Here is a 139,503-nt window from a genome sequence, read left to right on the forward strand (position 1 = left end):
TGCTCCCCCCTCCCTTCCCACGGGCACGCGGTGAGCCGGCCCACGGGGTGTCAGGCCGCGGAGGGAAGCCCGTCCTTTGCCTGGAGGGGGTCCTGGGGGGCACAGGCCCCGTGCGGTTTCCACCTTGAGGTGCAAAGCACCCTGAGTCAGTAAGGGTCTGGGCGCGATGTCCCCTACACTTCGGATCGAATTCACTTTCTGATAGTCAAGGAAGGCGGGCCATCTGATAGGAGGGGAAGGCAGGAGCTGGATTCAGGCCTGGTGTAGGAAGAAAGCTGTGGGGTCTGCGAAGGGTGAAGCGACCTCCAGAGGCCGGGGGGACTCCATCGGTCCCAGCCTTGCTGCCGGATTGAGACAGCCCCAGAATCTGGACCCTGGAGGCTGGACCCGAGCCCCGGCTGCGCTGTCCCCCCTCCCACCCACCCCTAAGGAAAGGCGAGAGTCTGTGCCTGCTGATCGAGGCCTACATTTTCTGCTCTTGAGAATTTCCTCCGCGGCCCTCCAGACTCAGCCCTGCGACGCAGGACGGTCCCCCACACCCACTGACAAAGACAGCTTTGTCTCCAGTGCGTCTCCTTGTGACCGTGGGCCTGGCTGCCGGACAGTGGCTGGACCTCTGCAGCCCCACATGGAATTGCAGGGGCCTCCTACGGGCGCCCACAGCCTCATTAGAGCCCCCAGGAAGCCCTGAAGGGCTTGTTGATGGGCGCTTGGAGCGCATTCCGTTTTTCAGAAGACAGGGCCCCACAGAAGCCCCAGCCCGGCACATGCCAAGCGTTCACGAGGCTGTGCTTAGGGGACACGTGTGGGAAGCTCTTCAGGGGGCAGATGGGCTGAATGCCACCCTTAGATTAAGCTCTCCAAGGGGACATGCGGGGGCCGGGGGGGAAGCACCCCGGTCACAAGGCAATCATCCTGACGGGGGAAACAGAGGCACCTTGTCCCTGTTTGCTGGGGCCCTTGACGCGCTCCTATAAGTCATGTCCTTGGCTTATACTCCAACTCGAACCACCTGGGGGGCTTGCCGAAACAGAGGGCCAGGCCCCGCCTGCCCAGGTCCTGAGTCAGGAGCCTCAGAAACTGCATTTCTACGGGCGCCTGGGCGGCTCAGTCGGTTAAATGTCCGATTTCGGCTCAGGTCGTGATCTCCTGCTTCACGGGTTCGAGCCCCGCGTCGGGCTCTGTGCTGACGCCTCGCAGCCTGGAGCCCGCTTCGGATTCTGTGTCTCCCTCTCTCTCTCTGCCCCTACCCCACTCACATTCTGTCTGTCTGTCCGTCTGTCTGTCTCTCTCAAAGGTAAATAAACAGTTAAAAGAAAGGAAACTGCATTTCTAGCAGTTGGTGCTAACATCGTTGGCTTGGGGGCCAGACTCTGAGAACCGCTGGGCTGCCTCAGCTCCTGAGAGCCAGTTTTTACTCTAGGGACAGAGAGGCAGTGTGGTGCCGTACGTAGAAAGAGCGTGGGCTTTGGTGCTGGGCGGATCGGGATTGGACTCCAGGCTGGGTGACCGCAGGGAAGTTGCCGGACTCTGGCGAGCCAGGGATGGGCTATGACCCAAGGTCACCAGGTCTGTGCATGGCAGGTGCTCAACGAATTTTTGTGCAGTGATTTTTAAGACGGGTATGATAACATCGGCTGGACTGGTGGCAGGTCGTGGGAGCCGACGTTTGCGTAAAGCTAGCAGCGTGTCAGGCCCGAGGAGGCCTGCTGGGGGTCGGGGGTTCTGGGCGGGGCCGCCCCCTCCCGGTGTTCCCCGCAGCCCAGCAGATGGTGGCCTTTGTTCCGGGGCTCAGCTTCCCAGCGCTGGCAGCCTCCCTTTCGGACCAAGGCTTTTCACGGGGAGAAATCAGATGGCTCAGGTCGGGAGTCTCTAAGCAAACCCGCGCCAGGCTGGACGCGTTCGCCCTGAGTCACCTGTCCAGAGCAGGTGGCGAGGGCAGCGTCTGACTCAGAGCATCCCAGCCGGCGGCGGGGCCCGGGATGAGACCCGCAGAGCGGCCTCTGGGTGAGGACGGAGGTCTGTTTCCCATCCTCCGCCGGCTCTGACCCAGGCTGGGGCCCCAGGCTGTCCCGGGGAAATGGTGCCTTCACCTCTGCCGGGGAGCCGGAGAGAAAACTGAGGGAGGTGGTTGCCCTGGGCACCGCGTGCAGGGAGGTAGGTGGGCCCAGGTGAGTGACGGTCCCTCCGCCGGCCGCTCTGACTGGGAGGCTGGCCCCTCTGAAGGGCGTGGGGGAGGGTCTTGGTTGCTGGAACTTGACGTCATCTTTGGAAGCTGTGCTGGGGTGGAGGCAGGAGCAGAAGCCAGAAGAATCTTAGGGTGGGAGTCGTGAGCCACCATGGGGTGCAGTGAGTGAGGAGGAAGCCGCGTCGGAGCTTGTGGGGAGGGGACGGGCGGGTGACCTCCTGCGTCTGCTGTGCATGTCCCGCGTCCCTGGGGCTTCTGGTTCTGGGACATCCGACCGGCGGCCGAGACCCCACCCTCGGTGCGGGACACGGGGACACCAGGGGAGGCCTCCCGGCTGCCGGCCAGCTTCCTCCTCCCCAGGTGCATGGGAGCCGACGGGTGTCTCTGACCTTGACCGGGGTGGGGAGGGCAGCGTCTCTGCGTGTCAGCCACGTAGAGGTGTCGTGGGCGGGCTCCCACCACTAATTCCCCACCTTGCTTGGGTCCCAGGGTGGGCGACCCTTCGGCTGAGGAACGTGCTTGTCTCTGCCGGAGAATGCGGTCCCCGCAGATGCTCTGGCACTCTGTGGACACAGGGAGGCGTCCCCCCTCCTTCTCGTTCCCGGCGGAGCCCTTCAAAGGCGGCACCTTTGTCCCTGGAGCCCAGCTCCGGGCCAGCCCGGGGAGCCGCTGTCCGTGGGCTCCTGCCCTTCCTCTTGGTGCCCGGGAAGGAGAGGAGAGGTCCACTCTTCTCTTCCGTTCGCCCTCTCGTCCTGCTTGTCCTGTGGTTAGGTGGCCGTCAGCATTTACGACCGCCGTGGAGGACCCCTCCTACCCTCCGCACCTGACAAGGACAGGAGCTGGCGGGGGTGGGGGAGCAGGTGCCCCCTGCTGTCTGTTGGCTTATTCAGCCCCAGTGGCGCTCATCGGTGATACTCAGTCTGCTGGGCGCTTCCTGCCCCAGGCGCCGCCTTAAATCCTTTGCATGTGGCATCTTGTATGAGCCTCTCGGCAACCCCCTCCCCCCACTTCGGTCGTGTGTCCCCAGAACAGAGAGGTGAGGCCACTTGCCCAGGATCTCCCGTCTAGAAAGGGGCAGTCCGGATCCTCACCCCAGCCCGACTCCCACATCTACACTCGTCATTGCTACACGGCTCGGCAAATGTCTGCATTTCCTAATCGCCAAGATTTATCTTTCCTGGGTAGACGGTTGGGTTATAATTGCCGAGAGCAGGTGTTTGCTGGCTCTTTCCATGCATGAGAACCTTTCCGGAATTGAAATCTTTCCTGAGAACTTATTACAAACCGTCAAAAGCAGAATTGCTCAGGCGGGGGGCAGGGGGAAGGGGTGTGGGACCCGTCCTTTGCCAGCCTCCCCCATCCCTTTCTGGGGGGCCGGCAGTGGCCCCAGCGTTTGGGGGTGAGGCGGGGAGGGTGCGCTCAGAAAGGAAGTCCACTCACCAGCCGGATGGGGTCCTTGCTCCCAATTGACTCTTCAGTTTCATCAGCCAGAATTGGCAATTCGGTCCCTTCACTCCCAGCTCACGCCCCCAGGCTCCAGGGCCACCAAGAGATCTGCTCTGATGGGAAGACAGGAGGGTCTTTTAAATCTTTCTGCCTCTGTACATGTTGTTCTCTGGACGTGAAGTGCTTTCTCTGGAACCTCCTGCCTTCCTTTCTCTGGGTGGAAAACCCTCATCCGGCTTTCCAGCCTCAGCTCACGGGCTGATTCCTCGGTGAGGCCATTTATCAAGTCACTTCAGACTGTGGCCCTTGATTGAAACCCGTATGATTAAACTCCCCACGCTGGGAATATTCTCCGTTCACACGTCCGTCTTCTCCAACGGGCCGTAAAAGATCGTGTCTTCCCCCTCGACACCCATCAGTGCCTGGCACACGGTGAATCTCCGGGAACTACCTGTGGCCCGAATAAGTGAATACCAACATCACCGCAGCCTTAACTGTAACAACAGTAGCTGGCATTGGCACTGTCCCCGTGGGCCGGTGACAGATTTTCACACGGAAGACGTTTTTTTTTTTTGGATCCCGAGACCCAGATCGGTGCGGAGAGGACCACGCTCGCGTACACGGGCACAGAAATATCCAGTGAGGGTATGATAGTTCTGAGAGCTTCGAGTGTGGTCAAGAAGGCAGCCAGCAATAGGAATTTATTTCAAGTTCTTCTGTCGGCTTCCAGCTGGAAGAAGGACAACTGTACATCGGTCCCGTACGCTAGGCAAGGTTGCCCACGTGTGGTGGCAACGCTGAGGGGCCCTGCAGCCGAGACTGCGGAGCAGAGAAGGGGCCAAGCAGGACTCGTGGGCCGCCGGGAGCCGCTCTGCCGGCCACCCGTGGAGATGCTGGAGGACAGGGTGCACACGGGTGTGGAGCTCGGGGCTGGGCGCCCCAGGGGCTGGGCCCACCCCGGGCGGGGATCTGCGCAGGAGCTGTCCTCGCTGCGGGGGGACAGCCAGCGCCGGGGCGCGCTCCCTGTGGCCCACCGCAGCAGGCGAGGCGAGGCTAGAGCCCCTTCTTCTTTCTTCCCCGTGGAAGACACAGGGGATTTGAGGGTCCGTCCCAGCTCCTGAATCGGAGGAAGGACAGGCAGGTGTGGTGACATGGGAGCCTCAGGGGCCCAGAAGAACGGAACTAAGCGAGAAATCAAAGCAAGCACCCCCCGTAGGAAGCGGCTGGGGGAAATCCGGGAACACTTCAGACGCCCCATCGTCTTCTGTGTTATCTCTGTTTGTGCTTTATCGCACCGTTGTAAGGGTGGTGTTTCACGAAACTCTTGCCTTAGATACATGTATTTATGTACATAATATATTTACGTTTATCCACCTTTGCATACAGACACATCTTACGTGTGTTTACGTGGTACGTATCATGAGGTAAAATGTAAACTCTTACGGTGAGAGAAGATTTACAGAGCTTCGAGAAACAGTGGGTGGGATTTGGAAGGGAGATGTTTAGGGAGAGCGTCCTAAGCCGCAAATGTTCCCGATGTTGCCTTCCAACCCGGTGGCCTTGTCCCCCTCGCCCGAGGCGGGGACCCCGGACTAAGTCGGCTACGGGTTCACGTCTTTCTGTTCTTGCCTTTTCTTACATGGGTCAGGAGATCTGGAGCAGCAGAGAGGCTGGGGGGTGGGCAGGCCCCCGGCCCCCGTGCCTTCGCTCGCTCTCTGAGTGTGCGCGGTAGCCAGTTCCAGCCCCTGGAGCAGGGGGCCCCCCTCCCCAGGCGCGTCCTGGGCTACGCGCCTCGCACCGCCTGTGCAAAGAGGAAACGCAGATAATACGACTGTGTGTGCCCGTGTGTGTGTGCGTGTGTGTGCCCGCTCACGTGTGTGTTGAGAGAAAGAGAAATAATGAAAGGCTCCGTGACCACGTAGAGCTGTGGGCGGTTTTGCATCTCTCTGCGTCTCCTGCCTGGAGATGGCTGGTGTCAACCTCACGCCGTTGCAGTCGGTTCCCCTGGAAGGGGCCTCGGCTGTTCACTCACGGGCGTGTTTTGAGCATCTTTCTTGATCCAGATCTTCTGGCAAGTAGGTCAGACTCTGGGTTCGTTCATTTAAAATGTTTGCGTTGTTCCTGTCTTTTATCTTTCTCCCTTCTTAGATCGAAACTAAGTAAGGTGCACCCATTTATTACTGATTTACCGTATTGCCGCTTTGTGTTTTAGTTTTTTACAAAATTGGGTTTTGATAAAAATGTTATGGTCAGTAAAATGCACGGTGACCGGTTTTCCACCATCCCCACGCCTGTTCTTCAGAGACCATCCCTGATGACAGTTTGGTGAGGACTCTGAATTTTTCTATTGCCGAACACACGCATGTACACACACACACACACACGCTGTGTAGCACAGAAAGATCTACCTCATTCTTCTCCACACCTGCAGAGTACTCTGTGTCTCTTCACACTCACCCACGATAGAACACAAATAGGCACGGACAACCCACCAGACTTGTGCCAGGGCTGGGGTTGCTAAGCGTTTCCCATTAGAGGTTGTCCAGGAGAAGTTACTGCACAGAGTCTATGAGGCTCTATGTGGATATATACATCTCTGAAGTTCCAAAGAGAGACTGTGGATTCTTTGGAAATGTGTGCACCACGTTGAAAACACTGAGTCACATCACACATGGGCTCACAAAATAAACCTCAGTAAATTCCAACGAATAAAAAATGTCCAGGACACATCCTGTGGCCAGGATGCAATTAAACTGGAATTTTCTAATCAAAAAATTATAAGAGAAACAAGGCTAAATCTTGGGAATTCGACCATAAGAAATTAACAATGACCACAGCGACCTTCAGAAGAAACTGGAAATCACACCTGCAATTATAGACCATTTAAAAAAATAACAATTAGAGCGCCATATTTCAAAATTCGTGGGGTTGTGGCTCCAGAGGTATTCAGAAGAGAATTTCTAGCTTTAAATAATAATGATGATGATGCCACTAACGGCAATGACAAATAGTCAATAAATTGTATTAAGGGATTTACATCCAGTATTTTATTATTTTGTTTTATTTACTTTATTTTATTTTATTATTTTGTTTTATTTATTTGATTTGATTTGATTTATTTGATTTGATTGATTTGATTTGATTTATTTGATTTGATTTTATTATTTTGTTTTATTTATTTTATTTGATTTTATTTATTTTATTTGATTTTATTATTTTGTTTTATTTATTTTATTTGATTTTATTTATTTTATTTGATTTTATTTATTTTATTTGATTTTATTTATTTTATCTAATGTATTTTATTTTATTTTATTATTTTGTTTTATTTATTTTATTCCATTTTATTTATTTTATTTTTATTTTATTTTGTTTATTTATTTCCTTTTATTTATTTTATTTTATATTATTTTATTTATTTTATTTTTACATGTGAGATCTTGCCAGTTATGAGATAAATATGTAAGATTCATAACTTACATATCAGTAACCATTTTACAAATGGTTCCGTTCAAAAAAAGAAACAAAAGGGCTGGGGAACAAACGTAATCAGAGACATTTAGAACCTATATAAAGAAGAATATAACATTTGTTTGAAGGTTTGAAAAGAAAATCTGAGCAAATATTTAAAAAAAAAAAAAAGACAAAATAATTAAGAACGGTTCTTGGTCCTCCCTAAATTTGTCTGTAAATCCAAGGCAATCTTCATAAAAACTTCAAGCAGACATTTTAGAACCTGAGGGAATCATTGTGAGGTTCCCCAGAACTGCTTGTTGACAAAAATCAGCCATAAATTTCAATTTTGTTCCTCCAAATAGGAACCTTTATTTTTCTGGTTTTAAGTCTGATACATGATGGCTGTAAAAGGAAATAGGCCCTAGGAAATTAGTTAAGTACAAAGGAAAGGCTGTCTGTATATCCCATCCCCCAGCACTTTATGCACCTTCCAAAACAAAAAAGTTATTAACAGTTCAGTGTTCACTAATCCAAGTCCATTTCTGTAAATAAACCTAGTCTCGAGGACTATTTTACGGTGTTTCTTTACATCGGAACATATGGCGGACCTCCTTCCACGTCCACATATGGAGATTTGTCGTAGCCATCTTACTGGGTGGGAATGTTCTGGAAAGTGTCTAACACGGTCTCTCACTCATGGACTTTTAGGTTGTTTCCACTGTTTTACTGTTTTTGATTGATTTGGGTTTTTTTTTTTTTTTTTTGTCCATACTCTATGTCAGGCATTAAGCTAGGTAGTACCTCTTGGAGGTATTTTCTTTGGGGCTCTGGGCGGTTAGCATGGTCGTCTCTGCTCAGCGGGCCGTCGGCTAAGCTGCAAAAACGTTGAACACCGGGCTTGAGGCTGCACAGGTGAGCGGCACACTGGGTGTGCAAACTAAGGTGGCCTGCGGATCCCAGCCCTCAGCTGGTACATTTGTGCTCCTGCCTGTCCCTCTGGCCAATGACAAACACCATCGTGTGTGGCTTTGTGCCGCTGGCTACCCGCTTCAGGTGCAACAGCATTTCCTGGGTGTGTCCCTGTTTGAAGCCCTGTTCCAGACACCTGGATTTGATGGGGAGTAGACCTTAGCCAATCCCATCCAAAGAGTGACCGGTGGATGTGCCTTTCTTGAATGTATCTAGATCCTTCTTGAGATAAATTATATCTTCAGCCTTTACCACGTTACAGGGAGTGAACACTGAGAGGGAAAGTCCTGTCTTGCTTTGTCCTTTGTCTTAGAGGCCTGGGTCTTGGGGAGGGCATCTTGATGACCCCACTTGTGCCCACACATGGATGAATGAGATGGCCTTCCAGGCTGCTGGAAGGTCAAGGGCTTCTCTCGGGTCTTACACATGTTCTAGGCTCTTCCAGCAAAGCAGGTTCCAGAATATCTGTGTGGGGGTGGGGGGAGAACCTGCTGTGAACTCCATGTCACTATGATGTTAGTCAGCTACATGGGGTCCTTTATTCTGTGGTCCTAGGTGAGATGTTTTCCATGGTATTAGTCAAGGTTCTCCAGAGCAACAGAACCAATGGGTGGGTGGGTGGATGGATGGATGGATGAATGGATAGATAATGGAAGGAAGGATAGATGGATGGGTGGATGGATGGATGGACAGAGGGATGGATGGACAGATGGATGGATGGATGATGGAAGGATGGATGGATGAATGGATAGATGATGGAAGGATGGATGGATGAATGGATAGATGATGGAAGGATAGATGGAAGGAATGATGGATGGATGGATGGATGGATGGATAGGTGGATAGATGGGTGCATGGATAGGTGGATGGATGGATGAACAGATGGATGGATGGATGGACGGTTGGATGGATGGATGGATAGATGATGGAAGGATGGCTGGAAGGAATGATGGATGGATGCATGCATGCATGGATAGGTGGATGGATGGACGGACAGATGGATGGATGGATGGACGGATAGATGGACGGACAGATGGATGGATGGATAGGTAAAGGGATGGATGGATGGAAGGATGGATGGATGGATGGATGGATGGAAGGATGGATGGATGGATGGAAGGAAGGATGGATGGAAGGAAGGAAGGATGGATAGATGGATGGATGGATAGAAGGACAGATGGAAGGAAGGATGGATGGATGGATGGATGGATGGATAGGTGGATGGATGGACGGCTGGAAGGACTGATGGATGGATGGATAGGTGGATGGATGGACGGCTGGAAGGACTGATGGATGGATGGATGGATGGTTGAATGGATGGATGGATGGGTGGAGAGATAGATAGATAGATAGATAGATAGATAGATAGATAGTTGATACAGAGAGATAGATGAGAAAGATAGATTAAGAAAAAGATGTATTCTGAGGGGTTGGCCCACATGATTATGGAGACTGAGAAGTCCCACGATCTGCCACCTACAAGTTGGAGGCCCAGGAGAGCCGGGGGTGTAGTCCAGTCCAAGCCCACAGCCCCTGAGAACCGGGCAGCCAGTGGTGTAAGCCCTGGTCTGAGTCCAAAGGCTCAAGAACCAGAAGTATGGACGTCCCATGTCCGAGGAGAAGAGGGACGTCCGAGGTCCTGTGGAGCAACATTGCCTTCCTCTGCCTTTTGTTCCCTTCAGGCCCCTGAGGAGCTGGATGACGCCCACCTGTTTTACTCTGTCTCTGATTCAAATGCTCATCTCTTCTGGAAACACCCTCACAGACACACCCACAAATAATGTTTTACCAGCTGCAGGGGCATCCCTAACCCCGCTTGGGCTGACACATAAAGTTCACCAGCATACATTTGGCCTTGGACTGGCGTAGGGAAGCTTGGTTGGAAGGGACCTTCGAGATGCTCACCTACCACTCATTCATTCACCGAACGTGCCGATGCCTCCACCCGGCCAGGCCTCAGCAGGTGACAGTGGCGGGGGTGAACGAGCACAGGGGTAGAACCTGCTCACTGCCACTGGCTGGGAAACGGGCCCAGAGGTGCCTTGCTGTCGGTCCAGTCCCGTGCCTTCCCCGCGCCCCCCACACCCACAACGGGTCCCAGCCACAGGCCGGAAAGAGAAGGACCATAAATGTCTCCTCCCCGCCCCCCCCCCCCCCCATCTTATCTCTGAGTCATTCTTCAATTCAAGACAGAAAATACCCCCCGGGCCAGAGTGACCACACTTTAAAAATTGCCTTTGATAGAAGACACTGTCGGGGAATTCAGAAATTCGAAACACATTTAGTCAGCTAGTTCCCCTTTCTCCATATGGTGATTTACCCTCACAAAGTCCACCAGTGAATTCAGTGTATTTTATCCAGATGGAGAGACTGTGGCCTTTCGTCCAGTAAGTTAGCTGTGCCCAGCGTAGTGACAGACGCGTCATGCTTTTTCAACAAGTGTTTGCTGAATGGAACAAACGGGAAGGAAGGGAGGGAGGGAGGGAGGGAGGGAGGGAGGGAAGGAGGGCTGACCCTGCTCCCCAGCACCGTCTAGAAGTTTTTCAAACTCCTTTAAAGGAGGAACTAGCCATTTCTTTGCACGTTGGCTCTAACCTTTTGGCTTTGCTCTTTTCAAGAAACACATGTTTTAAATATTTATTTTTGAGAGAGAGAGAGAGAGAGAGAGAGAGACATAGAATCTGAAGTAGGATCCAGGCTCCAAGCTGTCAGCACAGAGCCCGGTGCGGGGCTCGAACTCACAGACCGTGAGATCATGACCTGAGCCGAAGTCGGACGCTCGACAGACTGAGCCACCCAGGCGCCTCTGGCTTTGCACTTTCTATAGGGATGACGGTGCAGCCGCTGTTGGCCGAAGGGCCGCTGAGAACGTGATGCTGTGTCAGTCCTTACCCTGCCTGGGGGCACCCTGCCTGGGGAGGGGGGGTTCTGTGGAAGATGTAAGGGAGGAGCGAGTGCCATCACGGTTGAGAGGGAAAGGCCTTCAGGGAGCGGGAGAGCCCTTTCCTGGGGCAAAGCCAGATCCTCTGGGTTCTTCTGCCGGAAGTGAAAGCAGCTGGTCCCATTAGCATAGCCATGCTGGAAACCTCTGCGCTTCCCCAGGAAGCCTCTGGAAGAGACTCCTAACGTCGTCTTACGGAGGACTCACTAGGGGCAGAGAAAACCCCACAAGAGCCCGGCAAGTGCTCCCGGAGCCTGGGGCCAAATCAGAGAGAGCACGTCCGTCCATCCTGGAAGAACTCTGGACGGGCTGCTTGCACCGGGGAAGGCACGGGCTTGTCCCCGAGCTCTGCCGACATTTGGTCCCATTGGGAGCAGTAGCTGGTCCCCGTGTCCTGAGCACAGTTACCGAGGCTAAGAGGAACCATGTGACCACAGCACTGTGTTTCCAATTATTCTCTCTCCCTTCTTTCTCCCTCCGTCCCTCGCTGCCAGGCCTAGGGGGAAGGCAGTCTCCCACAGAAGCCCAATTCTGGCCGCTTCACTACAACCCTTTGCGATGATTCCCTCCGTGTTTTACATTTTCCATAAAAACAAAGCTCGTTTTGAAAACCGTCTGTGCTCCGGACCAAAGGGCTCCCCCCGCTTGCCCCCAGCACATCGCCAGCCTCCCATCCCATGGCCACGGCCGCCTCCCATCCCATGGCCACGGCCACCTCCCACGAGAGCGAAGGCTGCAGAGGGTCACGGTTCCCTCTGGAAAAGTTTATTTTTAAAAACTGACGGTGCGCATGTGTCACTCCTGCAAATGGTCCGCCGGGCCCAGCACAGTGTCCACGGAGGAGTCTGAGCCGTCTGCTCTCCTCAATCCCACAGGCAGCCAGCTTTTCCACCCGGTGAGTGAAACACACAGCCTTTCACCTGGTCCCGAAGTCCCTAGATGTCTGTCCTTGAAAGTGCACAGCGGGTGAGCTTCTGGCGGGTTGGGGGAGAATGTGGACGGGAAGAGAATTGGGTTTGCAACCTAAGAATCCATGAGGGTGGTGACAAAGCTCGGTGGGAAAAAAGTGCACAGGCTTTTATGCCAGAGCCCGGCGCCGGAGGGGAGAGTTTCGGTTTGACTGCGGATGACTGGCTCCTCTCCTAGGCTTGGGGTGGGATAAAAGACGTTTGGAGAGGCCTCTTGGTCCCTGGATGTCACTGCTTTCCTTTTAGTCTCAGAGAGAAGAACAACCATTCCAGGAGGAGTTTTTTCTTTTAGGCAAAAAGAGAAGTCTATTCGTTTGTGTAAGTAAACAGATAGGATAGCATCAGGCACGGCTGGATCCAGGTGCCCATAGTATATCATTTGAATTCTTCCCTCTTGCTCACTCTTGCTCTTTCTCTCTGTCCTCCTTCCTTCCTCTCTTCTTGCCCCCCAACCTCTGTGAGTTCTGGACTTTCTGTGTTGGCTCAACTCTCGGCAGCTCTACTCACGCAGTGGCCCTCAGTAACTCCGTGTTTATACCCTCCCTGTTTAGTACCAGTGCAAGTCCAGAAGGCCCTTTATCACAAAGCTTTGATTATCTTCCGGCCTTTCAAAAGCCTGATGGACCAGGGCTGCCTATGAGAAACACACACACACACACACACACACACACACACACACACGCAAAACCTCCTCCTCCATGAGGCCCAGGTCGATTGTGGGGAGTCCTAATCAAGCCAAACAAAATGCAGAGGAGTTTGGTCCTAAGGATATAAATACTTACCGCAAGGTTTGCATTGCGAGTTGCTAGTTCTGGGAAGTCGCACTGACAGAATGGAAGGAGCTCCTGTTTCAGGGGCCGGTGGCCGGAAGGAGAGCATCTTCCATTGGGACTCGAAAGGTGCCGTCTGGAAGTAAAGGTGGGTAAAGAGAAGGGGGAAAAAACCCCACTAAGCAGCTTGAATTCTCTGCATCCTTCAGCCAACAGATCTGAGCGTTGAGCTTCTGGTTCCAGTAATTCCCTCGCGAAACGAAGCAGGTTCCAGGCCAGCAGACTGTGCCCTCTGGACCCGGGTTCGTGGCTTTGGGCCACATCGGTTGCAGAACGGATACAGCGAGAGTTCCAGCGGTTTCAGGGGAAGGAAGCAGACTGTGGGCTGGGGGCTCGCAGGGAGGTGAGTGTTAGGACAGAAAGTGCAGAGAGGGAAACGTCTGTTCAGGAAGATAAGAAGGGGTAATATTCCACCGCCACCGTGGTGCCGAGGATAACCGGGGACCCTCACAAATCTGTTAGGTTGGTAGGTCTCGCGTTAAGGGTCCTCACCTGAGCAAAAGACAGAGGAAGAAAAAGAGAGGCTGTGGGTCGGCAGGCGGTTTTTCAAAGGCAGAAATGACCTGGCTGTGTTCGCACGCTGCTGCTGGAGACCCGGCACGGAGGAGACATCGGGTGACCTGCCCGTGACAGTCCCACTGCCTGGTTTCAGTCCTGCTCCCACCGAGTCCTAGCTGCGTGATCTTGGGAGAGCGACTTAACCTCTCTGTGCGTCAGTTACCCGTGTTATAAAACGAGGCTGTCGATGGAGCCTACGGTAGGTTTTGTGAGGACCAGCAAGTAAAGCGGTCGGGACCGTGCCTGGTAGGTCACCGGCGCTGAACACGTGTTAGCTGTTGTGATTTTCTTGTTTCTGTCCCTCCACCCGCTGCGGGAGGGGGGTCCAGAGAACGGACGGCGGGCCAGCCTCCCGAGGCGGGCGGAGGTCCCGCTGCCGAGGGCGTGTAGGCGGTGGATGGACGGGGGCAGAGGCATTTGTAGGCGGTAGAAAGTCGTGGGCATCGCTCACTGGCAGCTTCTACGTTTCCGTGAAATGGCGACCTTATCTGTTCGTGACAGGGAGTGAGGGACTCTAGTCATTGTTGACGAGGTACCATCAGGCTGACTCTGGAAACGGCCGGAGCCGGGGGTCTGGGGGGCGGCCGCACGTGTCTCACAGCCCCGGGCTGCTCAGGAGAGGGGGTGTCCCCTGCAGGGCTCGGGATGCTGCGGCCAGGATGGGGGTCAGCAACGGTCTGGCTCTGAGGTCTCTCTATCGCTTAAAATAGAAGGCTCCGTGGGTCGCCTGGCGGGGGGGGGGGGTCAGTCGGTTGAGCCTCCGACTTCAGCTCAGGTCACGATCTCGCGGTTCGTGGGTTCGAGCCCCGCGTCGGGCTCTGTGCCGACAGCTGGCAGCCTGGAGCCTGCTTCAGATTCTGGGTCTCCCTCTCTCTCTGACCCTCCCCTGCTCACACTCTCTCTCTCTCCCAAAAATAAATAAAGATTAAAAAAAAAAAAAGAAATATCTATTGGAGGGGCGCCTGGGGGCTCAGTCAGTTAAGCGTCTGACTTTGGCTCAGGTCATGATCTCCTGGTTCATGGGTTCGAGCCCCGCGTCGGGCTCTGTGCTGACAGCCGGGAGCCTGGAGCCTGCTTCGGATTCTGTGTCTCCCTCTCTCTCTGCCCCTCCCCCGCTCATGCTCTGTCTTTCGATAATAAATAAATGTTGAACAAAAAAGAAAGAAAGAAGGACGCAGAGCGCAGGGCTTTGAGATCCTGGCACGAGGGTGCGAGACGGAATGCGCCCGTGTTGGGTTGACCTATACTCCAGCCTCCAGAGCAATCTTCCCCGGATGCATTCTTCCGTCCGCTTTAATTTGCTTCTGTGGGTTGCTGGAGATGGCTGGTGAATAACTCGGTACAATTAAAAGGCTAATACAGAAAACAGTCCATTTGTGCCAGCCGGGTGTCGGACAACAGCCTTCTTTGAAGAGCGACCCCTCTGCGGGGGCTCTGAAAGGCTTGTATTCAGCGAAAGGTTGCGCGGTCTCTGCTTTTCCTTGCTGGATGCTGGCTGTGCGCGAACAGCGGGGGCACAGCATGCCGCCCTGGCGACAGCTCCGCTCTGTGGCTTGGACCCGAGTCGGGACCTGTTCGGATGGATGGACCCCTTTGGCCACCTGCCTCCCGGAAACTGAAGCCCGCGGGAGGCGCCTCCTTGGCCAAGCTGAGCCGGGACGGGCCGAGACAGACGTGTTGACCGATGGCGCAAAAGAAGCCCGTGCCTGGCGCGTCAGGCTGTGAGGTGGGGGGCGGGGGGGGGGCGCTGACGGAGCTGGAGCCCTGGCGGGGGAAGGGCACGTTGGTTTGCCAGGTGCCCGCTGCCTGCGAGGCCCCGACCCTTCCCTCGCGCCGCCTTCTTTGACTCTCGCGTCGACCGTGGCGGGTCGGCCCCGGACGGTGCTCCCCACGGGGTCCCGGGCTCTGCGTCCGGGAAGGGGGCGCCCAAGGCAGCAGCGCTCAGCAGACTGGGTTCCTGGATCTGGGCTTTCTCCGGAGGTGCTGCGGGACTCACCGGGGGTAGAGAGAGGGGACGGGCAGCGGCACCCCCACCCCGTCCCGCGGCCCGCTCTGTAGACCCGAGCCCCTGCCGAGTCGTCGGAAGTGCAGATGTCACAACGCACGGGCCTCCGTCATCTCCAAGACCGTCCCGTGGCCCCGCTTCTTCCGCCAGTGGCTTGGGGGCTGCGTTTCCCCTCTGGTGCCTCAGTTTCCCCACCTTCAGAGTGAGGGTGTGGATGCGAGAAGCCCTGGTCTCCACAGTCCTGGGAATGGAGGGCGTGGTAAGCACGCGGGGTCACGGGGCCCCCACCCGGCCGGCCACGTGGACAGGCCAGAGCCACGGTCTGCCCTGCTTCACGGGCACGGCGCCCACGGCTCCGTACCAGGGCCCTCGTCTGGCCCCGCTTGTCACGGGCAAGTCACACGGCCTCTTTCCGCTTCCTCTTTCCTCCAGGGCGCGACAAAGCGGTGGCCAAGCCCAGCCCGGCCAGCGCCCGCCAGCCGAGGGCCGCGGGCCAGGAGAAAACGAAGGGCAGCGCCGCGGCCTCTCTGAGGATGGACCCGCACGGCCGCGCTGGCAGGAGCAGGAAGTCCACAAAACTGCGGTCTGTCTCCCGCTCCCTGATGCTCTGTCACGCTAAGACCAGCGACGACGGCTCGAGCCCCGACGAGAAGTACCCCGATCCCTTTGAGATGCCCCTGGGCCAGGGCAGGGAGCGGATCTTCCACTCGTCGGTGCAGCTGGCAGACACATCGGAAGCCGGGCCCGGCAGCCTTCCTGATCTAACGCCGGCCTCGGAGGCGGCTCAGCTCCACGCCGCTGGGAGCGATCGAGGCAAGAGCTGTAGGAGGATGTTGTTCCTGAAGGTAGGCCCGGGACCCGCGGGGCCGGAAGGCTCTGTGGTTGGCTTTGGGTGCTCCGAATTAAAGCCTGTGAGCCAGGGCTCACTGGAACGAGAACGATGAGCGTGGCAGCGAATCGGGCTCAGTTAACCTTCTCGCTTGAGCGATGGGGGGAGACACTGTGTCAGGGGGCGGTAACGGAGCCCGGGTCCCTGCTGGAAATCGCAAAGCGCGTGGTCAGTGCACTTGGAAAGGTTCCTCCCTGTCTCCGGCGTGTGCTGGGGGGCTCCCGTCACCCCCAGTAGAGAACCTGACGGGGACTGACTCCCAGGGCCAGGGCAGAGGAGACCTGGGTCACACAGGGCAGGGAGGAGAGGGTCAGTGCGCTCGCCCCCTGGGTGCGGAGCGTGAGCATTTTCCCACGCGGGCGGCCGAGGGGGAAGCGAGGTGGTGTTCGCAGACCCGCCAAACTTCAGAAGGTCTTCTCTTCTGTTAGACCCTATTTCAAGTTGTGTTATCCCAGCGAGATGGAAACTGCGGGGGACGGAGGCTGCTCGAGGTATTTTAGTCTGTCCAGGACTGTGCCTTCAGCCTTCCATCGAAGGTGGCCTTTCCCAAGGGTCCAGGCGGCCCTGAACCTTGGAGCTCGTGCGGCTCACCCAGCCCGGAAGGGTTTCTCCCACGCCTACTGCTGAGTCCCCCCGGGCACGGTCATACGATTGTCCACAGAAACCAGGGAAGGCCTTTCACTCCCCGCGGAGGGGGTCCGGGACCTTTGCACAACTTGCTTCCTTGAGGAGGAAAGTAATAGCTTAACGTGTATACGATAAACAGGATCATGGGACATTATATGGCAGGCTAGCAGGTCTGGCCCCGTGGTGGGGATGTCCAGACGTAAGCTGCTTCCCCAAAGGCCTCACCCGGCCCGGCATGCTCCGTCCTGCTCCGTCACCCACGATGTGACTTCTGTAGGTGTGACCTGAGTAGGGCCGAAGGAGGGACCAGCGTCCCACTGGGGTTGGGGGAGCCTGGCCAGGCTCCTGGTTTGCCACGAATGATGCCAAGTATTTATTTACTTAGTTTTGAGACAGAGACAGAGAGACAGAGAGAGTGGGGAGGCGCAGAGAGAGAGAGAGAGAGAGGAGGAGAGAGAATGCCAAGCAGGCCCCTCGCTGTCAGCTCAGAGCCCGACGTGGGGCTCGAACTCATGAAACCGTGAGATCACGACCTGAGCCGAAAGCAAGAGTCAGACGCTTCACTGACTGAGCCCCCCGGGCGCCCCTAAGAGTCAAGTTCATTAACGATGATACCACGGTAGCCAGGTGAGAGCCCAGATAAGTGAAATTCAGACATCATTTTGAGATTCCAACAGGCTCCTAGAATGAATTACTGCTTGTGCTTCTCCTTAATCGCACAAGTATTTCCTGTGCACCTGTTGCACACCCGGCCCTGTGGGATCCAGTCGCCGCCCTCAAGGATCGTGTTTAAAGCGGATTAAAAAGGGCTGTAAGGAGGCTCCCAAGGAGGGAGGCGTCCCCGGAGCTGGGATCGCACATTCGGTGTTTGCAGAGCACCCACCTAGGCCAGGCCGTTGCCGGGGGGGCAGGGGAGACAAGCAGGCTCAGTCCCTGGCCGCACACAACTGTATTCTGGCCCCGGGGGGTGGGGAGGGGACAGATGTTAACACCTTTGTGATAGGACGTGACACAGTGAAGGGCTCTGAAGAAATCTTACGCGGGAGCAGGAGACGGTGACGAGGGGAGCTCACTGTCCTTTTCCAGAAGGTGCCCACGAAGGCTTCTGTGAGGAAGTGACATGTGGGCAGGGACCTGGGAGAGGTGGATGAGTGAGTCATATGAACATTTCAGGCAGGGAAGAGCATTTCAGGCGGAGGGAACAGCATGCGCAAAGTCACGAAGGAAAGAGTGATTTGCAGCGGTGAGAAGAGTGTCCCTTGGAGGGGGGCGGGTTGTGGTCGGACGGGGTGGGGGGAGTGAGCCAGAGTTGTAGCTTCTGCGGTGCTCATGGAGGCACGGACAGCACACATGTGTCCTGCTTAAGGGTGTGGGTGCAGACATGGAGGGGGGGGGTCACGGGATGTGCGGCTCTGTCTGTAGACGGGCACCCTGGAGGAGGTGTCTGTGGAAGGCAGGATATCCAAGTAAGGAAGTTGAGATCGCGGGGCGTGGTGTGAGTGAGCAGAGGGGCGTCAGCGGAGGCTGGGAGGTGGGGAAGGGGTGCACCTGTTGCAGGCGGGGATGGGGTGATGTGCACAGTTGAGTCACGTTGGAGACAAGGGTGAACTGGGAAGGCAGAGAGGGCTACGGGCAAGCTTGGAACCCGAGCTTTCTCGGTTTCCTTTCGCAGGAGCACAGGTGATCTCAAACCATCCACCAGGACATTCTAAGCAAGCGAGGGTTTCATATGAAAAGTGCCAGGGCATAAAGGTCAAAGGTGGCAGCTGTCCCAGGGTCCTTTCTGGGGGAACCTCAATACCGAATAACACCCCCGCTCCCCACCTTCTCCCAGGGACACTCTCGTCCCCGCCCCAGCTCCTGCCCCGCCCTGCACCCAGGCGGGGCTCCGTTGGCCCCTACGGACGTCTCAGCTTCCAGCAATGCCATGGTTACACTGATTTCAAAACAACATCTGGAAAGAGTTCCGGTGACATCAGCCTCTGCTCTAGAAACGCCTAATATAAAAATTAAAGAAGAGGAAGTTCGATACACAGCCAAATGAGAAACAAGCCATACTGGCTGCGTTGCATTTGGCACGAGGAGGACTGAGGAAGTCACTGCCCAGGGTTGTGCCAGAGCCGCGCGGGGTCGCACAGAGAACCTGTGGGTGCCGTACAGGCGCCTGCGGGCCCCCTTCTCCGGGGGCCGCGTCCGGGGCCCCTGGGGATGAATTCACGCGGAAGGATGTTGAAAGCCGGCCTGTCTAGCCTAACCACACTCGGGGGGTCAGATAGACCCTGAAAGAGGAGGAAATGCACGCACTCCTTGGCCCCTCCAGACCCACTGTTTTTTGAAGGGAAAGGGGGTTTTAAAGGCCCTTTAGGGAGGGTGTGAGGCCAGAGGCAAGGAAGCTCAGGCAGGTGGGGCTGAGGCCCCGCCCACTCTGGTGGGAGCCCCGTCGCCAGTCTGCATTCCCACCAACAGTGCGAGGGGGTCCCCCTTTCTCCGCATCCTCGTCGATATTTGTTTCTTCGTGTGCCTTTCTGACAGGTGTGAGGCGATAGCTCATTGTGGTTTTGACTTGCGTTTCTCAGTCTTCTGATTTTTCTGCTGACTTTACAGTTTCACACGTGTCAGAAACCATAAAGCAAGTCAAGCACGAAAAAAACCAAAGGGACCAGGTCTCCCAGGGGGTGGGGGCGAGGGGGTCCTTTTGAAGAAATCGTTGTCTGCCGCCAGGTCACGAAGAGTTTTCCCCGCGTCTCTCCTGGAAGCTGTGTTGTTTTGCCTTTCGCATTTGGATCCTTAATTCATACGAAGTTGATTTTGTACACGTTGTGAAATATATGTTTCCACCGTATCTCTCTGCCGTCTACGTGTCTGTTACGTCTCACGTACCTAGCTGTGTCTTTCTGTTCTCCCATTATGATCCATCAGTCTCTTTTTTCTTTGCACTGATATCACAGAGGGTTCGGTTTTGTTCTAGAGAGAAAAGAGAGAGCATGAGCGGGGGGAGAGGGGCAGAGGGAGAGGGAGAGAGAATCTCAAGCAGACTCCGTGCTCTGCGCGGAGCCTGATGCGGGGCTCGATCCCATGATCCTGGGATCACGACCTGAGCTGAAATCAAGGGTCAGATGCTCAAACGACTGAGCCCCCGGGCGCCCCACAGAGTTTTAATTACGATAGTTTCATAATATAATATATTTTTGATCTCTGGTGAGTCTTCCAGCTTTGTTCTTCGAACTAGACTTGGTTATGCTGTTGGGATTTTTATTGCGATTGCCTCGACTCCGTAGAGGTGTATTTGAAAAGGACTGGTACCTTTCCAATATTGAATCCTCTGGTCCACTTGCCCGATAGAGCTCTCCAAAGTTTGACTCCAGTGTCTGGGTTTGTTTTTCTGCAGAGACGACCGTGTCTCCTTCCAGTCTCAAGAGGAAAGTTTCATTATTTTGCCAATAAGTCTGAAGTTTGCTGTCATTTTGTTCTGTTCAGGTACTCTTTATTGAATTGAGGAAGTTTCTTTCTATTTGCATTTGGAAGAGAGGTTTTATTTTTCCCCACATCAATTGTCAAGTTTTTTCAAAATGACTTTTTTTCTGCATTTACTGAGACCATCATATGGGTTTTTCCTGCTTTCTTCTTTTTTTTTTATTTTTATAAAATTTTTTTTATTTTAATGTTTTTAATGTTTATTTCTGAGACAGAGAGAGACAGAGCATGAGTGGGGAGGGGCAGAGAGAGAGGGGGACACAGAATCTGAAGCAGGCTCCAGGCTCTGAGCTATCAGCACAGAGCCCGATGCGGGGCTCGAACTCACAGACCGTGAGATCACGACCTGAGCCGAAGCCGGACGCTCAACCGACTGAGCCACCCAGGCGCCCCTCCTGCTTTCTTCTTAATAACGTGGGTGCATTGCACTGATAGACTTTGTAAAATGTTAAGACAACGTGGCCCTGGAATAAACCCAGTTTAGTGAAGGTCTATTATCCTTTCGATATAACTATGGATTTGGTATGTTAATATTTGGCTTACAACTTTTGCCATTTGTGTTTGTGGGAAAGCTTAGCCTCAACTTTTTTTCTTGTGATGCCCTTGTCTGGTTTTCATATTATGGGTGTGCTGGCCTCACGAAATGATTTGGGAAACATTTCCCCTTTTCCATCTTTTGGAATGGTTGGACTAATCCTAGAGCTATGCTTTTTTGAATGGTTGGGAGAATTCACCCGTAAACCATTTGGACCTGGATATCTCTTCGTGGGGAGGTCTTGAATTATCATTGGATCTATTTAATACATACAGGAATATTCGAGATTTTTATTTCTTCCTGTATCAGCTCCGGTAACATACATTTTTGTTCTGGAAATTTTTTTTCATCTGCGTTTGCTGAACTTATGAGCACAAAGTTGTTCCTAAAATCTGATCTAATCTACATTTTAATTGGAGTTTTTATTGAGATGATTATAGATTCACACGCTGTCGTAAAGAACAATACAGAGAGATCCTGGGTAAACTCTCCCGGTTTCTCCCGAAGATAGTGTTTTGCCAAACTGCAGTCCAGTGCCACAGCCCGCACGTGACAGTGACAAGTCAGGTTACTGTGACTTCCCCAGTTTTATTTACACTCGTTTGTGCATTTACATGTCATTTTTGGACATGGCAGGAACTATAGCGATTTCTGTTGTCCTTTTCAGATACTGATGCTTTGTTTTCCCTCTTTCTTTTTAATTGATCTGCCATTTCCAGAAAGGGATCAATTCTACGGTGTCTCAAAGGATCAGCTTTTGATTTCGTTGGGTTTCTCTGTTCCGTGTTTTCTGTTTAATTAACCTCTGCCCTTTTCCTTATTATTCCTTTCTTCTCCATTCTTCACGCCTGATGTTTTGTTCTTTTCTTCTAACTTTTTGAGATGGGAGCTTGGATCACCGATCTACGGCTTTTATTTTTTTCTAATTTGTGGCTATGAACTTCCCTCTAAATTTAGTAGCTGCCTCCAAAATTTCATATTCCATATCTTCGTTATTTTAAATAGTGTACGTGTTCTCTCGTGATTTCTTGTGTGGCCTGTGGCTTATTTGGAAACGTGTTGTTTAACTTTCAGGCAGGTGGGGAATTTCTACTTTCTCTGTTTCTGTATTGGTTCCTAGATGGGTTATTCTACAGTCGGAGAAGAGAATGTATCGTGAATAACTTTAACAGTGGAAATTTGTTGAAATAGAATATATATGTTGTTGGGGCGCCTGGGTGGCGCAGTCGGTTGAGCGTCCGACTTCAGCCAGGTCACGATCTCACGGTCCGTGAGTTCGAGCCCCGCGTCGGGCTCTGGGCTGATGGCTCAGAGCCTGGAGCCTGTTTCCGATTCTGTGTCTCCCTCTTTCTCTGTCCCTCCCCCGTTCATGCTCTGTCTCTCTCTGTCCCAAAAATAAATAAAAAAATTAAAAAAAAAAAAAAAAAAAAAAAAAAGAATATATATGTTGTTGCTGGATGCAGTGTTCTATGAATGTCTGTCCTGTTAGATCAAGTTCAATAATCACATTTTCCAGATCTTTTCCTCTTTTCTGGTCCCATTCCTCTGTTAGTTACTGAGAGAAGTGTGTTAAAGTCTCCAAATATGATTGCGGATCTGTTTCTGCTTTTAGTTCTGTCCATTTTTGCTTTCTACATTTTGAAGGCATATATTATTTGCATAGACATTTAGAATTAAAATAAATATTTTCGTGGTGGATTATCACCTTTGTAATTGGGAAATCTCTATCTTTTTGTCTAGTTTTGGCTTAAAATTTTCGCTTAAAAATTATTTGCTATTAGTAAAGCCTAATCTACTGTCTTTTGGTTACTTTTCCCCTCTTCTTTTGATCACCAACCTGCGTTCACATATTTAAGGAGTGTCTCATGTAACTAGCATAGAATTAGGTTAATTTTCTTCCAGCTTACAATCTTTATCTTATAATTATGGGTATTATTAAAACTCGGTTTTCTCTCTTTTCTTGCCCTCTTTTAGGTTAATATATATTTTTTACTATTCCATTTCTCTTTTAGTTGGCTTGTTAGTTATACATTTTTTTATTATTCTTTTAATCATTAAAATATACAACCTAACTCTGAAAGTGTTAGAGTCTCATATGAATTAGTACTCTTAGCGGCTCTCAGACAATACTAAGACCTTAACACACAACTCCTTATGCACCTGCCCACTTCTTTGATATTACCGTTGTGCATTTTAATTCTATTTATGTGCAGATCCCAAGAATAGATCATAATTATTGTTCTGTAAAGTCAATATTCATTGACGTTAATTCCCACGTTTACCCTCTCCATTATTCTTGATTCCTTCCTGCACTCCTTTTTTGTAAGTTTATTTATTTTTGAGAGTGAGTGCCTGCGTGTGCACAAGCAGGGGAGGGGCAGAGAGCGAGGGAGGGAGACACGGAATGTGAAACAGGTTCCACACTGTCAGCGCTGAGCCCAATGCGGGACTCCATCCCACCAACCAAACGGTGAGATCAGGACCTGAGCCAAATCAAGGATGCTTAACCGACGACTGAGCCTCCGAGGCGCGCCCCTTCCTGCGTTTCTGTGTCTCTCCTGGCGATCACTGTCCTTCAAGCCTGCCTCTAGTCCAGGCGGGACGGGCCAGGAGCACAGAGGGAGCTCCACGTGCCCAATGTCTAGATATTTCAGAGTCACGAGTCAAGGTCACATACAGCTCAGAGGTTCTGTCCTCCTACCTGGACAAATGTCCCTCTGTAAGGACTTGGATAGTCAAGTTCAGACAAGTTCTCGGAGATCTGCACGGGGACACGGTGCCGTGGACAGAGCCATCTGCTGGCTGTTGGCCACTGGCCACAAGTCCCTCTGTCCTCCTGCTCCTGAACACAGGGGCCCCGCATGCGAGCCTGTGGACACCCCCACTCTCTAGTCATTGCCCTCCCCAAACAGCCACCCCACCAGCCCTCCAGCCCAGGGCCACGCACACCAGTAATGGGATAGACAGAGGGGCCACCTGAGGCTGGGGCCCGAGCGCCCCTGGATGCCCTCTGATTTGTTTCTTACTTTCTCTCCAGCTAAATATTAGCAGGTTGCCACCTAGGCCTCAAGCACTATATTTACTCACTCGGAAGCTGGCACTCCTTTTATGGCCCTGTGGGGGGCGGGGAGGGATCGGGGACTGGCCCCTAGTAATGGCTCTAGAGATACCCGTGGAGACAACGGTTGCATAAATGAGTATCACGAGGCCACCCTTACGGCAGAGAGCCTATCGACATAGCCTGACCTTGCAGAGGGTTTTTGAGCCAACACGTGCGTTTACACGGGGCGCTGCCTTGGACGTTCCCTCCCGCAGGGGTCTGGGGTCATGGCCCTGGGTCTGCGAGGACGTTGGCAGATGAGACCAGACGCGTGGGAGGTCCTCCCCGGGGGGCTGCCCTCCTCAAAGAGTGCAGGATGCTTTGATCCGCATGGGAAAGGCCTCTGGAGTGTGGAAAGTCCTGCTTTTCTTTACAAATTCAAAATATTGGTTAGGCTAAGTCAGCACTCCTGCAGGGTGACTCAGGATAGATGAGGTCAGATCAACCGTCTGAATCGCAGGCTTGTGCTGTGCGTGGAGGGAGGGTGGCCCGGGCCTCGGCGAGCAGACGAGCCCCTTCGCTCTGCTGCGGCTTTGAGGCCCAGGCCTCCTCGACGAGCGGGAAACCCAATCCCTTGGCCGCTTGCCTCTTCCTGCCGCACAGAAGAGGAGATTGGGGAGGCCGCCGGGAGGGAGGCTGGGGGACTCCCACGGAGCCCCGGGGTGTAGGGGGCACGGTGGGAGGGAGGCAGGGGGTCCCCGTGGAGGGACTGGGAGGGCAGGCCCGCGGGCGCGATCACATGCCCTTGCTCCGGCCTCCGGACTCCACGTGGGCTCTGGTCCCCGTTTCCATGCTCAGAAGACATTTGCCTGGAAGCTGGTCTTTGGAATCTCGGTTCTGCGAGGACCCCATTTGGTTCGTGAGAAGGGGTTTGGTGGAAAGAAGCCGGAGAATAGGGGAGATCGGGAGGAAGAGGTGAACCACCTGCCTTCACGGTTCATACTTGTCAATACGGCCCTTCGCGTGTCCGTTACAACGCACGGAGGCTTCTCCGTGCTGTTCCCACTCAGCCCTGTCCGGAATACCTTCCTGACGGGTCCAAGAGCCCACATCTCCGTCAGCTGTGGGGGTCATCTGCAGGGTGCTTTTCCTGACCCTGCCCCCCACCCGGAGCCTCAGCCATCCTGGCTCGAAACAGTCTTCTGGGTTTAGGGGCTTTCATCTGGGCTGTGCCTCCCGATTGCTCTGCATTAATTTCTCCCAGCTATGCAAATGTCTAAGCTCCCGCCGCAGAATGAATCGTAAGCACCAGCTACAGGCGGGAAGGATTCACTGTGTCAATTTGCCCTTCCCCCACCGGCTTGGGACAGGGTCTGAAAAAATGACGATGGCTGCGCGAGGATCCACCACAGGGACGTACCGTAATTGTTTTGTTCCCCGATCTTGAAAACATTTTAGTAAATATTGGGAATATAAAAAGAAATTTATAAAATGTATATGCACTCTAAAAAAAGAGAAACATGCCCTAAATATCTGCATATCAATCATCAAGTTTAAGAAACAAATCTGGCGGGGCACCTGGGTGGCTCAGTCGATTCAGTGTCCGACTTGGGCTCAGGTCCTGATCTCATGGTTTGCGGGTTCGAGCCCTCCGTCGGGCTCTGTGCTGACAGCTGGGAGCCTGGAGCCTGTTTCAGATTCTGTGTCTTCTTCTCTCTCTGCCCCTCCCCTGCTCTCACTCTGTCTCTGTCTCTCTCAAAAATAAATAAATGTTTATTTATCTTCCACTAAAGAGGAAAATTCTAGGGGTGCCTGGGCGGCTCAGTCGGTTCAGCGTCGGACTTCGGCTCAGGTCGTGATCTCGGGGTTCGTGAGTTCAAAACCCGCGTTGGGCTCTGTGCTGACAGCTCGGAGCCTGGAGCCTGCTTCGGATTCTGTGTCTCCCTCTCTCTGCCCCTCCCCTGCTCACGTTCTGTCTCTCCGTCTCAAAAGTAAATAAACGTTAAAAAAAAAATTTAAAAAGTGACTGTTAATTGTAACTCAGATATTTTCATTATCACGTTCAGGGTCTCTTGGTCCGACTTAAATCGCGTGTTTCAGCAGGCAATACCTACTTACATGTAGCATGTGGCTCCGGGCTATTTTTCTGGGCTTCTGTTGGAAACAACACTTCAGTTTCCAGAGTCCTTGCAGCGCTATTCTGGTCCCGCTCGATTTTTCTGGCCCTGCTGGTACATATTCCTTCCAGTTCTGCCTCCTGGGGTGGAAAGAGCTTCTCTGGCCTGCCTGGGATCACGGGTGACCATCTGCCACTCAGGGTGGGATGGGCAGAAGCGGCTGGGCCTCCGTCTTTTTGGCCAGTAGGTGGAGGGCAGGAAAATGAAGCGCTCAGCTGATGCCGTCCCTGCAGGTGCACGGACTTCCTGCTCGTGCCCTAGTTCTGGAGTGGGGGCTGGGTCAGCCTGGGGCTGCAGATCAGACCACCTGCTGGTGCCCTGGTGGTGGGGAAGGGGCTGGGGCTTCTGCTGGGTCGTGCCGATCTCCCGCCTTTCCCCGCCTTCTGGCCAGGCAAGAGAGAACGTCGTTTTCTGTTCACTCCTTGTGTTTGCCTGCCTGCAGTTCTGGGTTAGAGGACTCTCCCGGGTATATAGTTGGTAAAAAGAAAGCCCAGGAACTCACCATATTGCTATTCTGCAAGTCCTGAGTCTCCTACCCACCTAGCCGTCTCTTTTCTGGCTTTCAGAATCCTTTCGTTGCTATCTTGAATAATTTCCGGGGTATTTAGCTGTATTTAGCAGGGAGGAAGAAAGTGAGTCAACGCCATGTCGTCAAGGAACTTTGGAGGCCTCAGCTCTACCTGTTTTCGACGAGAATACGCATGCAATCGCACGGTGATCGCTCTTTTGGTAGGCTTGCTTCTGCTACTCAAATTTTGTCCCAGAAATACATTCATGTCATTTCTTTGGTTTTTTAATGTTTATCTATTTTTGAGAGAGAGAGACAGAGAGAGAGAGAGAGAGACTGTAAGTGAGGGAAGGGCAGAGAGAGAGGGAGACACAGAATCCAAGCAAGCTCCAGGCTCTGAGCGGTCAGCACAGCGCCCAACGCGGGGCTCGAACCCACGCACCGCGAGATCATGACCTGAGCCGAAGTCAGACGCTTAACCGACTGAGCCACCCAGGTGCCCTTCTTTTTCTTTAAAGTTTATTTATTTTGAGAGAGAAAGAGAGAGAGAGGGACAGAGAATCCCAAGCAGGCTCCACACTGTCAGCACGGAGCCCGACGCAGGGCTCGAACCCACGAACCGCGAGATCACGACCTGAGCTGAAGTTGGACACTTAACCGACTGGGCCACCCAGGCGCCTCTCATTTCATTTTGTTGGAATTCAATGATTTTTTTTCCCGCTGTTTTACGGTATTTTATTGTGTGACTACAGTATCCATGTTACTACTGATAGACATTTGGGTTACTTGCCTCTACTCCTCTTTAACTTAGAGACTGTACTGCTGTGGACATTTTTGTACTTGTCTCCGTGTGTGTCTGCAGGTTTCAATAGGTATAAAGCTAGATGTGAAATCAGTGAGTCTCAGGTATGACATCATCATTATCTTCATTTGTACGAGATACTGTTGAATTATTTTCTAAAGTGCTTGAGGGGCTCCTGGGTGGCTCAGTCAGTTAAGCGCCTGACCTCGGCTCAGGTCATGATCTCATGGTTCGTGGGTTCAAGTCCCGCGTCGGGCTCTGTGCTGACAGCTCGGAGTCTGGAGCCTGCTTCGGATTCTGTGTGTGTCTCTCTCTCTGCCCCTCCCTGACTTGTGCTCTCTCTCTCTCTCTCTCTCTCTCTCAAAAATAAATAAACATTAAGAAAAAAATTTAAAAGTGCTATGCCAACCTACCCTTCCTTCAGCAGGTGTAAATTTCTCAGTTGGTCTGTATCCTCACCAGTTCTTGGTATCATCAAGCTTTTAAACTTTTTTTCCAGTCTGGGGCCTATTAAATTGTTTTTCACAGTAACTTATTTTTGTATTTTCCTAATTGCTAGTAAGTTGCACATATTTCCATATTTATGGGATGTTTGCATTTCCTCTTATGTGATACGCCCAGCCGAACTTTTTCCGTTTTTCTTCTGGGTTGTTGGTCTCTTTCTTTTTCCAGCTCTTAACTTGTCGTTTTACTCTTTTTAATTAACGAGTAGGAGTTCTTTATTTTAGTGGGAGTTTACCAATCAAGTCCTTTACAGTTTGTGCTGTTTTGCATCTGGTTTGAAACTTTTATCCCTTCCTAAACATGCTCTGTTATCATGGCTATCCTCTTCCGTTGTCTTCTGAACATCTTATAGCTTTGACTTTTGTATGTATGTATTTAATCCACCCGGAACTGATATTTGTGAATGTACTGGTCCATTACATCGTTTCCACACGGTTGACCTATCGTCCCAACACCTCAATTAGTGTTTGTCCCCGCCCCCCCCATGTACAGTGTTAGCTCTCTCACAAATTGGGTTTCTTCGTATGAACATGAAGCTATTCCAGGCTGTCTGTTCTGTTCTGTTGTCAGTTTGTTATCCTAATGTCAAACTCTACTATCTTCATCATTACATTTAAAAATAATTATTATTCTCTCATATGGAAGTTTCTCTGTGCTTAGTTAAGTATGTGTCTATTTAATGCCATTTGATTCTTGATAAAAATTTAAGGATCAGTTTGTGATGTTCTAAAAAACACTTGCAATTTTGGTTAGTACCGCCTTAAATTTATAAATGACTTTGGGGAGAACAGACATCCATATGATTTTTTTTGTGTCTCCCATTTTTGTGTATATGATTTCTCTCTCGACTATTCTGGACTTATTTAATGCCCTTCAGTAAGTTTTGTAGTTTTCTTCAGAAGGAGCTTACATATCTTTCATGAGCTTTGTGAAGGTAACCTTTTAAAATAATTCCTTCTTCTAACTGCTGTTTTGGGGTATTGGTAATGCAATTTTTAAATAGTTTTTAAAATTAAATTCTTTGTTTCAAGATTATCGTAGATTCACATGAAGTTGTAAGAAAATAATACGAAGAGATGCGTACACCTTAGTTTTTCCCAATGGTAACATCTTGGCTAACTCTAGTATGATATCACAATCAGGTTATTGGTATTGATGCAATCAACGTACAGAATACAGTAACGCCTTGGTTTGCGAGCATAATTCGTTCCGGAAACATGCTTGTAATCCAAAGCACTTGGATGTCAAAGTGAATTTCAAAGAACCATTGGCTCAGCTGTGATCGTGTGACATTCGGCGTCCCATGCTACTCGTATTGCAAGACGTCGCTCGTTTGTCAAGTTCAAATTTATTGGAAATGTTTGCAGCACACTCGCAGAACAAGTTACTCTCAATCCAAGGTGTTGCTGTATTTCCATTACGGCAAAGACTCCTTCTGTTGCCCCTTTATGCCGCACTCACTTCCCTCCCACCCCCACTCCACCTTCCCCCACGGCCACCATTTCTAAACTTTCACCATTTCAAGAGGGTTGTATAAATGGCATCAGACAGTGTGTAACCTTTGGGGACCGGCTTTGTTCACGCAGCGGAATTCTCTGGAGGTTGACTCAGCCTGTTGTGTGTATCAGTAACTCCTTTTCATTGCTGAGGAGGGTTGCTTTGTATGGATGGCCCACTCGCAATGAAAGGACCTCCGTGTTGTTTTCACTTTTTGGCCATTGTGAATAGAGCTGATACAAACACTCCTGTGCAGCTGAAACATATGATTTCATTTCACCGGGATAAATGCCCAGGAGTCCAGTTCTGGGGTTCTACAACAGCCGTATGTCTTATTTGGAAAGAAATTGCCAAACAATTTTCTGGCGTGGCTGTCCGTTTTACGGTCACGTAAAGTATGAGTGATCCAGTTTGTCTGCAAGCTCGACAATATTCGATGCCGCCATTTTTTACTTGGGCCATTCTGATGCGTATGTAATAATATCTCATTGTGGTTTTAAACTTCGTTTCATTAATGACCGATGACATTGAACATCTTTTCGGGTGTTTATTTGCCTCTTCAGAGAAACGTCTGTTCTGTGTTTGGCTCATTTTCTGATTAGATTGTTATTTTTCCTGTGGAGTTTGAAGAATTCTTTATATATTCTAGGTACTCGTCTTTTATTGCATACGTGGCTTACAAATCTTTTCTCCAGGACGGTATGTGGTTTGTCTTTACATCCTCTTACGGGGATCTTTCAGAGAACAAAAGTTTTTAATTTGGGTGAAGTCCAATTTATCGATTCTTTTTATGGATTATGTTCTTGGTGTTAAGTTTAAGCATCCTTTCCCTGGCTCTAGATCCTGAACAGTTTCTTCTATTTTTTCTAAAAGTTTTATAACTTTACCTTTTATGTGTCGGTCCTTTTTGAGTTCATTTTTGTAAGAGCTAAGAGATGCGGGCCACGCCTCCTCGTCCCTCACCTCCCTCCCCACCCCCATCGATGTTCACTTGCTGCGACATCATTTGCTGAAAAGGCTCTCTTGCCCCCATTGAGTTGCGTTTGCACCTTTGTTATAAATTAGGTGGGCATGTTTGTGTAGGTCTATTTCTGCGTTCTCTAGTCCATACGTATATCCATCCTCCAATACCGAACATTTTTGGTTACTGTAGCTACATAACAGTTCTCAAAATCAGGTTGGCTGATTTCTCCTACTTTATTGTTCTTTTTCCAAAGGTGTTTTAGCTACTCTAGTCTCTTAGCATTTCCGTATAGATTTTAGGATAATTTCGTCTATATAAAAAGTCTTACTGGGATTTTTAGTAGGAATCACATGAACTTTATATATAGATTTGGGGAGAACTAATCTTTACCGAGTTTCCCAATCTATGAATATGGTATATCTATCTACTGAGATCTTTGGCTTCTCTCCTTAGTGTTTCATAGTTTGCTCTGTACAAGTCCTGACTATGTTTCCCTGGATTTATGCCTAAGGATTTTTCTTTTTTTGAGCGATTGTAAATGGCATTACAATACTAAATTTAGATTTTAGTATCTGTGTGTTCATTGCCAGTAGAAAGAAATCTAGTTGATTTTTGTTATGTTTATTGCAAATAAACATATACTGCACATATGTTTACTGCAAATCACTGAACTCACTTATTCATTTTATGAGTTATTTTCAAAGATGCCTTGGGATGTCCCATGTAGACAATCGTGTCATCTGTAAATAAAGACAGGTTTCGTTCTTCCTTTCTCAACTGAACTCCTTCTATTTCCTTGTGTTGCCTTATTGCAGTGGCCAGAATTTTCAGCACCAAGTCCAATGAGTGTTGAGATGAGGCTTTCTTGCTTTGTGTCCAACCTCAGAGGCAAAGCATTCAGTTCTCCTCATCAAGAGAGCTGTTAGCTATGGGTTTTTTGCCAATATCCTTTATGAAGTTGAGAATGTTCTTGTTTTAGGCCTAGTGCACTGAGAGTTTACATTATGACTCAGTGTTTAATTTCATCAGATGCTTTTCTGCACCGATTGATGGGATCATGTAATTTTTCTTTGTTAGCCTGTGAATACGGTAGATTACCATAACTGAGTTTTGAATGAACTCTCCCTGCATCCCTGGAATAATCCCACATGGTCATCATATATAATTGTTTTTACGAATTGGTGAATTTTATTTGGTGGTATTTTGATAAAGATTTTTTTTTCTCAGAATTTTTTCATTTTATTTCATTGTTCATATTTATTCTATAAAGTTGTTTATTATATTCTCTTACCTTTTAAATCTGTAATCATGTCCCCTCTTAACCTTTCCTGTTATGTGTGTTCTGTCTCTCTCTTTTTTCTTCTTGATTAATTTTGCTGGCGATTCACCAATGTTTTCCCAGAACCAAATTTTAATTTTGTCAGTCCCCCTATTACATGTGTCATAAATCTTGTTCTTACCTCTATCATTGTCTCTTTTCTACTTCCTTTGATGATTAGCTCATTAATTAATTTCAGCCTTTATCTTTCTACATAGAAGCATTTAAGATAACTTCTCTAAAGTATTGCTTTATCTTTAGCCACGTTTCACAAGATCTGACATCTAAATTCACATTATCGTTCAGCTCGAAACGCTTTAAAATTTCCGGTATCGTTTTCTTTTTTGACCCACGAGTTATGTAGAAGGTGTGATTCTTGATTTTTCAAACACATGGGTATTTTCCAGTTACTCTTTTAAAAAGCTTTCCTGACTTATTTTTGAAATAATTGTAGATGGGCTCAAAGTTACAAGGACAGCCCCGCTAGCACAGCCTCACTTTCCCCGTGGCTGCACCCTGCGTGGCCACCGTAGGACATCAACCCCAGACGTTTGACCTTGTTACAAGTGTTCGGTTCGGTGCTATGCTGTCCCACCGTGTGGCTCTGTGGAACCACCACCCCAATCGAGATACGGAGCTGCCCCACCTTCCCTTAAGCCCCCCTGCTGCTGTCCCTTTACAGCCACCCCTAACCTCGGGCAACACGAGTTTGTCTCCTCTCTCTCCGGTTATCCTTTTATCGGGCTTTACGGCTAATGGTGCTGTTGTCAGAACCTGTGGTCCTGTTCCAGGCCACTGTGGTTGTTGCGAGTGGTTTGATGGCCCTGTTTACGATTGATTCTTCTTGGGAAATAGTTCATGTCTGTTTGAGGAAACACTGTATCCTTCTCCTGCTAATTGCATTCTTTAAAAAGTCTATACACTTTTCTGATGTTCATCTGCTTGATCTGGCAGGGTTCGGGGTGTAGGTTCAAAACCCAGGCTACATGTCCCTCGTTATGTCAGTACAGAGGGCGCTGATTCAAGGTGCCAACAAGCTTGGAATTGTATCCTTTTCATGATTTAAAGCAGGTATCATTCTATAGTGACTTGGGTTCTATTAATTATTTTTGCTTAAATCTACTTTTTCTATAAACTGGTGCCAGATTCATTTTGATTAGCATTCGTCTGATGCATCTGTAAAATAAATCCCTGATAAGCTGGACTTCTTTAAAAGGAAAACAAGGCTGCTCCGGGAAAGACAACGGTCAAGACAATGAGAAGACAAGCCACCGAGTAGGAGGCTGGGTGTGACTACAGCTGTAGGGGGGTGTGGGGGGAGGTGGGGCCGCTCCGTATCTGTTGTCTTTGCAGAAAGCACATCTGATGAAGGACTGTGACCCAAAGTATGCAAAGGACTCTTAAAACCCAACGCTGAGAAGACAACCCTAATTAAAAAAGTGGGCAAGGACTGGGGCGCCTGGGCGGCTCTGGCTCAGGTCGTGATCTCGCGGCCTGTGATTTCGAGTCCCCCGCCAGGCTCTGTGCTGACAGCTCAGAGCCCACTTCAGATCCTCTGCGCCCCTCCCTCTCTCTGTCCCTCCCCTGCTTGCACTCTCTCAAAAATAAATCCACATGTAAAAAAGTGGGCAAAGACCTTCGCAGATACCACCCCCCCCCCCCCCCCCACAAAGACCTACACGTGCAAGTAAGCACATGAAAAGATGCTCCTACGTCGTCAGGGACATGCAAAGGGAAACAGGCATGAGGGACTGCCACACACGTATTGGAATGGCCAAAACGGGGAACACGGACAACACCACCTGCTGGCGAGGATGGGGAACAGCACTGACTCTCATGCTCCGCGGTGGGGATGCAAAATGGCGCCACCACGTTGGAAGACAAGCTTGGTGGCTTCTCAGAGAACCAACCATACTCTTAACCGTCCGATCAACGCTTGGGCTCCTGGCGTTTACAAAGGAGCCGAACGCTCGTGCCCACACGGAAACCTGCGCACGGATGGGCACAAGCAGCTTTGTTCATAATCGCCCCAACTTGGAAGTCACCGAGATGTCCCTCAGGAGGGGAATGGAAACACAAACTGTGGTCCATTCAGACAACCGATGTTATCCGGCCCTGAAGACGTACCAGCCACCGAGCCACGAACACGCATGGAGGAACTTTAAATGTATAATATTAGGAGAAAGAAGCCAGTCTGAAAAGGTTACCTCTATGCGATTCCGCCCACATGGCTTTCTGGAAAAGACAAACTATGGAGACAGTAAACGATCAGTGTTTGCCCGGGGTGGGGCGGGTGGAGGGAGAAATGAGCGGATCAACAGAAGCAGTGACGTACATCCTCTGCATCAGGTTGCAGCGATGGGGGCATGTTATTGCGCGTTTGTCCAAACCCACAGAATGTACACCATCAAGAAGGAACCGGAGGTGAACTGTGGGCGTGATGATGACGCGTCAGTGCGGGTTCATCCCTGGTAACAAGCATGCCCTCTGGCGGCAGGTGCATACGGTGGGGGCGGCTGTGCACGTGTGGGGGCAGAGAGTGTGTGGGCAATCTCTGTACTTCCCTCTCGAGTTTGGTGTAAACCTAAAACTTCTCCAAAAAATTAAGTTTTTATTTAAAAGTGAATTTAAAAAAAATTTTTTAAAGGACATCTATCCTGACAATCCTTGTCTTTTTTTAAAAAAAATTTTTAATGTTTATTTATTTTTGAGAGAGAGATAGAGAGCATGAGCAGGGGAGGGACAGAGAGGGGAGACACAGAATCCGAAACTCCAGGCTCTGAGCCGTCAGCACAGAGCCCGACACGGGGGTCGAACCCGTGACACCTGAGATCATGACCTGAGTCAAAGCCGGATGCTCAACCGACTGAGCCACCCAGGCGCCCCAGACAATCCTTCTCTTTTAGCTGGATCATAGGGCCTCTTAAATTACGCACACATATGCGTGTAAAATTATGTCATTTTAAATATTTTTTCTACTTTGCCTGTTTTTTTTTCCTTCTGCTTTCTTGCCTTTTTTGTTGGTTATATTTTCTCGTTCTTCTTCTCCTCTATTGTTTCTGTTTATAACCCTGTTTCTGTAATTTTATGACTATCCCAGAAAATTTGGCACGCACATTCAGGTTTTCGAAGTGCTAAGTTTATCCGTTTTTACCTTCCGAACGGTACAAAAAACCACTGAATATTTTCATCCCAACATCTCGGCTTACATCCTATTATTTTCAGGTAACTTAGCTCTGCTTTCGTTTGTGAAACCACAAGGTATGGTTATTATTCCACGCAGCCATTTTTGTTTGGATTTATCCAAATATCCAGTTTTTCTTTTATTGACATTCTTTGTATCACAGGCCTCCAACGTGGAGTTTCTTCTCCTCCCTGTCTCTCTTCTCCTCCTTCACCTCCTCCTCCCTATGACCCCTTTCCCCTTCCCCCTCCCCCTCTTTCTCCTCCTCCCCCTCCTCCCTCCCCCTTTCCCCTCCCCCTTCCCCCTCACCTCCCTCTCCCCCTTCCCCTCCCCCTTCCCGCTCACCTCCCTCTCCCCCTCCCCCGTCTCTGGAATTGCACTGGTGATGATACACTGGTGGCAAAGTCCCTCAGATTTTCTCTTCGGAAGAACTTCATTTCACTCACTCTTAAAGATTTGCTTCCTGGTCTCTGAGTCTACGCCGATGGTCGCTTTCTCTTGCCACGTGGGACTAATTATTTCACAATTGCCCCCCAGACAGGAGCTTCGGGTTTAATCATTGCTCATTTAAAGACCATCTGTCTTCTCTCTGGCTGATTTAAAGAGCCGCTCTATGTTTCCACGTTCGGTGGTTCAGCTAGGAGCTAAGTACGCTTTTTCTTTTACTCATCTTATTTGGGATTTGTCGGGTTTCACGACTCTGTGGACGGATGATTTCTTCGGGGCGGGCGGAGGCTCGTCCAGGCTCACGTGCAGGGAGGGACTGTCCTCCTGGAACGCGGATTAGATGCTAGGCTCCCCACTCCTCCTCCATGGTCTGAACCCTCCTCGATGCTCCTGGTCCCTTTTGGTGGCCGTCGGGACATCTGTTTCAGGTCTGTATTTCAGTCCTCTTGCCCCTCTCTGGTGCCATCACATCCACTGTCCAGCCCATCGATTTACTTTCAAATCTCAATAATGTTATTATTTCAAGTTTCTTGGTACTTTTTCAAGTCTGCTGAGAACATTTTCATGGTTTCTCTCTCCTTAAGTTGTTCTATCGTCTCGTCTATTTCTTTGAAAATATAAACGTATTTACTTTGCTTTCTGTGTCTGTTTTTTCCCACACTGTGAAGTCTTTCTAGGTTTGATTTTGTGTGTCTTATTCCTTCTGGCTCTCTCTCAGGGTGCCTATTCCAGTATGTGTTTTAAAAAAAAATTTTTTTTTAATGTTTTTATTTATTTTTGAGAGAGACAGAGCATAAGTGGGGGAGGAACAGAGAGAGAGAGAGAGAGAGAGAGAGAGAGAGAGAGACACAGAATCCAAAGCAGGCTCCAGGCTCGGAGCTGTCAGCACAGAGCCCGACGTGGGGCTTGAACCCACGAACTGTGAGATCATGACCTGAGCGGAAGTCGGATGCTTACCTGACTGAGCCACCCAGGCGCCCCTATTCTAGTATGTGTTTTATGTATGTATGTATTATTTAGTTAGTTAGTTATGCATTCATTCATCCATTTGCCTATATATATATATATATATATATACACACATACATATAGGTATATATGTATATATACCTATATATATATGGGTATATAGGTATATATAGTATATATATATGTATATATATATATATTTAATTTAATTTAATTTAATTTTATTTTATTTTATTTTAATTTTTATTTTTAACCTTTTTTACCTTTTTCTCTGAGAGCTTATACATCTTGTTCGTGTCTCGGTGGGAATCTTTGTGACTTAAGTTAAAGCTCATTCTTCCAGAGAAGTTTCGATTTCGTTCCTGCCAGGTGGCTGGGGCACCACCAGCCTGGAACCATTTTAAACTAAATTCTGGTCTAGAGGTTTCTTTCAAGACACACATGTGGTACGAGTTCGGGCTGCCAGCTCTTGCGAGGGCCGTCTGGTAATTGTTAATCACCAGCAAATGAGGAAGGCTTCCCCCTCTTCCGTTCACGGCCATTTCCAGACTGGCAGTTTTCATGCAGTTCCCGAGGGGGGCACGGACTTATTTCCACTTTACATTTTAACTAAGGATGTAAATATGTGTCCCTCTGCGTCCTATTAAGCTTCACATCTTGAGAAGAAGCCGGGACTTCCCTTCTGCTCCCGATATCCCATAAAGCTCTAGAAGGTGAAGTTCAAGTTCAGCCGGTTCATAACATGATCGCAGGGCCTCAGCCGGCTTCTGGGCTGCTTACCTGCCAGGAAACTTGAGGGGCAGCCTCTGTTCACTGCGTGGCCCCTGGGTGTTTTTACTCCTTTGCTATTTCACCGGTATTTGCTGTTTCCCATCCCCTCCAATCTTTTGACTTGTTTTTAGCAGAAGGATCACAGTGATCGGTTACTGCCAAAACACCCTCGGTGCCACCTCATCATCGCCTTCTCCCACCGACAGCGAGATGGACATATCTCTACGCGTGTTTGTGCATTTTTTCCAGTTATTTCCCGTAGCGTATTTCCAGTCTCTGAAGAGGAGGATGTGAACGGAGGACTATCTGGGAAACAGATTGGCACTGCTCGGTGACTGTTTGGGACATTGGGGTGCTTGCTGGTCACCGACGCAGGTGCTTTGCTTACATTAGTTCATTTAATTCTTTTGACCATCCCACTAGACCTGATACGACAACACTCTACGGAAGGGCATTTCTATTGAGAGGAAATATAAACCCTGTTTGGGGAGAAGAATATTCAAATTTTTAGAGGGGAAAAGTTTTTAAATTTAGGAGAGCTCTTACAAAACTAGCAAGAGGCATCACTTGTTAACTAGACAACATAGTGTTATCATGTGAAACAGGTATGCGATGAAGGGCCGTCCTACCAGGCGTTAAAACAATGGCCGACAACCACCTCAGTGCCTTCCTGCTTTGAAGACTCCCTTGGGTCTGCTTCGCAGAGAGAGTCCTGGATTTGCTCAGGAGGCAGCTGCTTTGCACGGAGACGTCACTACGGAGGCATGACGCCTAAACTTACTCTTGAAAAGGGACCAGGAGCAAGGATAAGCAGCAGCAAGATGGGACAGGACGCAGCGGGTCCACGGCAGGGAGTGTGGCTCACTGGGGGCAAGGACGAGGCGCCGGGGAGCTCACATTTGACCTTGACCCCGTCAGAGGCAGACCCACCAGACATTCAGTCAGCCTCATGAATAGCGTTTGCATATTTACAACATCACGCCGGCAGGAGGAAGCCGTGGAGGACAGGGATATTACGAATGAATAAATGAACAGTCCTTTGAAAATGGTTTTATTAAGATATAACTCACACACCATACAATTCGCCCAATTAAAATGTACTTTTGGGGCGCCTGGGTGGCTCAGTCGGTTAAGCATCTAGGTTTAGGCTCAGGTCATGATCTCGAGGTTTCGTGAGTTCAAGCCCCATGTCGGGCTCTATGCTGACAGCGTGGAGCCTGTTTGGGGTTCTCTGTCTCTCCCTCTCTCTGCACAGAGGGAGCACAGAGGTGACACCTGCTGAAAAGGGAAAACGGAGAAGAAAAAAAGAAGGAAAAGAAAAGAGAGAAAGAAGAAGGAAAAATAGTGCCCGCCGGCAGATGGGGTGGGAAGAGGGCGCCCACCAGTTCTATCCCCTGATTGGACTCCCACAGACCCCTGGCCCTCAGACCAACACTTTAAAATAAAAAAATGAGTGTCTTTCGCATAAAGTCTGGGCCTTGGGGCGATGGGCGTGCGCCAGCCTGATGGCAGCTGGTCCTCAGCTCACCACAACCCCAGGGGTCCAGGGGGCACGAACCCCAGGGCTCTTCAAAGCCAGGTGTTTTGAAGGCTTATCTCTCAGGAGCCTTAAAAGTTGGGGTGTCCGATGTGGCGGGTATAAGCTCTTCACTCCTCAGTGGGAAGCTCAAAGTTTTGGGCCCCCTCCTGATTGTGGGTCGCCCCCTCATGAGTGGGTTTATGGGACTGTGTCTCAGACTTTCCTACCCCCGCCCCCCCCCCATTTGTCAGATGTAAAGTGGTCTGTCTGCCAGTTTTTAGGTTTTTGTTTTGTTTTTGGCCCACATGTGGCAGTAGATTTCACGTGTCTGTTGGGGGAAGTGAGTTCAGGATCCTTCTAGTTGCCAGCTTGAATCAGCACCTCCTCACTGTGGTTTTGATTTGCATTTTCTTGATAGGTAATGATGTTGAATATCTTTTCAGATGCTTCTTGTGTAACTTCTTTGGGAAGATATCTATTCAGATCCTTTTTCCACTTAAACAATTGAAATTATTTGTCTCTCTATTATTGAGTTGTAGGAGTTCTTTATATATGCTTGATACAAGTCCCTTATCATACGTATGAGTTGCAAATATTTCCTCCAATTCTGTGGGTTGTCTTTTCACTTCTTTGACGGTGTCTTTTGAAGCACAAATTTTGTAATTCCAAAGAAGCCCATTTTCTACATTTTTTTTTTGTCACTTTCACTTTTGGTTCATATCTAAGAAGTGTTTTCCTAACCCAGGGTCATAAGGATCTGTGTTTTCTTCTAAGAGGTTTTTTTAGTTGCAGCTCATACATAGGTCTATGGTCCATTTGGAGTTAGTTTTTGTGTGTGTTTTAAGAAAGGGGTCCAGCTTCATTCTTTTTCATGTAGATATCCAGTTGTCCCAGAGCTATTTGTTAAAAATATTCTTTTAAAAATTTTTTTAAAGTTTTTTTTGAGATGAGATAGATAGGTTAGAGAGAGAGAGAGAGAGAGAGAGAAAGCATTGGAGGGGTGGAGGGGGGAGAGAGAGAGAGGAAGAGAGAGAATCCTAAGCAGACTGTGCAATCAGTGAAGAGCCCACCATGGGGCTCAATCCCACGAACCCAGTAGATCATGACCTGAGCTGAGAGGGAGTCAGATGCTTAACTGACCGAGCCACTCAGATGCCCCCATTTGTTAAAAATATTCTTCAAAAATACCCTTTCTAGTCCCTAGGGCTTTGTATATTCCAATGTAGGGGGTGTATTCTGAACTGGGGCATAGCCAACAAGAATGGGCATGTTGGGATGTTTGGAAAGGTAGAAATACAGGTGACTGAGGTCACAGGGGCAGGAGGGCTTGAGAAGGACCCCTAGGCTTTTGGTTCCTACCCTTCCTCTCCCTGTCAGGAGGTGTGTGACCTCAGCATCCCACACGACCATCCCAGAACTGCTCTGCCCGGCCTAGTTGCTCATCCTTGTGACTTACAGATCAAAGCGTGTTGCTGAATTGTCATCAGGCCAACCACCGGAAGCAAGCCTCAGATCTGGAGGACAGTAGGGTTATATTTTGCGGTTGCCTTAGACTGGAACCACTATGGTGTTTCAGTTCAAAGAAAAAATGGAAAGGCTCATATTTATGTGGGAGGCAGTCAGAAAACTCCAGAAGCATGAACCTTCTGCCAGCAATCAGGGATCTACAGACAAGATCAGTGACCCTAAGAGAGCAACGGACCCTTCTAGCCCCTGGGGAGGAGTTTCGTCTCCAGAATAATCTCGCTTTATGGGACACAGTGCCCCAGAACTCTGCAAATTCATCCTGGGTTTACTTTCTGGGGGTCGTGGGGTATTTCCATATTTGAGGGTTGGCTGCTTAACTCTTGAAGTTACACGGCTGATCTTCATTGTTGGGAAAAATACCTCAAAGACGGGTAGCTGCCGGTCTACCTCATTCCGCACTCAGGCGCCAGTGGGACTGGTCAACGTAGAGACTGTAGGCCAGCTGACGATGGGCACGCTACCCACAGAGCTGCTGCTCGATGCTGCCATCTCTGATAGGAACAAGGGGAAACGTGTCTGAGATGTCTCTGCTAGCCCCTGACCTCAGTGACAAGTCCTCAGCTCCAAGGGGAGGCCCACCTTGGGAGCAGGAACAAAAGGGCTCTGTTCTGTGTGTTGGAAGGGCGCCGTACTGAGCGAATGTTCATGGGGATCCCACAGAGACTCCTTTGATGAGAAACCACTCCACCCAGGACATCCTTGCCCAAGAGTGACCAGGCGCCCCTGGGAGCCAAGGAAAGATATTTTGTTCTTGTGAGCGATCTTCTAACATGTGATCACTTCTGAGAGGACAGTAGCCCTTTAGATCTTTAAACATAACCATCAGTTGCGTTCAAAAGCACGGAGCTGAAAGCGATTATGGAGGCTGTTGAGTTGACCTCCTTGGCTTACAAAGGGGGAAACTGAGTCCAAACAATTAGACGACAAGCCCAGAGTAATACGCTCTACCCACTCTCTCCCACAGTGCATTTCTGTTCAAGAAACCACTAAGCTCACAGTTGTACAGATGAAAAAAAATGAATGAAACCTTGGAATAATCCCAGAGTGTGGATGAGTGCTGGATCCCTGTTGGTATCCAGGAGATAGAAAGTCCGCAGGACTTATGCACTGCCTCTGCTTGGGGGAGTTTTAGGGGCCGTGTCGTTTCTGTTTTTGGTTGTTGGTGGTTTGTTGACACGTCTGATAGAAAGTTGTCTCTTGGGCGTCACCTTCTGTTCGTGGAAGCACATTTCCATTCTTCCCCGCAGTAGCCGTCCAGCGAGTCAGCTACTCCCACAGCCGCGTCAGAGAGAAACACGTCAAGTTCACACAACTTCGGGGAGCTTGGCAGGTGCCTGGGTAGATGCAAGTTGTGAGAACCTCCAGCTAGTTCAGAGCCTGGCTCCGTGGCAGAGCCACGGCAAGGGATCGACCGCCTGCCACCTACGTCTGAGACAGCTCTGGTCGGGGGAGGCAGAGCTTCTCCTCTAGGACTCTAGGATTTTGATGGCGTCCTTACGTTTAGGTCTTTCATCCATTTTCGGGTGATTTTTGTGTCTGGTGTAAGAAAACGGTCCAGGCTCATTTTTCTGCATGCCGCCGTCCAGTTTCCCCAACGCCATTTGTTGAGAAAACTCTTTTTTCCGTTGGATACTCTTTCCCGCTTTGTCAAAGATTAATTGACCATATAGTTGTGGACCCCGTTCTGGGTTTTCTGTTCTGTTTCATTGGTCTCTATGTCTGTTTTTGTGCCAAGACCACACTGTCTTGATGATTACAGCTTTGTAATACAGCCTGAAGTCCGGGATTGTGAGGTCTCCAGCTTCAGTTTTCTTTTTCAGGATTGCTTTGGCTATTCAGGGTTTTTTCTGGTGCTATACGAATTTTAGGTTTGTTTGTTCTAGATCTGTGAAGAATGCTGTTGGTATTTTGATAAGGATGCATTAAATATGTAGATTGCTTTGGGGAGGATAAGCATTTTAACGACGCTTGTTCTTCCAATCTATATAAACATTATTTTTAAAGACGATTAGGATTCGTGTTTGTATATACCTCACTTACTTAGTTATCTCCATTTTATTAGAAATTTGGGGGGGAACCCACATTTCAAAGGTACTTTGCAAATACGGCTTCACTTTGGACAAGGAGACATATCGGCTGTTTTACTAGGCTTCTCTACATTCAGTGAAGCCAAGAGAGCTACTGAAGTCACATTTTATTATTTACTTCCATAGTCTCACTGGGGAGCATGGAGAAGGGGGGATAATGTAGGAAGGGAGTCTCGATATTAGAATTAGGATGAAGCCTCAGGGACTCTTGTAATTAAGAAATATTCTTTAGAACATTCTATCGCATGAAGCAGTTGATTCAAAGAACAGACCATGATGCTAAGTCCTAGAAATATAGCGTCTCAAAACTTCGAATGCACGAGCCACCTCCCATAGAAGCGGTGCTCTGTCTCCTTTGGAAAATTCTCAGGGGAGCCTCATTACAGAAGGCAGTTTTGTTTGGGTTCGTATAGCACCACCTGCTGCTGAAAAAGAAAGCTACGGAGAGGAGGTCTGGCATTAAACACCGATGGGTACAAGAAACAACAGGGAACTGGTAGGCGGTCCCTTACAGGATCCAACTTGGTGAGAACCAAATTCAATTTTAAACATCAAAAAGGCCGGGAGTGGACTTCTGGCTCCAAAGGGCTGCAGGGTACATTTTATTAACTTCCCCACCTCTTGGAAATTTGTACCCCAATTCAGAGAATATACATACAAACAGGGAGAGATGCATGTCAGAACACCACCCTGGGAAATGCGCCAGGTGCTGGAAGCCCACGCACACACCGGACACGCGACATTAGCCAGGCGCTGACAGGGTCTCCAAATTATTAGCATGAGAAAGGAGCATGGAAACCGTGACCAATATGGCAAGAGCCATAACCGAATTTAACTTGAGAATGTTGATTTTAAAAGCCCTCAGTTAAATCTTCGGAGATGGAAATCAGCAATATAGGAAAATCATAATACTCTCAAGAATGCATGGATGGTTCCATATTTCAAAACCTATTCCTGTAACATTCATTGGACGGGATCCGACAGGATCTGACCTGAGCTCTTCTCTGAAACCACCTTCTAGGCTCCCCATTTGGGTCTCTCTTGAGTTCTCTCTTCTACCACCTTTGCCCTTCTCTGTAACGATCTGTCACTCTCGTTTGTTTATTTCCCATTGTTTTTCCTTCACGAGGACAGCACTGCCCTGGGATCCATGTCCTGTTTGGCTCGTTCACACCTGTTTCCCCAACACTTGACAAAGAAAGGACACGTAATGGCTGACATGGTGTTTAGACATCGGTTGCCTTTGTCCAGTGCCTATGCGGTATATCTATCATTCAATTTTTATTAAGTGATGGGTGAAGCTATGGATGAATGGGTGGCAATGAGTCTGTACGTCTGCCATCATAGACCCTATAATTTACCGGGGGAGACAGACAACCCCACAAGTCCGTCCATATGGTCAGTGTCAAAACCTCGGTGTTCTGTGCACCTTTTTCTGTTCTGGCGAACTCGCTGAATAAACAATGGGAACTGTTTTGCAGGAAGCTTCCACAACTTCTCGAGAAAAGTCTGGGAGAGTAGAACCGCAGAGTAGTAACTGCCAGCTTCCCAAAGCCTGTCACCAAAGGACACGCAGCAACTCGACCAGTAAGTGCGTCATCGAACTGTCCTCAGGAGCGGAGCCTCGCTGTCGCTGAGGACCAGGAATATGAGTGACGCGGGGAGATCTGGAGAAGGGCGGGTGTCTGCTAGTCCGGTTGGGGTAAACCCGGCTGCGGGCGGCTTGCCTCTCTGTGACCACCTGTCACTGCGCGTGCACATCCTGGCCAGCCAGAGGTGGTGGTGGGGCGGGGGTGGGGGAACCTCTCTATGGTTTTGACACTTCCTCCTCTAGTTGGACTCCAGCGCCGTGTTGGGGAGACCCATTATAGGGGATAAAACACAAAGGGTTTCCTCCCACTCTGTCTTCTGATGGGCTCCTCGATTTCAGGAAGGCTCCTTGCTCTCCCGGGGCCTCCATCACCTCATCTGTCACAAGAGGGGAGTTGAGGCTGGTGGCCGCCATGATTCTTGGTTGCTATAAATGGAATAGCCGTAATCCAAAGTGAGGACGTTTGAAGAACGCAGAAGGGCATGAAGAAACGAAAGCCACACCAAACGCCGCCATTAGAGATAATCGATGTTAACATTTTCGTTATTTCCCTTTTGTGCCCGCATATGCCTATAGACTACGCACACGCGTGCTCACGCACAGCACGACGTGACTTCGAGTCCCTGGAAATTCTTTCCTACGCACCATGTTCAGTGGGTGCCTCGTATTTCATTGTACGGATGTACCCGATCTAGGTAACTGACTCCCTACCGTTAGACAGCTAAGTTATTCTCAGTTTTCCACCAAGATTATCAGCATCGCTGAGTCTGTACTTCAAATTTTGTTTGCGTCTGTGATGATTTTCTGAGGGAAACACAGAGGGCAGTGGACGCGTGTAGGGTTTGGAGCTCACACTTGCTCCCAGAGCTCATTACCTATGTGACCTTGGGCAAGTGCCTTAAACTCTCTCTCATATAATTCTGCCACAGGATGCACCATCTAAAACGTTGTTCCCCAAGCTCATTTCCTATTTTTGGACTGCTACTTACACTGTTTTTAATCATACATTTTTGCTTATTGCCTCCTTTAGAATAATTTCTTTTTTTTTAAATTTTTTAAAATTTTTTAAAAACTTTTTAAAAATTTATTTCTGAGAGGGAGAGACAGAGCATGAACAGGGGAGGGTCAGAGAGAGGGAGACACAGAATCCGAAACAGGATCCAGGCTCTGAGCTGTCAGCACAGAGCCCAACGCAGGGCTCGAATTCAGAGACCGCGAGATCATGACCTGAGCCGAAGTCGGCCACCTAATCGACTGAGCCACCCAGGCGCCCCCTAGAATAATTTCTTAGAAACGGAGTTTCGAAAGGAAAACACACCTTAGATTTTGATCTGTGCTGCTAGCTTTAAGTAGCCGATACTCCAGTCATGTGTACGAGCACCTGTTTCTTCAATCACGGCCCACACTGTGTTAAAATTTAAAAATGTATATTTTTCTGCAGATTTTTCCTGCTTCCTCTGCTTTTTTTCTAGCCCACTTCTCACCCAGGAAGGGCCACCCAATTTGTGGGGATCGGTGCAAAATGGAAGCGTGGGGCCCCTGTTCAAATATTAAGAATTTCAAAATGGATGCGTTAGAAATCAAGCCAAGGCTCCCTCTACGTTTGGGGGTCTGCGTGGCTGACTTCACAGGCCGCGTGCCCACGAGCCCAGCCCTGCTTGCTCCCTGCCCCTGGCCCTGAGGTTGCTGGGGGAGCCCAGTCCTCGAGGAGCGCCACCAGGGGACTGGAGGCGGAGGAGATGCTCTCGAGTGTTTCTTCCCCCTCCCTCCGCCTCAGCTGGTGCCTGACCTGCCCGGTGCTCTGGCCCCGAGAGCAGGTGGAAGGAGTCCCTCCACACAGCCGACTCTAAGCGTCTCTTGGTTCATTCATTTGCTTTTGGGGAGTCTACCTGGTTTTTTTTTTTTATTGCTGTGATCAGTAATATCATTAGTTTATAAGGAGCCTCTGGGGGACCCCTGGGAGGCTCAGTCAGTTAAGCGTCCGACTTTGGCTCAGGTCGTGAACTCGCGGTCCGTGAGTTCGAGCCCCCACGTCGGGCTCTGTGCTGACAGCTCGGAGCCTGGGGCCTGCTTCTGATTCTGTGTCTCCCTCTCTCTCTGTTCCTCCCCTGCTCATGCTCCCTCCCTCTCTCTCTCAAAAATGAATAAATGTTACAAAATTTAAAAAAAGATAAGGACACCTTTATATAATCACATCTATATATTTCTTTCCTTCCTAATCATGTAAAGGTTTCTTCCACGTCCAGAGAACTATTAAAATCACTACTAAATATTGGGCCGTATTTCCTTCTCATTTTTAAACGATATGCTTTTTTTTTTTTTTTTTAAAGCCTACTATACCCATCAGTAATGTTTGTTGTTTGACGTGAAGCAAGAATCTAGATGAAAGCTTTTTTCTCTTTTTTCTTTCTTTTGAGAGAGAGGGCATGTGCCAGAGGGGGAGGGACAGAGAGAGGGAGGGAGAGACAAAACCCCAAGCAGGTGCCACGCTGTGAGCACAGGCAGAGCCCGACATGGGGCTCGATCCCACAGACCCTGGGATCATGACCTGAGCTGAAATCAAGAGTCAGACGCTTAACCCGCTGAGCCCCCGAGGGGCCCCGAGACAAATGCTATTTGAAGTGGCTGCTTGGTTCCAGCACCGCTTATGGGTGACCAGTCTCTGCCTGCCTTTCATTTCACTGTTCGTTTGTTTTATGTCCTGCAAAGAATACGCGGTAAGATCTCGAAAGCAAACGGGGGCAACGTTTTTAGAGAGAGATGCCCCGCCATCGGTGCTGGTTTCACGGATAACGTTTGCGTTCGCTCACCTGCTTTCTACGCTTTGTTATTTGGTCACTCGTCACTTCCTTGTTCCCTGCCTCTTGCTGGGGGTGTGTGTTCGAGTTTTGCAGTGATTTGGGAGATGTGTTCAATTTCCAGCTCCACTTCTGGTTTCCTTAACACAAGATCAATTAGCTAATCATTTGGGTGTCATTAATTGATGAATATTTGAGACGGCATTTTCCAAGTCGCCCCCCTCCCCGACCTCCCCCGGAAAAGTGGAATTACTTACCCTTAGTCTGCCTCCCCGCTGATTTTTCCATTCCATATTTCAACTTCACCGTTAATTACAAACTCATGTTATCAAAAGTTATTTTGGCTTTTGCATTGGCTCTCGTCACCGCATTGTCAACGAACTCAATCGATGGCCGTATGTCTGACTGCGTTCAGCACCCCCCACCTCCCCATCGACTTGAGATGCTGACCTTCATCGATGTCCTTGTGGCTGGAGCACGCCCACTCGTCATTTTCAGACCAGCCCGTGCTTCCGGGAACCCGCTCTGTCCCGACCTCGGGGCCTGCGTCCATGCTGATCTGAACTCACAGGGGGATCGAGAAGGGCCTTGGGGCCGCCCTGCCGGTGGGGCTGGGGAGGCCAAGGCTTTGGGGTGGACCCAAGGGTGTTCTCCGCTGGCCTTTGTGCTTCGAGAGCACAGACGGCCTCTTCCTTTCCTCCTCCCCGGGGTTTAGGTGTTAATCCCTATTGCACAGGGGAGATCGACTTTCGCATGATAAAGAGCTCTGCGGCCTGCACGGACAGGCAGCCTTATCCCCTGTGTGGCAGCCGGAAGTCCCTCTCTCAGCAGCTGGACTGCCCAGCGGGAAAGTCTGCGGTAAGAAGCAAGGGAGGGAGCCGGGGAAGGGGACGCGGGAGGGGCCCGGGCTTGGCCGTGGCTGCGGAGGCCAGCCGGTGGGGTCCTGTCCCTGTCCCGGCACTACCGAGGAGAGGGGCTGGCTGGTGGGAGCGGGCAGCTCCGGGCACAGAAAGACCCTCACCGGGAACGGTGACCCCGGAGCGCCCCGAGAACCGGCCCTTGGGGCCACTGCCAGTCTGTGCTGCTGGGAGCTGACGATCCACGTGAGCGGAAGCTGAGGCCTTCTGTGGACCCTTTACTCCCTCCGCACCGGGGCTCCAGGGGGTGGGTGAGGAGCCATCCCGGGACAGGTTAGGGCACGCGTGCCAGGGGGCATCGACCAGGGCAGGCAGCCCGGGGCTCAGGGTCAGACCTCCAGGACGCCAACACCCGCGCTCTTAGCCCCGTGGTGTCGGGACCTGCCTTGCACCCTGTGCCTCTAATTCATAAGACAGGCTTAGAAACCAAGGTAGCGTCGGCCCCGTTTTACGCCGACGAAACTTGGCGGCTGGCCAAGGCGAGGGGCTGCCTGAGTTCACACGTCTCAGAAGCTAAGGGACCAGGCGGAATTCGAGCCAAGCCCCGTGGGCCCCACACCGCGCGTCCTTCCCACGTCAGGCGCGGGGTGCGGGCCGGGAGCCCAGCAGTGTCCGTCCCCTCCTGCTGTGTCCCCGAGCCCCGGGCCCTGCACGGCAGGGACTCAGGCTGCCCCCAGGACCACCCGGCGCCTCTGTCCGCAGCACCTTGACGGCTCAGGTGATTTTACAGAAGAGGCAACAGGCACAGAGTGGTTGAGTCACTTCCTCAAGGTCACCAGCCAGGAAAGGAACCCAGGCGGCGGGGCCCCAGAGTCTGATGGATGGTCCGGGCTGTATATCCTCCCTACCGTGGGGGGCGGGGGAGACTTCCCGAGGCACGCGGGGTGCACGTCTCCTTGGCACACTCAGCTTCTCTTATGCAAGTCGCTTGTCTGCCTCCCCGGGGATTTATGCCCCGCATTTTAAAATCTTCAGGTTCCTTGCCCACCACCCCATGCCGGGCCCAAGGGGGGTGCTCGGTATGCGTGTCTTGAATTGGACACAGTGTGGAGAGGGCATTCTTGGAGACCCTAGTTCTAGGACGCGTCGTTCTCGGCCGCTGTGGTCTGTTGTGTAGTCTGCACCTGCTGTGTGGACAAGCCTTCCATAGCTTCCAGCTGCAGGGAGAAGGCTGAAAGCCCCGGACCACTGAAGGCAGCCCCCCGCCCCCCCAGACTCCCACCGTGCCTCGTCGACCAAGTTCGGGGCTGGTGCCGTGGGCCCCCCGGAGAGAGGGTTGGGGTCCCCCCTGCCCCCTGAGGGTGGGTGCTGCTGTTCCCCCGGCTCACGCCTCCCCACCCCCTTCCTTCCCACAGGGCAGCTCGAGACCCACCCGGTCGCTCAGCACAGCTCAGCTGGCACAGCCCTCGGGGGGCCTCCAGGCTTCCGTCATCTCCAACATCGTGCTGATGAAGGGCCAGGCCAAGGTGAGCGAGGGCCATTGCCAACAGAAGCTGCCAGATGGACACCGGCTCCTGACGAGCCGTCCCGTCCAGGGAAGGAGGCAGATAGGGATGGGGGTTCTGGCTGCGGGTGTGAGAGTCGAGATGAACCCGTGGGGGGCTGGGGGGGACCCCGTGTGGGCCACCGCAGGGCAACTGCTCACCAACTTGGTTTTGGGGTGATGTTTTTAGAAGTTAGTTCTAGGGTGGCTCAGTCGGTTGAGCGTCGGACCTTGGCTCAGGTCATGATCCCATTGTTCAGGGGTTCAAGCCCCGCGTCGGGCTCTGTGCTGACAGCTCGGAGCCTGGAGCCTGCTTCCGATTCTGCGTCTTCTTGTCTCTGCCCCTCCCCACTTGTGATCTCTCTCTCTCTCTCTCTCTCTCTCTCAAATATAAGTAAACACCAAAAACAATTTAGAAGTTCGTTTTACCTGACGGTTAAATTCAAATCATTGACGTCGTGTCTTTGTCGGTTCAGGCCTCTGTCATAAAAACCTAGACGAGGTGGCTTAAGTAGCACATTCTCGTGGTTACGGAGGCTGGAGAGTCCAAGATGCAGGTGCCCGCAGATTTGCTGTGTGTGGAGGACCGGCTTCCTGGTTCGTGGACGGGGTCTTCTCTCTGTGTCTGCACAGGGCACATGGTGGGGGGCCGAGGGAGCCCTCTGGGTCTCCTTTATAAGGGCCCCTCATCCATCCCGAGGGCACCACCAGTCCGACTTGCTCACCTCCCGACGGCTGCCGTCTTTGAAGTTTGGGGAGGACACGTCCAGGCCACGTGTGTCCCCCAGGTGGATATATTCATGCCGATTTCTGCCCCACAACTGAGAAATCCTGAAGGGAAGGACGAGGCAGAGGTGGGGGGGGTGGGGGCATCCCGAATGTCTTTTGCGTTGCTTCCAGAACATTCCGGAATAGACGCGGGCAGTTGCTGCAGAGTTCCCAGACGAGCCCAAGTAAATCAGATGGTTCGTTGTTTATTTTGTTTTTGTTTTTTTTTTCAAACCCACCTAACATAACTTTGGCACGTGACCTGGGGGGAAAAGGGCTGTTGCTACTTCCGCTCTGGTCAGAGGAGGGGGGTCTCCTCACGCTGGGTCTTTCCTCCCTGGCTCTCACCCCCTCCCGCTCCCGGGAGCACAGCAGACAGAAGCACAAGATGCTGACCCGACCGGTCCTCTCCCTACAAAGGAGAAATCCTCTCCGGTGCTGACTTCTCTCCTAACGGCCCGACTTTCTGGCTAGTAAATCACAGTGCTTTCCACCCCGCACCCCTGCCCGGATTTCGGTGGCTTTTCAATTGTCGGCCCTGCCCGGAAGAGCGCAAAGAGCACCGAAGACGGTTTAATGTATCTCGGTGTCTGTAAGAGGCACATTCACTAAATCCACGTTCCGTGTCTCTGGGCGGACTGAGCTGGGCTGCGGGGGCCCGGGGACCGAGCGAGGCGGGCCACTCGGTGCGGGAGGCCCGCGTGCAGGGCGGGGCGGTGGGTTTTCAGAGGCCGGGCGGGCCTCCCACCGTCCACCCGCACGACCCAGCCACGGAAGGAAGGCCGCGTGTCCCGGGTGGCAACCTGGAGTGGGGTCAGGGTGGGGGAGTTCAGGAGGAGAACGAGGCAGAGCCAGAAGGATCCCTAAGTGCTTGGGGAAGAGTCAAAATCGAATCAGGCAAGAAGGCAGCTACCACAAGGCCAGGCCTGGGCCGAGGGCTTTGCAAGCAATGTCTCCTCTGATGCTCACGAAAGCCCTGTTAGCATCTCCGTTTTCTGGCTGAGGACACTGAGGGCTTGGGAAGCCCCAGGACTTCCCCGGGGGTGCCTGGTTCTTTGGCTGTGGAACTCGGACAGTGACCCAACACTTCTTGACCCCCCAGGCCTCCTCCTCCTCCTTCTTTTTTTTTTTTTTTTTAGATTTTTAAAGTGTCTGTTTACTTTTGAGAAAGAGAGAGACAGAACGCAAGCGGGGGCGGGGCAGAGAGAGAGGGAGACACAGAATGGGAAGCAGGCCCCAGGCTCCGAGCCGTCGGCACAGAGCCCGACGCGGGGCTCGAACCCACGCGCCGCGAGATCGTGACCCGAGCCGGAGTCGGACGCTCAACCGACGGAGCCCCCCAGGCGCCCCTCACTGGATTTTCTAACACAATCCTGTGAGTGAGGTTATGAGCATTATCTTACAAGGGGCTAAGCGAGGGCTCGGAGACGGGAGGTGATGTGCCCCGAGCTGCCAGCCAGACGGGCAGACCCAGGGCTCGGCCCCGTCTGGGATTCTCCGGCCACGGCACAAGTTCTGTGTCGGGACACGACTCTGTGTGAGAGCCCAGGCCCCACACGGTCCGGTCCGGCCTGGAGGTCATGGCTTTCCCCATTCCCCTGTGAGGTCCCGAGGCGTCTGACACCAAGGGCGCCTTTCTCCTCCCCGGCTCCTTCGTTGAGGGTTGGGGGTTGGGGGTTGGGGGTTGGGGCAGGCGCTCGGCCTGGAGCGTCCCTAATGCCAGTCTCCTCTTCTTCCCCCCAGGGCCTGGGCTTCAGCATCGTCGGGGGAAGGGACAGCATTTATGGCCCCATCGGAATTTACGTCAAAACCATCTTTGCGGGGGGAGCGGCGGCGGCGGACGGACGGCTGCAAGAAGGTAGGTTTCTCGTCTCTCGCCGGGTGACGTCGGAGGGGTCACTGGCCCACAGAAGACAGCGCAGGGCAGCCTGTGTCTTCAGCCTGCGGAATTCGGCCGGCGTGGATTCTGGGGTCCGCGGCACACGTCCCCGATGGCTCCGTCGTGACCGGCACGGTGCTGAGTGTGTCTGCCCGCGGCCCAGGTCCGGTAGCCAGCCTGGGACAGAAGGCCGAGGTGTCCGCCTCCCCTCCCTTCCTGTCCAAGGCCCCCCCCCTCCATTGCTGGTGTCCCCGCCACCCTCTCCCTTCTTTCCTGCCCTCCCGACTCACAGTCATGGAGTGACAGGCCCTGTGCTTCTAATGCGTCTGATGAACATCCTCTGTAAGCCCACTGTGTTCTCGGCTGCAGAAACAGGCTGATCAGATATGATCCCTCCTCTGAGGAGCTCATGGCCCGCCCGCTCTCCCGTCTGGGACAGGCCCCTGGCCATCCCCGGGGGTCAGAGCTGCCTCCTGAGGGTCCCTCCATCATGCTGGGAGTATTGGCCAACAGGCTTGGCCCGAGGACACTCCCAAACTTCAACTAGGGGTCAAAATTCAGGGGCAGGTGAGGCCAGACACTGGGGGGGGGGCCCCACGGGATGCTTAAGAGAGGTGACCTCGGTGTCCCCACCCTCCCTGTCAGGACAGTTTCTGTGAGTCGCGCTAGGAGCCTAGCCACGGTTAAGGACCCACCTTGGTTAGGGCACGGATAGCAAACTCTGGGGACGTCAGGCCCGCAGCCCATTTTCATCCTGCTCACAAATAGAGACTGACTCTCGTATGTCTTTTCTTTCTTTAAAGTTAAATTCTACTGAGTTAACGTGCAGTATCGTGCTGGCTTCAGCAGTAGACCCCAGTGATTCGTCGCTTACACACGACACCCGGTGCTCATCCCAACGGGTGCCCTCCTCAATGCCCATCCCCTGTCTGTCCCGTCCCCCCCTCACCCCCCTCCAGCAGCCCTGTTTGTTCTGTCTTCAGGAGTCTCTTACGGTTTGTTGCCCTCTCTTCTCCTTCCCCCCTTCCCCCCTTCCCGTATTTTCATCTGTTTTGTTACTGAAATTCCACGCGTGAGCGAGATCAACTGGCATTGGTCTTTCTCTGAGCGATTGATTTCACTTAGTGTAATGCTCCTCTCTGGCTCCATCCACATCGTGGCAAGTGGCAAGGTTTCATTCTTTTTGACGGCCGAGTAATATTCCGTTGTGTAAACAGACCACAGCTTCTTTATCCGTTCATCAGTTGGTGGACACTTGGGGTCTCTCCATAATTTGGCTGTTGTTGATAGCGCTGCTGTAAACACTGGCGTGCGTGTGCCCCTTCGGTTCTGTAGTTTTGTATCTTTTGGGTGGATCCCTAAAAGCATACAAAATATGGATCCCATATTTCTAAGTGGCTGAGCAAAGTCAGAGGAATTTGCAAGTCTTTGTGGCGAGAGAGAACCGAATGAGATGCAAATTTCAGGGTCCAGAGACGAGCTCTACGAGGACCCAGCCATGCTCGCGGCTCATTCTGTTGTCTGAAGCTGCTTTTGTGTTCACGACAGCCGTGTTGCGTAGTTGTGCGACGTTGCCTAGTTGAGCAGAGGGCGCGCGGCCGGCCGAGCTTACGGTATTTACTACCTGGCCCTTCATAGAAAAAGTTTGCCGACCCCAACCTCATGCACGCTTACGCTTCCGGATTTTATCGGGGAGGCAGTGGGGAACCTTTGAAGGTTTTTATAATTTGGGAGGGACCAGCTATGACCAGGGTTCTCAGGTGATTCGGGAAGCAGAAGGCAGGATGAGACGGGCCAGCAAGAGCCCAGAGGCTGTGAAGCCCTTTGAGAGGCTGTCCTAAGGGCCAGACTCCAGCTCTTAAGGGTCTTGCCTGAGCCTGTCTTCCTGGGAGGAGGCAGGTGCAGATGAGACAGCCTCCCTGGGTCCGAGAAAGTGTTCGTGGTCTTAGTGAACTTAACCTGGGGCAGGACATACGGAGGAGGAAAAAGGCCAAGGCAGAGGCTTGGCTCTGGGCGGCCACCAGGTGGCGCTGTCCAGCAGGCGGTGTCACCGTCTCCAGCCCAGGGAGGGAGGAGGGCTGGGTGTAGACTGGGGGTTGTGGACCCTTGGAAAACACTTGAGTTATAGGGCCGATGAAGGAGGGAGTGAAGAGAGGAGAGCGGAGGCAGGCTCTAGCGGGGAGTAGCTAAGTCAAGAGGCGGGGAAAGAAAAGGGATCAATGAGACAAAGGGAGAAACGGGGCATCAGAATCTTGAGAATATACTGTATTTTGTTTGGTTATGTTTTGGACTTCTCGTTACTTAAACAAAAAGTGAGGGAGTTGAGTGGAGGTGGCAGGAAACAGTGTGCTGTGTCTTGTTTTCTTTCCAGAATGCAAACCTGCCCTGTCAAGCTTCTTTTTCTCCCCTCCCCTTTTCATTAATACCAATCATAAGAATTCGGTGGGAAGGACGTTCAGCTAATCTACCGCAGTCCCTGATTCTAGCCTCTCATGATTAACAAAATCACCGTTTGTAACTCCTTCAAAGTAAAGTTCTAGAATCTGCCATTGGATGGGGGGTACATCCAAGCTGCAACAAAAGTTTGGAGCACAGATCAAGGCTAATGATGTTTTATTTGTATTCTGCTTGCAAAAGAAACGGTTGTGTAAGATTTAGTTTAATCACTTCCCACCAGATGTGGCCCAACAAGGACCAGGACTGTCCAAAGAGTAGTTCTGTTGGGGCTCACGAGGGAAGTTCAGCCCTTCATGTCACCGAGAATGGTCGTTTCTCAAGAAACAAGTGTTGGTGAGGATGTGGAGAGAAAGGAACCCTCGTGCACCGTGGTTGCGGATGCAACCTGGTGCAGCTGCTGTGGGAAACAGTGTGGAGGTTCCTCAAAAAACTAAAAATAGAAGTGCCCTGTGATTCAGGGGTTCTACTTCTGAGTAGTTACGCAAAGAAAATGAAAACACGGATTCAAAGAGATATAAGCACCCTGTGTGTTGCAGCATTACTTACAACGGCCAAGTTATGGGAGCAACTCAAGCGTCCATCGATAGACGAACGGATAACAAAGGTGTGATGTACGTCTACAGTGGGCTATTACTCAGCCACAAAAAGAATGAAATCTGGCCATTCGTGACAGCATGGATGCATCCAGAGGGTGTTATGCTAAGTGAAAGAAGCCAGGCAAAATGCCACGTGATTCACAATAACAACAAAAATAGAAACTGGTTCGTAAGCACAGAGAGAACAAAGTGGTGGCCGTCAGAGGGGCGGGATTAGGTCAGACGGATGGATCAGGTGATGGGGAAGACGACACGCTTCCAGTTACAAAAGAAAGAAGTCGTGGGATGAAAGTACAGCTTAGGGAATGTAGTTGATGATATCGTAATAACCTTGGGTGATGACAGAGGGTGAGTCCACTCACCCTGCAGAACATTTCGTATACGTCAAATCATTACGTTGCACACCTAGCCTGTGACCGATGGCACACCCAGCGATCACTTAGGCTCCACCCTCCGTAACCAATCACTCAATCTCTTGCCCATGAGGAGGAGAGGAAGGATGACCACTTCTGAAATACGTCCTCTGTGTATTCTTCCTTCCGACATAATAGTTATATTTTAGTTATTTTTAAAACTTGTCCGTTTCCACTCAACTTGGACTGTCGTAAGTGCGAGGACAGATTCTTTCATTTTTGGTCTGATTCTGGCAACCTCACAGGTGACGCTGATTTGAATCCTGTCCCCAGCCCACTCCTGCCCTTGATTTTTGACACGTGGTCATGCTGGGTAACGTGGCACATGTAAACTTTAAATCTACGGCAGTCTTAGGAGTTGAGGGTGTGATGGCCCGTGGAACTGGTGCCCACAGGGCTGAAGGGCCAGGGACCCGGACTTAGTTGCCCACATGGGACATGGCCGTGGGTCCATGTGAAGCCTCACGAGCTGCCCTCTTGGAAGGCCATCGGGCCCCAGGGAAGCAGTGAGCAAACCTACCTTTGCCTGTGGCTCTTGGGTGTGAGGAAAAGACGTCTCCCACGGGAAAAGAAGGACCCGTGTCGCGTGGGAGTGTTCTGGCCACATTTATAGTCTCTCCTGAGTGCAGGACGCTCCAAGCCGAGAACCTAATGTTAACACTTGTCCCGAAGCAGTGAAAGCTCTGGACTGCCTCTTGGGGTTCTCTGGGAAACCCCAGAGAAACACTGGCCCCCGGAAAAGGGAGTTCGACACGAAGAGCACACAGGACATTAGGAAATATCCCTTGTTGATGAGCGTTGGCAGGAATAACCGACCCGAGTACTAGCCCTCAAAACCCTGAGATCACAGAGCAGTCTAAAAGACACTGTAGGATTACTATGGTTTTGTATTATGCAATTTTTAATTAAGTTTTCATTTTAATTTCAGTGCATTTAACATACAGTGTTATATTAGTTTCAGGTGTGCAATACCGTGATTCAGCACTTCTGTACGTCACCCTGTGCTCGTCACGACAAGTGTCCTCCTTGGTCCCGTCTCCCGTTTCTCCCGCCCCCACCCCCCTCCCTTCTGGTGACCGGCAGTGTGTTCTCTACGGTTACGAGTCTGTTTCTTGGCCTGTCTCTTTTTTTCTTTCTTTCTTTGTTTTGTTTCTTAAATTCCGCACATGAGCGAAATCATATGCTTCTGTATCTGTCTTTCTCCGATTGATTTATGTCGCTTAGCATGATACACTCCAGCTCCATCCAGGTCGTTGCAAATGGCAAGATTTCGTGTTTTTTAATGGCTGAATAATATTCCATCGTATATACACCACATCTTCTTTATCCATTCATCTATCAGTGGACACTGGGCCATTTCCACAATCTGGCTCTTGTAGATAATGCCGTAAATACACCTACCCCTTTGCATTAGAATTTTTGTATTTGTTTAGAATCACGGTGTTTATTAAAGAGAGCTTTGAAAAGGCAAAAGAGGGCATATGAACAACAAGGAAAGAACGGAACGTGGTGAAAAAAGCAACTTGTACAAAAGGCACATGATGGAAATTGTCAACTCGGTGGACGTGTCGACAGTAGACACAGCACAGCCGCAAGGGGAGTCGGGAGCTGGAAGTGGTCCGGCGGGCTGCACGGAGCCGTGGAGAAGAATAGGAGTGTTAGAGAAACAGGGAGGGTGGGCGAGAAGACCCACAGGGGAGACTCGTTCTAGAAAGAAAGAACAGCGTGAAAGAGGGGAGCGAAAGGGCAATGAGACATTGGCTAAGAATTTTCCGGAATCATTTTAAGGCACGACATTTCAGGGTGAGGAAGCACCCGGGGACATCGCAGTGGAGCCTCCAACTCTCAGAGGCAAAGGAAGAACCACCTTTTGAACAACCGGGGAAGAGGGTTGGATTGTCTGCGAGGGCACCATAGTGAGGTGACCACAGACGCACCTGCTAACGACCAGACCGCACGGCTGCGTGACGAGCAGGGCGTCCGACGCGCCCAGCGCGGCCCTGAACACAGAACAAACGCTCCCCGTTTGTTGAGCACATTCAGTAAAGGGGAGACATTGGTTTTCCGTCCCCATAAAGATGGACTTCAGGATACAGAAAAAAATGGGTCTATTAGGCATATTTGTGAGGGAGCGGCTCGTGGTGAAAGGGCCGGCTTCCTAATTCTCTTCACCGGGTGGCTTGGGACAGCTCTGGGTTCACTTTCCTCTTCTGCAAAACGGGGCTATGTTGCATTCTGGAAGCATCACCTCCTTCTCACGTTTCCTGAGCACCGGGCAGGTCCCCCCTCCCCAGAACTGGCCCTGGGGACACACCGTCTGATCAGACAAATCCCCTGGCCGGGGAGCGACCTGCCGGGGTGGGGGAGAGTCTTCCCCGGGTCACTGGTCACCATCCACCCACGGGGCCGAGCTGTGATGGTTAGTGGTGGACACAGGTGCCGTGAGGACACATGGGAAATTAAGCCGGCAGGACCGCAAGACTGAGCGAGGCAGGTGAACAAGGTGGGAGAAGGGCCCTGAAGGCAGACAACATCCTGAGAAAGGCAGGCGGTGTTGCATCAGGAAATGAGCCGTGGGAACACCTAGCGGGAGGGTCAGGGAGGCAGGGGGGAGACGGGCAAAGCCAGAGGGCAGGCCGGACGGGGTCAGGCCAGGCCTGTGTGCCAGCCGAGGACCCTGGAGGGGCCTCAGAGAGCTGGGGCCCGCCTGCCTTCGGGGGGAGAGTCCCGGGCGAGGAAGGCTTCCCCAGGGCTCTGCCCGCCCCCATGGGCCATACACGTCTCTACTGTGATTTCTCCCTCTCCCAACAGGGGATGAAATTCTGGAGCTCAACGGAGAATCGATGGCCGGACTAACACACCAGGATGCTCTGCGCAAGTTCAAGGTGACCGCTCCTTGTCGGTACACGGCCAGACCCCGGGGTTTCGGGCCCCCTCCTCCACTCGAACCCGCAGACTCAAACTGTGGGGTCTTTCTCATGGGGCGCCCCGCTGGTGCTCATCTGGGCACAGGGTTGAGAAAAAAGACCCAGCTCCGGAAATAAGAGTGTTATCAGAATTGCTGCGGGCGTGTCTCAATCGCTGAAGATTTATAGAACTGTTTGAAGACATTCAGCGTAGTTATGCCGATATATTTGCAAATCTGTTTTGAGTTTAAAAAAAATTTTGTTTTTTACATTTATTTATTTTTGAGAAACAGAGTGAGACAAAGTGTGAGTGGGGGAGGGGCAGAGAGAGAGGGAGACACGGAATCCGAAGCAGGCTCCGGGCTCCGAGCCGTCGGCACAGAGCCCGACGCGGGGCTCGAACCCACGGACCGTGAGATCATGACCCGAGCCGAGGTCAGGCGGTCAACCGACCGAGCCCCCCAGGCGCCCCAAATCTGTTTTAAGTTTTAAGGCAGTCACTAAAAGATGCTTAAGTCTCTGGGTAATCAGTTCAGTTCAATCCCATCTGGCGCACGTATGCACGTGTGTATGTTCCGTATACGATGTTTCGTATCTGTATATACGTGTAGATATAGACTGTACACGTATGCACACACGCTTCCACGCCACGCACACGCACGCTCACACAGCTGCTGAGCGCTGCGGCACATGGTCCCTTCCTTTCAGCAAGCCAAAAAGGGGCTCCTGACCCTCACCGTGAGAACGCGCCTGACGGCACCCCACTCGCCGAGCAGCCACCTGTCGCCCCCGCTGTGCCGCTCCCTGAGCTCCAGCACCTGTGCCACCAAGGACAGCGGGCCCTTCGGCTTGGGGAGCCCCGCCGCCCCCCCCAGCACGGCCAAGCCCAACTACAGAGTCATGGTGGAGGTCTCTCTGCAGAAAGGTGGGATTGCGCCCCTGCCCTCCTGCCTGGGTCTCCCGCCACCGGGCCCCCCCCCCCCCCGAGACTTTCCGAGACAGGACAGGGTGTCTGTCGCCTACAAGCAGATTCTGCAGCCACCGCCGAGCAGCGAGGCCTGCGGCTCTGTTTGCAGGAGCCCAGGACGCACCGTCCATGCTCAGCCTGGGGTTGTGGGGCGAGGGGCAGAACATACCCCAACAAGGCGACACCGCACATGGGAACCGGGGCCAGGGCTGCGGGCACAGCGAAATACGCCGTGAGGTCTGGGGCGGGGACCCCTCCTTGAGCACCGTCGTTCTTAACCGTGGCAGGGGAGCCGAGGTCCTTCGCGCTCCGTTCCGAGCCCCCCGCCCTCCCTCCTGCTCTGCCTTCCAGAGGCTGGCGTCGGTCTGGGCATCGGCCTGTGCAGTGTGCCCTATTTCCAGTGCATCTCCGGCATTTTCGTTCACACGCTCTCTCCGGGGTCTGTGGCACACTTGGATGGACGGCTCTGGTATGTCCTCATTTCTCTGTTTGAAAACAACAACAACAACAACAAACAGCCCTGATTTCCATCAGGGGGAAGGAATTCCTTAGAAGGCAGCAGGTTAATTTTTGGAGACGAGATATTTAGAATGACCCAAGCGTGGCTCAGAGCCTCGTTCTTCCAGCTGTGGTCCCCGGACCAGTGGCAGAGAGATCCCTCGGAAGTTTGCTAGCAATGTAGCATCTCGGGCCCCTCTCCAGACCTGCCATGGCGGAACCCGCCTTTTCACAAGACCCTCAGGGATCTGTGTGCACGTTGCAGTTCAAGAGGCATTGTCGCGGCTCCTGGGGGGCTCGGCTGGTGAAGCGTGCGACGCTTGATTTCAGCTCAGGTCACGGTTGGTGAGATCGAGCCCCACGTGGGGCTCTGTGCTGACGGCACGGAGCCCGCTTGGGATCCTCTCTCCCTCTTTCTCTGGCTCTCCTCCTTGCCCTGTCCTTAAAGAAAGAAGAAAAAAGAAAAGAAGAGGCATTATCTCAGGGAATGCCGGTCCAAAATGGGAAACAGGAAGTGAACACACATTGATTCAGATCTAAGTAGCACAGGATTTACGGTGACGTAAATAGGAGCCCCGAGGAGGTTTGCCTGTGCACCCTGTATGGAGAAAGACGCTCACTTACGAAGCAAATCAGTAGTGTTAACTCAGTTTCTTGATGGTATAAACCAGATCCTTGCGGACGCTCCAGACCTACGTCCCTGCAGATAACTTCTAAGAGATGCCCGAGCCTGAATCTCCTTTCCAGTAAGCGAGTTGGGTTTCGGTGCCATTGACTCCCGTTTAACCTGTCACGATATTTCCGGTTCACGCATCTTCGCGCGTCCCTCCTCTCACTGGGTTCGAGGCTTGCTAACTCCGGAGAGTTTGGTCATAGTTTTGAAGGTTTTCCCACCACTGCAGTCCGTGTAAGGGCAAGGCCTGCTCGGGATGCCGTCTCGATGGTGCTTTAGCTTCGAGACGGATTTGCTGTTGTCACGCGCAGGACGGCGACAGCCGTTTGCTGAGCTGCCGTGTCACCTGGGACATGACTGCACAGTCACCACAACGGCCTTAGCCCTAATCCCTTCAGACAGAGAGTCCTCCCCCCTAGACCTGCAGCTGGGTAGGGATTGTTCTGGAAGCTTCTGCGGTGGTCTTCAGTTACATCAATGAAAATGTGCACTTTCTTTTTTTTTTTTTTTAATTTTTTAAAATGTTTATTTATTTTTGAGAGAGAGACGGAGCACAAGCAGGGGAGGGGCAGAGAGAGAGGGAGACTCAGAATCCGAAGCAGGTCAGCGCAGAGCCCAACGCGGGGCTCGAACCCATGAACCGTGAGGTCATGACCGGAGCCGAAGTCGGATGCTCAACCGACTGAGCCACCCAGGCGCCCCCAAGATGTGTGCTTTCTTAGCAAAGGGGAAGGGGGACCGGCTGAGCGGAACTGTGACGGGAGACAGCAGACCACAGCGGGAGGGACGGCGAACTCAGCCCTGGAGACCTGCGCTCCGATCCCCGCTGGGCTGATCACCCGCCAGACCAGTGGTCAGCAACCTGGGGCCCGTCACCTGCTTGGTTTTTTTAAAGAAAGTTTTATCGGAACACAGCCACGCTCATTTGTTGACACATCGTCTACACCTGCTGTTTCCACGCCACAACATCAGAGTGTAGTCATTGCAACAGAGTGTGAACTGCAAAGCCTAAGACATTTACTACGTGGCTGTTTCTAGAAAAAGCCTTTTTTTTTTTTTTTAAACTCTAAGCTAGGTCTTATCGAGAATATTTCACCCTCTGTGCCTCGGTTTCCCCAGCTCCGAGACAAGGGGGTTGGATTGCCCAAATCCTCCAAGTACGGATACGTCCCTATCTTTTCTACCTCCCTTGTGTTTTTTCTTTTTTTCTGGGTAGGTAACAGGACCCATCTAAATTTTCCATAACTCTATCCCCATCTTCCAACGAGAATGAACTCCATGCTTTCTCTCCTTCCTTCTTTTTCCAAGGGCTTCCACTGCTCCCAGCCCAGTTATATCTTCTTTACCGGTTAGCACAAAGCATCCGTCTTTCCTCCTAACCATTCTACAGATGGGAACAGTGAGGCCCGAGGAGCGGATGTGATTGCTTATATCACAGTTCGTTGGTTAATCGCTTAAATCGGGTTAACCTACACCCCCCATCTCGGTTAGACAGACTTTAATGGGGAAGACGAAGAGGAAAGTTCAGACCAACTTTTCTTCGCGTTGACCCACAAAATGGGTATGAAACATCCCCCACGCTGTGGTCGCGCAGCGAGGAGTGAGCGTGCACTGCCCTGGTCCGTCCCGCTCTGAATGTCAGCCGGGTGGCTAAGGAGCTCTATTTATTGGTGTAAGTTTTAGGTCCCGTCAGAGAGCGAAGTCCCTGAGTGGGGCGTCAGGGAAGGGAGCGTCCGAACGCCACGAGGGTTAGCTCGCTGACGGCTTCCGTGTACGCTCTCCCAGGTGTGGGGACGAGATCGTGGAAATCAATGACTCCCCTGTGCACTGCCTGACGCTCAATGAAGTCTACGCGATCCTGAGTCACTGCAGTCCTGGGCCCGTCCCCATCATCGTCAGCCGGCATCCAGACCCACAGGTAACACCCCACCGGGACGTCTTCTTCCTCCCAGGCTCACTCTTTCCGTACTTGGGACAAGAATGGATGAACGCGGGTGATGCCCTCTGGGTTTGGACCCGAATTCCCGAGAACCTGTTCCAAGTGTAATAACGAGTGAACGCAGCGGGGGTCCACTGGCCGACTCCTAGACGCCAGAGGCAACTGGCATTGGCTTAGGGAAGCTCTTACAGCTGGTTACAAGCTCTCGGGCAGGAAAATACAGACCCAGGATCCCTGCAAGTGGAGGCCAGGGACCAATTCATCCGTGCATCGAGTAGGGACCCGCTCACTATGCGACTGTCGGGAGCTGTGCACCCCAGCATACAGGGATGAACAAGTTCGTAGTACACGGTCTTGCCCTCTGGGGCTCAGCGTCTGGCTGGAGACGATGACCTACACATAATTACAATACAGGGTGGGAAGTGTTCTGGGAACAGAGGGAGACAGAAAGGAAGGTTGCATGAAGGCAGGTAGGTAATTCATGAAGCAAGAATTACCGAAAGTTAGTTGTCTCCAGGCAGAGGATTTGAGGAAGGTCGTTCCATGGAGCTACAGGGTCAGGAAGGGACCTGCCATGGAAGGAAGGAGCGTGGGGCTGGGGTGCGGGCGCAGGTGGAGAGGCTAAGGGTACAGGTCGGCATGGCATGGGAGTCACACGGGATGCTTAGGAGCGTGCGTGGCATTCTGTGGGGGGTGAGGAGCGAGGGGAGGGTGTGTGGCTGTTCGTGTAATAATGTTCAGATTTTATTTTATTATTTTTTAAATTTCTTAACGTTTATTTATTTTTGAGAGAGAGAGAGAGAGACAGAGCGTGAGTCGGGGAGGGGCAGAGAGCGAGGGAGACACAGAATCGGAAGCAGGCGAGATTTTATTTTTTTAACTGTTGGTTGTGCCCTGGAGGACGGGGTGGGGGGTGGGTATATCCTGGAGTTTGGAAGAGAAAGGAACCAGATGGTGAGGGCCTGAACTTCACAGTAGATGTGGGCAGAGGGATGGAGGCAGTTGGGGAAGAATTGGTCGTACTGTTGGCTGATTAGCCTGGGGCACAGGGGTCTAGGATGACTGGGGTGTTTGGGGATCGGAAGACCGAGTGATGGCGACAGCACTCCCCAGTGGCGACAAGGGAAGGAGGGGGGGGTTTGGGAGGGAGGAAGTGGTCTCATGTGGGCGTAAGCAGATTGAGGTACCCATGGGGTGTCCAGTAGGCGGTGAGATTCAGGGCTGATAATGGCTGAGAAGTGGAGCCCAGGTCGGAGGGACCCTTGGGAGTGGCATTGCTGGGGTTCCTTTGGGGACGCGGTGATAGTCACCGTCACTGTCTATGGAATCCTTGAGTGTATCAGGCATATTTGCTGAAAGACGTGACAAGCGCAATAGCGTTTAGTTGTCGAAGAACCCTCTGAAGTCAGTATGATGCTCCCTGCTCGTTCATAGAGGAGGGCACCGAGGCTCAGAAAGGAAAAAGGAACTCGCCCCGTGGTGGATCTTCTACAGGAAGACGCCAGGCTTCAAAGCCTGCGCTTGTAGCTAACAGACTCCCAACTCCCCGCGGAAACAGGACAGAGGTAGATTGACAGGCGATCTACACGCAGCTGGTGTAGTGGGGCTCGAGCCCAGCTCTGTTCCGTGGTGGCACTAGACGAAGGAGGAGCACCCGAGAGAGAAGCAAGCTTCGTACTCAGGTGAACAAGGACTTTGTCTACAGCTCTGGGCGACAGAAGGAAAGGAGGCGGGCTCAGCGACTCTTGCCGCTCTGGGGTCCCGCGTGGAGAGGGCAGTGGAGTTGGAGTCAGGGTGTGGGGCCAAGGCCGGAGCCCTGGCCTTGAGGAGCTTGGTGCCGGCTGGAGGGGCGGGGTGGGGCGGGGCGCACACAGACAGGCCACGGAGGCTGAGGGAGTCAGGGTGCCAGCGACCCAGAAAACGGAGCCGGGTCTGGAAGCCTGGAAGGTGTTGCAGGTGGGGACGACCAGTGCGCACACAGAGGGATGCCGGGCTCCTGTCTCACTCGCAGTGACCTTTTGGACATTCATCTGATCTCCCAGCACCCCTGGTGTCCAGCTCTGAAACTGGGGAGCGGTCTTTGCCCTTGCAGAACTGCCGGCGATATTAACTCTCCTGTACTGAGAGTTTGCCACTTGCCGGGCGACGTGCCCAGCGCTGTCGGCGATTCACGTATCGTTATTACCCGGTCCTTGTGGTAAAATACATCTAACATGAAACTGACCATCTTCCCCATTCGCAAGCGTATAGTTCAATGGCATGAGGGGGGTGGACACCAGCACCACCGGCCGCCTTCAGATCGCTTTTCCTCTTGTAAAGCTGGGATTCTGTATCCATTAAACAGCTCACCATTCGCCCTCTCTCCAGCCCCTGGAAACCAGCATTGTACCTTCTGTCTCTACAGTGTTGACACCTCTATGTACTTCCTGTAAGTGGGATCGTACAGGACTTGTCTTTCTGTGACGGAGTTATTTCACTCAGCAAAATGTCTTCAAGGTCCTTCCACGTTGTAGCGCACGTCGGCATATCCTTAAGGCTGAATGGCACTCGGTTGTACGTACGTGCCATATTTTGTTTATCCACTCGTGTGTCAGTGGCCACTTGGGTTGCGTCACCTTTGGCTATTGTGAATAATGCTGTTCTGGACAGGGGTGTACACGTACCTACTCGAGTCCCCGCTCTCCATTGTCCTTGGGCATGTATCTAGAAGTGAAATTGCTGGGCCAAGTGATAATTATATTTGTAATTTTTTGAGGGACCGCCACACCGTTTCCGCAGCAGCTGCACCATTTTACGTTCCCACCAGCAGCACACAAGGCTTCCAATTTCTCACATCCTTATCAACACATATTGTTTCCTGGTTTTTTTGATAGCACTTATGGGTGTGAGGCAGTATCTCATTGTGGTTTTGATTTGCACTTCCCCAGTGATTAGTGATGTTGAGTATCTTTTCAGGTGCTCGCCGGCCATCTGTATACATTCTTTTGAGAAAAGACTATTCAAGTTCTTTTCCCATTTTTTAGTTGGGCTGTTTGGTTTTGGTTGTTGATTTGTAGGGGTTCTTTATATATACTGTGGCTCCAAAAGTCATACTCTTAACTGTTAGTGACCTGTTAAAGCAAAATGGTGATGGTGATGGTGATGATGATGATGATGATGCTGGTGGTGATGATGATGATCATGATGGTGGTGATGATGAAGATGGTGATGATGATGGTGATGATGATGGTGATGATGATGGTGGTGGTGATGATGATGATGGTGGTGACGATGATGGTGGTGATGAAGATGATGATGATGGTGGTGGTGATGATGATAATGGGTGATGATGGTGGTGATGATGACGGTGATGAAGATCATGATGATGATGATGGGGATGATGATGATGGTGATGAAGATGATGGTGATGATGGTGGTGGTGATGGTGATGATGATGGTGATGAAGATGATGATGGTGATGAAGATGATGATGGTGATGATGATGGTGATGATGATGGTGATGAAGATGATGATGGTGATGATGATGGTGGTGGTAATGATGGTGGTGGTGATGATGATGATGATGATGGTGATGATGGTGGTGATGATGGTGGTGGTGATGGTGATGATGATGGTGATGAAGATGATGATGATGATGGTGATGATGATGATGGTGATGATGATGATGGTGATGAAGATGATGATGGTGATGATGGTGGTGATGATGGTGGTGATGATGGTGGTGGTGATGGTGATGATGACGGTGATGAAGATGATGATGATGATGGTGATGATGATGATGGTGATGAAGATGATGATGGTGATGATGGTGGTGGTGATGATGGTGATGGTGATGATGGTGGTGGTGATGATGATGGTGGTGGTGATGATGATGATGATGATGATGGGTGATGATGGTGGTGATGATGATGGTGATGAAGATGATGGTGATGATGGTGATGATGGTGGTGGTGATGGTGATGATGATCATGGTGATGAAGATGATGATGGTGATGATGATGGTGGTGGTGATGATGATGGTGGTGGTGATGATGATGATGATGATGATGGGTGATGATGGTGGTGATGGTGATGATGATGGTGGTGGTGATGATGATGGTGGTGGTGATGATGATGATGATGATGATGGGTGATGATGGTGGTGATGATGATGGTGATGAAGATGATGGTGATGATGGTGGTGATGATGGTGGTGATGATGATGGTGATGATGGTGGTGATGATGGTGGTGATGATGGTGGTGGTGATGGTGATGATGATGATGGTGATGAAGATGATGGTGATGATGATGGTGGTGATGATGGTGGTGGTGATGATGATGATGATGGTGATGATGATGGTGGTGGTGATGATGATGGTGATGATGGTGGTGATGGTGGTGGTGATGGTGATGATGATGATGGTGATGAAGATGATGGTGATGATGATGGTGGTGATGATGATGGTGATGATGGTGGTGGTGATGGTGATGATGATGGTGATGAAGATGATGATGATGATGGTGGTGGTGATGATGATGGTGATGGTGGTGATGATGATCGTGATTATGATGGCGATGATGGTGATGAAGATAGTGATGATGATGTCATGGCAGCATTGCCGAGAGTGGAATGCTCCAAAAGGTAAACTGTCAAGTGGTAACTTTGCCTGGAGGTTTTCAGCAAGCCATGGAGAGAAGGTTGGAGAGTCGAGAGTGGCCACCTCAGGAACCCCTTTATTGACAGACTTTGGACTTTACTGACAATATACTAGAGAACCACTGATGCCCTGGAATCAACAGGGTGTTTCTAGAAGTGGACACTGTCAGCTATTTGCAGAGTGGGTTGGAAGGACAGATCCTGGCATCCAGGGGCCACGCTTGGGAGCTGCTATAGGACTCAGAGCCTGATGCAGACGTTGCTGCCGTTTACTTGAGGAGGTGACCGGTATTTTCTAGGTGTCTGAAATGCAACTCAAAGAAGCTGTGGCCCAGGCTGTGGAGAACGTCAAGTTTGGAAAGGAGAGGCATCAGTGGAGCCTGGAAGGTAAGAGAAACAGTGAACTTTGACTTGAACATCTTTGCCTTCTTAGACAGCTCAGGGTTGAGCCATTGACTTGCCTTCTACCTCAGCGATGTGACTGTCACATCACCGACGAGCCTGCAACGTGGACAAAGGCTGAAAGCTAGCAGCCTACCAGCTGAGCTCGGCTCACGTGTTTGCTCTGTTGGGGAGGCACACGATGTTCGAAGCATCTGAATTTGTATGTTTCTTCACTGGGCCGGCACTCCTCTGGCCTCTGTTGTTCCCGCCATCCCCTGTCATCTTATACCAGGCTGTCATTGGCAGTTGCCCCTATACACAGTTGAGTTTTCAATCACAAGTTCATAATAATAGACTCTTTAGAAAAAATATCTAATAACATAATATCTAATCTTTCTTAAGGCCTTGTCATGTCAGACACTGGAACTAATTCATGCATTATTTTACTGGATCCTTACATATAATTTTTATGCACGTTTCTAAGGAAAAAGCGGGCCGCTGAGAGGCTCTCTTACCCAAAATCACATTGTGTGGTGCACAGAGCATCTGGAAGGGAACCAGGTCGACTGGCTTCAGTCCCTGGGTGCTAGCGGCCTCTGTGCTCGGCTGAGGGGCATCGGCCAAGCCATCGTGGAGTGTGTGATAAAACAACATGCAAATATTGACAAGGAGGCTACACAGGCTGAAAGCGTTCAGAGAAAAGGTTCTACCCTCTCCACCCACCCAACATTCGTGCTCGGGAAAATATCACTGAGAAATTCACACATATTTGGACAGTGGTTCTCTCCAGTGGATCGGACGGCAGGTGGATCTTCACTTTCATTTCTTTCTTTTTGGGGCCGAGTTCCTTCTAATGAGCCTGCATTATTTTATGACCAGGAAAAAGCAAAAGAAATCTTGTTCTTCATCGGGGATTCAAACCGTGAGCTTGGCTGACTTTGGTTTTCTCCTAAGGTCTAGGATTCTCTTCCACGGGGCTCTCCTCGCTCTCCTGGCCTTCCAGAATGAGCTGGAATCTGAGCAAGAGGCTGGGTCTCAGTCTGCTCCCACTCCTTTGAGCTCTGATTGTAGAAAAGAAACACACGGGGGGCGGTTTGCCGCTACAGAAAAGGGCCTCTCAGGATTGTGTGGACGGACGCGGTGCTGAGAATGGGTGTGTGTGCGGGGATGACCCAGGAAGAAAGGCTGGATGGGAGGGAAGAGAAAGGGTACTATGGCTAAGAAAGTGTGGTCCTGAAGCTGTCGATTCGTCCTCAGCTGGAGGAAATGGTATCCTCTTGCTACAAGGCTCAACGCACACTGGCCGGTGTCCTCTCTCTCTTCGATGCTGAGCCCCCAAAACAAGCTCGGTGACCCTATAACTATTATCCCCATTTTACAGGTGAAAAGATGGAGTTTTGCTGGTTGGGTTTCCCAGGAGGCCAGCTTGGCATGCAGGGTGCTATCTCGGAAGGGTCCAAGGGGTCGGAGCCCGTGGAGGGGAGGAGAGAAGAGGGCTGGGCAGAGGGAGGAGGTGAGCTGAGATGCCAGCTTCAGCCCTGGAACTGTGGAGCTAAAAGACACGTTAGAATTGTCTGGTTTGGTGGCAGACGCTCCCGCCCACCCCCCCTTTACAGCCCATCTCCGTCGGTCATCGGACGCGAGCTCGCCTTGGGGAGACAGCTCCTGTAGGCAGTCCCTAGAGGGGCGGACAGTGGCAGGCATCTGCCACCAGCCCTTCCACAGGTGGGACAGCGAGCGCTTCTTTGACGGGCAAGTTGGGGACACGTCTCCATGCCCATCACACGGAGACTCAGGTTGAGTGATTTTTCCCAAGCTGGAGTCATACGGCTTTTCTGGGACAAACCCGAGACGGCTGGGCTCCCAAATCCCCAGTGACCTCAGATGGGAAGCAGACAGCCCGGGGTGCAGCGTGCAGCCCGGGGCGGTCGGGAGCGCGGCCAAGGGTGCGTTTGCCTCCCAAGCCCAGCTGTGGGGGTTCCTCGTGCTTCCCCTGCAGGTGTCCCGAGGCTGGAGAGCAGCTGGCATGGGCGGCCGACCTTGGAGAAGGAGAGAGAGAGGAACTCAGCAGGCCCTAATCGCAGGGCTCAGAAGGTCATGATCCGTTCCAGCAGCGACAGCAGCTACGTGTCCGGGTCCCCCGGGGGGAGCCCCGTCAGCGGCAGCGAGCAGCAGCCTTCCGACCCGGAAGTCCACACGCCCAGCCCGAGCCTGTCCCCAGTGCAGGAGCCGGGGACACTTCCCGTGGCTCCGTCCCAGCCGCCCCAGGAGAGCCCGCCCCGCCCTGGGTTCCCGCACAGCCACCCACCGCTGAGACTGAAGAAATCCTTTGAGATTTTGGTGAGAAAACCCACGACCTCCAAGCCCAAGCCTCCGCCCAGAAAATACTTTAAAAGTGACAGCGACCCTCAGAAGAGTCTGGAAGAGAGAGAGAACTCCCCATGCCCTTCAGGGCCCACTTTGCCGGCGTGTGGCCAGGTGAGAGAGGGGCCGGACGGGTCGAATGTTCTCTCGAGCGCCAGAGCCGGGAGGAGCGGTTGGTTTTGTGGTTGTCGTTGGTTGTTTTCATTTCGCTTTTTTGCACGGTGGTTCCCGAGCGAGCACCAAGCAGCAGTGGTGGCCCCGGGGAGGGAAGGTTTCTCCTGCTCCGTCAGACAGAAGGGGCTCAGCTCAAGCCTAGGGCTGCCTGTGCAAGGACTCGAGGCTTGCCAGGCCCAGAACGGAAGCCCCGTTCCTGCTGCTGGCCTCCGGGCTCCCTTCCAAAATATACTGGAATTTACGATGGAGTCCAGCAGCGCCCCCAGAAGGCCGTTCCGTGCCGGGCGGGCAGGGGGTGTTTCGCACACGCTTCTTCAGGCGTGGTGCTTTTGCTGGGAGATTGGCCTACCGTGAGGCTCGAAGTCGCCAAGAGCTAGCTGGCGTCTGTCATTAGCGAGTCGACCCATGTGACGGCGAGAAACTGTTTCGGGCTTCTTTCCCAATCAGCTCTGCCCACCCACTTCCTCGTAGGTGCGGCTTGGGGGGGGATCCCAAGCTCTCGGAGCCTCAGTTTCCTTAGCTGTTCACTGGGGCTGTATAGAGGCTCCCAGCGAGGGCTGTGGTGCCCATTAAACGGAGCCACCTAGCAAACCTCAGGTGCATGAGCGTCATCGCTGTGATTGTCCCTCCATCACATCTGTTCAGGACCTCAGTTTCCTTCCTCTGCCCCACGCCGCCCCGTAGGGGAAGGCGGACTGACGGCCGGGAGCACCATCGAGCACCGGGAGACCAATTCTCTCCTGTCTAATGAGCTCAAACCATCACTGAAATCCCTGCCCCCCGTCTCAACCACGAAAAGAGTGGACTGAGTGCAAGCTCCCACTGCCAGTGGGTCGACCCCCAGCTACGCTGCCTGTCACATCCCCGCCTTGGCCGGGCAGGTGGGCGTGGGGCCCCGGGACACTCCTCAGCCCGTCTGTGACTGGGGCTGATGACAGACTCCGGGAACGGAAGGTCCCCCCCCCCCCCGGAGCGGTGGGGTGGGCAGGTGGGGGAGGAAGGTTCTGAGAGGGAGGGTGACAGGGACGGAAGGAGGAAGCACGGTCCCGCGGAGAGCTGCAGGATGTGGCTGCCCTAGCCACACCTGGTGGGCTTGTCCAGGTGGGTCCGGTCCCCCCCCGCCCCGCCCCCCGTAGGCAAATGTCGCATTTCCCTGTGGGTCCAGAAGGGCGGATGAGGGACAGACAGGCTGAGGAGCCAGGCTCTTTGCTTTGTTCCTGGAGAAAAGGGGGGGCGGCTTTGCCAGGACAGGGGCAGGGCGCAGAGAAATGGCAAAACCAGGACGCAAAGCTGGATGTCACTCCTCAAGTTCCCTCGACAGTTTCTGGGGACTTCTCACTGGATGTGTCCCTCCGTGGCCCCAGTGTACAATATCTGTCTGTCCTTTTCTCCCCGCCGACCCCCTGCAGTCCTTCCTCCCCAGGACGACCCCCAAGCCTCACCCGTCCTGTAACTCATGGGGACTTAACTTCCACAACCAAAATGACCTCGGGGAGACCAATTGTCTCCTATCTAATGAGCTCAAACCATCACTGAAATCCCCGCCCCCCCCCCCCCCCCCCCGTCTCCCCTGTAAGCCCATGCTTTTCTCCTCCCTTCCCCTCTCTCTCCGTCGCCTGCCGAGCACCGTGCTAGGGAAGACCCCTTGGAGGAAAACGTGAGTAAAACTGAGCTGAATTCAGGGGCCATTTAAGAAAAAATAAATAGGGGCGCCTGGGTGGCTCAGTCGGTTAAGCGTCCGACTTCGGCTCAGGTCACCATCTCGCGGTCCGTGAGTTCGAGCCCCATGTTGGGCTCTGGGCTGATGGCTCAGAGCCTGGAGCCTGCTTCCGATTCTGTGTCTCCCTCTCTCTCTGCCCCTCCCCCATTCATGCTCTGTCTCTGTCTCAAAAATAAATAAACGTTAAAAAAAATTAAAAAAAAAAAAAGAAAAAAGAAAAAAGCACCTCCCTCACAGAAGGGACGATGAAAACAACAGACGAGGTCTGTGTCTGCTCTGAGTACTGGGCTCGGTACCTGAGTGTCAGCCTGTAACACTGTCAGCAGCTCGTGGACGGGGATAAGTGTCACCTTGAGGAGCCCCCAGAGGAGCGAAGCTAAGTTCTAGCCCCCCGCCTAGTACGTAAAGCTTTGAACGCCATGGCCAAGCCTTGCTCCTTCAAAGGTCTAGTTCAAGGAGCGCACTGACTCCGGGGTTGCTTGGTCTCTCCCCGAGCTCCGTTCTCCGACCGGGACCTTGGGCGGGGGCGATGCTTTGCGAACACGCTTCTCACTCTGGTAGCCCTCACGTTCTCGAAGACCGTTCATTGCCAACGTAGGTGTTAGTCTCGGGCCCCCGGACGTTGGCCGTTTCTGTTTTAGTCCCAAGCGATGCGTTTGTTCCCCCTTCCGTCCTTCGTCCCGGGAGGAAGCCTGTGGCCTCGTCCAATAGCCAGCTGGCCATCCGCCTGACTCGGGACCGAAAGGACACAGAGGCGGCCACGGTGTCGCCCTGGTGACCCCCCTCTTGTCCTTCTTCTTGTCGCGGCCGGCTTCTTGCTGCTGCTCTGCCCGCGGGTGTCCGGCTCTCTGGAGCGCTCTTGTTCTGCTTCTCTGCCTGGAAAATTCTCATTCTTTGTTCGAGAACCAGACAGAAAGCAGTTCTCTGGGAAGCCTCCTTCAGCTCTCTGCTTCCTCCGGGCCCCAGGAGCATCTCGTTGGTGCCGCGCGGACGGGCCAACTCCGGGCAGGTGGTAGACGGGCGCGTGGGGCCCCGTCCGCCTCGTCCCGAGGCTGTTTCATGAGGGAGCCCGGGACCGCGTGGGGCTCAGTGGGGACAACACGTCTGCCTGGGCGGACGCGGGGCCAGGGCAGGTGCTGCAGGGGCAGGCGATGGCTCGGGTCCCCAGGCTCCGTCGTCCTCCCAACGCGCTTACGAAACATCACTGCGCGTAACGGTGCAGAAGGCGATCGACTCCCATTTTGTCCTAAGACTGGCGGCCCCCCGCGCCCTCCCCCACCGGGGCGGTGGCCCAGCTGGCTGCAGGGGCAAATGTGGCGGGGCCAGGCTCCTTCCACACCCCTGCTTCTTGTCCCTGTCCCGGGGGCCGGGGGGGGGCTTTCACGGTCCATAAGGAGGCGTGTGCCCTGGAGGTGGGCCTCCGACGACGCGGGTGGCCCAGGGCGCCGGGGAACCTGTGGTGGGAGCACCTCAGGGGGCTCTCCAGCCCGGGTGCACCTTGCATTCTGACGGCTGGAGGCCACCGCCTGCACGTGGCCTCACTTCCTGTTTACACTACAGGAAGCCAGCGGGCTGCCGCCAGCGCCTCGGCCGCCAGGGCAGGAAGACACGGCGGGGAGAGCCCCCCGCGCCCTCGCCTGCTGCCCGGGGCCCGCGGCGGGCCCGTCCTCGGAGGCCGAGCCGGGGAGGAGAGGAGCCAGCCCAGGTAGGCTTTCGTTTCGGTCTTCTGGAAGGAAGGACCTCTCGGGTAAAGGTCCGGGGAATGAGGTAAGATTGTGGGTTTGGCCTGAGGTTGGAGGTTCTGACCCCAGGGACAGGGGGTTCTGACCCTGGGGAGGGGGGTTCTGACCCTGGGGATGTAGGGTTCTGACCCCAGGGAGGGGAGGGTTCTTACCCCAGGGATGTAGGGTTCTGGCCCTGGGGAGGGGGGGTTTTGACCCTAGGGATGTAGGGTTCTGACCCCGGGGAGGGGTGGTTCTGACCCTGGGAAGGGGGGGTTCTGATCCTGGGGATGTAGGGTTCTGATCCCAGGGAGGGAGGGTTCTGACCCTGGGGAGGGGCTTCCGACCCCAAGGATGAGGGTTCTGACCCCGGGGATGTAGGGTTCTGACCCCGAGGAGGGGCGTTTCTGACCCCGAGGATAGGGGTTCTGACCCCGGGGAAGGGTGGTTTTGACCCTGGGAGGGGGGGTTCTGACCCCGGAAACGTAGGGTTCTGACCCCGAGCATGGACACAGCAGCTGCACTCAGGCTGATGAGCAGGCAGGAGCTCTGGGGCGCCCGGACGGCAGGACAGGGGGTCACTGCCGGTCTGGGGAGCTCGTGGTCAGGCTGATGATGCGGTGGGCAGTCAGCTGGGGGACAGATGGTGACCGGCTGTCGCACACAGCGTCCAGCCCGTCCCGGCTGCGGGCAGCTTGGCTCGTGCTGGAGGGCGCTGTGCCCGTGGGGGTGGCTGTGCTCGCGTGGCGGCCCTGCCATTGCTGAGACGTGGGCTGCGTGTGTGGTGGCAGCCTGTGGCCTGCTGGAACGGGCACAGGACCTGGGGTCAGGAAGACCCCCGTGGGACACCCGGCTCTGCCCCTCCGGACAGCCCTCTTTGCTTTTCTGAGCTGCAACCACTCATCAGCAAGACGTGCATTGCCCGCCGGCTTTGTGCGGCTCAGTGCCAGGTGCTGGACGGAGGCAGGGGTGGGGGGACAGAGAGAGGGGGCTGACCGGCTCCTGCCACCAAGGAGCCCCCGCTAGTGGCAGAGAAAAAACTCTGTAGGCTACAAGCCACACAGATGGCTTCTCTGAGAAACGCTACATGAAAAGTACACGAATGGGCTCCTGGAGGGTCGGGGGGCGTTATGGGTGGAAACATCTGGCCCGTCTCGCCCGGAGCAGGTGCCCCACGGCTGCTGGCTCCCCCCGCACTCTGCCTTCCCTTAGTCACCCCGATAGAGGAACATGGTAGGGAACGCCTCAGTGCTCTGCCTGCAAGAGAGCCTCACCCCAGCGTGCAGAGGGCTTGCGGGCGGATGCTCTGACCACGGAGCCTCTGACAGCCCTTTGCAGCAGAGCGACTTTTAAATGCAGAACCAGAACCGGGCGAGGAGGGCCGGGCCCCCTCGGCAGAGCCCTGGAGTCGGCAGTAACCACGCACGTCTTCCCGACTGTGCGGGGCGCCTCTGGTATCTTTGGGGCTCAACTAAGGCTCTCACGGTCTATTTTCGTTGAAGCCGGGCACTGGGACGAGGGGAGAGCAAGGGTCAGTCCTCCTCACCCTGGGCCGTGTCACCCCTCACCCCCCTCCCCAGAGCGCAAATCCAGAGTCACAGCCTCTTAACCAGGGAAAGGGCGGGCCTGGGGGCCACGGAAGGGTCACCTGTCCACTTGGCCTTGTTGCTGTGTGGGGCTTGGAGGCCGGCCTCCCTCTGTCCCTGGGTAAGAGAGCGTCCCCAGCCTTCCAGAAGGGATGCGCAAATATGTAAGATGCTGACCAGCGAGGGGGCGGAGAACCAAGGTGGCCGGGTGCGCCCCCTCTGAAGGCCCATCCTCGCTGCTTCTTACAAGGCGGGCGGTCCAAACCGGATACGGCCACCAATCCGTGAGCTGGGGCTGAAAAGCTGGGAAGGTAGGCAAATTGCTTTGGCTTTTCCATTTGTGACGGCTTGCTGGCGGGCTGCTTGGAACCACGGAAAGGGCACAAGGAACCAGCGGTTGGGGTCTCGCCCTGGCTGGGCCAGCAGGCGGTCCCTTACCCTCCCGAATGCTGGATTCCTCAGTTGTGAGATGCCAGACAGAGGCCCAGAGGCGCTCTGCAAACGCGTCCGGCCCTGAAATGCTGAGAAGCTAACTGTGGTTCTGAAGGGGTTGCTAGTGGGGGCTTACCCCCCAGGGCCCAGCGTGGGTACTCACCGCCCCCCCAGCCCCCGAGGCCTCCTTGGCGTCTCGCTCTGAGACTAGAACTCAGGGGCAATGTTTCTGCGCTGCAGGGGTCCCAACGTCCCCGGTGAAACACCCGCTCCTTAAGAGGCAGGCCCGGATGGACTATAGCCTCGACATCGCGGCCGAAGAGCCCTGGGTGAGAATTTCCGACTGCATCAAGAACCTGTTCAGCCCCATCATGAGTGACGGCCACGGCCACAGGCCGCTGCAGCCCGGTGCCAGTCTGGGCGAAGAAGACAGGGTGCAGGGCCGCCCGGACGGGACCCCGCCGGAGCCGGGCGCCACCGGTGCTGCCCCCAAGGTCTGCAAGTCGGTGGACAGCGGCACCGTGAAGAAGGGTCCTCCCGTGGCCCCCAAGCCGGCCTGGTTCCGCCACAGCTTGAAAAGTCTGAGGACGCGTGCTGCAGACCCGAGGCGGCCGCCCGACCCGGCCTCCCCCGCCCAGCCGGCACCTGCTTCCAGGGAGCGCCCCCCGGGGCCGCCCACCCGGGCCTTCTCCTCCATCAAGCAGAGAATCAGCTCTTTTGAGACCTTCGGCTCCTGTCAGCTGCCCAGCAGAGGAGCCCAGAGAGCGAGCCTCGAGGCCTCCGTCGGGGAGGCAGCACGGCCCCCGGGGGAGCAAGAGGGAGGTCGGCTTTCTGGCGTCTCGGGGCGAGGGGCCGCCCCCACCTCCGAGCAGCAGCAGCAGCCAGAGCGAGAGCAGGTGCCGCAGGGCCCCCCCACCCACCCCGAGCCCGGGGACCCGGGTGCATCGGGGTCCCCTCTCCCGGGACGGCAGTCCAGCCAGAAAGCCCCCCTCCCTGACCCCGACCCTCTCCTGAGGCTGCTGTCGACACACGCGGAGGAACCTCGAGGCCCGGTGGTCAAGGTGCCCGGCCAGCGGGCACGAAGCTTCCCGCTGTCCAGGACCCAGTCCTGCGAGGTGAAGCCGCCGGGCGAGAAGACCAGTCAGCTCTACTCCATCAGTAGCCGGGTGTCGTCGGCTGTCATGAAGTCCTTGCTGTGCCTCCCGTCCTCTGTCTCCTGGGGCCAGGCTGCCTGCACCCCCAAGGACGGGGGCTGTCCCGCGTCGTCGGCCAGCGACGCCCCGGCCGCGAGCAATGCTGCAGAACCGCCTGCCTCGGACATGGGGTTCTCCCTCAAGTGAGTACGGCCGGTGCCCGCCTCCCCCTCCCGTCTTCTCTGCTTCCCCATCGTCCTTTCTCTCGCATCTGCGCGTGTCCTTGAAACTTGGTCTCGGGGGTACCGAAGGGCCGTTCTGCCTGCTCTTTTCTGTGCGTGTGCGTGAGCGTTACACGTTCCCTGCGAAGGAGGAGTCTCACGGCACCTGTTCTGGGAGGGATGGGGTCGGGGGAGGCGCCGGTGGCCCACGGAGGTTTGGAGAGCGAATGCTCCTGCTCGGGAAGGCCAGACTGGAGCCGGGAGGTGACGGCCGCCCCCCTCCCCGCCCCGGAAGGAATCCAGGCCCACCCTGCACGGGGGTTCAGGCCCCCAGCACCGGGTGCCGGGGGGTCCGGCTCCGGCGCTGAGTCCCTGACCCCCTCAGTTCGCTCTTCAGTTGAGATTAGGAGGGGGTCTCCCCACGGTCCCGTCCCGGATCAGAACGAGTCTGCGTTTGCCCGGCTTTACTTCTTATTCTGATACTGCCCGCAAGCGCTTGGGACCCGCTGACCCTGACGTCTCGTGTGGCAGCCGCTGCAGACAGCCTGGGAAGGAGCAGGGGTGACCCTGGAAACACTGAGAGCAGGGTCTAGACGGCCAGACCGACGCACGGGTCGCTAGCCAGAGTGGGCAGCTGTGGAGGTACCCCATAACGTTGAGGGTGCCCGGCCGGGAGCTCTCGCAGAGGCTCCCCGTTAGAATTTACTGCCACGGGACGTCTCCCCCTGCTGGCGGTAAAGATCTGCCAGCCAGAGGGAGCCGTAGTTTCCTGTCAGTGAAACCACGGTTTCCTGCAAAATATGAGGTGTAGCTGGAAAAACCCGGCTACAAATATCAAAACGAGTTCCGAAGAAAACGGAAGGCCAGATGCTGGCTGCGTGGGCGCTGTCTGTGGTCGTTCGGTGCCGACGGGGGTCACGCAGGTGCCGATGGGGGACGCGCAGGTGCCGGGGCCAGCTGTCACGGAGGGCGGGGAGTGTGTTTCTAGGCCCCGGGGCTGCCAGCGTTGGGGCAGATTGTCCAAAGCGTCCCCTACGCTCCGGGGGGAGGTGCCGAGGTTTGGAGACACCGACTCTGGAGTCAGACGCACCACGGTCTGCGATTATGAGTCCCAGATCTGGGCATTCCGTAGCCATGTGGCCACAGACGAGGCGTCGACCCTCGGGGAGCCCCAGTTTCCTCACGGCTGTCGTGGAGGGGTGCCGGCACCTGCTCGGATTTCTTGCGCCAAATAATAGCGTGCACATCGGTGCTCAGCCCCGTATCTGCCGCCGAGCGGTCATGCGCTAAATGTGAGCTCCCATCAATATTCTGATCCGTCCCACACGCTGTGTCTGTACGAAAGCCTTTCAGAGCTGAGAGAGTACACGGAGGGGCTCGGGGAGCCCACGGAAGCCGACAGCCGGGACCACTGCTCCCCTCAGTCTGGCCAATCGGTTATCTCCCTGCTGAGCGCCGAGGAGTTAAAGAAGCTCATCGAGGAAGTGAAGGTTCTGGATGAAGCGACCTTAAAGGTAGGCTTCTTTTGCAAGCGCCCGCAGTGACCAAGGCCGAACTCCGAGCCGTGGCCGGAGCGGGGTCGGAGCCCGCGGGGGCGGGACAGGGCCTCACTGGACCCCCGAGACTCGACCCGCCACTCGAACGGAGCTTGGTGGCTTCTCAAGTGCTTGCGATCACTGGCTCCTTGCATCTTTGTAGCCATTTTGTAAAGGAGCCAGGTGAGCTCAGCTCAAGGTCACAGAGGTTTTCTGCCCCCAAGTTCTGTGCCTCGTGCACATCCCACGGCCTGCCGGCCTGGCGTTCACGTCCGGGAGATGCTTCAGGGCACCGTGCTGTTGTAAGCCGCGGGAATTTCCGAGCTCTGACCCCGGAGGCCTCCCCTGCCCACCGAGAGAGGGGGCTCCTTCCAGGGCTTGTGAGGCCCCGCCCCCGAAGTCACTCAAGCCATTGCGAAAGTGCCACTTCCCATAGGCTTCTGAGCACGACCGCAAGATGTGTGGAGAGGAAGTGGCCGGGCAGAGCTGAGGTCCGCTCAGCTCAGGCGCTCAAGGGCTTGCCCCCTCCTGCGTTGCCCCAGATCTGCAAAGGCTTTCCGCACCAGAATCGTCCAAGATTCTGCAAGAATTAGGGAGGCATCCTAGTTGGAATTGTCCAGGCCAAGGGTGTGGCTTAGCCTGAGCCGCACAAGACGCCCTGGGCTACGACTCACCCATCACCCGTAGCACCCTGGCACCATCGTCCCCCGGGGCCTCATTCACATGAAATAGCGCAGGCAAAAGTGTGTAGAACACAGAGAGCTGTCTCGTGTAGGGTGTCACCGGGAGACCATTTGCTTTTCTGCCGGACAAGGGCCCCTTACAGGGCAAGTAACCGGATACTTGGGTCAAAGTGGGGAGATGCGGGCCAGTGCTGGGGTAGAGCTGGGTGGTGAGATCCCTCCGTCCCTCTGGGTCGTGGGGGCTCCAAGCCCAAGGGTCACAGAGTCAGCTGCGCGACAGGTGCCCCGGTGGTGCCAGAGCCAGTGAATTGTTCACGTGAGGTCGTTCCCTCCCAGCGAGGGCCAGCTCGTGGGCCGAGAGCCACGTGGAAGCGCAGGTGTATTTTCGTGGATCCGCGTGGGGATGTGATAAATCATCACAGTCTGAATGTTCCGAAACCTGAACTGACGCCCGGTTGTCCGGCTTCTCTCTTTGCTTAAAGGGAACGGTCGGGTGGCGCTGGGTCTACGCGGCCACGTAGCAGGTTCCTTTGGGCGGGGGGACGTGCTGCCTGGTCCCCGGCAGTTCCCGTCACCCCTAGATCTCGCACGTCTGCACAGTCCGCTCCTGTAACCCGTCTGCCTGGCCCCCCGGATGCGTTTCAGCTTGGGGCCTCGGGTCAAGACCAGAAGGAGCTTCTCTGATTCCAGACAGCGCAGAAGGATTGTTTTGGCTCCTGTGAGCCCACGTGCAGGCCGGAAGCATGTGTGTGCGTGGGCGTGTGTGTGCGTGGGCTCGCGTGGGCGTGCGTGTGTGGGCTCTTGTGGGCGCGCGTGTGTGCGTGGGCGCGCGTGTGTATGGGCTCTTGTGGGCGCGCGTGTGTGTGTGGGCGTGCGTGTGTGCGTGGGTTCTTGTGGGGGCACACGTGTGTGTGGGCGCGCGTGTGTGTGGGCTCTTGTGGGCGCGCGTGTGTGCGTGGGCTTGCGTGTGTGTGGGCTCTTGTGGGTGCGCGTGTATACGTGGGCGCGCGTGTGTGCGTGGGTTCTTGTGGGGGCACACGTGTGTGTGGGCGCACGTGTGTGTGTGGGCGCGCGTGTGTGGGCTCTTGTGGGCGCGCGTGTGTGCGTGTGTGCGTGGGTTCTTGTGGGGGCACACGTGTGTGTGGGCGCGCGTGTGTGTGGGCTCTTGTGGGCGCGCGTGTGTGCGTGGGCGCGCGTGTGTGTGGGCTCTTGTGGGTGCGCGTGTATACGTGGGCGCGCGTGTGTGCGTGGGTTCTTGTGGGGGCACACGTGTGTGTGGGCGCGCGTGTGTGTGTGGGCGCGCGTGTGTGGGCTCTTGTGGGCGCGCGTGTGTGCGTGTGTGCGTGGGTTCTTGTGGGGGCACACGTGTGTGTGGGCGTGCGTGTGTGTGGGCTCTTGTGGGCGCGCGTGTGTGCGTGGGCGTGCGTGTGTGCGTGGGCGTGCGTGGGCGTGGGCGCGCGTGTGTGCGTGGGCTCTTAGGGGCGCGCGTGTGTGCGTGGGCGTGCGTGGGCGTGGGCGCGCGTGTGTGCGTGGGCTCTTAGGGGCGCGCATGTGGGCGTGCGTGGGCGTGGGCGCACGTGTGTGCGTGGGTGTGCGCGTGCGCGTGTGCTGCAGCCGGGAGTCCGCTGGGTTCCTTCCGGTGCTGCTCTACCCCCAGGAGGAGCAGGAAGAGAGAAGGAGCAGGCACTCCCTGCAGAACAGCCGTGACCCCTGGGGTTGCCGGTGTCCCAGGGGCCGGCCTGGCCCCACGCTGCAATGGTGGAGCTGTGTCACCCCACACGCTGGGTTTCCCCGACCCAGTGGCGCCCGGCCGGGTTGGGACAGGTGTGGGTGAGGGCGGGGCGGCCAGGGGAGGAGACGGGAACCGCACCTGGCATAACACGCTTTTTCTCTCCTAAGCTTCCTAGGACTCCAGAAAGCACAGTCCTCTCTGTCCAGATGACGGAACAGGTTCGAGGAGGTGACCTCACTTGGCACGTGGCCAAGCCCCATGGGGCTCGAGATCAAATCAGCCCGAGGTCCCACGCGCGTTAAACTGCTCAGGCTGGCGCGGCGGACGTCTTAAACGTATGCGTTTCCTCCCACAGCAACTGGACAGCATCCACGTCACCGTGTTGCACAAAGAGGAAGGGGCCGGCCTTGGGTTCAGCCTGGCAGGAGGAGCGGATCTAGAAAACAAGGTGATCACGGTGAGTGGCCCGACGCTGGGGGTGCGTGAGAGCCAGAGGCAGTGGCCCCCGGAGGGAGAACACGTGCCAGCCACACAGGGGGCCGGAGGAGTGCCTGGCACCAGGCCACCGTGCGGGGTTCCGAAGGGGGGCTGTCGGGACCCACCCTTCCCAGGAAGCATAGTAACGGTCGCCTGTGTGGCCCCATAGCCTACCTTCGTCTCGATCCTTAATTTAACGAAGAAGGGCTCCGTCTACCCCAGGCAACGTGAACATGCCAAAAGGATTCGGAATCACCTTAAGAAAATCACAGGGGTCCGGGCCCCACCAGGACTGCCGGCTCGGAATCTCGCAAGGTTTAACGCCTGCATTGTTGCAGGTCCTGTCTGGAGGAACGTTTCCCAAAAAACCCTCCAACCCCGCTAAATGTCACTGGATAGGACGCTTCAAAATGGTTCGTTGCCCGTTACGGGAATTTCAGGCCAACGACAACAGCAGAAATTCGAAGCAAGTCTTATCCGACGTCTCTCGTGTGGGGCGAGTAGACCAGCAAGGTGCCAACTACTAAACGTCGAGACGAGAATGATTTATGACCCCGGGCCTTTTTGGAAGGCCGCACCGCCAGGGCTCGAGGTTGACGACCTGGCCGTGATACCTAGCCCAGGCCACGAGGCAGGGGGGCCTCACCCGGATGGAAAGGCGCCTTGGGAAGAAGGCGCGTTCTGTCGAGGACGCTGCTTCCCCGGTTGTGCCCACTTGGAGAGTTGGGGGCTGTTGGCTTGGACACCAGAGAGGCCGATGATGGTTGGCTGGGGCATTGGGGCCATGCTGGACAGAAGAAGGAGCGGTTCCTGTGCAAGATCCGCAGAGCACAGCCCCGGCCGCATCCCGAGGCTTCGGGTCCTGGGGGCTCGCCCCTGTTCGGGGAGAGCCAGAGACGGCAGCCGGTATCACCTGCGCCCCTTCCCGCCGACCCCGTTATTCTGGCTGCTCCGTGGCCCCAAAGCCGAGCGCCCTCCTGCCCGATGGCCGTGTCGTCTCAGCGTGGTCTTTATGCGGACTCGCACGCACTTCCTCACCCGGCTGGAAACGACCCCCCCAGCTCAGCATCAGCCAGCATTAAACACGGCACGCCTCCCGGCGGGTGACTCGGCCGGTTCCTGCTGGTCGTCTCGGAGTCGCCCGGGTGCGAACGGTGACTTCCTTCTTGGCCAGCAGGCCCTCTACCGCACACAAAAGCACACGGGACCACCGAGGCCCGATTTCTGTCACCGAGCACACAGCAGAGAACCGTAATCCCTGGTTGTGCAGTCCACTTTCTGTTGGAAGGGACGAGAGAGCGGGCCCGCGGGAATGGCACTGGGGATCTTTGTCTGCCGAGTCGCGACGTCTCCCCGCCCCATTTGGCCGGCGAGCCTGAGACGCTGCGGCCACTCAAACCCCAGGAGGAAGCGGTGCACGCGGGCCAGGCGTGGACACTTCTGTACCTTTCCCGAGTCATTGAAAGAACTAACCCTGAGCACCGTCCACGGCCAAGGCCATGCTGGGCACTCACTGGCTTGTCCCTTTTAACTGGATCAGCATTTCTGCGGGAGGAGCTCTGAGAATGTCCAGACCTCCCAGGTGAGCGTTTCTCCAAAAAGCATATTCTGCGGAAGGTGGAGGCCCGAGGATTTCTGCCCGGAAGAAAAGGATTCTGTACCGGAACACTGTCGGGGGTCGCTGCCTCCCGCTGCCCGTTCTTACGGAGGTGTCACGGTCTCCAATACCTTCTTAAGCTGTGTAGACATTTTTCAGAACTTTTGTTTTCTCCAGGGTTCTTCACTTTGTCAGACCTTGGAAACCTTTTTTGTTTCTTCGGATACAATGCCTATGAACGTGGCACAGAATCGGGGCTTCAGGGAAACGACTCGGGGCGATGCTGCAGGGCAGGAGAGGTGGAAATAGGATTGTGGTGATGTGGTCTAGGACGCGGTGTTAGGAGGGGTTCTGAGGACCAGGCTGGCCATCACTGAGTGATCTCTGCTCGGGGTGGCCGCCGAAGGAGGTCCTGAGCCGGCAGCCCTGGTTTGAGACACGGTTATTTTAATTTTCTTTCCCCTAAGCAGCCTCTAGGCCTTGACTGACTGGTTGGGACCTTCCTGCCGGAAGGGTCTGGATCTGACGCCGGTGACCTCTGGGTCTTGACTTCCTGTGGCTTTTCAGGTGCACAGGGTGTTCCCCAACGGGCTGGCCTCCCAGGAAGGAACTATTCAGAAGGGCAACGAGGTTCTCTCCATCAACGGCAAGTCCCTCAAAGGGGCCACGCACAGCGACGCCCTGGCCATCCTCCGCCAAGCTCGGGACCCCAGGCAAGCTGTGATCGTCACACAGAAGCCGGCTCTGGAGGCCGCGCCCGACCTGAACTCATCCACAGATTCTACAAACTCGGCTTCTGTGGCCAGCGACGTTTCTGGGGATTCCAGTAAGTGCCCCCCAGCTCGGGGGAGGAAGCCCCCTGGCCGCGTGGGGCCAGTCCTGCCGTGGCTGCTCAGTGACGCGCGGCCCTAGGAACGCGTGGGCGGCAGGAGCCGCGTCTGTGTCTACCCGTGCACGTGCGAGGGCGGCCGGCAGCCTTCGCGGGGCTCGCGTGACGCCCAGGCGTGCGCGGCCTGGAGGGGAGGGCGTCCCTAACACGGTCCCCGTGCTTCCCCTGCAGCGGAGGCCACGGTGCACACGGTGACGATAGAGAAGACGTCCGCGGGGCTGGGCTTCAGCCTGGAAGGCGGCAAGGGCTCCCTGCTCGGGGACAAGCCTCTCACCGTGAACAGGATTTTCAAAGGTGAGCTGTGCGTCTGGCTCTCGGGGGTTCCCTCCGGCTGCGAGTGGCGGGCCAGGCCCCCAAAGGCCTCTGAGCACCTTCTGGGCCATGGCTGTTTGCAAGTCCACGCCCTCTAGGAGGCAGGCAGGCCATTTAGGGACTCGATTCTGCGGTTGCTGCCTGTTCTCCTTGGCTCGGATGTCCCCTTACTACTTCTGTTTCCCTGGGTCCTCGCCAGTGACTGAGCCCTGGGCCTGGCTCAGCTGGGCAGGCCTGGGCCAAGGGGAGGCCCCGAAACCCGCAGTAATCGATGTGATGGTTGTTTTTAATTTTTAAAAATTTATTTATTTTGGGGAGAGAGACAGAGACAGAGAGCAGGCAGGGGAGGGGCAGAGAGAGAGGGAGACACGGAATCCAAAGCAGGTTCCGGGCTCCGAGCTGTCAGCACAGAGCCCGACCCGGGGCTCGAACTCACGAACCGTGAGATCGTGACCTGAGCCGAAGTCGGACGCTTAGCTGACTGAGCCACCCAGGCGCCCCCAATGTGATGTTTTTAAAAAATTAAAATTAATTTTAATTTTTTAAAAATCCATAATGAACAAAGCACCAGAGCTTAAAATGAGGACACAGTCTTGACTTTCTACTTGCACACACTCGGCCTCCCTGGGCTCCCTTCAGTCCTGGTCCCGTCAGCTTCTGCTTTTATTAAAAATGTTGACATTTCGTTCGTCACGGGGTTGAGGTGCACTAGAGCGGGGGTCGCTCGGGTTTCCCTGTGAAAAGCGTGAATGGCCCGCAGCTACCACAGAACCCCCACCCCCACCCCCGGGTCTTCACCGCTTTTCTAGCTGGAGTCCCTGCGTTGTGGGGCCCTGGGCAGGAGTCTGGAGACCTGGGTTCTAGTCCCGGCTCTGCCTCTCACCTGCTGAATGACCGCTGCCCCCCCGGGCCCGAGGCTCCTCGTCCGCACGGAGGTGTGGGGTGTGTCTGGGCTTGTCAGACGGAGCCCCGCAGTGGCGGCTGGGCCCCGGGGGGGGGACCGAGGGTCACTGCGGGGGGGCTCCCCCAGGAACCCGTGTTTACTCCAACTCTGGGAAAGACCCTTTGGAGGTCGACTTGGGCTGAGCATGTGGCTCAAGGTCAAGAGACCCGGCTCCTAGTGGGAGCCGTGCTTCCGAGGGAGACCACTCTCCACCCTCGTCCCGTCTGCGTCCGCGGGGCCGGGCCGGCCAGCTGCCGGGAGATGCGGACGCTGGGGCCAGAAAGTCTGGGCTCAAACCCAGACCCCGCTACCTAGCGGCTCTGATGCTCGGCTGGGCTGCGGAACTCTTGGTTTCCTCGCGTGCGCAACGGGGCTACTGACACGCTCGCGGGGCGTCCGCGCAGAACCTGATGTGCACAACGGCCCAGCACATCTCACCAACTTCTTATCGTTGTCATTACTATTATCTTTTATTCGGTATTTCTGAATACCGTAGAACAGCGTTCCGTATGAACGATGACACTCCTCCCGGATGCAGCTTTGAGAGTGGGAGCCACATAGGATTGCGTCCCTCTTCACGCGGACGCAGGGGTCTTCTCCAGGCCGTTCAGGGGCAGCGTGCCTGGGGGGTTCACCGGCCCCCTCCCCACGCCACCCAGTGCCTGGCGAGCTCGTCGGAAGGGAGAGACCACGTGCGGACGGAGGTTGCTGGGCTGGTGTGCGTGCAGGTTGGAGGGGATCGGCCCCCCAGAGGGCTCCGTGACTCGCGGAAGTCTCCTCGGCCGGGCTCTGGGCTCGGAGCTGCCCGCGGCCGCCCTCCTCTGGGGATACGACGGGCCACACCTTTCCCAAGGGCCACAGAGCAGGAGCCTGGCATGCCAGCCTCAAAGCCACCATTTGATGAGCTGCCCCATTCCAGATCCAGCACCGAGCCCCTGAGGGATGGGCCCCCCGTTCCCTTCTGAGCCGTCCTGGCTCCCCAGAGACCGAGGCTAGGAGGTAACCTTCCTTGTCCCCCTGTCACCCGAGCAACCGGTTATCTATTTTTCTTCCTCTCGGGGGCAGCCTCGGAACAGAGCGAGACGATCCAGCCGGGAGATGAAATCTTACACTTGGCCGGCACTGCCGTGCAGGGGCTCACGCGGTTTGAAGCCTGGAACGTTATCAAGACGTTGCCTGACGGCCCCGTCACGATCGTCATCAGGAGGAGAAGCGTCCAGTCCTCGGGGACCACAGCGGCTGGGGAGCCCTAGGCAGGCCCGCGCCGACACCAAAGCCGGGGACGGACAGCCCCTCACAACTGCTAATTCTCAGGGTCACTGCTCACCCCTGCCTGGAGGGGGGAGGCAGCAGAGTCGCGCTTCCTGGTCGCTGCTGCCCTGGTCCAGACCTTCTGGGACACGCCCGGCCAGGGGAAGGGCCCGGTCACGCCGGGGAGGCCGCCAGTGCCTACAGACTATGTCCAGAGAGCGTAACGGTAATACTATGGTGCAGTAAATAAAACGGACACGTTACAGTTTGATATGAAACCCGTGTCCCGCTTCGCAGATTTCCCACGTCCTAGAACGGCAGAATGGCCGACTCCCCAGATAGCATTTGGGTTTCTTGTGAGCCTGCCTCGAGGGCACGCTGGGAGAGGACAGGCCATCCTGTCCTACTGGGCACGAGCCAGGGCAACTCAAAGGCTGGGGGCCACAACCCCCCCCCCCAAGGGTCGTTGTCTCACACACCTGGCCGTTGGTGCTGGCTGGTGGCTGGGCACCGAGTGGGGGCCATGAGCCCGGACGCTCACGGGCGGCCTCGCCCCGTGGCCCGGACCTCCTCGCAACATGGCGGCCGGGTGCCAGGGTGAGCGTCCCCGGAGAGTGAGGGGCAGGTGGCAGTCGTGTCCTTCCTGTGACACGCTCCGCTGGCTGTGGAGCCACACAGGTGTCTTCCTCAGTCCCTGACCCGTGGGGGCCGGCCTGGGTGCGAGGGGAGGGGAGATGCTTCTGGGCTCTTTTGGGAAAACACAATCTACCACTCGCAGCATTTGCAAAACTGGTTTGGGTTGGGCCGGAGACTCATCCTCGCAAGGGTGCTGCCTGGTGGGGGGGGCAAGGTAGCAGAGGACAGGTGAAACTCCGGGCACGGGCAGGTGTACCAAGAGCACGGGCCAGCGCGAGCAAGAGAGAGTGAAAGAAACTGCTACCACTTACCTAGCACGCGCCCAGCACTGGGTTGGTGTTCAATGGACCCTGTCTCCCTAATGACAGTAATGTCTCCAGAGCATGGTTTGTGCCATCGTATTCACGGGGGGGGGGGGGGGGGGGGGGGCACCAGGACGCGGAGACGGCAGGTAAGTTGTCCACGCTGGTAAACGATGAGGTCAATAACCAGAGGGATATGTGGTTCAGTCACCTCTTCACGCCCGATTGCCAAGCTCAGGACAAAGAAATGCCTAGAAGCAGCCAGCGCGCTCTTTGACGCGACCCCGGGCGGCGTTCCAGCCCCGTCCCGGCCCCACGTCTATCGCGAAAACCACAGACAATAGGAACACGAGTTATTCCCGGGGCCAGGAGCGCCGGGCCATGCCGGCGGGACCTGGTGGCTTCTCCGGGGCAGTGAACTCTTAGAAAAGGCCCCCGGGGCCTCCTCTTTACACGAGTGCCGCAGTGACCTCATGGCAGTGGCCGTCCCCTCGCCGTCCCGTTCACCCCGGGAAGCCGTTGGGCTCGGCGTGGTCATGTCCTGCCTGCTGCCCCCCTGCGTCCCCTTGTGAATCCCGTGAAGCCCCGGGCGGAGGCAGGAGCTGAGCCGCCACGTGGACCAGTTCTTCAGGTTTCATAGAAACCCTGAAGACGCAGCCCCGGAAGGCGTGACTCAGTCCTGCTGCCATCCGCGGGCTCCCACCTGCATGACGAGGCCACGGGAACCCGGAGGCACACCCCCGCCCCCACCACCTCGCGCAGAGACGATTCCGATCATCGGGCCGTTGTCAGGCAAGCGGCCAGGTCAGGCACGTGGACCAGCGCAGGGAAGGAGGACGCGGCCTTCCGTCGGGACTGGGAGGAGGGGACACGCATGAGCACGGTGCCGGCCGGGGCCAGGGACACACAGAAAGCCTCCCGCCGGGCCGGACAAGCCAAGTGAGCGACAGGGGCAGGCTGGTCTCGGGGCTGGGGCGCGGCTGTGGGTGTCGGAAGGGCCCCCGGCTCGTTAGGAACGGCCACGAGGCCAGGCCCAGAACAGCCTCTGCAGACGGTGTTTCCAGCCACCCACAGGGACCCCAGCGTCACGGTTCCCAACCTCGTCAACGCGGCACGGAAACGAGCCTCCCCGAGGGCCTCTCCCGGCTGCCCCGGTCCTCTGCTTTGGGCAGTGACCTCGCCCGTCCCTCCATCCGCACGGACTCCCGAGCAGCGGGCTGGGGCTGGCATTCGTGTCCCCGTGTCGTCCTAGAGACAGGAAGTCGACGCGCAGGGATGCGAGGGGTCTGAGTGGCGGGCACGGGACCAGACGCATGCTTTCGGACTCCTAGTCCAGTGCTCAGTTTACCCCGACGCCGGCAGGTGGGCGGGGTGCCCGGGGGGCCCCGTGAGACGTGCGCCGGGCAGCACGGCTCTCCACGTCGCTGGACGGCCCGGCACAGGCAGCCCCGTCTCGCTAAGACCACCGCCTCCCGGGGACTCCTGAGCCGGTGCGCCCAGACCTGGCTGCACCTGCGGAGGCGACTCAGGAGGCACTGACACAGGACAGTGCCGGGCAGTTCTTCACGAAGGAAGGGAATCGAAATAAAGTCAAGAGTCTGATGACGACTTCCCGAGAAGCTAGCGGGGTGATCCCGACGGCACGACCGTGGGATCTGTGGTTGCATCACAACCCAGGGAGAAGGGGGTTTTCTCAGCCCCGGACACGGAGCCTCCCGTTTTAAAGGCTGCTCGGGCTTCGGCACATTCAGGAGACGGGCGGGCCAGGCAGATGTGAGGACACGATGCACAGGACTCTGGAAACTCCCTGCAGGCACTTCCGGCTGCCACACAAGGGGACTCTGGTCAGACACGCAGGGATCTTCCGCACCAGCAAGGCGGGGGACCGCAGGGGAGGGGGTGCCGGAGAACTCCACACGACTGTGTGGTCCTGACCGGGGAGAGGCAAGGGACCTCGTGGGGCTGCTGAGGCCCCTCCCAGGTGGCAAGGCCGGGCTCCCCGGGTCCGACGGCCCACCGCGGTGGGCAGGGCCCGGGCAGGCCCGTGCGGGCACTCTGGCCGGCGCTGCTGGAGGGGACCTGCTCTCCCAGCCTTCCTGCTGACCCTGGCACGGCCCGACCCAGGCCTCTAGCACAGAGGGCAAGAGAAGTTAACTCAGGGGAAAGAGACAAAACAACCCGTTCAAATAGAAGATACAACAAACGAAATATTGGACGAATTTTTCCTTAACGCTCATCTCATCTGTTAAAGCAGTATTTTCTAAGTTTTTTTTTCAGGGACATCTTTTTAAAGGGGAGACCCTGGTGCGGTGTCATCAGGAAAACAGATGTCAGGTGTGCGGCAACAGGTTGGACAGAGTCCCGGACGCTGAAGGGGCAGGAGAGCCTGGTTTCCGGTATCGACAGGGGTTCCCTCTGACCAACAGGGACAGGAAGTCTCAGTGACTGGCACGGAAATTTGGACCGCGGAGTATCACCCTGTGGGCGGCGGCGGCTGGAGGGCTGGGTGTGCCGGCTGCAGGAGGTGTGCGGACAGCCGGCAGACAGGGCACCGGGGCGGGTCCCCCAAGGGGGCCCCGAGTGGGAGGAGAAGGAGCGGGACAGGGGGGCCTCTCTGGCCGGCCTCTGGGGAGACGAGCGGTCCCCAAGCGGCTTCCACAGAGGGAAAAGCGGTACCCCAGCACCTGGAGCTCTGTGACGAGCGACGCAAGTTCTGGGCCAGCGGGCGAGCACGTCAGCTGTAGAATTTCTTCACGGCTTTCTCCAGGTTGGCGTAGAAGCCAGCCATGCTGCGGGGGAAGAAGGAGTCCACCACACTCCGTGGGAGGTACCCGCTGAGGTCAGTCTGGAAGAATGTGACCAGGTGGGTCCGGCCGGGCTCCCTGGAGAAACCAGAGCAGGGTCACGTCACGTGTCCGTGGCAGGGCACTGGGGCCGCACAGCAGGGCCGGCGAGGAGGGCCTGCCCCCCACCCCGGAAAAACAGCCGGGACGTGGAGATTCATCCTCAGGAACCCCACGCAGCTCTGCGCCTGCCCACCAGACTTGCTCCAACGTCATGTAGGTCAAGGGCCTGGAGGAGGAGACCCTTTAGAACCCTGCCCTCCTCCCAGATGTACAGAAAGGGAAGTGAGGCCCGGAGACAGACGGGCTGAGCAGACAAGCAATGTCGGCCAGCACGTGCTGCTCTGGGCCGTGGCTTTTCCGGTCTGCGCGGACCATCCAGTCTGGGGCCACGACTCCCTCCATCTCAAAGCTTCACATCCTCCGCCCCCCCGCCCGCTGAGCCCGGGTGGCACCCCCCTCCTCTGTCTGCTCCTTCTCCCGGGGCTCGCCTGAGCCCTAGCATCCCTCTGCATGAACTCTGCCTGGAAACATGAGCAGGTAAAGGAGACACCTCTTGGGCGGTGGCGGGGAGCGCTGGGCATGGAGGGAGGTAAACACACGCCAGGCCGGGTGGGAAGAGGCAGCCCCCAGAGGCTACGGACAAGAAAACAAGGACAAGAGGGGGCGCCTGGGTGGCTCAGTCGGTTAAGCCTCCAACTTCAGCTCAGGTCACGATCTCGCGGTCTGTGAGTTCAAGCCCCGCGTCGGGCTCTGGGCTGACGGCTCAGAGCCTGGAGCCTGCTTCCGTTTCTGTGTCTCCCTCTCTCTCTGCCCCTCCCCCGTTCATGCTCTGTCTCTCTGTCTCAAAAATAAATAAACGTTAAAAAAAAATTAAAAAAAAAAAAAGAAAACAAGGACAAGAAAACAAGGCAGAAGTTCATGGTCTCGGTCAGGGCACCTGTGCATGCGGGGGACCAAAACCGCATGCAGCTGTGTGTCGCGGGGCGTGTGACTAAGCGATTTTCAAACTCCCGGAAGGAGTTTTAGCAAAACCCTGTGACAAGGCCCTTCGAGGACTGTGTGGTTGAAGGCGCACTCCCCCTGTCCTGCTGCCCATCCCCAACGGAAGTGTTACTCTGGGTCACAATCTCGGGTGCAATTTCTTTCACTGTCAACTGACCTCCAGTTATTATTTACCCAGAAAGTTCTAGTAAAAACCTGCCCCGAGCTATGAGAAAATGGGACAGAACTGCCCCTGAGTGCAGGGTCAGGGCTGGCTCACGTGTGCTCTCAGAATCGCCCGTCAGCCCCTAGCACTGCCAGCCTCTTCCGTGTTGGGGGGACCCAAGCCCTGTGTGGGACACGGGGTGGGGACGGCCAGCCGCTCAGCCACTCCGGGTCCTCCAACTCTGCACCGCCAGCCTCTGAAACCTTTCACCCGGCATAGATAACATGACCTCCTCCGGCCTCAGTTTCCTCATCTGCTAAATGGGACCATGACGTTTGCCCAGCCTGTCTTATGGGGCGGGAGGGAGCAGTCCACATTGAACAGCAAGAACAAGGCCTCCCACGGTCCCTTCCCCTGGGCCTGGTGCTTTGGGACATTGCATCACTGACGAGTAATGTCAAAGCCTACAGAGCCATAAGGCATTTTTATGACTGCAAATCGTAATTAACGTGCCCCATGAACGAAAGGTCCACAGTTAAGCTACGCGTGGGTCTGGGCACGTAATTCCATGCAGGAGATCAATCTCACCCGGGCAGAGGTTCGCAGAAGCAACCACAAGGGTGGTTGAACCCTCTCACGTACCCCGGCCTCGGGGGGCATGACCGATGTTCCACGTTCACAGCTGGAAGACAGCACAAAGTGGCCAGTGAGCTGCGACCTCAGACAGTCGGGGCACCGTGGCCCCTCCTGCCCGCAGACCCCGCCATCTGGGGCCCGAGGAGTCAGCACGGGCGCCCCGTGACCTGCCCCTGAGCGTCCCCCCCGACCCGTGTCCCTCACACCCACACACACACACGTGCGCACACGCTCATGGGCGTCCACACACGTGCACAGCCTCCCCAAGCCTGCCAGCTTCTTAGAGAAAAGAACACTGCACGGGCCGAGGCACGGCGGTAGGAGAGGCGCCCCCCCTGCCGGGATCCGGAGGAACAGCAGGGGCTGCGGGTTCCCCGGGTGAAATACGCCGTGGCAGGACTCTGTTCCCCGCTGGGAAGGAGGGGACGGCCCACAGCCCCTCGGGGACGCGCCCCCACGGGCCCAGCGGCTCGTTGCACACGGAGGCTCCGTGCAGTCAAACCAGGCGACATGTGTCGGGCGTGGACGATGAGCCTTGGCGGCCAGCGGGGCGCTGGCCACATCTGAGACTTAGACGTAAAATTACGGGGCGCCTGGGGGGCTCAGCCGGTTAAGCGTCCGCCTTCGGCCCAGGTCGTGATCTCACGGTTCGTGGGTTCCAGCCCTGCGTCGGGCCCTGTGCCGATGGCTCAGAGCCTGGAGCTGCTTCGGATTCTGTGTCTCCCCCTCTCTCTGCCCCTCCCCTGCTTGCACTCTGTCTCTCTCTCTTGAATAAACATTTATTAAAGGAAAACATACATATATATGAAATTACTAGCATGTGGGCCCTCCCCCTCGGCCCTCCGTGGCACAGGATCCCACCCAAGCCGACGAGCAGAGGCCCATGCACAAGGGACGCAGTACGTGATCCCGGGGCGGCCGGCCGGCACTCACCGTTGGAGCTGAGAGTCCCATCCTCGTACTTCTTGACCAACACCAAGTCCACGAAATCTCTGGGGGAAATGAGCTTCATGGCGGCCGAGGGGGTGGCGGTTCTGCTGATACACAGCGTCTGTCAAAGCCAAGGGGAGTCCAGCTGCCGGCCGGAGGTCTCCCTGCTCCCACCCCACACCCCGGGGTCTGGGAAACTGGGGAGGGGGCAGCGCTGACCGTGGACTGCAGGCTCTAGATCGGGGCCACTCTGAGCTTACGTCTCAGGGTCCCCAGAGTTGCCACTGACTGTGCGTCCAGGGAGAGCCTGGCTGGGCAAAGCTCTCGGGCACCTCCCCCTGCCACTGAGCTCTGAGACCTGGGTGTCATGAACCCATTTGACAGGTGAGGACACGGGGGCTGGGAGAGGTGAAGCAGCTCACCGCTAAGCTCAGGCGGGGAGGTGTGAACCGCCTGAGAGGCAGGAGGGGTGCTGGTTTTTGGCTAACCCTGCACCTGCCTGACCCTGAGAGGCTGAGCCAGGCAGCTTTCTGCTTCCCCACGTCCCGGCCCTGGAGGACGTGCCCCAGGAACCCCACCCCGTCCCAGAGCACCCCACCAGTCCTCTCTCCCACCCTGTAAGCCAAGGTCACCCTAAACCCACCCGGGCTCTAGCCCACTTTCCCCTGGAGAGGCAGGGCCCCGCCCTCTCAGGCTCACAAAGGAGAACAGGTGGAGGACGGGGCGGGCCGCCTGGGGGCGAGGGACAGCACGATTGGCAGGTGTTTTCTCAGCCACCTCTGTCCCCAGGGTTTGAGTCTGCAGCCAGGCAGGCAATCCCTGGGGGGAACCGGGAATCCTTTTCCAGATGACCCGGCTTCCCCCGTGTGCCTCCTAAAACCACCTGCCCGAGAACGGGCTCACCTTGACTCAGGCCCTCCCTCCCCACTGGAGACACGGGCACAGCACGCTCGACCCGTCTGGAATCCTGTCACGCGCGCCCGAGTCCCCGTGCCCGAGTTCCCCAGGGCGCCAAAGGGACACGTCAGGATGCTGATTCCAACAGCAAAGGAGGGCACGCAGGAGTGAGAATGTCCTGCCCTCCCCTCTCTTGAGCAGATTCTTTTTTTTTTTTTTTTTTTTAAAGCATATTCTTTCTAAAGGCCAAAGCTTCTGTCAGAAACAAGGCAGTCCGGCCTTGTCTGAGTCCTCATACTGTGCAGCAGGACCAGCAGAAGCGATTTGTTCTTAGTAACAACACGGCCGGCTTCTACTCCCGATTCCTGCCGCAGGATGCCTCGTTCCTGAAGGAGGGTGTTTGGGGACGGAGATAAAGAGGACACGGGTAAGAGACCCTGAAGGTGTCAGCGCGTGTCCTCAATGCCACAAGCTTGTGGCGTGGCCCTGTGTCTCATCCATCCGTCTGTCCATCCATCATCTACCTATCAACTCGGAGATTCGTCACAATCTGGCTGATACACACCGCCCTGCAGGGGAGGGCTCCTTCCCCCCATTCTCACTGCTTCACGGAGAGGTCAGGAGGTGCCGTGGTCAGCCACTTCCCCCGCTGAGCTCACCAGCAGCCCGTGTGTTCCCCTCTTTTGTAGCTATTGTCCACTAAAGGCTCTTTCTTCCTTGTTTGTTTTTTTTTTTTTTGAAGATTTTATTGTTAAGTAATCTCTACACCCAACGTGGGGCTTGAACCTGCAACCCCAAGATCAAGACTCACACGTGCCATCGACTGAGCCAGAGAGGTGTCCCCTCTAACTTTCTAAGTGGAAAGTCTTATCTTTTCACGGACACGTGAATTAATTCAAGGAGAAAAGACCCCCTGTTCCTCTCATGAGAGATGTAAAATAGTTTACTTTTATAGCTTATAGTCCTTCATCAACACTGGTAATCTAATCATGTTATTTTACTAAATTATAATCCTATCCTCAGTCCAGATTTGAAAAATTTTTAATGTAATTTTTAATTTTTTTTAACGTTCATTTATTTTCGAAGCAGGGGAGGGGCAGAGAGAGCGGGAGACACAGAATCCGAAGCAGGCCCCAGGCTCCGAGCTGTCCGCACAGAGCCCAACACGGGGCTCGAACTCACAGACTGTGAGATCATGACCTGAGCCGATGCTTAACCAAATGTGCCCCCCAGGCACCCTGGGTAAATTTATTTTAAAATGAAGCTATTTAGGGGTGCCTGGGTGGCTCGGTCGGTTGAGCGTCCGACTTCGGCTCAGGTCATGATCTCGCGGTTCGTGGGTTCGAGCCCCGCATCGGGCTCTGTGCTGACAGCTCGGAGCCCGGGGCCTGCTTCGGATTCTGTGTCTCCCTCTCTCTCTGCCCCTCCCCCACACGCGTTCTGTCTGTCTCTCTCAAAAATAAATAAACATTAAAAAAAATTAAAAAAAGATAAAATGAAGCTATTTAACTATCCCAAGATGGGGGGCGGGGGGTGGAAATATCACTTGACATAAAGGCCACCGCAAAATATACAGGCAAAGGATTGTTGGATTGTAATTCTAAGGGGACTAGCAGATGTCAAACGGGGGTCAAAGGCACATTAGTCCCCGAGACCCCCCTCTTCAGACTGTCAGAGAGTAAACTGAGATGGGGCGATCTCACCATGTGGGATTCCATTTCAGCTCTGGCCTGACGTCTTTTGTATCCCAGGGGTGTGTGCCCCACTCCTCAGGAAACGGGGACATACACTATGACAAGGGACTGCAATGTGACTTTTGGCCGAGGCAGAGAACACCTGGGTCCTACCGACTGGCCAACACACAGCACTATGTCTTGAAGGTTTCACAGCGTCGGCTGTGTAAACAGCCGAGAGGCGGTCACGTCCACAGATGGCAAAATCAAACCGGGTGGCAACATTTCCCCCCAAGGCAACTGGCTTATTAGTTTTGTCTACGACTTTGTTTTGTTTCCTTAACTTCCGTAATCAGAATGAGGTGGGTTCTTCCTGCTTACAAGCTCCTGAGGCTTAATGTTCTGAAGACACAACCATCTAGAATTGTGTTCCTATGGTGGCTGATATCTCCACGTGGCTGTTTAAACTGACATCGAGAGTAACGACAAACAAAATTAGCAATTCACATCCTCAAACAATTCATTTCCTTCACTTTCTTGACACGTTCAAGGGCTCTGTGGCCAACCGGGGCTAGTGGCTACTGTAGTAGGCGTGGTTACAGCACAATTCCATTATGGTGGAAAGTTCTACTGGGCGGGGTAGCTTAGACGACGCACGTCTTACCAATGGAGAAACTGTAATCCAGAGCCGCCACCTGGCATAGCCCCGCAGCTGGCAGAGAACCCCGACGCTGGGGCCAGGACTCTGGATTCATGATCACGGCCCCATCAGAGGGCGATATTTCAAACCAGAGCTGGGAGGTCAAGGTCAAATCCAGGCACTGGCCCGGCAGCTGCAGGGCCCACATTCACACCCCCTCTTTCGTCAGCTGCTGCGTTCTCTGCACTCTGCTCAGGGTTCCTCCGCCTCGCCAGTCACGCCGTCTCCTACCTGGACCTGGCCAGCGGGCAGCCTGTGTTTGCTGGGTACCAGGGGTTTGCAGGGTCCTCCCCTTGCCAAGAGCTGCCGCTGACCAGCTCCAGAGGGAGGTGACTGCCAGGGTAAGAGCGCTCGCAAAGACTTACATCCGTGATGCTTTCGATAATTTCAAAGCTGCTCACATTCTCATCCCACTGGTCTCTCAGGGTCCCAGCAAGTGGCTTAACGCAGCCCCACACCTTCTCTGGCGTCCCATTCACGATGCCTTCTCCCCGGTACCTGGAGCACAAGGAGGAAGGTGATGCCAGGCATCAACCAAACGCTTTTTATCCTGGGATCGTACACAAGGACTCGGTGCCACATCTGTCACCGCTCTTTGAGACAGCCTCGCGGATTGGGGGCTGAGGTTTACCAGCCCGCCTCCCCTCAGGCCTGCAGGAATGGACAGTGAGCTTTCGCAAGAGACAGTTTGCTGGAAATGGTTGAGATAAAAACAGGAAGGTTTTCTGGACGACAACTGGCCAGCTGATTCCAGGGTGCTAGGGGAGACTGGAATTATTTTAGGAAGCAAACCCACAGAGACATCCAGAATGGTGTGGCCCTTCTGATGAACTTGGACAAGGCACTTACAGGTTCCCTGGAAACTCCATAGATGGCCTCCAGGAAACTGAGACTCCATTCTGTCAAAAGGCACAGAATCACAGAATTTAGAGCTAGAAGGGCTCTGGGAGATCACCTGGCCCCTTCCCCTGGTCTGGAAGTCTGGAGCCTCGAGAGGTGGGATTCTCCAAGGTGCGTGACCCCACTCGTGTGCCAGGGCAGGGGTCCTGGACCAAGCTGAACGTGATGGAGCAACGGCTCTTAACTGGATTCCAAGGGCTCAGGGCGGTTTTCCAGCCTCTCCAAATCACCACGCATTTTGTTTCCTCCAGCAATGTCAGTCTGCTCGTTAAAAGTCATGAGCTGCGCAGGCAAAAACTATTCCCATGCCGCCCTCCCGGGAACACAGCGAGAGGTGCAGGCTTTGGAACCTGGTGTTTTGGCTCGACTCCAAACCACCGTGTGCTAGCCAGGTGGCCTTGGACAAGTCACACAAGGAAAGGGACAGACACTTATCTCCCGGGGTCATAGTGCGCACAACAGGCCTAGGATTTTTTTTTTCTTTTAAGGAAACAACCCTCAAGGGAATCTCCTCCCAATCCAGCTCCAAGGTATTGGAATGCAGAAAGGAGCGGGAAGAGGAGGAGCCTGGGGTCTACGGAGGAGACCCCGGCCCCAGGGAGCAAAGGCCCCACGACCCCTTCCTGCCCAGCTCCTCACTCACGGCTTCCCGGCAAATTTTCCATCCTGACTTGTCTCGCCGGTACTGGAGCATCTTCTCCGCCACCGCCTCGCCCATCTGCGCGGCCAGCGCCGGGTCCATAGCGCCAAGGGCCGCGCGTGGCTGCGGGGTCGCGGCCCGGCTGAGCGGCGGCGGGCGCCGGATCCGGGAGGCCACAGCTCGCGGGCCCGGGCGGAACCTGGGCCTCGGCCCCGCCCCGCGCTCGGGATTGGCCCAGGCAGGCAGACGGGCCCCGCCCCACGCTCGGGATTGGCCCAGGCAGGCAGACGGGCCCCGCCCCGCGCTCGGGATTGGCCCAGGCAGGCAGACCGGCGGCCGGAGACTGGCAGGGCCCGCGAGCGCCAGACCCGGCTGGGCGGGCCCGGGGATCACGGCGCAGACCTGCCGGGTCCGCCTCCCGCCCGCCGGGTCCCGGGAGCCGCCTTGCACCCCGAGCTCGGGGCGGCCCCGCGGAGGCCCAGGCGGGCCGGGAGCGCGCACCGGTGCTCGGAGCGCCCGCAGGCCTGCAGCCGGGCCGGGCGACCGTGCAGTTCGCGTCGGAGATGAGCTTCTGGGGTGGCTGCTGCGGGGGCGCAGGGGGGGTGGTGCGCGGGGACGCGGGGTAGGGGCCGCAGCCGCGGAGGGGAGACGGCGGGGCCGGGGAGGAGAGGGCTCCGCCGCCGGTGCCCAGACGGGGGAGGCTGGAGGTCTGTGCCAGTGACGTGGGGGCTGCAGAACGGCGGCCGCCCCTGAGGCCTGAGCCCCTGGGGACCGTGGTGCCCTCAGTTCTGGGCACTTGGGGTCGGAGGGCTGAACGACCTAACTGGAGGGGCCCAGGAGGCGTGGGATGTGGGGGGCATCTGGGGCAGAGTGAGGCTCCGGGTAAGAGGTACAGGCTTCTGCGCATCCAGGTGGCCTCGGTCTTGGGGAGCGAGTGGGGCCACATCCCCCTGGTGCGAATGGCAAGGGCAGCCTCGGTCTCTCCTCTTCTGGAACCAACCAAATGTGTGAAGAGGTCAGTACTGAGGTCTGTGTGTGCGTGCGTCCCTGTGCCTGTTGTTTCTTGTAAAGGTGTGAAAAATGGTTGTAAACCAAAAGACGACTTGAAAATCCTTTTCGGAGATTGTGATGGGCTGCCGGGCTGTAAGGAAGCCCTGGACGGGGACTTGGGGACTTAGGGACTCCCGGGTTCCCGACCCGGCTTCATCCTGTAGTGGCTGTGTGATTTGGGGCAAGTCACTTAACCTCTCTGAGCCTCAGTTTGTTCCAAGATGAAGCGAGACACTAATCAATGTCTCCGTGCCAAGTGAAGTCACACATGGGTATTCCTAGGAGGCAGCAAAGGAAAGACCAATGAGGTAACCACATTAAAAAGAATTAAGCACAGGGGCGCTTGGATGGTTCAGTCGGTTGACCTTGGGACTCTGGATTTTGGCTCTGGTCGTGATCCCAGGGCTTGGGATCCAGCCCCGCTTTGGGCTCTGCGCAGAGTATGCAGCCTGCTTAAGAGTCTGTCTCTCCCTCTGCCCCTCTGCCCCTCTCCCCCACTCTCTCGCTCTGTCTCTAAAAATAAAATAATTTTTTATTAAATTTTTTTTTAACATTTATTTATTTATTTTTTTTTTTTTTTTTTTAATTTTTTATTTTATTTTTGGGACAGAGAGAGACAGAGCATGAACGGGGGAGGGGCAGAGAGAGAGGGAGACACAGAATCAGAAACAGGCTCCAGGCTCCGAGCCATCAGCCCAGAGCCTGACGCGGGGCTCGAACTCACGGACCGCGAGATCATGACCTGGCTGAAGTCGGACGCTTAACCGACTGCGCCACCCAGGCGCCCCAACATTTATTTATTTTTGAGACAGAGAGAGACAGAGTATGAACGGGGGAGGGCCAGAGAGAGAGGGAGACACAGAATCGGAAGCAGGCTCCAGGCTCTGAGCCATCGGCCCAGAGCCTGACGCGGGACTCGAACTCACGGACCACGAGATCGTGACCTGAGCTGAAGTCGGGCGCTCAACCGACTGAGCCACCCAGGCGCCCCTAAAATAATTTTTAAACATAGGGAAAAAAGATGTTTTAAAAAAATTAAGCACATCAAAAATGCCACAAAAATATCTGAAGGAAAAATTGGAGCACTGTTTATCTAAAAGTAAGTTTTTGTCATGTACAAAGTGCTCTTACGAATTATTAGGATATATGCAAACAACCGAACAGACAAAACGAATGCATCAGATGGGAACAGATGCTCTGCAGAAAAATTAACAGGGCTAAGAAGGCAGTGAAAAGTTGCAGGACCTCCCTCATAGGGAATCCGTCACTAAAACATTAAAACAAGCGTCCACTTTCACGCCTATCAGCCGGGCAGATAAAGAGGTCTGTTAATTCCGGGTAGGCGGGTGTATGTTTTAATACGCTGCGGGCAGGAGTCTAAACTTATGTAACCTTCTGGGAGGAGAACAGCCTATCAAAATGTGAGTTTACTTGTGCTTTGACCAAGAAACTCCTGCACAAAGCCAAAGATTGATCATGCAACCGGAAAGAAATCTGTTTGTTGGCGGAGTAAAGAAAGTTACAGGGTATTCATTCAGTGGACTATTAGGTAGCCATTAAAACAGTGAGACACAGGAAGGGGAGGGAGCCCGGCTGGGACAGGAAATATTCTCTGGAGCACAGGCAGCAGGCTGGACACGGTTGATGGGAAGTCGGCTGTTCTAGCCAAGAGCAATTTATTCTCTATGAAGGAAAAAAAATGGTATTGAAAACTCAGTTTATGAGGGCTGATGGGGGGTGGGAGGGAGGGGAGGGTGGGTGATGGGTATTGAAGAGGGCGTCTTTTGGGAGGAGCACTGGGTGTTGTATGGAAACCGATTTGACAATAAATTTCATATATTAAAAAAAAAACTCAGTTTAAGAATTGGCTTAGTATTATTTAAATTCTTAACTCTCCCCTATGAATGTTTTATATGTGCAATGTGCACTGACAGGGAATATATATATATATATATTTTTTTTTTTTAATTTATTTTTTTTTTTGCCAAAAATATATATTAAAAGACAAGGGTATTGTAGGTAGGAAAGTCAGTGCGCAGCTCAGATTGCCTGGATTCAGATCCCAGCATCGCCACGTAACTAGCTGTGACCCTGGCAAGTCACTGACCCTTGCAGACTTTAGCGTCCTCATTTGGAAAATGAGAAAAATCATAGCACTAACTCCTGGGGTTGACATATGAGCCGAAGGTTTTAACGGATGGGTTGGCAATCGGAATGGTGGCTGGCGTACCATGAATGTTCATATGTAACATATCATATGTGTCTTGAGTGAGAAAAAAAACTAGAGATGTTTGTGTATGTTTATACATCGATGTGTTTAGAAGATTGGCTTCTAGCAAGATACAAACTGTGAGCAGGAGGGAGTGATGCCAAAGGCCGTTACTCTTTTTATTTTGTATCCTCATACACTGTGTGTAATTATTCTAATTCCTAACATGTAAGACTTTTTAAATTAATAAAAGCCTCCTTGACAAATTCAGTGTAGGCTTTCTGTAAAGCTGCAGCTCAAGACCTCGTCAGCTGGGACCTGTCAGAGATTTTTTGTTTGGGGATAAAACACAGTGAAAGCATAGCTCAGGGAAAGTCAGTCTTTCTGTAGAAAGCGATTTTCTTTTCTTTTTTTTTTTAATGTTTATTTACTTTTGAGAAACAGAGCATGAGTGGGGGAGGGGCAGAGAGAGGAGGAGACACAGAATCCGAAGCAGGTTCCAGGCTCTGAGCCATCAGCACAGAGCCTGATGCGGGGCTGAAACCCACGAGCTGTGAGATCGTGACCTGAGTCAAAATCAAGAGTCAGACGCTCAACCAACGGAGCCACCAAGGTGCCCCATAAGGTTACAGATTCTTTTTTTTTTTTTTTAATTTCTTTTAATGTTACTTTATTTTTGAGACAGAGCATGAGTGGGGGAGGGCAGAGAGAGAGGGAGACAGAATCAGAAGCGGGCTCCAGGCTCCAAGCTGCCAGCCCAGAGCCCGACGCGGGGCTGGAACCCAGGAACCATGAGATCACGACCTGAGCCGAAGTCAGATGCTTAGCCGACTGAGCCACCCAGGCGCCTGGAAAGTGACTTTAAAGTAGACATCAAACACTTAAGAGACTTATTCTTATATAAATGGGACATTTTTTTTTTTTTTTAAAAGAGTTAACACTGTAAGAGTGTTTAATGTTTGCTCCCAGAAAACAAGAAGCCCGGAGACCTGTGGAGGTTGTGGGGGCCGGGCAGGGGCGGGGGTCGGCCCACAGGACTAGCCGCTCACAGGGCTTGAGGCTGACGTTCAGAACTGATGGGAAGGAGGATGGAGCCACTCTGCCGTCCCCACTGATCAGAGCCCCTGCCACCACGTCCTCAGGCCTCTGAGTAACCCAGCTGTGAGAGCAGATCGCGCTGGAATCCTAGTTGAATATTAAATCAGTGTAGATGGCGGGAGGGTGGGGTGGGGGGGGTGGGGGGAGCCCGGCGGCCTCCACCCCACCCCAGCTCCAGCTCCAGACCGCGGAGGGGTGGGCCCCTGTGTGCACACCCTCCAGCCCTAAGAGCTCCTGAATGGGGTATTTGCGTTCTACTTGGACGATGGCGAGGGATCGGGTGTGCATTTCCGACGTTCATTCCGGCAGGTGCTGTCTCCACAGGCGAGTTTTCACCTGTAAGCACGCATATGCTTGTTCTTAGCCGCAGCTGGTTGTTTTCGGCGGGTCCTACTTGCCACTGTCCCGAGCACCTGCTCTGCGTGGTGCCTTTGAGCCCTCACGGCATTAGGAGATGCTGACTACCATCCCATTGCACAGGTTGAGACACTGAGAATCCCCTAGGGTGTCCGTGGCCCCGGAGCTAGTAAGGGGCAGAGCTGTGGCACACGCCCAGGCTCTGTTTACTTAACAAGCTTTACCGCCTCCGGCTTCCTGTGAGGAAACGCAGTGTTTACCACGAAACGGGCAAAGAGCAAAATCCAAACCGAGGCAATCCTGAAGAGGGAAAACACGCAAACACGTCCACGGAGTCGCCGGAAAACAGGAGGGCCACCCGAGCCTACAGAAGTCAGTCTTTTCGAGATGCACAGAAACCGCTCTCTAAATACTCTGGCCTTCGCGAATTTGGAGACAGGAGCAGTGACCGAGGGAGGCGCCTTTAGGGGCCTAAGGCATTTGCCAGACTGTTCCCATCAAGAGGAATTCACGCACCTCGATTTAGTGGATACCGTTGTCCCGATCTCTGAGGCCTGAGAGGAGTTTGTTGCATAGACATGGTTAGGAGAGATTTTTAATAACGGTGTGGACCATGTCCTCAGTGATAGTTTTACTGGAGGGTGGATGGGAATCGCCCCCTGCCCCCCACCGCCCGCAGGGACCGTCCCCGGAAGCCCAAGCCGTGCTGTGAAGGGTCAGTTACGAGAAGGTGTTTTGGTAGCGCGGACTGGGGCTTTCTGCTGGCTGCGGCTCAGGTAAGGGCCAGAGCTGGTGGCCACTGACAACAGAAGACCGAGCAAAAGGCGGACAGGCTGTCCGTTTGCAGATGAGAAAATGCGAGCAACCAGTCAACACAGGGAAAGAGGCTAACGACCAGAGAAATGCGGATTAATTCAAATAACTTGGAATTTGGGGCTCCCGGGCGGCTCGGTCGGTTAAGCATTCGACTTCCGCTCAGGTCACGATCTCGTGGTTTGTGAGTCTGACCCCCCGCGTCGGGTTCTGTGCGGACGGCTCGGAGCCTGGAGCCTGCTTCGGATTCGGTGTCTCCCTCTCTCCCCGCCCCTCCCCGCTTGTCCTCTCTCTCTCAAAAATATGTAACCACTGGGGCGCCTGGGTGGCTCGGTCGGTTAAGCGTCCGACTTCGGCTCAGGTCATGATCTCGCAGTCCGTGAGTTTGAGCCCCGCGTCGGGCTCTGTGCTGATGGCTCAGAGCCTGGAGCCTGTTTCAGATTCTGTGTCTCCCTCTCTCTCTCTGACCCTCCCCTGTTCATCCTCTGTCTCTCTCTGTCTCAAAAGTAAACGTTAAAAAAAAAATTTTTTTTTAATTTAAAAAAAAATAAAATTAAAAAAAATATGTAACCACTAAAAACAAAAATTTTTTTTAATTAACCTGGAATTTTTTTTTTTTTTTTTCCAGCAGGTGGCAAAAATTGCCTCGTGGTGACAATACCAAGTTCTGGTGACGCGGTGAGTAAAATGGCCCTCATCATCCGCAGAGGGGGCTGTGAAGGTCGGGGCGCACGGGGATTCACAGAGGAGCAGCCGGTGAAAGTGAACACACGCCTGCCCTGTGCACCAGGGACCTGCCCTTCGGGAGAACCAGCACCCCCGTCGCTCAGCATCAGCACGGGGGGCAGCCGAGACCGTGTAGAAGATGTTGATTGCCGCATGATCTTTAGCTGACGCGGGGATGACTTCAACGCCCATCGACAGGAAATGGAACGGTACTGAGTTTATTCCTACGGTGAAATACTCGGCAGAAGTTACAAGGGAACTTGATCTTTATATTTTATCGATAGGCCTCGAACACATAAAGATGTAAAGTGATACAGGCAATACGATAGTATTTGCTTAAGCAAAACACGCTTGCGTATGTTTACGTATGTTTCTACACACATATTTACACACACACACACACACACACACACACACCATACGTAGCTGTAAACAACTATGGACGTATACGAAATTCTTGGCAGGGCGAGAGGGGTGTGGACCTCTGCGTAGGGATTACAACGCATTCTGGTTGTATCTGTAATATTTTCTCACGACTGATAACACGGTGATCGATGGAAATCAAGTAAAATTGTAGCAGTCGTTGATCCAGCGGGGGTGGGGGCTTTGTATTCATCTGTATCTTACACTGACTGCGGGCTCCCAGGTCAACTGTGTCGCCTGCTCCCTGCTATACGTTTCCGGCACTCGCGAATATGATGAGCTCTCACTCCCACCGTCAGGTGCTGTTCCACGGTAAAGACGGTTCTGGAGATGTAATGGAGGTCTCTGACCGGTTAACGTTGACGTGATGAGAAGGGAGATCCCTCTGGGGGGGGCCTGACCCGATCAGATGGGCTCTTTGACAAGAGCGTCTGGGACTTCCCTGGAGGAGATTCAGAGCCGACGGGGTATCCTCTCGCTGCTTGGTGAGACAGATGGCCGCGTTGCGCGTTGCGCACCACAAGGTGCTGGCGGGGACCTTGGACGGAGCACCCAGCTGCGTCTGTGCTCGGCCCACAGACACCGTAGGATGAAAGCTGTGTGCTGCTTTAAGCTACCAAGTGTCACACAGCAATGGAAGAGGAGGACAAGCCCTGCCACGTGTCGGTTCTGGGGGCGGGGGGAGGGCCCAGAAATGAACAAACACCACTTTGTTCCACAGGCTGGTGGAGGCGGCGGAAAAGTTGAAAGACACAATCTGGAGTGGCGAGAGGGGTCATGGAGATAGGACGAGGGGGTGGCCTCCGGTTGGCCACGGCCGACTGAACCCACACAGCTACAGAGCCCTGCGCAGTGCCCGCGAATGGGGCGTCAGCCACCACAGGTGCGGATCACGTGACAGGACGGACACCTCCCTTCCTTCCCCCGGGCCCATCGGCTGGCTGGTCTCCACCTGGCGTTTTCTGCCTCCGTGAACTCCTCTTCCACCTACAACCTGGAGGAAGCCTGTCGCCAATGGGAGAAAATGAGGTCGACACACAGGGAGAGCTGGGAGGTAAAAAGACAGGGGATCCTGAAGACGTTCGACACCCAGGTCCAGCTGAGCCTGAAGCCGGCTTGATTCTCATCCTTCCCAGTTAAAGGAACCAATAAACCCCGGGGATCCCGTTACTTCCTATCCTTGCGTCCTCGTTAATACGGACGTTCACGCAGCCCAGTAAACAGCAGAAGTTCTCACACAGTACTCCCGCCATTCCTAGACTGACGGTTCATATGAACTAATTAAGCGCCGTGAAGTCTTGGAGGGCAGGCGCCTCGTTCCTGGGTATTATCAGGGAGCCTGCAGGGAGCTCCGTGTGCCGAGACAGACGTGACGGGCGTCACGGTTCAAACGGTGCACACGCGTGAGTGAGGACAACACAGACATCTCACAAGGGGTTCTGCCGTCAGGCTGAGCGGTCTGGCTTGCCCGTGACCTGTGGGCACCCTGAACGGAGGGAGGGGATGGAAGCTTTTGAAACGACAGCCTGATGCTCCGGACGTGCTGGCCACAAAGAGACCCGTGGACGCAGCCCAGCGCAGGCGGTTGCTGGAGAAACCGGAACCGTAGCCCTGTCCTGGGGCTGTGTGTTCGAGTCTCCTTCCAGAAGTGGGGGGGGGGGGGGACCATTCGCCGTCAGACCAGCAGACCAGCACTCCAACTGGGCTCCGAACCAGCAGGACGAAGTCTCTAGACGTTAGAACAGACCAGGTCATTCAGATCCGCGATCAGCTCCTGCCTGGATGTGGCCTTTCTCCTGCCGAGCTGGAGCGCAGGCCTCGGGAACCTGCCCTTGCCGTGGGGGACCCAGAAGTATCGCTCACAGCTGCCGTCCCGCTGGTCGCTGCTGGACGCTGCTGACACGGAGTCCGATTCCGTCAGGGGTGGCTCAAACTCCGGCCTGTCCCTGAGGTTCGGGGGGTGCTGTGGGTACCGGGAGCCCCGGGAGCGTGGTTTCTTGTGCACGTACACCGGCCCGTCGAGTTGAGTCTCCAAGCCGTCACTCCAGGACCCGTGGGGCACCCTTCCCTGGTGCTTGGGGGCCGGGGTCTGCCTCTCTGACCTTTCGCCAACATAGAAGTGAGGAGCCCCCCGGAGGCCCGCCGGGGCGTGTGGGTGGAAAGAAGCTTCCATCAGCTGCCTCCGCGGGGCGTCCTCGTCTTCCTCACTCAGCTGCGGGGAGCCACCCTGCCGGGGGCCCCGGGACACAGCTTGTCGCGTGCTCCTGGGGTACACCTCCACCAGCCCCCCCAGGGCATCCATCCGGAAATGTCTCTCTGGCCAGAAAGTTGGATGGGAATTTTTGTGAGAGTCTCGCTCATTAACGATGTAGTAGCTGGGGGCCCGGGGCCTGCGACCACGCGGTGCCCAGGCCGAGGGGCCCGGTCCGCCAAGGGGAGGGCTGATGTGCTGAAAGCCTTTTCGGAAAAGAGGTTCTGAGTGAGCGTCTTCGATGGGCTCTGTCAGCATCACAGGTGAGCGGGGTCTGCTCCTGCGCCGGTCACCTGTGCTCACACAAGGACCACGCGGGCGCCTGCAAGACAGAGGTGGGTAAGCGCCTGGTCCGAGCCCCTGCCTCCCGAGCGCCGCCAGCCAGGGAGGCCGTGTTCTCGGCCTTTCCCTGACCACGTCCCAGAGCGTTAACATGTGCTCTGCGGATGCACGCACAGGATGGTTCGGGGACCCGGGAGAAACAGAAGCCTTTGCTCCTGGAATCCTAGAACACCTACCGGAATGATGCGCGCGGTGCATCTCCATGGAGGGAGTAGGGCAGAGGGCGCTTTGCTAACATATCTCACCCTGAGCCCCCGTTTTGTCCAGGAGCACACAGTGGGGCTAATATTAGGCCAGCGCGTGTCGGGAACGCTCCTCTGTGTCGTCCCTGCCGTGGGCTGTCCGGCCGCTCAGGCACTCCCTGCCCACCCGAGGGTACGGGATCCCTCCTCCCTGTCGAGGCCCCGTAGATACACTCTCTTATCGCAGGATTTCAAGTCCTCCGTGAACTTGGTCACTGTCTTTAAGAAAAAAAAGCCCAAACCCCAACAAACCCCACCCCCTCGCCCCAGCATTTTATCTGAACTGCTTTCACGGTTGTCACGATCAATTCCAACCACATCCTCGGTGAGTTGGGGTCAGTGCGCACTCCCAGAGTGCATCCGCTGCTGTCTTATGTGTGAGGAAGGCTCAAACAACGACAATGGACCCCAGGTAACACAGAACGACCTTGCCAATAACTTGGCCAGCCCGGAACTGAAATATGAAAGGTCTTGCCAATAATATGGCCAGTGTGGACTTAAAAAAATAAAAGAACCAACAATTATAAAAGGTATTTTTTTCCCCTGAGGCTGTAGAAACACCTACCCTAGGTTGGCAGGAACGTTTGCTTACAGGTGATCCGGCAAAAGGCGGAGGGGGAAGAGTGTGTCCTGTTTGACCCACTTTGTCCCCCCCATTTCTTCTCAGCACCAGCTGGCCCCGTGGCCGGCTGGCAGAGCTGGAATTCGACGGCCTGGCCTCCTGAAACTGCTGAGGCCCTCAGATCCCTAAGGGTTCTTCAACCTGCACTTCACGGCCCTGGCCATCACCGGCAGGTGTCACGGTCAGGGAGGCAGGTTTCCAGCTGGTCTGCAGATAAGCTCACCTGTTCGTGTCCTGCCCCGGCCTGGGTTTGGACGTGCCGGGAAGAGGCGAGCTGGGGCTGCGGGGGCCTGGCCGGGGACTCGGGGGTGTGTGCTGGGCAGCGGCCTCTACCCTGCCCCTCTCACTGCTGCATGAGTCCCAATTGACCACGGCGCCGTTGCTCTGGGGTGTCCCCGAGTGAGCTGAGGACAGCTGGCTGCCGAGGTCGCCGTCCTTGGGAAGCCTCTTGCTGCTTTCGTCTTGGGTTTGGATTCGGGCTGCGGGAAGAGGGTGGGACGTGAGAAGGCAGGGGTGACCCGTCGGGGCTGGTTTAGCTGCAGGAACGTCAGGACCTCCAGCTGCTGGGTGTGCAAACCATTGTGTGCCTGGGGACACACCTATCCCGCGGGCAGCCAACGTTCCGTAACCCCGATCATATCCTCACGGGGAGCCGGAAGGGAGTGTGGACTCCCATGAACCCCGAGGCTTTATAGATGCATCATGTGGGGCCCCCCAGAGGCAAAGCGGGTCGTTGCCCAGCTTTGGGGCTCTGGTCGTTTACCTACACAGTGCATATCATAAAGCTTATACGACAATTATGAGCTTTTGGAAGCAGTTCACAGAGCATTCTGGAAGAAGACGTAGCCTGGAGCTGAAAGAGGGCCATCGGACAAAGCCACTGCCCTCCCGAGAGAGCTCCCGAGACCCTCGGTTTTAAGGACCACCCGAACTAAATTATGTCCCGTTGGCAAGTAGTCCTTGACTTTCAGTGGGGTTTGATCGTGTGAGCTTCAGTCTCTTTCTGTAGCGGATTTTCATACATAGGGTGCTTTCTGGAAAGGGGGAGGGGCAAGGCTAACCCTTGGGCCTCCTGGCTCTTCCTCAGCGCCCCCCCCCCAAACCCCCACACCCCCACGAGGGGGACGGATCTAATTAGCTCTGCAGCACAGCAGACACAGAGCCGGCCCGCGGAGCCTTTTAGGGCCTCAGTCTCATTCATTTTCCGAGGGAGAACGTGGCCTGTGCCGTTTCAGCGCTGCGGGGTGATCTCTCTGTGGTCTCTTCGTGGTGCCCGGGGGCAGATGGGTTCCCCTGCCCACCTTCCTTCCTTCCTTCTGGCCACACCAGCTCTCTGCAGGAGGGGGAGCCTGGGCGGGAACAAGTTTGTTGGGGCCCCTGGAGAATTTGGGGAGAGAAGGCCGGGCCCAGCTGGCATTGCCCTGCGGGAGTGGGACGAGGGGTGCCCTCAGAAGGCTGCACCTGGGGCACCGACGGGGGGGAGGGGGTCTCGCAAGGAGGAAATGGCCATCGAGAAGTACAGAAAAGTTAACAAGACAAGGGCGTCCGTATGGGTTTGCTCCAGATTTCTCTGTTGCTTTTTCTCTCCCGACTCAAACTCTCCTTCTGATTTCAGACATGTTTCGGTGCCATTCACAGGCCTGGGTATGACGGAAAAATTATAAGTTTAAACCAATATTTATAGCCCTGTTTTATTTTATTGTGCCTAGTTCATTGTGAAAACCACAGTTTATCAGGCATTTGTATTGGTAGCACACCTTAAACGGCTGTATTTCAAACATTTTTTTTAATGTTCTTTATTTTTGAGACAGCGAGAGGCAGAGTGTGAGCAGGGGAGGGGCAGAGAGAGAGGGAGACACAGAATCGGAAAACAGGCTCCAGGCTCTGAGCTGTCAGCACAGAGCCCAGCGCGGGGCTTGAACCCACAAACCGTGAGATCACGACCTGAGCCGAAGTCGGACGCTCAACTGACTCAGCCACCCAGGTGCCCCGAACTGCTGTATTTTTAAATGTCCCCCCTGCACCAACTGAGGCAGAAGGCATTTTCGTCTCTACTTACCCTCTACCATTTGGGCAACCTTTTTCTTGTCTTCAGATCTGGCCTAAAATACAAATAATAAGCATGTTTGTTTTGGTTTTAGCAGGAAGAAGTAATGAACACTATTCCGGGGGAGGGGGGGATTCACGTGTGACGGCTCACGCCTTGGGCCAAGAGCCTACGACTGCTATCACTTGGGGACAGCGTACTCAGGGACTCGGGCCTTGCTTAAATGAATAAATGCCGACACCCCAGAGCTGAAGTGTTACCCAGCAGGTTTTATTTTTAGGGCCAGCTGTTCGACAGACCGGGTGTCAATTCTGCCACTATGGTCAACCTGAGACACAGATGAGAAAATACAGATCAACATGGGACGTGTATGTTTCCCCAAAACGCCTCTGTATTTCCCCATCTGTTTCTTATGATTGTTCACAGAACTGTTTCTTTGCCTGAGCCGATACTCCCAGGAGTTATGGTTTTCAAAGTTGCAAAAGGTGGATGTTTTTTGCGTGGGGCTCTGGGACTGGGGTGGGGCGAGGAGGCACCCAGGAGTGGAATTGTAGGGAGGCACCGCCCACTCTGGGCTGCGTGGGGCAGGGTCAGCGGGAGCCCGAGAGCCCGTGCCTCCCTTGCCTCACCCCGTCCTGGCCGGGGCGGTGTGCAGAGAGGGGACACCGTGCCCACACTGGACCTGTTCGTCTCCTTCTGACCGTCCTGAGAGCTAAGTCCCAGATGGGAGAGAGGGTGACAACACCGGAGCCTGAAAGTCATGAAAAAAGTGCGTCTTTCGGTCCAAACAGAGTGAGTGCGTGGGCTCAGATGTGCAAGTTGACACAGAACGGGAAAGGGGCCCTTTTTCCTTCCTCTGAGTGGGTGGCGGCCCACAGAAGAGCCCTGCACCCTGAGTCCCTGGGGCAGCCACAAGAGGGCGCTGACGCGCTCAGGGCATCGGCAAGGCCGCGGTGCGGGGGAGGGGGGGAGTCAGCTAGTTCCTGGGCCAATGCGAGCTGTCCCTGGGATTTCTTAGAAAGAACTCTGCTGGAGCCTGGGGGAGGCGTGGCCTTGTGCCCCGGAGGTGGCCAAGAGCCCTCGGAATCCGGAAACGTGACCTCACCGGTAGTCCCTTGCGGGCGAGAGCTGCCCCGCGGCGGACACGCAGTCACCACGGCAGAGACGAGGCGGTGCTTACGTTTTGGATTTGCATTCTGAGCTGCTGGTTGCTGAGCTTTAAGGATCTTGCGATGCTCTGAAGGTAATAGATGACCATGCTGGGACGGAAGAACACAGGCCACGCGTGAGCCCCCCTCGCCTCCCGCTGCCGGCCGCCAGGGGCGCGCTCGCGGCCAGGCTGGTGCGGGATCATTTCAGCGTCTGTCCCACAAGACGACGATTGCGGCATTCGGCCCCATTGCAGCGGCCTCAGCGGAACGAAGCCCGCCGTCCCTCCCTCCACGGCTCCCGCCTGGGTCATCAGGCTCTACGCGGGACTTTGAACTCGTGGCTTTTATTTGGTTATTGGAGAGCAGCGCTCTCTCGGTGGCCAGAGCTTGCAGAAGTCCCCCAAGCCTGGCGGGGAGGGGGGTGTGTGCATCGCGTGTGGTACTCACAACAGCAGCAGGGTGGCCGGCAGGATGACCACGGGGCTGCTGACGTACCCCACCACGGAGCCGAACCACGCGGGGAAGTCCTCCTCGATGGTCTCCGACACGACGTCGTACATCTTCTCTTGTCCGCTGCGAGGAAGACAGAACCCCAGATGGCGTTGCTTTTGGCGGGAGGACTCTACGGACCGTCAAGCAACAGCCGTATGGCCGGAGCCCCGTCCTTGGAGTCAGGTGCCAAGGGAGGGTAGATACCCCAAAGTGTAAGACATGCAACATTCCTAAGCTTTTGTATGACTTGTCCGACTGATGGGAGATTTGAAGGTGGAGTCAGCGATCACCGTGTGTGCGTGTGCGTTTTAAGGACGGTAAATGTCCCCGATAGTTTTGAAACCGACCTGAAGGGAAAGCTAGGCAGAGCGTTCTGGGCCCTGCTACCCTGATGCAGTTAGAGAAGTAACGTAGAATGAAAAGGGACGTGGGTTAGCGTTTGATAACGGCTTCCTGAGCTCTGGAAGGGACGAGCGCCCAGGTGACCTCCTCTGTCGCACAGCAGGCTGTACTGTTTTGATAGGCGGTATCTTTTCCAGAGGAGCACGGAGATGATGCTCCTGGAGGGCAGCCTGCCGTCAGGGAAAGGGCGCTCACCGGTCCTGGACTCCCAGGCTGTGGGTTCGAGACCCTTCTCTGCTGTTGACCTGTTCCGTCGGCCGGGAAGAGAATTCCCTTCAAGGCAGGCGCCCTTCCCCTAGAGCTCAGTCGCTCAGGGCAGAGGAGACAGACCCGAAGTAACTTACCTGAAGGGCCCGCAGTTCAGAGACGGCTTGTACCGAGCAATAGCAAAGACAGTGGGCAGCATGCACAGAAACAGCATGAACAGGAGCATCGCCAGGTAGAAGTTGTTGGATCTGCGAAGAAACCGCGTGCCGCGTGCCGAGTCCCTTCTGTGACAGTTGACACGATGCTATGCCCAAACCAACACCCACACCGAGGCCTTGACTCTTTAGACAGAAAAATCCTCCTCCTGTAGGAGGTGCCCGGGGTGGTGGGGAGGGGGGTGGGGAGCTCAGTCCGTTGAGCCTCCGACTTCGGCTCAGGTCGTGATCTCACGGTTTGTGGGTTCGAGCCCCGCGTCGGGCTCTGTGCTGACAGCTCGGAGCCTGGCGCCTGCTTCGGACTCTGTGCCTCCCTCTCTCTTTCTGCCTTTCCCCTGCTTGCACTCTGTCTCTGTCTCTCTTCCAAAAATAAATAAATATTTTAAAAATTAAAAACAAAAGATGCTCGGGGGGCACAGGAGTGGCTCAGTCAGTTAAGCGTCTGACTCTTGATTTCTGCTCAGGTCATGATCTCAAGGTTCGTGGGTTCTGCCCACATCAGGTTCTGTGCTGCTGCACGGGGCCTGCTCGAGACTCGCTCTCCCTCTCTCTCTGACCCTCCCCTGCTCGCTCGCTCTCTCTTTCTCAAAACAAAGAAACATTTTTTTAAACAGTTTAAAAGGATGCTCAGGGGACTGTTGAAGGCAGCGCTGTTCCGAGCAGGGCGGGGAACACCCCACGCGCCCACTGACAGGAGCAGGGATAAAGGCCCTGGGGTGCTCTCCTTAGGAAGCACCGCACGAGCACAGGGCTGACGGTACACAAAGCAAGAAACCGGGAAACGCGGCGCCCTTAGGAGTCGGTAACGAGGGGAATCGAGTGCAAGGGGGGCTTCCGGGTATGACTCTGGGTCTGCTTCTTGATCTGGGTGCTGGTTCCCTACTCGCATTCGGTTTGTGCACGTTTACGCCTTGTGCCTTTTCTAGATGGTTCTTAGACCAGGAAAGCGTTTCAAAACCAATGTGAGGAGCTGGGGAGGAGTGAATCAGAGTTGATCTGAGGGTGGGGCACGGGCAGGGGCTTCAGTGCGACCGGAGGGCGGACGGGCCAGGGCCAGGCGGCCGCTGGGACACCCCTTGCGGCACGTGGCCCCGGGGGTGGGAGGCCCGACGAGCCCTCTGTGTACAGCGGCCGCGGTTCCCGCTCACCTGGAGGCCCGGAACACCTGCTGGTGGGGCACGTTGCAGGTGAGCACGGCCCAGCTCCTCAGGTACATGAGCCCGATCAGCTTGAGCACGTTGAACGCCGGGAGGCACGGGGAGAAGAAGGCCCCCATCCTGCAACACAGGGGAGGCGGTGAGCTGTGCCGCTTCGGACGCTTGGGGCGTCCCCGCGATGCCTAAGGAACCGGAGACACCCCGGAGGGGCCGGGAGCCCGGCCGCCCGGCTCGCGGACACGGCCGGTCACCCCCGCGGGCGAGGAGTGACCCTGTGACGTGCCCCTGCCACGCGGGTGTGCTCGGCGTTTGTGTCTGCCTCCTCGTGCGGCGGGGGGCACGCACGTTCACCCCAACACCTGACAGTTGGCCTCGGGCCACTCCGCTTTCCCGAGAGACCCGCCTTAGTACCTCTTGTCGCGAATAGAAATCCCAAGAGGATCTTTGCTTTCTCGCTTTGACAAAATTGCCCATACGGCAGTCCCCTCCTGGTCTGCAGGGCTCTGTTCCAAGACCCCCGCGCTGGGGGACAGTGCTGAACCCCGCATACACCGGGTTTTCCTACACATTCCCCCCCCCCCCCCCAGGGGATGAAGTTTAACCTGTAAGGTAGGCACTACGAGATTAACAAGAACTCCCAGTAAAACAGAACCATTAGAAGATAATGTAACCAAAGGTCTATGAATGTGGCCTCCCTCTCAAACTATCTTATGAACTGCACTCACCCTTCTTCTTGCCACGATGCGAGATTACTGTAGTTATAAAAGTGCCTGATACTGAGCAAAATATTAAATAAGCGTTGGGTGTGGCCTTAAATCCTGCATTTGTGAAAACTGTGCAAAAGGGAGCAGACTATAAGGGTACAGACTTTGAGAAATGTTACTCGATGCTTCTCTATGCCTCATGCATTTTACTGAATGATTAGGGAGAGAGATTGTGTTTTCTGAATGCACGGAGCCTCCGAAAAGAAGGATGGAAACTTCTTTTCCTTGCCTGTATTTGAACAGACAGCACTGCGTGTGGTCCGATAGGCAAAGCCAGAGGCGGGGGCTTGACTCGGGGAGCTCCCCGCCGTGCTCCCACAGACACGCGCGTATGTGGGGGTCCCTTTGCGTCTTCGGTGTCTTTAGGAAAAAGATTGCCTTGGCCGGGAGTTGCCCCGCGTGAACGGATTTCATCCCAGGATGGGTCTCTCCGTCTGGACGATGGCCATGCTCTGGGCTCAGTGTCTCCATGAAAATATGGAGGCACATGGGAGGGACAGTGGGGGGCTGAGGGCGGGCCTGGACCCAGCTGTGACACAGCCACTCCCTGGAACTCCTGGGGGCTCAGCAGACTGTGTTCCCAGCCGTCCCTCAACCTCCCAGCAGCTTATTCTAATGGTTCCTGTGCAGATATATATATATATATATATATATATATATATATATATATATATATATATATTTGGTGGGGGGCTGTGACTAATAGTGGCCTAAATACAGACTATTTCTTTTCTCGTTCCTTTCTGCAAAATGCTTAGAAAGCCATTGCTAAAAAGCCATTGTAAAATTACTACACTTGCATGCGAAATGCTTAGAAAGCCATTGCTAAAAAGCCATTGTAAAATTACTACATTTGCAAGATGGTCTAGTTAGGAACTGTTTATGTCACTTTTAATTCTTGTGACTGTGTTTGTTACAATCGTGTCCCTTCCAGACCGAGTAAGGCAAAATCTTAGTCCGGGGGCGGCTGGGGGGCTCAGTTAGTTAAGCGTCTGACTCTTGATTTCGGCTCAGGTCATGGTCTCATGGTTTGTGAGTTGGAGGCCCGCATCGGGCTCAGTGCTGACGGCACGGAGCCTGCTTGGGATTCTGTCTCTCTCTCCCTGCCCCTCCCCCGCTCACGCTCCCTCTCTCAAAATAAATAAATAAACTTAAAAAAAAAAAAATCTTAGCCTGGATGAGAGGTACACAAAGGTAAGAAGGAGCTTTGATACTTACCAAATCATTCCTTGGTTGTAGACTAAATGTAACACGTTCTCTGCTATTTTGAATTCCCCGTATTCAGGCTACAAGAGAAAAGGAACTTTCACATTAAAAAACGGTTCCAGGGGTGCCTGGGTGGCTCAGTGGGTTAAGCATCCAACTCCGGCTCAGGTCATGATCTCACGGTTCGTGAGTGAGAGCCCCGTGTCGGGCTCTGGGCTGACAGCTCGGAGCCTGGCGCCTGGTTCGGATTCTGTGCCTCCCTCTCTCTGCCCCTCCCCTGCTCACGCTCTGTCTCTGTCTCTCTCTCTCTCAAAGATAATAAATAAATGTTAAAAAAATAAATAAACGGTTCCAAAGTTCCTTGTGCAAACCAGTTCACGATAGTCACGTGCAAAGGGTTCTTTGGTGTTACAGACACAGAGAGATCGCGGTCTGCGTGGCCACCCCAGGAAACAGTACGGCTGAGAACGAGAAGGCAACTCAGCCCTGTGCACCCTCCCCTCTTCCCTCCCATTTCAGCCACATCAGGAGAGGAGGGTGCAGCCATAGGAGCTTCCCCGTGGACCCAGCATCTCACTTACAAACTTGCTTTCCAGGTCCCAGCACCAGTAGTCGCTTAGGTACCGGACGAAAAGTCCTCGGAAGAAGTCGATGAGCAGAATGCTGGCCACGGTGAAGAGCATGTCGATGATGGAAAGCTTCAGCATCTCCTGGAACACAGGGGGTCCTTGGGGCCACCTCCTCCTGCGGGGCCCCCAACCTCTGCCAGTCCCCCTGCCCCCGCACCGTGGCGTCTTCGCGTCTGGTGCCTAATGGGCGCTCAACGAATATTTGTTCATCTGAATTTGAATTTTGGTATCTGAGTCCAACCTGACACGAAACCAGGACAGAACCTGAGGTCTGTGGTTCTGTGCCACCGGAGACCACTTGGGGCCAGTGATTCAAGTTCACAGGACAGACAATAACCTGGGGGGGGCGGTGGGGGGGTGCTGAGATTCTCTGCACGAGATCCCGTACGGGGAGGCCGAGTCTGGAGCGGATGCCCGGGTTCAGACCTGCCTTCTGCTCTTTACTGTCTGTGTCCACGGGCAAGTACCTTCACCCCTGGAGTCTCAGTTTCCCCGCGTGTGTCTACAAGGAGGGTCACGATAGGGTCTCATGAGGACTAAGCGCTTAACACGGGGCCGGCACGTAGCCAACACTGCAGGGGTCTTTGTGCTGATTGTTACCATTGATCGGAGAAAATCGGAAACGCTCACTGAACCTGAGTTTCCTTTCCTATAAAACAGAGGTAGTGACCCTTCAGAACGAAGTGATGAATGGCTGTGGAGGGGCTTTACGAGGGACCGAGGGAGCCACCTGGCCGACGTATGTCTCCCAGCACTGGTCTTGAAGACTCTGGGTGTAGATGGCGGTCTTGTTGGCCCCCGCGAGGGGCAAGGTGGGGGTCGGCAGGCCAGCCTCCTCTGGGGTCCACATTCCGCCTCTCCCGAGCCCGGTCCCGGCCCCACGTGTGGCCCATTTCTCCCCTTCCGGGGCCGCACTGGCAGCAAAGAAGACGGCAGAACCCGTCCAGTGGCTCGCGTTACTGCTGGTGGCAGCTTCCTGCGGGGGCGACGGAAGGAAGCAAAAAAGATTGCTGCGTGTTTGTAAATAAGCATCGTAGACACCCAGAACAGCACTGCTTGGGAAAGATCTCCCTCCGCCTCTCTCTTTCTCACTGTGTCTGTCTCCCTGTCCGTCTCTGTCTGTCTGTCCACTCTCTCTCTCTCTCTCTCTCTCTCTAGCTGGGTGGTTGGCCCCTTCAGCCCCGGCCTCCAGACCCCGTCCAGGTTAACACCGGGCGCATCTTCTCGCCTCCGCGAGCGCATCGGGACAGTCGTCACCCCCTGTTACAGAGGAGCAGGCTGAGGCTGACGGGGACGTTCCGGGGCGGTGTGCGGGCGCATCGCGAGTAAGGGCCCCGTCCGTGCGGCGTCACGGCCGCTTCTGCCCGTGGGAGCCTTCGGAAGGTGGCGCCGGCGACGCCTCCTCCCCCTTCCCCCCTCCCCCACCACGTGGGGCGCCTCACAGGTGCCGCGGGCTTACAAGGCGCCCTGGGCGGGCCCGGGAGGGGGGCCCCCTCTGAACTGTCCCCACGCGTGCTCGCGTTCTCCCCAGCGCCTCAGTGAGTCTCACGGCCAGCCTCCCTTCCCGGGATCGTCCGCTGTCGCCGCAGACGCCCGCCTCGTCCCGATGGATGGAGCTCACAGAGGCGGGGCGGCCCCGGCCAAGGGAGCGGGAGTCGAGACGCCCCCGCTCCCCTCTCCCGGCTGGGTCACTCGCTAGCCATAAGCTCCGGCCTCAGTTTCTTTAGCTTGGAAACGGGGCTAATTCTGCTCGCTTTACCTTGAGAAGGCCACAGCTGAGTTGAGCGGTGAACGAGACGAATGGAGGGCAAGAGTAAGCGGTGACAATGTCCGCAAGGGTGATGGCCCCGGTGGGTGTGCGTGTGTGCGCGTGTGTACGCGTGCGCGCATGTGTGAGTACGTGTGTGCATGTGTATGTGTGCGCATGCACGTGTATATCTGTGTGCACGCACATGCATGTGTGTATGCATGTGCATGTGCTGCACGTGTGCGTATGTGTTTGTATGTGCACGTGCAGGCATGTGTGTGCACATGTATGTGCGCACACCCATGTGCGTGCATGTGTGCATGTGTGTGTGTGTACGCATGCATGTGTACATCTGTGTGCACGTACCTGCGTGTACACGTGTGTATGCGTGTGCACGTGTATGTGCTGCACGTGTGTGCATGTGTATGTGTGCGCGTGCACGTGTATATCTGTGCGCACGCACATGCATGTGTGTGCATGTGCGTGTGTGCTGTACGTGTGTGCGTGTGTTTGTATGTGCACGTGCAGGCATGTGTGTGCACATGTATGTGCGCACACCCATGTGTGTATGTGTGCATGTGTGTACGCATGCACATGTACATCTGTGTGCACGTACATGCGTGTATATATGTGTGTATGCATGTGCACGTGTATGTGCTGCACGTGTGCATGTGTGCGTGTGTCTGTATGTGCGCGTGCAGGCATGTGTGTGCATGCATGTGCGTGCGTGCACAAGTGGGCATGCATGCATGTGTGTGCGTGTGTGTGTGTGTGTGTGTGCATGTGCGCGTGCAGGCGTGGCAGCGAGGATGGGACGGGGGCCTCTGCTGAGGACAGCACTCACCTCAGCGCTCATGCTGTTAACTTTGTCCAGGAGAGCGATGATCAGGCTGTAGAGGTTCCCCAGGTACAGCACGAGGACCCTGAAAACACACGCCCGCCTCGAGAGACAGCCCCACACGCAAGCCCGAGGTTCTGGACGTGCCCCACTTGGGAGGGAATCTCACGGTCACCCCGAGACAGTGGCTGCCCCACGCGGTTCCCTTCAGAATCGTATGGGGGTGGGGAATAAAAATTCCAGAGCGCGTCCTGCTCCGCCGGTCTGGGTGGGGCCTGGGGACCCCTTCAGGCCCCATCCTGGGGGCAGCATACTAAAGCCGCTAGTGTCGCAGGAAGCGTGTGAGCTGAGGAGGTGGGGCTCTGGAGGGTCGTGTAAACTACGCGTCCTTGTGTCCCCATTCCTGGTTCGTAAGGTGATTTTCTAGGCAGGATCTCATTCGAGCCTCCCAACCGGTCAGGCGCACGCTAAAGGGACAAGTGGATTGCAACACGGGGCCCAGTGAGCGGCTCAGGTCCAGAGTTCTCCAGAGGGGGAACACCACCTGAGCGCCGCGGGGTCTGCTTCCCACACGCGGGTCAGGCCGCCAGCCGCTCGGGGGACTCTGGGCAGCTGTGAGCGGGGGGTCAGCTGGCCACCGATCAGAGACGCGCTCCTGGCCAGGCAAACACACCCTGGGATCTCCCAGCACACGGCCTGAGCCTTGGCAGACGCGCGTCGGGGACAACGAGGCCAGACAGGCGAGCGACGGGTTCACCAGCTCCTCCCGGGGACCCTGACTGGCACTTAGGGGGCCACGAAACCGGTACAGGTGCATGAAGAAGAGAAACGGCTTTATCCCAAGGACCAGACTCCAAGCTGATGCTTGGCGTCGCCCCTCGGTCCCCAAGGCCCCGTTGTTCACAGGTGCAGTTCAGACACGTGGGTGGGAGCCAGCAGGGGGGTCTGGGGCATCACTGCCACCGGCCCTGGCTCGCCCCTCCACTCCCTGCACAGAGGAGCCCTGGCTCGCCCCTCGACTCCCGATGCACCCAGCCAGAACCCGTTTGTCTCTGCATTTGGGGCACCTGCACAGGGCAGGACCCTCCGAATATGCTCAGAAGTGCTGCCCGACAGGAGAACAGAGGATTAACACGTGCTTTCCTGGTTCCCCCTTTGCTCTGGGCCTCCCCGGGCCCTGGACAAAAGGTGACATGATCTGCTGTGGTGAGTTAATGGGACTAAAACAATATGTCTTGCTCTTATGACCAGAATTAGCCCTAATTTGTCTCAGGCGAGTCTCTTGATGACTCTGTTTCTCTAGTTTTGACCATGAATAACGAGACCGATCTGTATAATACGATTGCTGTTAGAACCAACACAGTAATAGAATTGATCCTCCCCAATGCTTGCTGGTGAGGACAGAGCTGAGGCAGACACTTCTCTCTCTCAGGTCAAGATCGGGGCTGGGCACAGGAGGAGGACCGGGTTTGGGCCGGTTTGGAATCTCATCCCGGAGCCACCCTGGGTGGGGAGGTTTCTGCAGACCCCTTGCCGGCTCTTTCTTTATTTTCTTCCTTCCTTCCTTCCTTCCATCCTTCCTTCCTTCCTTTTCTTTTTCTTTCCTTCCTTCTTTTCTTTCTTTCTTTCTTTCTTTCTTTCTTTCTTTCTTTCTTTCTTTCCTTTTCTTTCCTTTTCTTTCCTTCTTTCTTTCTTTCTTTCTTTCTTTCTTTCTTTCTTTCTTTCTTATTAAATTCCAGTTAGCTAACATATACAACACCCAGCGCTCATCCCAACAGGTGCCCTCCTTAATGTCCATCCCCCATCTAGCCCATCCCCCCCACCCCTCTCCAGTGACCCTCAGTTTGTTCTCTGTATTTAAGAGTCTCTTACGGTTTTTAACCCCCTCTCTGTTTTTATCTTACTTTTCTTCCCTTCCCCTATGTTCATCTGTTATGTTTCCCGAATTCCACATGTGAGTGACTTAGTTTGCTTAGCGTAATACACTCTAGTTCTATCCACGTTGTTGCAAATGGCAAGATTTCCTCCTTTTTGATCGCTGAGTAGTATTCTGTTATATATACCATACACAAAAACAAATTCAAAATGGGCGAAAGACCTAAATGTGAGACAGGACCCCATCAAAATCCTACAGGAGAAAACAGGCCGCAGCAACCTCTTACTAGACAATCTCCGGAGGCAACGGGGATAAGAGCACAAATGAACTAGTGGGACTTCATCAGAATAAAAGGCTTCTGGGGCGCCTGGGGGGCTCAGTCGGTTAAGCGTCTGACTCTCGATTTTGGCTCAGGTCATGACCTCACAGTTTGTGGGACTGAGCCCCACATCAGGCTTTGCTCTGACAGCAAGAAGTCTGCTTGGGATTCTCTCTCTTCCCCTCTCTCTCTGCCCCTCCCCCGCTAACACACATGTACCCTCTCTCTCAAAATAAACATTTAAAAAAAAAAGATACAAAAGCTTCCCCACAGCAAAGGAAACAACAAAACTAAAAGGCAACTGACGGAATGGGAGAAGATATTTACAAATAACATATTGGACACAGGGTTAGTATCCAAAATCTATAAAGGACTTACCAAACTCAACACCCAAGAAACAAATAATCCAGTGAAGAAACGGGCAAAAGACATGAACAGACACTTCTCCAAAGAAGACATCCAGACGGCCCACAGACCCATGAAAAGATGCCCCGCATCACTCGTCATCAGGGAGATACAGATCGAAACCACAGTGAGACCCCTCGATCTTTCTAGTAGTGTTTTCCTGCCTTTGAGATGACAGTTGGGTTTTAGGGAGAGGCAAACAGCCCTCAGGCCAAATCCTAGCCTCACCTATTGTTGTCAGTAAAGTTGTGAGGGACACGGCCACACCCACCTGCTCCTTTGCAAATTGCCCCTGGCCACTGTCCTGATGTAACAACCTCGGGGCTGAGCAGAAGCCACAGAGACCTATCCCACAGGACCCAAACCGTTCACCCTCTGTCTTTCGGGATGTTTCCCACTCCTGAACGAGAGCAACCTAGCCCGAAGCTGGCGGGCGACTGGTTCTGCAGAATGTCACCGAGCGGCACAAGAGATGCAGAGGCAGATGTGAGGCGGGGATGTGTGGCGCCTCCCCGGCCCCGCTCGGCCAACAGTCCCCGCTCCTGGTCTACCGCATGGACGAGGGGACCGCCCTCTGGGGGCAGTGGAGTTTTCAGGGAGACGGGGTGAAGCCAGCACTAGAAACGGATGTGGGTGCCCTGCCCCCATGGGCGGTCCCAGGACACCCCGTCAGACCCAGCAGCTGCCACGCCTCGGGCCTCCAGCACCCCCAGCCGTCGCGTCCAGCCACCAGCCTCGCACCGCCCTGTCCACCCCTCTCTCCCGGCCTCCTTTTCCTCCTCCTTCCCCCTTTCTCTCCTGCGCATCCTGCTTTCCTTGAGAGGCACCCCCGGGGAAGTTCTGTGCTAAGCTTTAAGGGCAGCGAACAAGCTGGGCTCTTGAGGGACGCGGGTCCCCCGTGTGCGGGGCACACGGGTGCCCCCCGCGTGGCATTTCCCACGGGGCTCCCGTACCTTGCCAGCTGAAAACGCAGCGTGGTCCGCGGGTGGTACATCTCCAGGGCGGCGATGAGGTCGAAGGCTGATGGCGCCAGCATGGTGACCAGGGAGACGACCACACTCACCTGCCGAGAGAGCGTGAGCCGGCCGTGAGTCCCCAGTACCCCCCCCGCCCGGACTCGTGTGCCTCCCACGGTCCTCCTGGCCTCCCGTGCGGTCGGTGGGCACCCGGAGGGCTGTGCGGCTCCCACGCGGAAACCCTCCCCCAGATCCCTGCCGATTCGATGTTTCGGAGAGGCCCCGGCCACCCTGTCACGGGCTTTACTCCTTTTAGGAGCCGGCTTTAATCCGAGATGTTGACGTTTGCCACCGGGGATTTGTGAGCAGTCCCGCCACGTCTCCCAATTGCCCTGCTGGTCACTTGGGTGGCGGGTGGAGGCGACCCAACTATTACACACAGGAAAGGGGGTGCCGACAGGTGATCGGATACGCTTTCTGCACACGGTAGAGTAAATATCTTGAGGGTCACGCCTGGGTCCCGTCTGTCTGCCTTTCTGACGACGAAAGAAGGACGTTTAGCTGGTACCCGGGCGGTGTGAGCTAAGGAAAGATGCCGTATCTGAATATGCCTTTAAAAACCTGGTCTCTCTGCAAACACACGTAACCCACTTACCTGGCATGAAATAAGAGGCCTGAGAAAACCTGACCTGATGCCGTCTCAGGTTCTGAACAACGAGGGTCGCTTGAGGAAAACCTGAGAACGGCCTCTCCCCTACGCACTTTGCTCCGTAAATTCCAAGGATGACGCTCGTTTCTACAACAGCAGTCGGCGGGACGGTCTCTGCATCTGCCTTTTAGACCTTGGCGGGAAAAGCCAACGGGGCTTTGGAGGCAGCGGCCTTACAACAGATACTAAGAATTAGCAGAGTGGTCGTAACGTTTCTCTCGGCCGCTTCCGTCATGGGAATATTCACATCAACCAAGAGAAGAGACCTTTTAGCAAACAAGCCTGGCTTGGGATTTAGAAATCCCTGTTAATTTAGAAATACGGAGGGGGCGCCTGGCCGGTCCATCCATTAAGCGGCCGACTTCCGCTCAGGTCATGATCTCACGGTTGGTGGGTTCGAGCCCCGCGTCGGGCTCCGTGCTGACAGCTCAGCGCCTGGAGCCTGCTTCGGATTCTGTGTCTCCCTCTCTCTGTGCCCCTCCCCTGCTTGTGCTCTCTCTCTCTCTCTCTCTCTCTTTCAAAAATAAATAAATGTTTAATTGTGCTCTCTCTCTCTCTCTTTTTCAAAAATAAATAAATGTTTAAAAAAAAAAGACATAGAGAAACAACCTAAGTGTTTAAGAGCTGGCGTGTGGTCAGCTATGACAGGTGCCACGACTGCGATTTGGTCATTAAAGCGAGTCTGCAGGGGATGTCCGTGTCTGGAAACGTGTGTGTGTGAAGAACCACCATGAGAGAGCAGCAAACCACAGTCCGCGACACCCAAAGGCGAAGAAGGAAACGAACGCCGGAAGGTGACGTTGAATCGGAACCGTTCCCGACAGCGACCAACCAAACCATCCCTCCAGGTCTTGGTGTGGCCCCTGTGGCTCAGAGCCCGTGCGGTCGGTGCTCTCGGACAGGGGGACTAGGTTGTCCGGGGGGATATTTCCAGCCCGCCTGCCTAAGGAACAGCCGGGAAGGGGAGGGCGCGCTGCTCTCGCGTCTCTCCTGGAGGGCGCGTGCGGGGAAGGCGGTGACTACCTCGTTCTTCTCCCAGAGCGTCAGCTCCTTCTTCGACTGCTCCAGCTTCTGGGACCTGTCCACCACGAAGTAGATGAGGTAGATGCTCCCGGCGAGCGACAGAAGCACCAGGATGTTGGCAACAACCCTCAGGCACACGGTCACTGCCCTGCGGGGAGAGGCGGGCTGCGCTGGGCTGCGCTCCGGGCGCCGCGTGAACGACGGGACCCACCTCGTGTCGTGTGAACCCTCTGCCCTGAAGCGTCGGTGCTCCCCCTACCCACCCCCAAACTCCTCCTCTCCTAAGGGATCAACAAGGACTTCTAAGCCCACCCAACTGCCCTCAGGGGAACTCGAAACAAGTCTTGCGAATCTGATCCTGTGCACAGGTCCATGCGGTAGGTGATCAGCTGTCTTTCCCTCGAGAACATACGCTCTGAAATGGTTTACTCTTCCTCGCCGTGGTATTCTCAGCTCCTGGAACGGGCCCAGCGCGTATAAACACATCCTAGCTCTTTTCTAGATGATGAACGAGGAATGGAACAGGGGTTTGCTCTTTCCTTTCTAACTCTGGGGGCAAACTCACTGATTCCAACTGCTTATATATATATATATTTCTTATCTTTTTATTAAAAAAAATTTTTTTTTTAGTGTTTATTTGTTTTTGAGACAGAGAGAGAGAGACCGAGCATGAGAGGGGAAGAGGGAGAGAAAGGAAGACACAGAATCCGAAGCAGGCTCCAGGCTCCGAGCTGTCAGCACAGAGCCCGACGCGGGGCTCGAACCCACGAACCGTGAGATCGTGACCTGAGCCGAAGTCGGACGCTCGACCGACTGAGCCCCCGAGGCGCCCCAACCAACTGGCTTATTTTTAAGGTGTCTTCTTCCAACTTTGGGGCCAGACTCAGCCTGGGTTTCCCTGCAAACAGAGCATCAGGCAAAGGCCTGTTTGCAAGTACTTTACTCGGGATGTGATCCCAGGAGGTCTATGGGGGAGACGGGAAAAAGAGCAGTCAGGGCAGGGTACGTGACGGACTTGGCCACAGCACGCGGCAACGGCAGGGCCTTCTGAGGGGCGTGCGGGCTGTGTCTCAGAACGGTCTGCCCGGCGAGAAGTAGGGAAGCCTCTGTCATCGCTTTCCTCCCTGCTGGTCAAGGGTGGCTCCCCGAGAGTGAACCACCGGCGTTGCCCCTAGCCTGTCAGATTCCCGTGCACGCACGCTGGCCGGGGTTCGGTGGGTGCCCCACACTGCAGCCTCAGAGGGGCCATGGGGGGGCACTGAGCAGCGGGTACCGGTGAGGGGTGAGGGGTGCAAGGGGCCGTTTGCACGCAGCTGTGGTGCCCCCACGGCCCTGCCCCGCAGCAGGTGCCAGAGGAAGGGGCGTGGCCAAGGAGGACGTGAAGGGCACAGAAGAGGTGTACCAGCCTCTCTGTAAAGCGTAATTCCACCCTCCGGGTGACCTCGGGCTGGTCGCGACACCCCCCTCCACATCAGTGGCGGCCCTTCATCGTCTGTACAAGGGGGAAGCTCATCCCCAAATGATCTGATGAACGTCACCTTGTCTTTCTGTGCAGAACTTTAGATGAAGAGTCAGAGCACTGCCGATGGAAGATCTGAGAGAGGGTGAGGTCCATTCATAGCGTCCTGTGCTTTCTCACCTGCTCCTGTGCCCAGACCATGCTGCCGTCCTTGGTGGGGGCCAACCAGGGCGCCCAGGCCACGCTATGGTCATTGGGTGGGGGTGGGGGGCAACCTGTCGGTCCCCGTGCTGACTGCGCCCAACAGTGCACGTGATGGGCACAGGCTGGGGTCGCCAGTCAAGGGTTAATTTCCCCCGTCTCTACCCAATCCTTCCTCGTCCTGTGATAATATCCTGGATATCCCAGAAGGCCTATCGCGGGCCTATTCTCCCCAGGCTTTGGCAGCCGCGGGGAGATTCAGGATTCGCTTGTGGACGAGACTTGGGGAACAGGCTATTCTTGCTGCTGACGTATTTGCTTATCACGACGGGTCATGCGTTATCTTGCAGCCAGACGCTGCAGTTTTTAAATGTGGGGGGACAGCAAAATCACCTGCTAAGAATGTGGATCGTGGTGGCCCACGTCCAGATGTTCTAACTCAGGGAATCGGGGTGGGCGCCAAAGTGGTTGGCATGTTTTGTGCCCGGGGGGTGACTGTGATGGGTGGGTGCTCTCTGCCCTCTGAGAAGCTTCTATGGAGCCCCATTCTCCTTTCACAGGGGAGGAAGTGGAGGCCCGGAAGGGCCAGGGGACCGTCCCGGGTCGTGGGAGCTAAGGACGAAGGGAGAGTAGGCGCCCCTCCCCCGCCTCCCTGTGGGGAATCCTTCCCACCTGCTTCCTCAGGGACTTGCGTGGGCTTGCGCACCTCCCCACGTCCACGGCATGGCTCCGACAGGCTTTCTGCATCACGGAAACGAATCCAGGGGCTCAAGACCCAGGGAGGATGGCAGAGAGTTGTCCCATGAGGACAGGTCACTGTCCCTTGGGGGATTGGCCCTTCCGGGTCAACTCTCTGGCTAAAGGGCCTCACCTCACCCAGACAGCCCTCAAATCCCAGAGAAGTTCAGATCTGAGCCATCACCTTGGAAGGCTTGTCGACAAGAATTGGTCGTCTTGTGACTTCCGGGATTTGTTGCTAAATAAAGTAGTCTTTGCTCGGGGACCTGGGTGGCGCAGTAGGTTGGGTGTCCGACTTCCGCTCAGGTCGTGATCTCGCGGTTTGTGGGTTCGGGCCCCGCGTCGGGCTCTGTGCTGACAGCTCGGAGCCTGGAGCCCGCTTCCCGTTCTGTCTCCCTCTCTCTCTGCCCCTCCCCTGCTCACGCTCTATCTCTTTCTTTCTCTCAAAAATAAATAACCATTAAAAAGAATAAAGTACTCTTTGCTTAATTTAGCAAACTAGAAATTGGTGCTAAAAATACCTCCTTTATTATCTGAGTAAAAGAACTCTCACCCTGTGGCCTGATCTAAGGAGGAAGGAGCCACTCTTGACTACTGCTACTGACCGATTAGATTACAGGCTTCCCACGTGTCACATTACTAGAAAGACGGATTTTAAGAAGGAAGAAGAGGGGCGTCTGGATTGCTCAGTCAGTCAAATGTCCAATTCTTGGTTTCAGCTCAACCTATGACCTTGCAGTTTGTGAGTTCGAGCCCTGCATCGGGCTCCATGCTGACCGTAGGGAACCTGCTTGGGATTCTCTCTCCCTTCTCTCTTTGGTCCTCACCTGCTCTCTCTCTCTCTCTCTCTCTCTATCTCAAAACAAATAAATAAACTTAAAAATATTTTTAAAAACGAAGAAGAGCCACCTGACGACGTGTGAAAATAAGATATAGATAGTTGGATCATTTTTGTGCCAAATTAAAGTAGCATTTCAATGAATGAAGCATGGGGAGTCTCCATACATACAGGTTTTTACTTTTCTCCTTCTCCTGTTCTTCCAGGATGGCCTCCTTTAAGGAAAGACACATTCAGTTAGAAGCTTAGCGTTACCATTCATCATAAGTCTTTAGAATTATTTCATGATAAGAAATGATGAGTCAGTATTTGGAACCAATCTGTGAGACGTTGTTGACATCAGTGCTTTGTATAATAATAAGTAGATAAAAATGGAGGGGCGCCTGGGTGGCTCGGTTGGTTAATTGCCCAACTTTGGCTCAGGTCTGGACCTCGCTGTTCATGAGTTCGAGCCCCGCATCGGGCTCTGCGCTCACAGCTCGGAGCCTGGAGCCTGCATCGGATTCTGTGTCTCCCCTCTCTCTGCCCCTCTCCTGCTTGCATGCTGTCTCTCTCTCTCTCAAAAATGAATAAACATTAAAAAATAATTAAATTAAAAGAAATGCAGATGGGGGCTTGGGGAGACGAGGGGGCAGAGCATGTTATTTAATAAATGAAATGATCTAATGCTGTTTCCCGAAAGGGGCAGCATTGAGCCGTCGGGTTGCTCGGTAGACCCGAGTCCCTGCGAGCTTCCAACTGCTTCCTCTCCTGAGCTACCACTAAAGCTCACATCGCCAACACGCGTGTATTTTTTCCCTCACAAATTACCTGCAATATGGTGGCAATCCCTTATGCAAATTACCAGCAATGCACCAACTGAAATTTTCGGGGGATGAAATTTAGAAAATTGAAATAAAGAGTTTTTCAATGCCTCGTTCTGTATTCCGTGGGATTGTGGGTGCACGGGGCCGGTCCCCTCGCTGAGGAGGACTCGGACTCTCGCGGAGGCCCTGGGCCTCCTCGGTCAATGCTGCGGGCGAGGTCGGAGGACCCCTGACCGCCCTCGGCCCCCCCCTGCACCGCCCCACTCACCCTGATGCTGTTTACGATGGCGGCCGTTTTGCTCTCGGCGGCCTCTGGGTTTCCGATGAGGTAATCCCAGGCACAGAACACCCGCCAGCAGAACGTGTAGTTTTCATTGGAGGCTCTGGCGAGGCTCGTGCGCGAGTTCTTGGCCATCCTGCAAGAGAGGAGCCGGGACGAGCACGTGAGGGCGGCGGCGGATGGGCCCCGGCCGCCCCTGGGGGGCACCGGTGGGTCCGGCGCCCCTCTTGTGCAAATGGCATTGGCCACTCTGGTGGCCGGGAGGTCACTGAAGGCATGTGTGCCCGGGGCCGGGCAGTGTGACTGTGAAATCAAACTCTCCCTTGAGCTGACTTCGTCTTCCCGCCCACTGAAGGGAGCCTGTCAGGCGCTTCCTGCCCATGACACCTTTGGGATGCCTCTGAAGGCAGGAGCCGCCGTCCCTCTTCCTTCAGACTGAAGGTCAAAGTCCCTGTGCCTTCAGACTGTCTCTGGCGATAAGCTTTTATCTGTTCTCTCTCCACAGTCCTTGCTCCTGAGTTTGCTCTCATCCGTCTCTTAGATCGTAACATCGAGGAAAAGGCCTGTCCTCCAGGTGGGGGTTTTGAGGACCCCCCCCAGAAGCCAGGCTGGAAAGCTTCTTGCCAAGTGGAGGCCCCTGGGTCACTGTGCACCTCCTTAGGCTTTTGTTTTTTGATGGTGATGGTGCCCACGAGGCTGACAGAAGCAGCCGGTGAGCCACGCAGGGCGGGGCCAGGTTCTCCCTGGACTCCCAGCCCGTCAGTCAGTCCGCTGTGTCTGGCCCCAATACAGAAGCGGGGCGTGGGAAGGCTGCCAGGGCACCTGGCCGTCTTGGGAGCCAACCTGCCCATTTTAGTAATGAGGCCCAGGGAGGGGAAGTGAGTGGCTGTGGGTCTCGCGGTGGGGACGGTGTGGGACTCCTCACCCCCAGCCACTTCCTCCCACTGTCTTCCTCCCACTGTGTCTCCTCTCAGTGATGGACCGGGTGTGCCAACCGCACCATGACGCGGACGAGCCTGTCCCTTACCGAACTCGTAGCTCGGTCACAGGCCGACGTGCGGCCGACGGAGAATGTTTGGCTTTCTGCAAGCTCTGGTCACTCAGACCATCCTGTTCCTACCTCTGTCACCGCACTTACTAAATTGCCTGAAATTACGTTAACTGGCAAGTCTATGGGATTCTTGTCTCTCCAGACCCAGCCCGGAACCTGGCACACAGCTGCTGGTCTCTTTAGCTTTGGTCCCCCCACCTACAAAGTGGGTACAGTTCTGCCTTAACTTTGCATGATATTGACCAGCTTGAGATCACACATATCACTCTTGGCATGTGTTTGGAGAAACTGAGCAGCCATACTTTTTTAAGAGGATGATGAAGCTGTAAGCAAACACAGCCATGCCCACCAGGAAGTACGCCAGGGGCAGCCGGTAGCCCCCTCTCCCGATCCTTCTCTCCCTGCCGTAATAGCCGTAGAAGAGGACAGAGTACTGTAGATAACCCTGCGAAGAGAGAACACTCAGTGTCACTTCCGGGCTCCAGAACTGTGGCCCCCGTTCAGCCCTCCCTCAAGATGAGAGTGCCACCCAGCCTCCACCTCACCCCCAGGGACCAGACGGTGTCCAGGTCTCCGGCAGACGTAACACTCTCCTTGGGGATCGTCTTGCTGTCCGTGCTTCCGAAGGGCTGGCCCGCAATGAGCTGGTGGGAGAGAACAGGATGTCATGGGATCCTCAGTGAGGGGAGGGGACCAGAAGCAAAGGGGTGGCCGATCCCCACGGCCTGTGAAGGCGTTGCACGTGTGAGATCTCTAGGGGCTGGATTTCCGCTTGATTCTCACTGATGGAGAGGTAATCCTGGGTGGGCAGATTTTCTCTTCGCTTGATCAGCCCGCCCGGGTATTCTGTCTCTGGGCTGGACAGGGCTTCTACAGATGGGTTTTTGAGGTCACCGGGTTTCTTTGATGGCACGGAAAATAACCCCATTTACTCTGGGAGGACAAAGGTTAGTTGAGAAGTGGGTTTTATTTTACCAGCGTCTGCACACTGGCCCAGATGCCAAATCTGGCCTGTCACCTCTTTTTGAACAGCCTAAGAGCTAAGAAGCGTTTTTGCATTTTTAAATGGTTGGAAAAGAATTAAAAGAAGAATGATATATTGTGACGCTTAAGAATGATCTGAAAGTCAAATTTCAGTATCCATAAATAGAATTCGACTGGGGGCGCCTGGGTGGTTCAGCCGGTTGAGCGTCCGACTTCAGCTCAGGTCGTGATCTTGAGGTTCATGGATTCAAGCCCCGCGTCAGGGCTCTGTGCTGACAGCTCGAAGCCCGGAGCCTGCTTCGGATTCTGTGTCTCCCTCTCTCTCTGCCCCTCCCCTGCGCACTCTCGCTCTCTCAAAAATAAGCAAACATCAAAAAAATTAAAAAACAATAGAATTCTACTGGAACACAGCCACACTGTTCATGTGCCGTCCGTGGCCACTTTCACACCGCGTGGCAGACAGAAGGGGTGTGACAGGGGCCGCGTGGCCCCGGAAAGCCTGAGCTATTTACTAGCTGGCCCTCCACAGAAAAAGTTTGCTTGAACACAAGGATGATGAAGGGAGTCGTGTTATGAAACTGCTCTGACATCTCTTGTTTTTAACGACTGGCATTTTTATCTCTCCTGGACTAGTTCTTACCTCCGGAATGACGATAAAAGCACCTGTCATAATTGTGAGCACAATATTAATTCCAAATAACCATCTCAAGAATATGAAGTAGGAGGCAACACCAGATCCAAAATGACCTAAAGAAAGACAAGATAATAAGAACGATTAAAGAAAAAAACCAAAAAACCAAAAAAACCCAAAAACCCAAGACAAACAAACAAAAAACCCCACACGCACACAAAAACCAAAAAGCAAAAAACAGTATAAACAGGATGAACAATATAAAACCCTCACGGTGCAAAGTTCTCTGTAAGCAGTGTTGTAGTTGTTTGTGTATCGGGGCACAGACCAAGAAGGCCAACTCGGGTGTTCCCCCAAAATAGTCACTTACGTGGGTCAAGATGTTCCCTAGTATTTCCAGTTATAAGCACAAAAAAAAATCCCTAATTTCATAATTTCCCTAATGACATATTCATTATGTCATTATACTTCAAATTCATTATGTCAAAATACTTCTCAAATACTCGTCAAATTTACAACATTTCATGTGTGTTCAGAAGAATCAGCATCTTTTGAGGGGAGCCTGGGTGGCTCAGTCGGTTGAGGGTCTGACTCTTGACTTCTACTCAGGTCATAATCCCAGGGTGGTGAGATCGAGTCTCGCCTCTGGCTTTGCACTGGGAGCCTGTGTGGGATTCTCTCTCTCCCTCTGTTCCTCTCCCCTGCTCATGTGCTCTCCTTATAAAAATAAAATAAAAAAAAACCAACTCTTTTAAAAAAAGAATCAGCATCTTTTGAGAATTTGGTATATATATATATATATATATATATATATATATATATATATATATTTGTTATAGTTTTGAGAATTCCCAGGATTTTTCTTAGAATTCTTTTGTCTTAATTTCAAGATATATAGCAATCGGCTAGATGTTAACATTAGGGGAAACTGGGTAAAGCAATTATAGAAACTCCTTACAACTTTCCTATATATTTTATTCTAAATAAAAAGCGTATTCAAAACCTAATTTCTATTAAGAAGATAAGGGAGTGTGTGATTTGTACCATACTTAAAAAAAAAAATCCCCTGAATCTGTATTTCAAATTTAGTTTATGTTGGTCACAATAAATAGGAAAACACAAAACATCACAAAGAAAAAAAAAACATTACCTATTCTAGAACACTAAATTAAAATTACTATTAGAGTTTCTGGGGCGCCTGGGTGGCTCAGTCGATTAAGCATCCGACTTCGGCTCAGGTCATGATCTCGCGGTTTGTGAGTTCGAGCCCCGCGTCGGGCTCTGTGCTGACAGTCGGATCCTGAGGCCCGCTTCAGATTCTGTGTCTCTCTCTCTCTGCCCCTCCCAGGCTCATGCTCTGTCTCTCTCTGTCTCCCAATAATAAATAAACGTTAAAAAAATTTTTTTAATTACCATTAGAGTTTCTAACAAGCTTTTCGTGTGACCCCTCATTATTATTCTCCACGTACAGATTTTTTTTGTATAAAATTCGCATCTGTCTACAACATGCATCTTGAGTTATTAATTATTATCAGCATTTTCTCACGCAAAAAAAAAAAATTCTTCCATGAAATAAATTGCATTGCTTCATCAGCTGAATTTTCCGTAGTTTACTTAACCTCGCCCCACTCCCGGCCATTTCGGAAGTTTCTGACTTTTCACTTGGTGGGGGATTCACTGGGGTGAATAAGTCTGCCGTGGACCATTTCTGTCCGAGGTCGGGGCACACTGGGCAAGTGCTCTCTGGAGAAAGGGAGTGTGGGGGTCAGGGCAGGTCAGGGGAAAGGGCCAAGCAAGGATACGGTGCTGGAGCCTGGCTCCCGCCGATGCCACGGCGGATCCTGGAAGGCAGATTGCACAACACGGTGGGTTGGCCCCACTTGGCACAAGGAGCTGGACTTCGTCCATCACGGCCTCTGCGCCCTCGGCTGGGGCAGGTGACGTGTGCCCCGCATCTGGAAGAGTGTTGGCCCAGGGCGGCGCTCCGGAGACCTGGGGTGGGGGATGGGTGGAGGGGTGGGGTGGGGAGGGGCAGCCGTGAGTCACAGCATCCACGCCCAGAGCTGCCGGAAAAGCCGGACCAGCCAAGTCGAGAAATCCGGGTGGGGCACCGACCTCGTCCGCCTGCGATGATTTTGTCGTGGCTCTCGTTTCTTCTGTCGTTAAGGGATGGGGGAGTTTTATCGAAGGGCACAAACAGCATGAAGGTTTTTGCTACAAATTTTAACTTTCCCCCGGAGACGCCTTCCCAGTGGGCAGTCCCGCCCGTCGCGTGTGCCGGTGCTCAATTCCACTGAAATGCCGAAAATGGGCTTTTCTCCCTTTGACTGTCAGCTTTGCTGTCTCAAGGACGCAGGTTGCCTTCATAGGTGACCAAATGCAGCCCTCTCTCCCTTGATGATTTCCTTCTTCGCCTTCGGGATTGGACGGGCTTCTGTCCTGACCCGTTCGGAGATCACACGCTCTCTCTTAATTCTTCCGTGGTTTCCCTATTTTATATTTAATAGCTAATGGGACTTTAAGTGGAGGGTCTGACAGAACTCTGTAAGAATCCAGTGTATCTGCAGTGCTGTGCTACAGAGTCAAGGGCGGTAGTGTTCCTCATCGTACTTGAACCCTTTGGTTACGCAAGCTCATGTGCGTTGTCAAAAAAAAATTTTTTTCGACGCGTCTTCTGGGTGGTTTTCTTCCACCTACGTTTCACGACCATCTTGTTGAGTACAGAAAATTAAAAAACCGCATTGAGGTTTTTACCGAAATTTCTGGAAACCTGTGAAGTGACGTTAAGAAGGTCCATATCTTCCAAACGTGAAGTCACCTGTGCCTCTCACAAGACTCTTGAAACATGTGGTGGCCCAGTTTTACAGCTTCCTTCATTTCGGACCCGCTGTTGAGCTTGTTCCTGGCATTGTGTGCTCTGTGTTATGGGTGTGTGTTGTGTGAACGAGTTTAGAATATGTTTTCTAAATGGTGCCACTCTCCCCTAAGAAAATGCAGATTTCTGAGTTTTGGTTTGGCAAATGCTCACATCAACCTTGTGCAGTTTTCCACCTGCTCCTTCTGGGTCTGTGTCGGGTCCGAGTCACGAACGACCCGTGAGCCGCAGCGAATGTGGGACAGCTGTCGTCCGGGGAAGCGGCGGACAGATGCCTTCCGTCTCCACCGTCCCGCGTCCAGCCCGGCGCCTCACCACGCGCAGGGCGAGGCCCAGGACACGGAGCCCCTTCTCGGGCCACGCTGTCGTCTGGCCGCTGGCAGGGCCTCCCCGCTGCCCCTCCCCACCCCCCCGAGCGCCCACACTTACTCTCGATTTTCTTTATCCTCATTTCCCAGGGGATGAAGGTGACCATGAAGTTACAGGCCCCGCGAGCAAATTTCCGCCACAGCTGAAAAGGAGGGAGCAGGGTTAGCGGGCTTCGCATTTGTCAGGATGGCAGGGACATCGTGACGCTAAGGTCCCTGGTGGAGGAGAGGTTCCCAGACACGCCTGTGATTATGACGTCATAGGACTTGAGGCCACACTAGGACCAGAGCAGCCCCTGTCCGCTCTTGTTGGGGTGACGACACCTGCTTGGGACCTGAGCTGCGGCGTCTGTATCGACGTGCGTATGGTCCAGGGTCACAGGCTGCCTTATTCCTACCGTTCCCGCCCTGGGGACTGACAACAGTGGAAATCACTTGAGGAGTGATGTCCACTCTGGGGCTGGGGCCCAGGAGTCCGCATGGCCAGCAAACTGCCCCGGTGACCACAATTCCCCGCTTGGGGGATGAGAGTCTAGAACATACGCCGAGCACGAGCCCTGCCTGCCGTGTGCCTCCCGTCCCGCACCTGTGCTGGTCTCCTGCCCTCTCTCCTGGCGGAGGCCGCCAGCGGGGAGATCTGCAAATTCGTCTTGTGTGTTTAAGAGGCAACTGCCAAGAGTTCAAGCTCTCTCTCTCTCTCTCTTTTTTTTTCCTCTCTCTCTTTCCTCTGAGGAGAAGAAAGCACAGAGCGCTGGGACTCCGGCCGCTCCCTCACAATGTTGGCAGGCTGCCCATTTTAACACACAAACAATCCGGGCTTGTGTTGGAAGCAAATGATATCACCGTGGAAAGAAGGGCTCCAAATGCAATTACAGGATTCTGAAGTCTGAGACCGCGCACGGTCCTGATGCTTGAACGCACGATCGTGCCGTTCGGGTTGTGCCTGCCAAGGCCAGACACGCGAAACGCAAATCTGTTCGAGTTTCACCAGACGTTGTAATTGTTGGTCTTCTGTTCATGATCCAAGACGCAGCTCAGACCTAACCACGCCCGTGATGCTTCCGCACAGGCTCTCTGGAGAGAGGCAGACCCTGCTCCCTGCAAACTTCCCGGCCATCGACATTCTCGTCATGCTCAGCTCATCCTACCTCGTGCTGCCCTTCTGTTTTTGTTTTTTTTTTCCCCGTGGCTTATGTCCTTTGGCATGGAGGCGAAGACCAAAGCTTTCGCTCTGTTGTCCCTGCAGCAGGCAGAGGCAGGGTGCTCACACATCCTCGGGGGAGGGTTTGGTGTTGGAAAGCATCTGAGTCTCTGGCCCGCGGTGAAGTCCTGCGGTGTAAGCAGCCCTGGAGGAGGGCCTCAGACCTGATGCTATCGCCAGTTCAACCGCTACCCTACCGCGCGCTCCTGGGAAAGGCGTTTTCTTTCAAGGTCCTCATCGGTCCAAGAAGTGGGCTTTGATCAGTGGTATTCGGAGTTAACTCTTCCAATGAGAATTTCAGCGCATGAAATTTTAGTGCATGAAACAGACTAACGCAGAGCAATTTTTCTAAGTGGGAGATGCAAAACCTCCTCCTCCCCCCCCCGCCTCTGGTACTCATGTGACAAGTCAGGGGCCCCGAACTCAGCTTCAAGGCCGCCAGACCCTCAACGCTCATTCTGGTGACAATGGTCTGCGCTAGCCTTCTAAAGGAGCTTCCTTGAAACATGTGATTTGTTATGACCAAGATTCAATAAAGCATGGGAAAAAAACACCTGATTCTCTGATGATTTGCATCAAATCTCCATGGAAAGCCTGAAACTCTGAAATGATTTGAGATTTTAAGAGCAGAGCAAAAACAAAACAAAGCAAAACCAGGAGCCAGACTTGGAAGAAATGGGTCTTAATTGTGGGCCTGGGTTACTGAGTCTGGTGAGACTCCGTACCAAATAAGCTCATTCTTTCCTCTTTGGGAAGTCTTGTAAGTTCACCAGGAATAAGTGTGTTCTAACCACACGAATGCTAGTTTATGAAAAATGCATTCATCCAGAGCATGTCCTGAGCACTGTGTGTGTTTCCAGTACAGCAGATGCAAGTCGACAAGACATGTAAGACGTCAGCTGGCGTCGAGCTTGCATCCAGATAGAGGGAAGGCAACGAAAGAGTCAAGGCCACCGTGGGACGTGGTCCATTAGGACTGGAGGAGAGAGCTCTTTTAAACAAGGGGGTCAGGAAAGGTCTATCTGCAGAGGTCATACTTGAGCTGAGACTTGAGTGAAAAGAAATCAATACTTCAAAAAATAAGAAATCGGTAGAGGAGCCCTCTAGGAGGGCAGGACAGCATGCAATCCGCGAGTTAGCACGTGTTGGACATTTTACAGCAGAGGATGGAAGGGGGGAGGTGGGGTAGATCCAACAGGTAGGCAATGGCCAGATCAGTTGGGTCATGGGAAGGAGTGAGATTTAACTCTAAGTGTAATGAATGCCTATCTGTCTCTCTGTCTGTCTATCTATCTATCTATTATCTCTCTATCATCCATCCATCCATCAACCCATCTATTTATCTATCTATCATCTATTATCTATCTATCAATCTATCTACCTATCATCTATCAATTATCTATCTATCAACCATCTATCTATTTATCATCTGTTTATCATCTATCTATCTATCTATCTATCATCTCCATTCGTCCATCCATCCACCCATCTATTTATCTATATCGTCTATCTCTCTATCTACCAATCATCTATCTATCTATCTATCTATCTATCTATCTATCTATCTATGTATCTATCTATCTATGTTTTAAGTAAGGAAACAGTTTAAACAGTTTAAACAGTTTAAGTAAACAGTTTACTGTTTCCGGGCTCCTGCACGGAGGAGAGTGGATTATAGGGGGACGTGTGCGAAAGCAGTAGGACCTTCCAGGAGGCCAATCAGACTATATACCATCATAGGCAGGTGCTAAATCATGCCATGCAGGCTCTAGGGAAGGATGACCTCCCTTGTGGGTATTGCGTGAAAAACAAAGGACGTAGAATATTAGAACCAGAAGGAATCTTGAGAATCACACGTGAAAACCAAAGTCAGAGCAGGGAAACGATGGCAGAAAGACTCGGGTGTCCTCCCTCCTGCCGCAGTGACTTCTCGGGTCCCCGGAGGCCCCAGCCACTCAGACCTTGCTTCTGTAAGAAACAGGGACACCTGCTGGCACTGAAGGAGGACTGCCTGTAAGCAGGCTCAGGTGGAGACCCAGGGGGGCGAGGACACAGGCCGGACGCCGGGGAGGGCCCCCCAGGACGCCTTGTGCTCTGCAGCCGGGACTCCCAGAACAGGACAGAGTGGAGCCCCTGGGAGTGGTGACCGGATCTCAGTGCCGGGAGTCACGGGAGAATGGGTAGCCCGTGACACAAAACGTACTATTTGGAAAACAGTCGCATCTTCGTCGGACAAACCAAGGACTATAAACAGATGGGCCGCGGGCTAGATGGCTTCTGTTTTCTCTCCGCGGCAGCTGGAGTGGGTGCTGGTCCTCAGTGGCTCATGTCAAAATTTCCAGTGTAAAAAATTACAGGGGCTTCTGCGCGGCTCCGTCGGTTAAGCGGCCGACTCTTGATTTCGGCTCAGGTCATGATCTCACGGTTGTGAGTTCGAGCCCCACCTTGAGCTCTGTGCTGACAGTGCAGAGGCAACTTTGGGATTCTTTCTCCCTCTCTGCCCCTCCCCCACTCCCACTCTCTCTCTCTCAAAATAAAAAAAAGAAATACACATAAAAAGGTGGAGGAATGTTGTTCCGAACAGGGAGGGGAGGAACCAAAGCGTGAAGAAGACACGTGAAAGGGGGACCTGTCCTTGACACTTTACTGCACCCCCCAGAAGGCGGAAGTGACCCAGTCGGGACATGACCCCAGGGCCTGGGACAAAGCGTGGCACGTGGATTAAACTGAGCTGGATTGAACCCCTTTCCGCGGGGCCGTTGCTCCTACAAAGGTGCCACCGAGCACCTTTGGGCAGCCCGTCTCTAGGTGAGGCTGGGAATTCCGGTTCCCCTTCTCATTCTGGAAACCCTGAGTCTAGTAAGTCAGCCCCTTGTCGAATTACACCTTTAATCCTTACTGATGTCACTGTGACTAAAAGTTGCTGTGCTTTTCACTCATATATATTACAGGTTGTCTGAATAGGACCTTCTAGTATTTTCCAAGAGACTTCCCGCTGCATTGCAGGCCATCTGTTTAGGGAAAATGAGGGAGCCGGGCAGCACATATGCTTAGCATTAAAAAGATAATTTTGTTAAATGTATTTATTGCATGAGTCCCATCATCGCCTGACAGGCATAAGCACTCAGGGGTAATTTTCGTCCTAGGAATAGATTAGAGTTTTCAGGCACAGTCTGTGCAAAGGAAGAAGAAAGCCAAGGCAGAGCTTTGAGGACCCTTTGCGACTTTATCTAATTTTTCAGTCAAGTAAAATTTAGGACCAGTTTTAATTAAAAAAATTTTTTTTACATTTATTTATTTTTGAGAGACAGAGAGAGAGCACAAGTAGGGGAGGGGCAGAGAGAGAGGGAGACACAGAATCCGAAGCGGGTCCCAGGCTCCGAGCTGTCGGCACAGAGCCCGACGCGGGGCTCGAACCCACCAACTGTGAGGTCGTAACCCGAGCCAAAGTTGGACGCCCAACCGACGGAGCTACCCAGGTGCTCCATGACCAGCTTTAATTTAAACTTCATTAAGGATTTTGTTGGTTTGTTTCAGAGAATCTGAAAAGAGTGCATTTGTCAGCTCTTATCTGTTAAAATATAACCAACTTAAAAAAAAACAATATCCAATATTGGCAAAAATATGAAGGCAGGAAAACTTGTCATGCATGGCAAGGTGAACTATCAAGGGTTTTGGAAAATAATTTATTAATATTTATCAAGAGCCGAAGCACCTGGGTGGCTCAGTGGGTTAAGTGTCCAACCCTTGATTTCAGCTCAGGTCATGATCACACGGTTTGTGAGTTCAAGCCCTGCACGGGGCTCTGTGCTGACAGTGTGGAGCCTGCTTGGGACTCTCTCCCTCTCTCTTTCTGCCCCTTCCCTGCTCACACACTCTTTTTCTCTCTCTCAAAGTAAATAAATAAACTTCAGGAAAAAAAAATACGTATCAAGAGCCAAAAAACAAATTTTCTTTTTCTACAACGATTATAGTTCTGGCATTTATCCCAGGAAAGGAATTTTAAAGGGTAGGAAAAGCACTATGTGCAAAGATAGTCTTTGCAGGGTTATTAATAATAATGAAAAATTAAAGGCAATTTAAATATACACCAGCAGACAAAAACCAAATTAAGTTAATTTAACAGCAGACAAATAACCAATTGAGTTAATGTACTTGTCTGTCATGGGAGACAACATGTGTAAAACGTTCAGAGCAACACGGAAAAATCCTTGTGTGTTGGGGTTAAGTGAAAAAACGTTTGTACGCTGTGATTACTGTGTGTGAAAATTATAGACTCAGTGACTGAAACGTGAGCTCTAGAAAAAGATACTATATGAGAGGATGATTTTTTTCCTTTGGCTTCTGAACATTTATGGGAATGATCGCAATGTCTCTCTGAACAGATCATTGCAATTAGATACTAAAGTTTAGCTTTAAGGGGCTGAATGGGAAAAATAACAAACAAAAAACATAGCACTGAGTTCTCAAATAAGCACTGGGATAGATCTATAACGTTCCCATTACAAGACACGCTGGAAATAAAACTTACACGTATGGGAGGGAGTAAGTCAGGAAAAATGCTAGATCATTCTCTCGAGGGAAGATAGCCTTTCTGGGATGAGTCAGGTTT

The 139,503-nt window shown here is 54.2% G+C and overlaps 4 protein-coding genes across 10 annotated transcripts; 1 reads left to right on the forward strand and 3 right to left on the reverse strand.

Annotated features, from left to right (window-relative positions):
* Positions 1-15,879: 15,879 nt before the first annotated feature.
* On the forward strand, positions 15,880-86,154 carry IL16 (interleukin 16). 3 transcript variants are annotated; one of them, XM_042940827.1, is made up of 18 exons: positions 15,880-16,206; positions 43,682-43,787; positions 47,305-47,447; positions 48,862-48,972; positions 51,501-51,615; positions 57,914-57,987; positions 58,717-58,933; positions 59,327-59,444; positions 61,932-62,064; positions 67,022-67,109; positions 69,106-69,584; positions 72,925-73,069; positions 75,344-76,439; positions 77,803-77,971; positions 80,763-80,864; positions 83,049-83,307; positions 83,542-83,664; positions 85,691-86,154. In XM_042940827.1, exons 1-18 carry the CDS (start codon positions 15,895-15,897, stop codon positions 85,876-85,878), a joined length of 3,978 nt encoding a protein of 1,325 aa, XP_042796761.1. In that variant the 5' UTR covers positions 15,880-15,894; the 3' UTR covers positions 85,879-86,154. The 3 variants fall into 3 exon arrangements, with proteins under 3 accessions (XP_042796761.1, XP_042796762.1, XP_042796763.1); XM_042940828.1 differs by lacking the exons at positions 15,880-16,206; positions 43,682-43,787; positions 47,305-47,447; ... (6 more) ...; positions 67,022-67,109; positions 69,106-69,584 and having other exon boundaries at positions 73,047-73,131; positions 85,685-86,154; XM_042940829.1 differs by lacking the exons at positions 15,880-16,206; positions 43,682-43,787; positions 47,305-47,447; ... (7 more) ...; positions 69,106-69,584; positions 72,925-73,069 and adding an exon at positions 73,362-74,982 and having other exon boundaries at positions 85,685-86,154.
* Positions 67,030-72,020, reverse strand: LOC122221525. Of its 2 annotated transcripts, XM_042940830.1 has the most exons (3): positions 71,661-72,020; positions 67,870-69,145; positions 67,030-67,102 (listed from the first exon to the last, which is right to left on the reverse strand). In XM_042940830.1, exon 2 carries the CDS (start codon positions 69,132-69,134, stop codon positions 68,142-68,144), a length of 993 nt encoding a protein of 330 aa, XP_042796764.1. In that variant the 5' UTR covers positions 69,135-69,145; positions 71,661-72,020; the 3' UTR covers positions 67,030-67,102; positions 67,870-68,141. The 2 variants fall into 2 exon arrangements, with proteins under 2 accessions (XP_042796764.1, XP_042796765.1); XM_042940831.1 differs by lacking the exon at positions 71,661-72,020 and having other exon boundaries at positions 67,870-69,158.
* A 776-nt stretch (positions 86,155-86,930) lies between the features above and the next one.
* STARD5 (StAR related lipid transfer domain containing 5) lies at positions 86,931-97,367 on the reverse strand. Of its 4 annotated transcripts, XM_042940839.1 has the most exons (7): positions 97,187-97,367; positions 96,493-96,542; positions 96,009-96,141; positions 93,569-93,656; positions 92,377-92,494; positions 91,396-91,489; positions 89,555-89,696 (listed from the first exon to the last, which is right to left on the reverse strand). In XM_042940839.1, exons 1-7 carry the CDS (start codon positions 97,283-97,285, stop codon positions 89,655-89,657), a joined length of 624 nt encoding a protein of 207 aa, XP_042796773.1. In that variant the 5' UTR covers positions 97,286-97,367; the 3' UTR covers positions 89,555-89,654. The 4 variants fall into 4 exon arrangements, with proteins under 4 accessions (XP_042796771.1, XP_042796772.1, XP_042796774.1 ...); XM_042940837.1 differs by lacking the exon at positions 93,569-93,656 and having other exon boundaries at positions 86,931-89,696; XM_042940838.1 differs by lacking the exon at positions 91,396-91,489 and having other exon boundaries at positions 86,931-89,696.
* A 6,610-nt stretch (positions 97,368-103,977) lies between these two features.
* TMC3 (transmembrane channel like 3) lies at positions 103,978-133,922 on the reverse strand. The gene is made up of 19 exons (XM_042940841.1): positions 133,752-133,922; positions 130,457-130,563; positions 129,378-129,476; positions 129,135-129,277; positions 127,770-127,917; positions 126,867-126,910; positions 123,460-123,607; positions 121,725-121,834; positions 118,178-118,256; positions 116,317-116,562; positions 115,539-115,667; positions 114,970-115,037; positions 112,979-113,107; positions 111,753-111,863; positions 110,962-111,087; positions 110,544-110,622; positions 109,376-109,418; positions 107,540-107,795; positions 103,978-106,432 (listed from the first exon to the last, which is right to left on the reverse strand). The coding sequence occupies exons 1-19, from the start codon at positions 133,867-133,869 to the stop codon at positions 105,589-105,591; spliced, it is 3,027 nt and encodes a 1,008-aa protein (XP_042796775.1). The 5' UTR covers positions 133,870-133,922; the 3' UTR covers positions 103,978-105,588.
* Between the last annotated feature and the right edge of the window lie 5,581 nt (positions 133,923-139,503).

This window comes from Panthera leo, chromosome B3 (genome assembly GCF_018350215.1).
Source record: "Panthera leo isolate Ple1 chromosome B3, P.leo_Ple1_pat1.1, whole genome shotgun sequence".
Classification (NCBI taxonomy): domain Eukaryota; kingdom Metazoa; phylum Chordata; class Mammalia; order Carnivora; family Felidae; genus Panthera; species Panthera leo.

Coding starts and splice junctions, on each gene's coding strand:
- LOC122221525 (XM_042940830.1), bottom strand. CDS start 69,134: ATGCCAGCTGCTCTCCAGCCTCGGGACACCTGCAGGGGAAGCACGAGG.
- TMC3 (XM_042940841.1), bottom strand. CDS start 133,869: ATGCGAAGCCCGCTAACCCTGCTCCCTCCTTTTCAGCTGTGGCGGAAA. Junction 123,608..126,866: donor AAGGAGAAAAGTAAAAACCT/GTATGTATGGAG, acceptor CTCTCCCCGCAG/GGCAGTGACCGTGTGCCTGA. Junction 111,088..111,752: donor CTGAACTGCGGGCCCTTCAG/GTAAGTTACTTC, acceptor TCTTCCTCGCAG/CGGACAAGAGAAGATGTACG.
- IL16 (XM_042940827.1), top strand. CDS start 15,895: ATGGACCCGCACGGCCGCGCTGGCAGGAGCAGGAAGTCCACAAAACTG. Junction 58,934..59,326: donor GGAGGTCTCTCTGCAGAAAG/GTGGGATTGCGC, acceptor TCTGCCTTCCAG/AGGCTGGCGTCGGTCTGGGC. Junction 59,445..61,931: donor CACTTGGATGGACGGCTCTG/GTATGTCCTCAT, acceptor ACGCTCTCCCAG/GTGTGGGGACGAGATCGTGG.
- STARD5 (XM_042940837.1), bottom strand. CDS start 97,285: ATGGACCCGGCGCTGGCCGCGCAGATGGGCGAGGCGGTGGCGGAGAAG. Junction 96,543..97,186: donor GGAAAATTTGCCGGGAAGCC/GTGAGTGAGGAG, acceptor GCCTTTTGACAG/AATGGAGTCTCAGTTTCCTG. Junction 89,697..91,395: donor TTCTGCGAACCTCTGCCCGG/GTGAGATTGATC, acceptor TGGTTTCTCCAG/GGAGCCCGGCCGGACCCACC.